Source organism: Typopeltis vanoorti, chromosome 22 (assembly GCF_054136105.1).
Source record: "Typopeltis vanoorti isolate ZY-2024b chromosome 22, IOZ_Tvanoo_1.0, whole genome shotgun sequence".
NCBI classification, from domain to species: domain Eukaryota; kingdom Metazoa; phylum Arthropoda; class Arachnida; order Uropygi; family Thelyphonidae; genus Typopeltis; species Typopeltis vanoorti.
In genome coordinates this window covers 11605132-11749310 of record NC_143570.1, presented here as the reverse complement: position 1 = coordinate 11749310, position 144179 = coordinate 11605132, and the positions used below count along the sequence as shown (strand labels likewise).

Below are 144179 nucleotides of genomic sequence, written 5' to 3'. Positions count from 1 at the left end.
TGGGAGGTCTTCATGTATCGGCAACAGGAAATTGCTGTTTATTTTTTTGTATTATTTTACTAAAGCATTTTGTCTGCGCAGGTCCGGTGGTGCAATATTGCTCAAAGTTGGAAGCCAGTAGAGGGGAGCGGATTTGACACAACCTGTTATTGTTCTCATCGCTGCATTTATTTGCGTGTCTATTTTCTTGATATGAGGACTGTTTAGCCATACTGGTGAACAATATTCTGCCACAGAGTAGACTAAGGCCAACGTGGAGTATCGCAGTGTAATAGCAGAAGAACCCCATGTAGAACCACACAGTTTTTGTATGATGTTATTACGGGTTCTGATCTTTAAAGAGAGACTTTTGAGAGATAGTGTTCTATCCAAATATTTAGGGAAATCTTGATGCTGGAGCATTGTGTTGTTAAAGCTGACCTCAAATTTCTTATTTGCCAACTTGGTGTTTAGGTGAAAAGAGCTAACCTCGGTCTTATTGAGGTTTGGTGCTAGTCTCCATTTATGAAAGTATTTCCCAGTGGTTCTAAGGTCATTTGCGAGAATATCTTCAGTTACTCCAATGCTCTTGTGTTGGATGGTGAGGGCTATATCATCAGCATAAGCAATTTTTTTTGACCTACTCGGTAGGTCAGATGTATGTAAGTTGAATAAGATTAAAATAGAATTGGTGCTAATGCTGAACCCTGTGGAAGCCCATTGTTCAACTTTCTCAGTTTGCTCATTTTGTTTCCCAGTACCACATGTAAGAACCTGTCAGGAAGCATGTTACCAATAAGTCGTATGATGGATTGGCATGGTATGACCTGTATCAGCTTATATATAATATCCCCTCTTTCCATACCGTGTCGTATGTATTAAGGTCAACAAACACAACAGAGGTTTTCAAACATCTCTGGAAGCCTGCTTCGATATGAGTAGTAAGGCTAAGTACTTGGTCTCTACAACTACGTTGAGTCTAAAGCCTGCTTGCTCAACAGAGATATCTTTCAGATATTTTGGGCCCAATTCTATTAAGGAATCTTCCGAGGAGCTTATAACAGCAACTGAGGAGCGCAACTGGACGATAGTTCTCTGCTTGATCTTGAGGCTTGTTGGGTGTTAATATGGCTGTTATTTTGGTTCTCGTAAAGGCTGTTAGAAGGTTTCCCATCCTTAAAATGTGAGAAAACAATCTTGTTAGCCATTGACGAGCATTTTTTCCACAGTTTACCAAGAATTCAGGGCGAACACCATTTCTTTGTCGGTTTTCACCTCCTTTAAGGCCTCAGTTATTTCGTCTTTGGTAAATTCTCTTGAAAATTGGGAACTGCCATCTGCACTTTGTCGTAAGTTTCTGAGTGTTCATTTAACCTCCCGTGTGTGTGTGTGTGTGTGTGTGTGTGTGTGTGTGTGTGTGTGTGTGTGTGTGTGTGTGTGTGTTGATGATGATGATCTTGAGGGGCTCTAGACAGCGAGGTTATTCAACAGGCAATTTGATCTGGAGTCACCAAAGGATCTTTACTAGTGATTGGATTACTTCCACCTAACTTCTTTAATAGGCTCCATGCTTTTCTACTTGATTTTTTAAAGTCTAAGTCCTCTGTAGTTTTTATCAGTTTTTCTCTGCACTCATTATCAAGCTTCTGGAGTAATTCGTCAGCTATGTCACAGTCGCCAGATTCTGAGTAGACTTGGTATAGCTCTTCACGGTCTTTATTCCAGCCAGGTATGTATTTCTTTCGGAAACCCCTTGGAATATAGTTCTTAGCTGTTGATATAACTGCTCCAATGAATCCGCTGCAGCCCTCACCCACAGGAGATATCCATCTTACTATTTTATCCAGTTCTTTTCTAAAATTCCATCTTGGTCGTGGAATGGACCGTATTATTGGTATTTGTATTCCTATTTCTACCAATACTGGACACGTGCCGACTGCCGAGGGAGGTTGCCGCTGAATGCGCTGTTGCCACTGCCTATGAATTCAGGGGCACGCCAAGGGTATTTGACGCCCGGGGTGCAAACTTTTATCGGCCGCCCCCTAATACTGCATTGTATAATCCAAATTAGATATTAGCTACATAAAATTCCGCCCTATCAATGTTGCCACCCGAGTGCGGTGCACCCCTTGTGAAGATTGAGAAATCTTCACAGGTTGAGAAACCTGTGAAGATTCTCAAGGTGCGGTGCACCTTGAGAATCTTCACAGGTTTCTCAACCACTTAAACAACCTCCATCAGGATATAAAATTGACCATGGAGATTGAAGAAAATAGTTCCATCTGTTTCCTAGATGTTAAACTCACCAAGACGCCTGAATCAATAAAAGTCTCTATATTTAGAAAGCCAACACACACGGACAGATATTTGCATGCATCCTCAGATCACCATCCAGCGCAAAAGTTGGGTATTATATCAACTCTTGCGAATCGTGCAAGATCTGTACTGTCAGATGAAGAAGAACTAAAAAAAGAACTACAATATCTTAAATGGACCTTTAAAAACAATGGCTACTCTTTAACATGTTCATTGCCAAACACGCGATATCGCGCGATGCGAGCTCTCACCAAACGGACGATCACGCGTTATCGCGTGGACGTCGCTAACTAAATAAAAAAATTAAAAAAATTTGGCCACCACACGAAATTCCAATTTTCAGCTTGGCAATGAAAGTGTTAAAAAGTATTAACACCCAATTATCCCACCGTCAACGTAGCAACGTAGAGACACAGGACGACTCCAAAGGTCATGTCGTCTTGCCATATATCAGCACACTATCAAAAAAGCTGAGTAGAATCCTAAAGAAGTTTAACATACATACGTGCTTCTCGACTCTGCCAAAAATAAGATCGCGTTTCAACAACTATAAACAATCTCACAACCTTCTACAATTCCCAGGTGTATACAAGGTCACATGCGAGTGCGGAAAGCCTTACTATGGGCAAACGGAGAAATCTATCCTACTACGACTCGAGGAGCATCAGAGAGACATTCCTTATAAGAGAACCAGAGCAACTGCTCTGTCGGGCCATGTCCTGTTTTCAATAAACACGAACAACGAAAGCCGCCAACATGAGATAAATTGGACTTCAACTTCAAACCTACACATTTGCCATGATGATGTGGAACGCCGCATTGTGGAGTCAAAAGAAATCACCTTGGACCCGCTTCATATGAACAATAATCTCAGCTATAATTTGCCTGACTCTTTCAGCTCTACTATCAGATACTGGAGATCGCGTGGTTCTACACACGCACAAGTGTACAACAATAGAACTTTAACACGGACTATAGCTCAAGTTCATAATAACTGTAATATACAGTCGAATATTATAACTTTATAATTGTATAGCTTTAGAGTGTCTCAATGTTATTTTCAGTGTCTTTTAATATCTTTCTATGTTCTTAACGCCTGATGAAGTCAATCTCGACGAAGCATGTTGCGTTTTCAAATAAATCTCATTTTGTTGTAATTCTCGGGTTTTAAGTCAGTTAATATTAAAAATGAATACACACACACACACACACACACTCGGGTCTCTTTTTATGCGGATTTGGAGTTATGCGGTGCACACCCACAGATACGAGACCTTTCGACACTTCAGAAGATAATCAACAGAAGGATAATCCATTCCGATAATAGGATAATTCAGCGTTTTCCAAACTTTTCCTACAAAGTAAACACTTCACAAATCCTGAAATTTTCATGGAGCACCTTGTTTGTTTTGTAATATATTCATTAATAATTAATTTTTAATTTAGCTGATTATTATTAATTAATAATTGGTCAATAATTATTAATTAACAATTAATTAAATTTGGCCCAATGGAGAAAAAAAGCACAATTAAAATTGCAATTTTAGATCGCTTAGCAAAAGAAGACGGATCTACGGTGATTGGTAAACATTTTAATTTAGGCGAATTTACTATAAGAGCAATTAAAAAGAATGAAGTCGCAATAAGAAAATCTGTCATTTCTGGCACAAAACTAAGTGCCAAATTATCATCGTAGTCAAGAAATGCTTTATTAGAAAACACGGAACGAGCGCCCGTAATTTGGATTGAAGAATTAACTCAAAGAAGAATTCCTATAAGTGGTTATTTAATTAAACAAAAAGTTCTTCGGTTTTTATGAACAAATGAAGCAATTGGAGCCGTCTACTTCTGCTTCTCAGACTGATAAAGAATTTTGGGCTAGCAAAGGATGGTAAACTGGGTTTTTAAAAAGGAATACTCTTCATAACGTGAAGATTACAGGCGAGGTTGCAGCAGCAGATGAAGAAGCAGCCAAAAATTTTCAAGAGAAGTTAGCCAAAATTATTAAAGATGATGGATATTATCCCGATCAAGTGTTTAACGCTGACGAAACAGGATTGTTTTGAAAGAAAATGCCTAGTCGAACTTACATCGCAAAGTCTGAGCAAAAAAGCAAGTGGGTTTAAAGCAAGCAAAGATCGAGTAACGTTGTTACTTTGTAGAAATGCATCAGGAGATCGAATGTTGAAACCCCTCCTAGTAAATCGATTTCTAAGACCACGTGCTCTAAAAGACAAAGATCTAAAACAGCTGCCTGTACATTGGATGGCTAATACAAAGGCCTGGGTAACAACTGCTGTATTTACTGAATGGTTCAATAATTGCTTTGTACCAGAAGTGGAAAGATAAGCAAAAAGCTCTAAATTTTAAAGTTTTATTAATTGTTGACAATGCACCAAGTCATCCACATTTAGAACATCCAAATGTGCAGGTAGTGTTTTTTCCACCCAATACAACAAGTATTATTCATCCATTAGATCAAGGCATAATTGCTACTTATAAAAATATTACGTTAAGCACACTTTTCAATTTATATTGGATAAACTAGAAAATGAATCATTAACATTAACTGACGTTTGGAAAAAATTTTCTATTTTGGACTGCTTAAATCATGTTGCATCTGATATTGCTGAAATAAGACCACAGACTTTAAATGCCTGCTGGAAAGCAGCTTGGCCTGGATGTGTTGCAAACAGTGCAACCATGCAAACATCTACATTATCAGCTGAAATCATTATTTTGGCAATGAAATTGGTGGAAAAGGTTTTGATACATTTAGCCAGAACGATGTAGAGGAATTGCTTGTGGATAATGCCTTAAGTGAAGATGATATTATTGGATATCGATTAACTTTAGATATCGTCGAAAATCCAGAAAACGATAGTGAAGCTGAAGAAAAACCTGTCCTCCTCACTGCAAATATAATTCGAGAAGGTCTTGAACTGTGCAATAAATTGGAAAATAATTTTCTTGTTAATGACACAAATTCTGAACGAGCCTTTAAATTCCAACGTGAGCTGAAGAACTGTATGTCTGGATATCGCGAGCTGTATAAAAAATTTAGTGAAATCATCATCGCAAAGTTTAATCACTAATTACATTGTCAGAAGAAAAAAAATCAGCACAGAACGAGAGTGAAGCTAATTCTGTTTGTGAAGAACCATTGCCTTTACCATACAGACCAGATGCGCTGACTATCTCTTCTGGTGATGAAAGTGATTTTGCACCGGTTCGCAAACGTTGCCGAATATTGTCTAATAGCGATGATAATTCTGATGGCAAAATGTTAAAAAAATGTTACTTTTCAATAAAATTAAATGAATAAAATTTAATAAAATAAAATAAAATGAATATTATTTCAGTGTTTTATATAACTGAATAATAAAAAAATGTGGTGTAATCACCGAAATATATCTCTTGAACCAATTAGCCACAGAAGTCTACGACTGCAATTAAATGAATAAAGCTTTAAAACAAACTTAGGCATTCTTATTTTCCTGAATTTTCATAAACTTTTTTATGCGATTTTAGGTTTATTTTAATTCATTGCTTCGGTTTTATGCGGTTTTAGAAAATTATGGAACGTATCCCTGATTTTTCAACGTAAGTTTAGGCCTTTTTTGTGCGGTTTTTTTATATGCGGTTTTCGGTGGAACGTATCTACCGCATAAAAAGAGACCCGACTGTATATATATATATATTTTAAATGAGAGGCGGAGCTGATTTTCGAAATCTCATTATCGACAGCTGAGCCTATAGCTCTCTCAAAGATTTTAGAGACATTGAAGCAGAGCACGGCAGGTAACTGCCGCCATCCCTTAATCCAGTATTTCCCAACGTTTTTTGGATCATGCCCCACCTCAACGCCTCAACGATTTTGATGTCCTCCTATCAGTGATCAGGTGACGAATGCAACATCATTTTCTAATTGCCCCCAAAATATTCAAATTTCCCCCCTGTCGGGCGGACGTCCCACGTTGAGAAACACTGCCCTAATCCTAAACATCAACGGCAGTATTGAAATATGAGTTTTATGGTCGTCATTTCTTCAGCGTGGAGTGTTTGGGACAGGAAGGTAATTTGTTTATCATGTCTGGGATGTAGAAGTTTCGCGTGGCCTTTCCGTAGTGATTATTGTATTTATATGTGATATAATTAGTAGTCTGAGGTCTTGTTATACGGTATGTATTTCTAACTGTCCTGTAGTTGGCATCGAAATAATGTTTTAGCAAGGCTGCATAGTGACATAAATGTTTTGCTGTCAGTATTTTGTGTTCTGCCATTGCAATGTTTATAAGGTCGTGATTTTCTCTTTGTTCCGAAAAGATCAGTTTTGTCATTTTGTACTGTAGCGACAATAATCTATTTAATTTGTAGGGTGCACAGAAAGCATACGTTGTTATAGCGTATCTTAGTATATTTTGGCATAGTGCTTTGTATATTAGTGTTTTTAGGCGTATGGGAACTATGTCTTTTAATATGTAGAGTTTGCCACTTATTGTTCAGAGTTTGTTGTGTAGATGTTTTATATGGCTATTCCAGTTCATATCAGCATCGAGGTAAATTCCAAGGTATCGTATTGTTTCAACCTGAGTGATTGTGGTGATTTTGCTGTTCTGTGTGTTTTTTGTGTTGGAAAGTGGATATTGGATAGTTATATATTTGTTTTCAACTGGTCGAGTCAGTGGATTTCTGAATATCATTAATTTTGTCTTTTCTGAGTTTAGGTGTATGGAGTTTTTCGTGAGCCAGTCTATGATCAGATTTATATCATGTTGCATATTTGTTTGGGCTATGCTTGCGTTATTATGGATGGATATTATTGCTGTATCGTCTGCGTACTGGAATATCTTACCTTTGAGTGGTAACTGATAAATATCGTGAGTGTAAATGTTGAATAGAGTTGGGGAGAGTACAGCTCCCTGCGGCACTCCAAAGGTTACTGGTAGCTCTCTGCTTCGGTTTGATCCGATATGTGTGATATGCTTTCTATTTTGGAGGTAGTTGTTAAACCACCTGTGAAGAGGCCCGTCTATTCCAACATGCCTCAGCTTTTCTAACAAGGTTTGATGTGTAAGTGTATCGAATGCTTTGGTTAGATCTATAAAGACTACCATGGCTATTTTGTTTTTGTCTCTAAGGCGGTATTAATTACATCTGTAAAGTCTTCCAAGAGAGATGTTGTTCCCTTATTTTTCTTAAAACCATATTGTGTTTTGGGGATAATATTAAAGATCTCAGTGTATGGTGTGAGTTTCTTCAGTATGATCCGCTCCATAATTTGATTGATAATTGGTAATGTTACTATGGGTCTGTAATTGCTGATTAAATTTCTTTTTCCTTGTTTGTATATGGGTGTAATTATGGCGGTCTTTAGCATACTTGGTATCTGTCCTGTTTTAAATATTTTATTTATTAGTTTTAGTAGGATTGGACTTAAACTAGTTGCATGTTGCTTTATATCTTTGGGTCTGATACCATCTATTCCTGGGCCTTTGTTTGGTTTGATTTGATGTATTGCTGAGAGAAGTTCTGCTTCTTTTATGGTTGGGAACCATAATGTCTGTTTTGATCACGGTCCAAGTGGAGGGTCTCGTTTTGTGATTGGGGGAATATTTCTGTGACGTTCTTGGATGGAGTCTGCAAAGTATTGGTTAAAGTCATTTGCTAGTTGTTGGGTAGGTTTTGCGTCTTTCATGAAGCTGTGTTTTATGGTTTCGGAGACAGTGGTGTTGGGAACAGAATCTAGCATCTCATTAATCAGATACCAGGTTTGTTTCATGTTGTTTTGTGCGGAGGTTAATTTGTCTCTGTAGTAGCTTCTTTTTGCATTTCTGATTTGTGTTGTAAGGCGATTCCTTGTTATCTTATATTCAGTTTTTAAGGTTGTGTTATTTGGATATCGCTTTAATTCTTTCCATAAAGCGTCCTTTCTGTGTATTTCTAGGATTAAGTTTTGTGTTATCCAAGGATTTTGTGTTGTTTTTGATCGAATTCGGACTTTCTTTGTAGCTTTCTTATATATTTCCTCCAGTGTGAGTTTAATGTTGTTGTATAAGATATCTGCTGAATCTGATGCCAGGTATTCCCAGTCTGTTTTTCTTATTTCGTGGTTGACTATTTCTTCGTCTATTGTTTTCTGTCGTTTTTCTTCTGTGGGACATTGCATGGGTATTGTCTTGGTGTGCAGGTTTAGAGCGGTGAAGTAATGGTCTGCTACTTTGCAATTTATGACTGATGCAGTGTAACTATTTGGTGATGCTCGGACGTTTATATGGTCTAGACAGGAGGCAGTGATAATATTTCCGAATATTTCTTCTCTAGTACATGATGTTATTGTTGGTATTAGATTGTACATGGATAGTGTGTCTAGGTATTGTACAGTGTTGTTCTGGTTTTTATTTGCAATATTTATGTTTATGTCGCCAATTATCACTAGGTGTTCGGTTGAGTATATTTCTTGGCTTGAAAGCCAGCAATTGAGTTCGTGTAAGAATTTTACCATGTTTAGGTTTGGTGGCCTGTAAATTGCATTTAGTATTATGGGATGCTGTGTATTCGTGGTATTAATGATTTCGAGACAGAGGGTTTCAGCATACCCAAACTGATAGGCCATTTCTTTTGCTATTAATTTTTGTTTCATAAATATTAGTATTCCATCCCCTCTTCTTGTTTGGCGGCATGATCTATGTTGTTGGAAGCCTGGAATTTGGAAAGCAGTCGCTTCGTCATTAGTTATGGATACTTCTGTAGGAATTAATATATCAATAATATCAGTGTAATTCCTCAGATAAGCCTGTAATAATAACCAATGTTTTCGGATGCTTCTGATGTTAATATGCAAGATTGAGAGACCTCTCGCTTGTACTGTGTTTTGTTTCCATGCATCAAGAGATTCGAAAGTACAATTACTGATGTATTCTGGTGTAATTACATCTATCTGATGGTTAACATTCATCTTTGTTGTGTTGAGATCTTCTTATTGAACTAAGTTAGAGTCTTTTGTTTTACTCTGGCAACCTGTCTATATCTTCCGAGCTTTTTATTTGTATAGACTTTGAAGTCTGTGACTTTTTCAAGAATATTTTGCCGTCTTTGATCCATAAAAATTGATACTTTTTTTCTGTTTTTTCCTTTCTTGCTTGGTGCAAAACATTCTGATTGAAAGGTGTTAAATATTCAGATAGAAAGATTGGCGTATTGTCTTGCGATGCATTTAAATCCTTGACTACTGGTTTTTTCAGTCTGCTGGCTTTTATGAGATTGTCTCTTGTAGCCTTGCTTGTCAGACGAACTATGACTGGTGCCGGTCGTGGCGAACCTTGTTTTCTGTTCTTCCTGGGAAACCGATTTATGGTCTGAATATCTTTATGCTGTAAGGGGATGTCAATTGTGGCCTACTTTAGAACTACGTCTCTGAGATTTTCTGTGGATTCGGTTTCTGGAAGACCGTTTATGACAAGGTCTTCTTTATGTTGCTGTTGGTTTAAAACTTCGTATTGTTGTTTGAGGGAATTAACTTCTTGACGGAGTTCCGATGTGTCTTTTATCAATTTGTGCTGCCTCTCAGTTAATGCGTTAATGCTGGTTTTAATGTCTTTTACCGTTTGTAAGACTTCTTGGACTTTTGAATTATTAAATTTAACAAACTCTTCATATTCGCTAATTTTTTTTGTTATTTCTTTATTCTGTTTATCAAATAGTTCTTGGACAAGATCTACCAAGCTGGCTTTTATATTTTCTAAACCTTTTTCTAGTAATAAATTAACGGAACTCAAATTATAAGACTCACCGGTGTTTTGTTGTCTGTTCAGTTCATCGTCCGATTCTACCTCCTGCGTAATCAGTTGCGTCGTGGGTGGTGGCGTTTCTTTGTTCTCTCTACAGTTTAGGCACTTCCATTCTTCTCGTTTGGCATTGGATTTGCGTTGCCAGGTTGTTTCAGAAAGTCCGGAACATGTAAAGTGAAGATTCTTATGGCATTTCTGCAGGTTATGTAACATCCTTCGGACGGCAATTCCTTCTGACACTTGTTGCACTTCATGACTCTCCTTTCTTACTCTGGACAGCTGCAAAGATGGCGACGTCCTTTGTTCTGTACTCGTTAACAACCGCGGTGTACGCTTCAATTTTTTTAGCACACTCAGATTTTGGATTCCACTTGGCCGATTTCGATGAATTATATGTCACTGTCTTCAGCGTGACAAGTAGAGTTTCTTTATGGCACTTTTAAATTAAAAACAGGAGTTAGAACCACATTAAAACTATAAAAATGGGACGAGCGATACGACCATGCAACCGTTCGTATGCTTACACAGCGCCCTCTCTAATAATAATAATAATACATTTGATTACATATGATACATACATTACATACATGGAATCAAACGTGCGTTTGATTCCATGTATCTTCTTCTGCAGCTTCTCCCACTTAAGTGGGGTCACTGTTGATGATGAGTCTCCTCCACATCCTCCTGTCTTGGGCTGTCACCACATCCAAGTTCTTCATCCTCAAGTCCTCTTCTACCAGCTCCTTCCATCTCTTCTTTGGCCGTCCACGCTTCCTCCTTCCTTGCATATCCATCTGCATGACCCTTCTTCCCACATATTCGTCCTCCCTCCTCATCACATGACCAAACCATCTCAACCTTGCCTCCTGTGTTTTCACTCCTAAGTTTGTAACTTTCACTGTTCCCCTGACATAGTCATTTCTCAGACGATCCTTTCTGGTCACACCGCACATCCACCGAAGCATTCTCATCTCTGTTACTTCCATCCTGCTGATGTTATTTTTCCTCAGGGCCACAGTTTCTATAGCATACGTCATAGCTGGCCTCACTACTGTCCTATAGATTTTGCCTTTCAGATTGATCGGCATCCTCTTATCGCATAACGCTCCAGCCATTTCCCTCCAGTTCCTCCAACCCGCTTGTATCCTGCATCCCACTTCCTTCTCAGCTCCTCCAAATACATACATTGATTACATTAAAAAAAAAAAAATTCAACCATTTTTTATTATTAAAATTATGATTGCATATTTACAACACATAATATTACATATTTACAACAGGCTTAATTCTGTTTTTATAGTGGCATAAGTGTTTTTCACCTTAAATATTTTGTGTTGTGTCCATGCTGCCTGCATAAGTGTGGGTTGTTCCCAGAATATCAGTTTTTACCATTTTATCTTGCAACCATTGTAACCTGTTAAGCATGTACTCTGCACAGAATGCATATGACGTGATTGCGTATCTTAAAATGTTTTCTCATAATGCTTTATAGATTAGTATTTTTATGTGTGTTGGGGCATTGTCTTTTAATCGGTACAGTTTGCTCGCTATTATCCTGAGTTTGTTGTGTAGGTAGTTTATATGACTATTCCAACTTTGATCAGCATCGAAGTGAAGTCCGAGATAGCATGTTGTTTTCACTTGTGTGATGGTTGTGGTTTTAAGTTCAGCGCTTTGTGTATAGGAGGATGAATGTCGGATAGTGAGATATTTTCTATGGGCAGGGTTTGGGGGTTTTTGAATATCATTAGCTTTGTTTTTCCAGGGTTTATATATATATCCCGTTTTCGGTTAATTGATTGCATATTTGTGTAAGCGATATTTGCGTTGTTTGAATGGATACTATGGCCGTGTCGTCTGCTTACTGGAAGATTTTACTTTTTAGGGGAAGATAGCTTATGTCGTGTGTGTATATATTAAATAGAATGGGAGATCAGCTTCATTGCGGTACTCCACAGGTTGCTGGTACTTCTTTACTGTACGCTGATCCTATACATGTGATGTACTTCATGTTTTTCATGTATGCTTTAAACCACTGGAGTAGACGACCACCGATTCCGATATGCGTTAGTTTCGTTAACAAGGTTTTCTGTGTTAGTGTGTCAAATGCTTTTGTTAGGTCTATGAATACGACTAGTGTTATTCTGTTTTTATCCAATGCAGCGTTTAATAATAATAATAATAATAATTTGTTATTATTATTATTATTATTATTATTATTATTATTATTATTATTATTATTATTATTATTATTATTATTCACATAAATGATAACAAAAACAAGGTATCATTTAAACAACAGTTTCACTGGTGATACAGAACATTATTATTATTGTTGTTGCTGTTGTACAAATTTCATTCTGTGCAAATTTCATTGTTACAAAAAAAAAAATATTAAACTTCTTCTGCAGCTTGTCCCACTTAAGTGGGGTTACTGTTCATAATGAGTCTCCTCCACACCTTCCTGTCTTGGGCTGTCACCACATCCAAGTTCTTCATTCTTGCACATCCATCTGCATGACCCTTTTTCCCACATATTCGTCCTCCCTCCTCATCACATGACCAAACCATCTCAACCTTGCCTCCTGTATTTTCATTCCTAAGTTTGTAACTTTCACTGTTCCCCTCACATAGTCATTTCTCAGACGATCCTTTCTGGTCACACCGCACATCCATCTAAGCATTCTCGTCTCTGCTACTTCCATCCTGCTGATGTTATTTTTCCTCAGGGCCACAGTTTCTATAGCATATGTCATAGCTGGCCTCACTACTGTCCTATAGATTTTGCCTTTCAGATTGACCGGCATCCTCTTATCGCATAACACTCCAGCCATTTCCCTCCAGTTCCTTCAACCCGCTTGTATCCTGCATCCCACTTCCTTCTCAGCTCCTCCATCTTCTTCCACTGTTGAACCTAAGTATCTAAAGTCTCTTACCTTCCTGATGACATTTCCTTACAGCTCCAGATCTGTCTCCTGTTTGCCGCCCACTGTGCAACACATATACTCTGTCTTACTTGTGCTCAGTCTCATACCTCTCTCTTCCAGTGCTTTTCTCCAGCTTTCCAGTTTAGTTCCCGCTTCTTCTCTTGAATCTGCACACAGCAAGATGTCATCTGCATACAACATTGTCCAAGGCGCATCTTCTCTCACCTCCTCTGTTACCACCTCCATCACAATATTAAACAGAAACGGACTTAATGCTGACCCTTGATGCAAGCCAACTGTTACTTGAAAACTTTCTGTCTGTCCCAGACAGGTCCGAACACTTGTGTTCACATTTCTGTACATTTCCTGCAACAACCTGACATATTTCTCCGGCACCTTCTTCTCCCTCAGACACCTCCAGATTTCTTGCCTTGGCACGCTATCGTATGCTTTCTCCAGATCAATAAATGCCATATGTAGTTCCCTTTGTTTCTCTCGATACCTTTCCATCATCTGCCGTAACCCAAAGATAGCATCTGTTGTTGATCTACCCGGCATGAAGCCAAATTGTTCCTTTGCAATCTCCACCTCCTTCCTCAATCTACCATCAAGAACCCTTTCTAGGATTTTCATTGTGTGGGACATCAACTTTATTCCTCTGTAATTTTTACAGTCTTGTGCATCCCCTTTACCCTTGTAGATGGGGACAAGAGTACTCTCCCTCCATTCCTCGGGTATATTTTCCTGTTGGCAAACTTTCATGAAAAGTCCCACAACAGGTGAATTCCCTCTTCCCCCAGTGCCTTCCATGCCTCCACTGGAATTCTGTCAGGGCCCACCGATTTTCCATTCTTCATCCTCTTCATTGCTTCCGTCACTTCCACTCTACTGATGTTCTGCACCATCCCCTCAGAAGGCTGCCCATCTCCTCTGTGAGTCCTTGCATTTTCCTCATTCAAAAGTCTCTCAAAGTATATTTTCCATCTGTTTCTTATGTCCACATCCCTCCATAATACTCTTCCTTCAGCGTCTTTGATCTGCCTCACATGTAAGATATCCTTTGCTGCTTTATTTCTACATTTCGCTAGTTGGTAAATTTTTCTCTGTCCTTCCTTTGTTTCTAATTGATCATACAGATCTTGATATGCCATGGCCTTCGCCTGTGCCACAACTCTCTTGGCTTCTTGCTTTCTCTCTCTGTACACCTCTCTATCCTCTTCCACTCTTGACTCATCCCACTTCTGCTTTGCCTTCCTCTTAGCTGTTACTGCCACTTGTACATTGTTATTCCACCACCAACCCTCCTTCTGCTCTCTAATCTTTCCAGATGTCTCACCAAGCACCTCGATTGCACAGCTCAGGATTACTTCTGAATTATGTTTCCACCAATCTTGTACACTTTCCAGACCATCCGAAATCCTCTCTAACACCCTCTCCCTAAAACGATTCCTCACACTCTCCTGTTTTAAGCGAAACCACTTAATTGTCTTCACCCCATGGCATCCATAGGTTCTTATCTTCGATCTCATTTTAAAGTCTGAGCACAGCAGTCGGTGTTGCTGTGCTACTTGATCTGTTGGGATTACTTTACAATTTGTCACAACCTTAAGATGTTTTCTTCTAGTCAAAATATAGTCAATTTGTGAACTGTTGTTACCACTCCTAAATGTTATCAAATGTTCTTCCCTCTTGTAGAAAAACGAGTTCACAATTGCCAGATCAAACGCTATGGCAAAGTCCACAACCTTCTCTCCTTCCTGGTTCATCATTCCCACTCCATGGCCACCATGCACCCTTTCACAGTCTCTATTCTGTCTTCCTATATGTCCGTTCAAGTCTCCACCGACAATCACCATCTCATTTTCTTCCAATTCCCTCATTTCTTCATCTAACATGTTCCAGAACTCATCTTTCTCCTCTGCTGTACAACCAACTTGCGGGGCATATACACATAATACGACCACCCGCTCTTCTCCAAGACCCAATTTCATTCTCATGATCCTGTCGTTCCTTCTACCCACGTCCACTACTTCACCCTTCATTCTGCCACACACCACAATTCCTACACCATTTCTTCCCTCGTTATTCGCTCCAGAGTAGAACAATTTATATCCCTCTCCCAGTTCCTTTGCCTTTTCCCCCTTCCACCTTGTCTCCTGCACGTGTTGTAAATATGTAATCATAATTTTAATAAAAAAATGTAATTAATGTCATATGTAATCAAATGCATGCAATGTAATGTATGAATCATATGTAATCAAATGTATCTGTGTGCGCAATGTATGTATCACATGTAATTTAAATATGTAATCATAAATTTTAATAAAAAAATTAATATTATTATTTAAGAAATATTATGAACGTGCAAGTATCTGTTATATACAATTGTGTTCATGTAATATATATTATATATATATATATATATATATTAGGATAACTAAGAAATTTTATAAACTTGGTTATTTTTACTCCTAATCCCAAGTATGCAAACAATTAAGTTTGCGCCTGAAACAAAGTTCAAGTCTAAAGATGGTACAACACCAGGGCAACTCATTGTAAAGGTGGGTAAAGCTTGAAAATATTACAAAAAACTTGAAATAATAAAGAAATATGAACAAGGCGAGTCCTGGGCAAAGATAGGACAAGAACACAAAAATCGGTGAATCAACTGCTGAATACAAAGAGAAAGGTAAGGCTGCTTGAAGTTCATCATGCATGCACTCGAAATCAAACATGGATCTAAGATGGTAACCAAACGGATCCTGCTAAACACTAGCCTTATTAAATCAAAAGCATTTTCTCTTTGTAACCTGGAAAGAAATTGCTATCAATGATGGAAAAGAAGAATTCCACGTTAGTGCTGGGTGATTTGAGCGTTTCAAAAAGAGAAATGGCCTACATAATGTTCTAATCACAGACGAAACTTCAATTGCAGATAACGAGATATCCAGAGATTTTGAAGAAAATTGTGTAAGAAGGGGACTGTTGTGATCAACAAATATTTAATGTCGATGAAACCGGCCTTTTTTTTTTTTTTTTTTTGGAAGCGAATGCCTTCCAAAACTTTTCTAGCCAAATTCAGAAAAATCTCAGCCTGGTTGTAAAGTCGCAAAATCGAATGAAATTAATGCTAGCAATATGCGAGCCGTTTGGAAGCACATTCTTCCACATTGTGCAAATGATTTTAGAGGCTTTTCAAATGAATCAAAGTTACTTAAATCTCATTCTGAGAAGATGAGTGATTCCGACCTGCTAAATTTAGATGCACAGCGAGAAGATCCTGAAGAATATGAAGAAAATTTAATCACTGACAAGCCCAAAGAGGTTTCACAGAAAAAAGTGAAAATAGTTTTCGTACAATCGAAGTTTGTAAGCAGCAATGCTTAGAGACCGTCACCCCGGTGAAGAGAGGACCAATAAACTTTGCAGAAGAGGCAGTAGGGCCATACCGCCAGTCGTATGAAAAAAAAGAAAACAGAATTTCCGCCAAACTACGTTAGTTCAATTCTCTGTTAAGAAGCAGAATAATAAATTTATATTCTGAATATGTTTTATTGTCTTTCAGCTTCATGGTTTTCCTTTAACTAGGCCCTGAGACATTTCTTTTATTAAAAAAAACTTAAGGGTCAAAAAAGAAATCTGAGGAACGAATTATACATTTTCCCATAGGTTACTATATTCGATTAGTGCGTTTTCGATTAAGACGCCTATTTTAAAGAGCGCATTAATCGAGGGATTGCTGTACTGCTATTTTATTTATATCACTGATTTCAAATGGCGAAGCAATTGTTATTGTTACTGTACTGTTTATCACTAATTAAGTGTACTTTATAAAATATGTCTAACGACTTAAATTATATTATTGATTAATATACAGTAAGTTATTGCTGAAAAAGATTTATCAAAAGTGTGGAATAAAGATTTATCCTCGTATGAATATCAACCACGTTATTTTGGAGTCATCATCTTGCTGATATACTTATCTCACACCAGATTTCAAGTAAAGATAAAGCTCACACGCACGCACTGCACACACGCACGCACGAGTAAAACTTGTTTGCAATGCGGAGATAACTCGTAACATTTTAATTTTCATGTTTTTTGCTTTAAAAAATCCAATTTATATTTCACGTGCTTTTAAATCAATAGATCCTTCGCATCCATCCTAGGCTGTACAGTAAAACTTGCTATTAATTAGGCAACGAAACAACAACAGATGTTTTATGCATGTTTTTTAAATACTTCTCAGAGGTGTCAACTAATATGCATAAAACATCTGTTGTTGTTTCAATAAATAAATAGTGTTTTTAAACGCTGTATTTAGTTATCACACCAAATTTTAGAAAAGAATGCCGGTGTATGTTGTTATTTTCCAAAAAATTTGAAGAAAAAAATGACATGTGAAATAAATTTCTAATTTATTTCATATTTTTAAATAAATACATACATTACGTGCAAGGGTAAATATTAAGAATAGTGATCAGAGCTTATTTTACTTTTACCATGAGTTGCACTACTTTGAGGGTCAGCTAGACTTGCAATACGTGCAGGCGCAAACTTGACTTGTTTGTCTGTTTTGCTTACTTGGGAAATGGAGTAAAACCAGGTTTAAAATAGCTTGGCATCTTTAACATTTATTATATCCAAGGTAAAATACTTTCCACACACACACACACACACACATATATATATATATATATGAAAAAAAGTTCCGGAACATATTCTGTCAACTCATCCCTATGGACACACTATAGGTTGACGTCAAATTTTAATTTGGCAATCAAATATCAAGCAGTAATAACTTTTATATTTAAAAACGTGACCGGGAACTCACTGACAATGATTCTATTTGTATATTACCATCAACTAGTCACAAGGAAATATTGACTATTCTTGTTTCTTTCATTGTAAAATTGCTCTTAACAGAACAATTTGTGTCGTGTCAGCATCTGTTTACCAGTAGAAAAATTAAAACAAATCGACTTGGTATTTTTATTTACACTTGTAACATTCATACGAGAAAAGCTTTAAGTCTTCTTATCCCTCCTCCCTTTATTGCTGCGGTGTATGATTGTTAGCCAAAGTTTGTTGACAATAGGCCACCTACCAATAAATTGTGAGAAGTTGGAATTTTAAAAAAAAAAAAAAAAATGGCCATATCTGCCCTTCCATCGTTTTTAATAGCCTTGACGTGGTGAGGGGATGACATCATTTTCTGAAATAAGCATATAAGCAATTATAAGAAGGAAAGTCTGAGGCGAGATCCGGTATCGCCATTCCTGAGCAGTCCTAGAAATAATTATTTTTTAAATTAATTTTTGAAGAGTTAAATTAAATTCATTAACTCTTTTTGCGGATTTATTTTGACTTTTTTTTTTTTTTTTTGTGAAGCACTAAAGTCGACCAATGTTCCAAAAGCCGAGAGATTTGTAATAAATCTTTCGGTTTTTGGAAACAATCTTTGTCGTAATTATTTCTAAATTATATTTTATGTACTCGTAAATCTCATATATATAATATTCATCCAAGCTTGATTTGCTTCCTCATCCTTCATTAAAAGACTGGTTATATTCCACTAATTCGAGCCTTACCCAAGGGGCCTATGAGTTGTGGAAATACCTTCTGAATATGAATGCTGTGCCGAACAAAGCGACCTTTTGCAGCTGCCCGGTTTTTAATCCATTTAACTCGAGTGCTTCTAGATGTTTTTCAATGTTTTAGGGATGGCGCCTAAAGCACCTATTATTATGGGAACATCTTTCGTATTCTTTTGTCAAATTCGTTCAACTTCGACTTGCAACTCGCGATACTTTGTAATTTTTTTCACTTTCTTTTTAAAGATACTTTAAACCTGTACTTTTTACATAAATGCCAGTGAATTATCTTAGCTACATTATCGTGCCTTTTACAGTATCAAATTTGTGCATTTTGCTGCACTCACTTATAATGTGGTGTACTGTTTCTTCCTTTTCTTTGCACAATCTGCATTTACTGTCTTGAATTTTTTGTATTTTTGCCTTCATGACGCTGGTTTTAATGGCCTATTCTTGTACTGCAAAAATTATCGACTCTGTTTCTTGCTTTAGTGCTTTATGTCTACGGGGTTAGCCTAGTGGCTATGCATTTCGCAACCATATGCCTGAGAAAGGTTGGCCTGGGTTCGATTCCCGTCGCCGACGTGAGGAGCTTTGGATCTTTCTCGGACATAGCCAAGTTAGCCAGTCTTGGGCGTTGACTGCAGGGTTTTTCATTCCGCAAGCATGCAAACCGGCCTTGAGAACTCAACGCTTCTACAGACACAGGATACACCAGGAGGCATAGGGCTAACCACCTTATCCTTGTATACGGTTGCGTTTAAATGAATAGAAAACCCTCGACACCGCAAGGTAAAAGAGGGAAGAAGAAGAAGAAGATATATATATATACACACACACACACACACATACTGTGATCAGCGTTTTCTCAGTAATCTCTATGGCCACTCTATCGCTGGTCTAGAGTGTATGCAGTTACAAGACTGCTAACTTTTCTTAAGTCTTTTGAATAAATGATCGATGAAGCTACAATACGGACTGATAGACGTTATTAATTCTAAGATGTACACAATGTTTTCCTTAAAAAAGTTCCCAGACCAATCTTCATGACAAGTAACACTGCTTCAAACAGATTTTTTTTTTTTAAAGAGTAGTATCCGCTGTCGATCAAATTAAATACCACACGAAACAATTTTGCTTCTTCCCCATCGGAAAGTATTAACCATTCATTACAGGGTGTAATCATTTACAAGAGTTTGTCGCATAATAAACTGTTTTGTTCACCAAATTACGCAGTATAACTTTAGAAATTAATTAATCCATTTTAAAAAAAATGAAAATTGGTTTATCATGAAATCTCGCTACTTCACTTCTGTCCAATAAATAAATATTGAAAGCCTGATTAACTTGTTGAACAGTGTTTCCAACCAGTAGGCTGTAGGTTTGAGTTTTAATGTGGCGTGGATATTTGTGAATGTCTTCAGGTGGTTGAATATTTTTCACCTTCCGATGTGACACCGTTACCCTGTTTACTGGAGACTGAAGTGGCTTAAAAGTATATAATGTTATAAGCCACTTCAGTCTCCAGTTGTACTGGAGACTTTTTTTGAAAAACCTATAAACCTATGTAAATCAATAGGTTTTTCAAACTTATTGATTTACAAAAATCAAATAGCCAAAATTACGTTAAAGTTATTTCTTTTAAATCAAGGATTTAAGCTTTACTATCGGTGTAAAATATTATAATATTTATTATTGTTATATCTTATTCTTCTTCTTCTTAAAATCAGAAGAAGAACGTTAAAAGACAGAAAACGTTTCATGGGAACAGTAAGAATAAAGAAATAGATTTCGAGAGAGAGAGAGAGAGAGAGAGAGAGAGAGAGAGAGAGAGAGAGAGAGAGAGAGAGAGAGAGAGAGAGAGTGGTATACCAGGTTTCAGGGTATTTCGTCCAATACAAATCTCGTCCAATCCCTAGATTTCGTCTATTACTTTTCTCGTCCAGTAGGACATTTCGTCCAATCGTATTTGTGCGATTCTTCATATTCTTCATGGTCCACGAAGTTATAAGTAACTTGTGATCATTAATAATAGTCAGTTGACACAAAAGAGAAGGACACAAGGCAATATGCATGGTCCACCCTCACACGTTAGGTTAGGTTAGTTAGTTAACACATTGGTCAGTCAGGTTAGTCAGTTGACACAGCTGGCAATAATAGTCAGTTGACACAAAAGAGAAGGGCGCAAGACAATATGCATGGTCCTCTCTCACACGTTAGGTTAGGTTAGTTGACACATTTGTTAGTGAGGTTAGTCATTTGGCATAGTAGTAAGTTAGTCAGTTGATACAATTGACAATAATAGTCAGTTGACATCGATGGGACAAATTGAGATTGGACGAAATGTCCGACCGGACGAATGTTGCCTTGGACAAAGTTATAAAAGGACAAAAAATCTTGGACCATCTGTTTTCAAATCGTATACTATGCCATTCATAAGACACATTTCAATTATTATTATTTTGCTGCTATCATGCAAATTTTTGTTTTGATTAAAGACCACGATATGCTCTTTAATAACAGGTATTCTTAAACGAATCACTTTGAGCATACCTATTGCTTTGACTGCTCTAGAACCAAGATGGCTTCTGTTAATCACTCTAATCGATTTTATGTTCCACGTAACACGATAACTTGGCAAATTGACCAATATTGAAGCGGATGAGTTGACTGAACATGCACTTTGTTTGGAAAGACCGAGGTTCAATTTAGAACTCAGAGAAGATTTATAAGGAAGTTTTCAACTAAAGATAAGGTAGTCAGTCTCATATAAAGGTATCAACAAACTGAGTTTTCAAGACAGAGCAACGAAAATCAGTTTTATCTCTCGAAAACTGATTTTTCCCTCTAAACAACAAACTGGCCTCTTACTTAATAATTGACATGATTACATGACTGATGACTTTAACATAAGCAAACACCAAATCTAATTTTTACAGTAAAAATAATAAAAAATATTATATATATATATATATATAAAACCACTTGTCGTTTTTGCTGTACTATGATGATGTGGCGTTGTGAAGTTACTTCCGATGTTCACCATGAAAATAGGTTATCTGAACCAAAGTAATTAAATTATTAATATATCGAGATTTGATGTTAAAATTCAGATAATGTTAATTTATATTAAAAAATTCGACTCCGTCTTTTAGCCTCCGTAGTTCCGTCGGTAACGACAATGTCCTTTAGTTCCACCCTTCTAGGGTGGAAGAATCGCTAATGGGCTTGATTGGGTGCTTGGAATTATGGCTGAAGCATCTAGAGGATGTGAAAGCCAATTGTATTATGTCTTGGATTACACACCCTATCGTAGAATTAAAATTCTATGAAACCAAGTGACTTTGCTGTGACAAGTCACTGAGACTATGACGTTAAAGATAAGATGAAATCAAACTACAGTTTATTCTTCAAATACTTGTATTTTGGAATTAAATATCGCTGTAACACTGAATCACTACGGATGTACATCAAAAGGTGAATTTACTGCATTGTTGGCCTTCAGACGGCCAGGATTGGTTGCTATTATTAAAACAATGACCTTGCGAAGCCTTATTTTAAGTGAAATTCCAATGGCCAGAAATGATAGCGTGCATTTACTATAGGGTTGAGTGGAAAACGAAAGTTTCAACCATATCATTAGTTATTCTGAAGACAACAATCATCTGAAACAACCGGTTCTCACTAGAAAGAATTAGCCCTGACTTCCTTAACTATAGAAGGGAACTAGTTTTTACCTCGAAGTCAACCTTCTATTTCTCTTGTTATCAGTGGCGGCTCGTGGCTTGAAATCGTGGAGGGGGGGGGGGCTGCAACTTTCGAAATATACATACACATTGTAAGTACAGTGTATATGTGTTTGGATAAAATATCAAAATAATGGTAAAAAACAATTACACATGAAAAAATATTGTTTATTATCGATAAACAATATTTTTATCGATAATAAACATAAAACAAAATATATTCTTGTTTTGTTTCATGAAAAAATATTGTTTATTATCGATAAAATTATACAGTTTGGTATAATTCAAAATTACTTAAAAATAAAATCCATCATCATAACCCCAATAATGTTCTAATATAAAAGCTATAACAAATGTTATGTCTTTAATTGTAATGTCCAAATATTTAAAGAGACGGAGTAAACACGATAAGCACTACGAACACTCTACTACTGCATATAAACTGCAAACTGCATATAAACAACAATGGAACTGCGCGACGGACAGTGCCGCATTACGCTAATAGCTCGCATCTCACTATGACGTGCATATGCTTGCACGCGTAGCAAATACACTGTGGTAAACACAGTGCTGTTAGCGTCCCCCTCCCCACCAAGCGCTACAAGATGGATTTTTATTATTTTTTATACAAAATAAGAGAATTGTATAGGATTGTTGATGATAAAATTAAATATTGCAAGCAAATATAAATAAATTAATAAATATATTTATATATCGAGAAAAATTGGGGCTGCTGCAGTTTCGCAGTGCCTATGCACGAGCCGCCCCTGCTTGTTATGTTTTGACTACGAAAAGGCGATGTAGGATGAGATATGCACACCGCAACGGCAAGGCTTGGCATGTCACTTACAGAAAACAATGGAGAAAATTGGAGTGCTTTAATTATTACAATTTAATTTAAAAATTTCCATTTATGGAAAAAAACTTAAAAAGTCACATAGTAACACACATTTACAAACCTTATACAAAAACACAAGAAATAAACTAACAACAAAAATCCGTAGGGCAAAAAGACGCTACTACTTCCAAAAATTCATGGAATATAACGACAACATTAAGCAAACATGGGCTACACTCAACGAATTAGTAACCCGAAAAAAGAAAACTTCAGCACAAGATTTTATTGCAAAAAGCTTCGGTCAGGACACAAATCAAGAGGAACTAGCAGACTCATTCAACCATGCTTTCACAAACAACATCGCACAACTAAAAAAAAACTGAAAGAAGCACTCCTAAAACTGAAACCAAAGACCACTCCAGGAATAGACAAAATAAGACTCACAGACCATATAACACACTTTGAACAAATAAACTCAATATTTTGAAACTCGTGAACATTATATTCGATACAGGCATTATTCCACAACAACTAAAAACTGCAGTAATTACGCCAATATACAAACATGGCAAAAGAAACGATACTCAGAACTACAGACCAATAGCTACACTACCAGTCATCTCAAAAATTCCAGAAAAAATAACACACACCAGACTACAGAACTATTTACAGAAGTACAACATCATCTCACAAAACCAATACGGCTTTCAGAAAACAAAAAGCACCATTACTTTATTAGAAGACATCGCCGACACAATAAACAAAGCTCTCGACAAACACAAGTACGCCGTCCTTATACTGCTGGACCTAACCAAAGCATTTGACACACTTGAACACGACATACTACTCACCAAACTATACTCAATAGGTATAAGAGGAACACTGCATACATGGTTCAAGAACTACCTCTCAAACAGAACACAAGTAGCAAAAATAGGTACATGTCACAGTCGGAGTATACAAGTAAAACACGGTGTACCTCAAGGTGCCATATTATCACCCACTCTATTCAACATATACATTAAAGATGTTCATAACATATCCATAAGAAGTCAAATATTTCAATACGCAGATGACACTGCACTACTAGCAATCCACACAGACATTAACACAGCTCTCTGCAAAGCACAACAAGACCGAAACGAAATCACAACATACTTCCACCAAAACGCAATTCTAATCAACGGCACCAAAACACAGACGATGATAATACACAACCCAAGAATCATACACCCTGCATCACTATCGATACATTGTCACACATACCGCTGCATTAACAGCAAAAATACCTGCCAATGTTCCGAAATCAAACCTGTAACACACGCAAAATACCTCGGTCTCTATATAGATTCCCACCTTAAATGGACAAAACATATAGAATACCTACACACCAAACTCCGGATCATCGCAGCAAAACTCTTCCAAGTTAAAGACATTATTCCACCCAACATAAAAAAAAACTACTATATCACGGTATCTGCGAATCCCTACTCAGATACGGAATAACAGTCTATGCAAATACATCAAACAGGCACGTAACAAAATTAGAAACACTACACAGGAAAATCGTGTCAACAGTGATCTGGACACCTTACACGCAACAACCAATATCCGACAAGCACATGGCGATACACAGAATTCTGAGCATTAAAAACCTGAAACACTACATGACATTAACAAGGAATTACTTCAACATCACCTATCGAAACAAGAGAGACACATATCGTATAACACGACCTACGACAACTCTCTACATCCCCACACCCTTCAACAACTCATACGGTTCTTTTGTGAGATCACATCAGACACCCACGCTACTCAACAACCTACCAAGAAATGGTAGGTTGTTGAATTGAATTGAATTAAAAAATGAACTCTGGAAAATATATCAACAAAATGAAGAAACCATTAACACTAATATACACATCACAAATCACTAGCATCCAATGCCTACATCCCATACATAAACAGTAGCAACAACACAAATAGTGAAGGCTAAATCCCACTCTCTTCATAAAAGCTAACTCAAGCTTCGAAGTAGGTGGGATTAACTTGCCTCACTCATCTACAAGTAATCCTTATAAGCAAATGCAGAAATTTGTATGTATAATCATTCTTTCTCTTTCTCAAACTTAAAAAAATAAAAAATAAATAAAAATAAAATAAAAAAATAAAATATTATACAAAAAATTCTGTATAATCTTCATTGTTAATATTAGAAGAACATGTGTTGTAAATACATAATATAAAGGCAAAAAAAATATTATTAAAAATTTTAATTGAAATCCAATGTAGGAATTGCAGCACTTAGTGCTGAACTCTGTAAAATTATAAGATGCAATTTCACACAAGATGTTTATTGTATGTATAAATATTATAGCAATCAATCAATTAGCAATAATATATGTAAAATTATGTAATATTGTAAGTTGCAATGTCACTCAAGATGTTTATTGTAGGTGTAAATATTTTAGCAATCAATAAATTACTATTATTATTAAAAAAAAAGCTGCTTTTTTTCTTTCTTCAAAGACATTATCTTTAATTTTGACTCAGGTAACTATTTGAATTTTATCAATGAAGCAAACAACAAACTTTCCCTTATCTTTCGCATATGTCACAATATTCATTCAATTGTACTAGAATGAATATTACAGTACCCATTCTGTTGTTAGTGGTGGAGCGCAAAGTGTTACTCTCATCTTTTTGCTGGAATATAGTAATTAAGTAAAAATGGAAAGGTGCATTTTTAAAACTTAGATAAGGTAATCATTTCCACGCACTTCTGGTTCCTGCATACTGTAAGTGAGTTCTACACGTCGGTTTTTTGGGTAGAAAAATGTCTAATAAATGTTTCATGGAACACTGGACTCTTCTTGATGCTTTTCAAGAGACTCTTCTCAATGGAAATTAAAGATTATTTAGTTAACTTTCATGCGTAGCTTCTTAAGTAGGTTTTGATCCGTTTTGTTGCTGAGAAGGTTCTTTCGACAGAGGTGCCAGTGGCAATAATTGTTAAAATTAAAACGTAGTTTGGTAAATTCAGGCAAGGTCACATATAATACAAACATGTTAAATCTTTGTAAAGTTCCAATATACGTCTTCTTAAATTCTGATGATGCATCGATTTTAAGTACGACAACATTGAAACAACGCCCACATGATTTTATCAGAGACCCGAATGAAAAAAGCAATCTGAATATGCTTGGAATGAATTAAAATCTAAAAGAACAAGAAATTCCAGCTTATTCATTTGGGAGACGAGGTTGGTTATATGTCCTATCATTGTATCGAATACTTCACAGTTGTCTGCAGTGTCATACTTTCTTATCATTTCCAATATTTGCAACTTCTTTTGGCTGGAACTTGATACGGCGTTGTAAGCCTCTTCTCCGGGGTTTAACACACCAATGAGCTCTTCGGCTTGAACTGCAGCACGTTGTTGTATCAGTAGTATTGAATACACGCGCGAGCACATACACCCACACACTTTCTCTCTCTCTTACTTCACGTGAGCTTCAGACAAACAGCTAACACGGAATTTAAACGTATGTTTTCATTTGCCGCATGGTGCTATTCATTGAATGTGCTCTTTTTTCGGAAAAGGTTTTTTGTATTTTATATTTTAGTTCGAATACAATACAGATTTTTTTAAAAAATCAGCTAACGCCTTTTGTTCCCTTATAGGGAGTAGGCGAAGCCTTTATACCTTATCTAGCTTTGTGAGACTGAGTGGGCAGCTCAATCTCCATCGGTAGCCAATCAGAGATAGCTGGCCCCATGTCTCTCACTAATTATAGCAGCCATCGATGAAGAGGCTGGCAAACAGTTCTTCCATCATCTCTTGGTACCTAACTGTAACAAGATATGTTACTGTCTAAAATAATGTGGGTACTACGGTCGATTTTCTTGAGTTTCCGGGCGGAAAAACCCACTTGCCCGTGCCAGAGATCGACTAACTCGGGAACCGGTCGAAGAAAGGCTTGGAAAAAGTTCCTCCAGGTGGTGACTAGACTTGAACTTAAGTCAAACTTCGAGCGACCAAGCGCAGAGGACGCAAGCGCCACTTCCACTGAGCTACACAGTACCGCTATTTAGAGCAATCTGCAGAGAGAACCAATAGACGAAATACCATCAGACTTTGTGGGTACCCTAATTAGATCATGGAAAAGCGATCTTCAGAATGAGAAAAATAGTTAAAAATTACCTATAGAGTAAATATGGCCCCTTGAGCAAGAAAAAGGGTGAATTTTGCATACCATGTGAGCCGTAATGCAGGACTTGCAGTTATTCGACTTGTGCAATGGTCCTCATCTCACTTTGCTTGAACGTGCCTTGCTTCTGAAGTGTTGCTACAGGAGATGGAAAATGCTGCAGTAACATTTCGCGGGTACAGACGTCTAAAGACTGCGAAAAGTCCAAATGACACCAATTAGAGTGTGATGCGTGGTTTGTCGATTTGAAAAGACAGGCAGTTTGGCAGTCCAACAAGGAAGCAGGCGTTAATCTGAAATTCCGCAAATGACTGGAGATAATGCGACTACAGTTGAACGGTCAAATGAGAATGATGTAGGTTAATGCAGTGCACGTTCCGTATCAAGACAATTAGGTTTGCCATACACAACTGTATAGAGAACTTTGGGTAAAGCTCTGCGATGCTACCCGTATAAACTCAGCCACAGCCAAGAGTTGCCAAAAGAAGATGACGGTGTCTGAGAAATGTTTGCGTTGAAATTTCTGGCACGCATGGAGGCGGACGAGGATTGACCTTGGAAATTTGGAGTGATGAAGCGCATCTTTATATTTGTGGAACATAAGCACTCGAAACTGTCATATCTGGGCTACAGAGAATCCCGATTATTTCAACAAGTTCCATTACATTCGCTAAAGATCACAGTATGAATAGGATTTACAACTTAGTTATCGGACCATTTTTCTTCGAAGAAATCCATTTAATCGGACCTATGACCTGAACGGACACAGGTCTGATTAGATGGATTTCTTCAGGAAGGAAAGAAAAAAAGGCACCTGAATAAAACAGTGCTGATGCAGTATGACCTACCCACATAGAATGTGAAGTTTAAGAACTATTGCGTCAACATTTCACAGAGGACAAAGTAATCAGTCGCTCATTTTCTTTGAAATGGCCACCTACCTTAACCCCTGTGACTTTTGGCTTTGGAGTTACTTCAAAAGTATGGTGTATAGGTGCAAAGTTCTTCATCTGGCAGATTTGAAAGATAAAATCGCACACCATGTGCGAAATCTTTCGGCACAGATCAATTTGCGTTCCGCTGTAGATAATGCAGTATGGCGGCATCAACTATTGGTCCTGCACAAAGACTAACACATTGAACGTCATCTCCATTGAACATTCGGATCTCTTGGACAACTCCTTGCAGCATGTCAGCTCTATGTGATGTGTTTTTTGTATCACATTTTTTTATTAAATGAACGAAATAAACATCATTAAATAATACTTTGTGGTTAAATAAAATAAAATAAAATAAATAAAACTGTGGTTGAATCTGGATCATTTCACAATCCCGTACCATCCGATTCGCATTAATGTACTTTTGTCCAGTTCAAAGCGTATTTCGTTTTAGGAAAATTATAATTAAATTTTAATAATGTTTTTTTTAATATAATGTTTCTTTTTATCCACGTTTGCTTGTCATATGTTTCTGAAACTTACCACCGCTTTTCAGTAACCCGAAACATCCTTTGTAGATTATGCACGTTTATTACCACCCACTTGTCTATATTTGTACAATAACCAATCCTTAGTTTAGTTATTCAATAGGTTTACAACATTCCTGAGCGGTAGTGTAGAGAAAAAATAAATAAAAACAAAGAAGAAACATGGAGCCTCATTATACGAAATATAAATTAAGAAAACGACCAACCATTCTGACCAACTTTCAGCCCTGTCTTGTTAAATGCAACTGGAGAAATAAGCCGATAATAAGTATACAATATGAGAAAGACATAATATAATTCACAAGAAACATTAACAAACTTTCAAAAACAATCCCCACATCATTATACTGTCATCTTATAACTTCACCCTTGGGACAACACACTGATAAAAAACATTCTTCAAGAATCTTTCATCTAGAAGTACTTCCATAAGACAGGATGAGTGTGAAACTTGCCACTTGTCTATAGGACCGATTTTCATTACTCCATTATCGAAGTTCTCTCTGTCAATTGACAATGTGTATTCGTAAATAGTAACAATTGGCACAAAGTACTCACTGTGTGTTATGAAAATATTAGTGGAATTTCTCGTGTATTTTTATACGATTTCTAAATACATTAATCATTCTCCTTGGAGCGCGTCGGCTTCTGCCAGTCAGTATGTTACTATTATTCTCCCTACGAGACACTGTTAACTCATTTGTTACATTCATCGATTAGTATATAAGATAAAAATGGCTGCTAAACCAAACGCTGATGTATTTTCTAAGGGCCTAAATTTTGCTTCTTGCATAGTTACGTTCTATTTTCCTGCAGTCGGTGGAGACGAGAATTGACATGACTTTTGGGGTGATAGTGAATATTGCTTAGCTACTCTTAATATGCAAAAGGCAAGAAGACCGTGCAAAAGGTGTTGGCTTACATTCACTGGGGAGTGGTTGATTAATATTCTGAGTAGCAAAAGTGCATAATACTGAGGATCATAGACAGCCTCCATAGCTCGGTCGGTATTCATACGGGAACAGGTTTTTTTTTCTTTTTTCGCCCGTGAACACACACGCATTACAGTCATGAATATTGCTTTAGGGGATGCAGCAAAGAGTGACGACTTTATTAGGGGACTATCCATCCTAAAGGATAGAGTCCCCTGTAAGGTCTCTATTCCTAATACAGCATTTTAATGTCTGAAATTGTGTGGGTTCTACAGTCAATTTTCTTGAGTTTAGGTGACACAAAACCCGAGTTTCCAGGAGAAATTCCCACTAGCCCCCTGCCAGAGATCGACGAACTCGGGAACCTGTCGAAATATTTCTTAGAAAAAGTTCCTCTAGTTGGCGATTAGAATCGAACTTACGACACTCTTTCTTCGGGCGATCTAGCGCTAAAGAGTGCAAACACCTCTTCCACTGAGTCACGTAGGAAAACCATATTTTTTGCATACATGCCAATGAATTATTTTAGCCACCTGTTCATAACGGTATTTATAATCAGTTTGGACTATCTTGCTTCAGGCACTGATTAGATGTTCTACAGTCTCATCTTCTAATCACACAATCTGGATTTGCCTGCTATTATTGATGTTCAAAATTTTTACTTTGTTAACATATAATGCATGTTTTTGAGCGGCTAGAATAAAAAATTGGCCATGCAAGAGTTTATTTTTTACAGCGCACATTCCTGTTTCATATTGCTTTTAGAAGGCCTTTTGAAATAGCTTGAATCATTTGTTAGTAGCCACTGTCGATGTAATTTTTTAAACTAATTTCTTTTTCCACAGTCTATCTCACTTACAGCAGACCATGTCCACTTATTCTTCTTGGTACGTACAGCTAGTCAACATCACTTCGTGGATGTAATATATGGTGCATAGTCAGTAATTTTCTAGTTTTCCGGTCCAATTTGTCCAGGTCTTCTTTTGTTCAATTTAGTATGTAGATTATCACGCAGATTATTATATCTGTTAGATATAATAACCTGCATAGCTTGGAGGGGAAAAGGAAAAACATATTAAATTCAGGTAAATTATGTTAAGCAGTCAGATACATTAAGCTGAGTCTGGTTATTATCATATACAAATGGATGGTGCTAAAAGTGAAGCTGAGTCCAGCTATTATATGCAAATTAGTGGCACTATCAACGGTATATGCAAATGAGCCCGGCATGAAAGCGGACGTTTTGGAGTAGTTTCCATTTCGTGTGTGAAGTGAGAACGAAACATTTTGTAATAGTAGAATTCTTCGATATAGCTGCAAGCAGTGCTGTGCTGTGGGTGGGAGGCGCCATTGTGCAAAACTTTCAGCGTCCCCCATAAAATAAATTTCCATGAAAAATTTTTGCAAAAAATTTTACTTTGTTAAAAGTACAAAATAGTTTATACGCATACATAAAAATAATTTTTTTTTAATAATAGTAGAACATTGTATAGTACGCCCACATTTGTAGGGCTTCGCTTGGCTTTCTGCCAAGAATAGTTGATTCATGCTGAAGGAGAGAAAGAAATGAAGGGTGTACGAATTGGTCAGCAACATGCGAAATCACGTGCTTTCTTGTCTGTTGTTGTACTGGTTTAAAACCTACAATGTCCGTAAAAGAAAAGCTAAATTTTCCCACCTGAAATAATAAATAAACTCATCCCAGAAGACGGATTGGTTACCCTATTATCGGAATGGATTCTCCTTTTTGTGACATGCGCAGAAGGGTCGAAGGTTCTCGAATCTGTGGGCGTACTATAATCACTAAAATTCATTAATAAGGAATTTTTAATAAGAAACATTTTCAAAAATGTTTATTTCGTTAATATATAAATACAACAGAATATATATACAAAAATTACTTTTATTTTAATATAAAAAGAAATATTATTACATAACAAAGATAATTTGGAGATATGCTTTTAACTATATAACAATTAGGATAAATGTAGATTTATTTACATATTTATCCGTCTTGCTTTAGCCGCCACAAAATTTTTAATAATATCTTTAATGTCTAATGAATCCATAATGGCCCTGAGGAAAAATAACATCAGCAGGATGGAAGTAGCAGAGATGAGAATGCTTAGGTGGATGTGCAGTGTGACCAGAAAGGATCTCTGAGAAATGACTATGTCACGGGAACAGTGAAAGTTACGAACTTAGGAGCGAAAATACAGGAGGCAAGATGGTTTGGTCATGTGATGAGGAGGGAGGACGAATATGTGGGAAGAAGGGTCATGCAGATGGATGTGCAAGGAAGGAGGAAGCGTGGGCGGCCAAAGAAGAGATGGAGGGAGCTGGTAGAAGAGGACTTGAAGATGAAGAACTTGGATGTGTTGACAGCCCAAGACAGGAGGATGTGGAGGAGACTCATCATCAACAGTGACCGCACTTAAGTGGGAGAAGCTGCAGAAGAAGATTATTTGTAATTGATAAATCCTTTAGACGCACTCCAGACATTGTTGACCTCAAATAATTTTTTTATTATTTGTAATGTTAAATAAATACGCATTACAATCGCAGTATTCGGAAACGTGTCGGTTAATTTATTTTCGTATATATATATATGTTTAAAACATCCTGAGGAGCCGACTCTTTTTTAATAAAACACTGCAAAGTTTTCAATTCCTCCATCGCGATTGTCGTTCAGTTTTAAGTGCAAATCTTTACAATGTTCCATTAAATCTTCATCGCTCCAATCTTTTAAATTGCTAATGTCTCTTGTAACGTTAAAGTCCTCGCTATGTTGTTTTAAGAGTACGAATCTTTCTGTGGCTGAAGTTATTGTCGTGTCTAAAATCGCGAAGAAAAAATTTATTTTAAAATTTTGTTTGTCATGCGATCCTAAACAAAATTAGAATAAATTTATATATATATTTTTTATTTCCCGTGGTGAAATGGCGCCCCTCATCTTCAAGCACCTTTGTGCGGGGTATAATCTGCACAACTGCACGGCGCGGCCCTGGCTGCAAGATATCATTTAACCAATAAATTCAGCTTGCAAGCCATCATAAGACTAGAGGCCAGCCAAAGTCAGTCATAGGTACCCGGATGGTTGCAAATTAGTCGTTCCTCAGTTTAAAGGCTGTGAAACGAATTCCAACAGTCACAAACAGCATCCCACAGATAGCACACTGATATCTCTGATTATCTGTTCTTCGGAACAAGAGTTCTACCACTAATCAGCTAAGATCTGATTTATTGTCAGTGAAAGGAACATTGGTATCTGCTTTCACTGTGTACAGAAGGATTCACGTAGGTGGTCTGTATGGTAGGCTACTCGTTATCTGCTTACCTCTATTCGCACGCCACAGGAGAAAAAGTTTGAATGAGCCAGGCTGTACGTCAACTACACCCAAGACCAATGGGATCGGTACTGCTTACAGATGCATCCCAATTTGCTCTACAAAAGAGATACCAGGCGTGTTCTGATCTGGAGAGAACCAGAAACACGACGTCATACCTCTAATATCCGAGATAGGGGCACATATAATCGAGGTAGTCTGATAGTTTGTGAAGGCATCTCGTTGGGTTGATGCACTGATATATATGTGCTCCCTAGTGGAGCCATGCATGCTGCAACACTTATAGAGATGAAAATAGGAGTGAGAATGCAGGTGCAACTGGAAATTCATTTATTCCACAAGACGATATTACTCGCCGTCTTTGAGCGAAGCTTGTGCCCTACAATCTTCAAGAGGAGATTATCGTACGTATGGAATGGCTATTCAGATCTCCTGATCTTAATCCTATCGAGCATATCCAGAATGTCCCTTCCCCTAAACTTTGTGGGGATGAAGAGAGCAATGCAGTAGCAATTTATTCTTGTTGTACAGGCACCTCTATGGAGTCAGACAATCTATCATACCTCTCCTTGGACCTATTAACAAAGCACTCAAAACTGACACTGGCAACCCTTTCTACTCGTTCAGAACTCTCTAAGCAAAAATCTAGTCCTCACACCTCTACTAACCACACCTTTTTTCAATTCAGGGATGACATCTTGTTCTAGTCTCTCTAGCCAAGTGCTGAAACATTTACCCTGAATCAGTTCTATAAAACTCTTTAGGTAACATAAATATTTCTATCATATCCCTCCATTTTCTCCTATCAGCTAACTTCTGTGATCTACACATCCTCAATCTATCCTGACAGGAACATTCCAAACACCACACACCATCTTGGTCACTCGCCTCTGAATTTTCTAAACTGTTGGGTCATCCTCAAAAAACCCAGAAGACCAGTCATGAGCATGGTAATCCAGGAAGTCAAGGCCTTATAAAGATGGAAACAACAACTTCCTTATCTCTACTTGTTAGTGTGTTCTTCAGTAGCCAAATAATCTTATGGATAACTTAGCAATTTATCCTCTAAACGTTTACTCTCTTCTAACGCCATCCCTAAATCTGTAGTTTCATCTATTTCCTGGAGTACAGTTCCATCAGTATGGTGCATTGCTTGTAATTTAGTTATCCCAAAATGCATAACTTTACATTTTGCCTCATTAAACTGACACCTATTATCTTTTGCTAATACTGGCAACTATTTAAATTGTCCTGCAAGCTCTCCACATCACCTTGATTACTCTACTAACTATTACTCCACCAAATTTAATATCTTCAGCAAAAAAAAATTCTTGAAAGGAAATACCCTGAATATTTCCTTTCAGGGTATTTCCTATATCATCATCATCATAATAATAATAATAAGCTAATACCTTTTATTCCCTTTTAGGGAGTAGGCAGACCTTTAAACCATATCTAGCGTTTGGAGACTGAGTTGGCAGTTCAGTCTCCACCGGTAGCCAATCAGAGATAGTTTCCCTTTGTCTATCACTAATTATAAGCTGCCACAGATGAAGAGACCTGTAAACAAGTATTGCCATCTCTTGGTACCTAACCCTAATAGGATATGTTACTGTCTGAATTAATGTGGATTCTACGGTCGATACTCTTGAGTTTACCGGAGTAAAAACCCATTTGCCCGTGCCAGAGATCGACTAACTCGGGAACATGTCGAAGAAAGGCTTAGAAAAAAAGTTGCTCTGATAGACGACTGGACGTGATCCATAAATCTATCTTTGGGCAGCCTAGCCCAGGGGATGCAAACATCACTTCCACTTAGTTACACAGGCCTTTCTATATCATTTATGTACAAATTAAACAGTAATGGTCACAACACTGAACCTTGCAGCACACCAATATTCACCTGTTTTTTTGCCTTACAAGGGTGGTCTGAATGGTCTGAAAAGTTCTCGGCCTAACAATGAAAAAACGAATTTATAAAATAATAATAATAATAATCAGCTAACACCTTTTTGTTGCCATACTGGGAGTAGGCAAGGCCTTTTTTAAACCCTATCTAACTTTTGGAGACTGAGTGAGCAGTTCAATCTCCACTGGTAGCCAATCAGAGATAGCTGGCCCAAGGCTATCACTAATTAATTGGCATGCACTGAAGAAGGCAGCTAGTAAGTGCCGCCATCTGGTGGACCCTAACCATAGCACAATATTTTTAATGTCTGAAAATAGTGTGCGTTCGATGGCCGATTTTTGTTTAGTTTACGGGACGAAAAACCCGAGTTTCCGGAAGCAAAAACCCATTCGCCCATGCCAGAGATCGACTAACTCTGGAACCGGTCGAGAAAAGGCTTAGAAAAAGTTCCTCTAGTCGGCGACTAGTTTCGAATGCCTTTCATCGTGCGGTCAAGCGTTATAGAGTGCAAACGCCACTTCTACTGAGCTACACAAAACGAATTTATAATTTCAAAATTATTTTTATTTTTCAACATAATCTCCCTTAAGACTAATACATTTATTCCAGCGATGCACCAGTACCATTATGCCGTCGCTGTAGTGGTTCTCAGTAAGATCTGCAAAATACCCCTCTACAGCTGCAATCACCTCTTAATTCGAAAATAAACGCTGACCAGCGAGGAAGAGTTTTAGTTTCGGGAAGAGGTAGAAGTCAGAGGAAGCCAAATGTGGGGGAAGAGAGTGGTAGTGCCAACAATTCATAGTGCAGATCCCTTAATTTTCCCATTGCCAAAACATCTTTGTGGTCAGGTGCATTGTCCTGCTGAAAGATGATTTTTTTCTTCTGCAAACCGGGTCTTTTCTCACGAATTTTTTCGTCTAGTCTGGTTAAAAGATCGGAATAATATTCCCAGTTATTGTTTTATCCTTTTCAAGATAATTGATGAACAAAATGCCTTTAGCATCCCAAAACACCGATGCCATGACATTGTCTTCTTTGGCGCTGAACAACCGGCTTCTGTCCACTGTTTTGACTGCTGTTTGGATTCTGGTGTAATGTTGAATCCAGGTCTCATCCATAGTAATAAATCGACGCACAAAATCAGTTTTATTCTTGTTAAAATGCTCCAAGCACTGTTCAGAGATTTTCATGCGAGTACATTTTTGATCTGCTGTGAGCAAGCACTGCGCCCATTTTGCCAAAGCTTTTTCAGTTGTAAATCTTCATGCAAAATATATCCTTCACGTTCTTTTGAAATGCATATAGTCTCAGTAATTTCATGCAGTTTGACTCGCCGGTCATCCAATACCATGTCGTGCGCTTGATCAATGATTTCTGGTTGTTACACTTTTTGGACGTCCTTTACGTGGATCATCTTCAAGGCTGGTACGGCCACGTTTAAACCCGGCAGCCCATTTCTTGATTGTCGAAAACGAAGGAGAAGAGTGCCCATAAACTTTTATGAACTTCAAATGAATTTCTTTTGGCCATAAACCTTCTTTTACAAAGAATTTTATAACTGTACGTACTCAAATTTTATCTATTTCTAGGGATACAGACAACACTTTTCATTCAGACAGCTGTATCAAACACACTAGTTGATAGAATGAATTGCAGTTTCGCGTGGATGCTTATGACAGATGTACCAACTTAGTAAAAAAATCTTGCCGATAGTGTTGCCATCTATGTTCGAGGCCGAGAACTTTTCAGACCACCCTCGTATTCTGCCCCTCCATATACCACGTTTTGATGTCTGTCAAGCAGCCAGCCTTTTATCCACATGACCAGTGTCATATTTATCCCATTTATTCTAATTTGCATAACAGAATTCCATCTAGTATTCTGTCAAATGACTTTGCAAAATCCAGCAGAATCTCCGTGTAGCCATTTACTTTATCCAACTCAGCTGTTATTCTATTATAAAATTAGTTATTACTGAGGTATGGTCGACCCTTCACAAAGCCATGTTGCCTTTCACACAATAACATTACGGTATCCGTGCATTCTTGAATTCTCTTTTGGATCAATTTTTACAATATCACCACGATTGAGATACAGATTGGTCTTAGAACCTTCCTTATGCAAAGCAATTATTTTACTCTCTTTCCAATCCCTTGGAACTCTACCAGAACTCGGACTTGAAGAGCGTTATAAGAGGCATTGCCAGTTCCCTTTACATTCTCGCAAAATGTGAGCTAATGTCCCATCTAATCCCACAGATGTATTTACATTGAGATTCTCTGACATTCTAAGAACCTCCAATTCATCCACCCTCTTCCCACATAAGTCTCTGTCACATATCTCATAGCATTAACCTCACTTGTATGACAAACCCTTGCAGAGTTACTGAGTAATTTAACTATTTTATCTGCTTCTTTTACGTCGTGACCACCATCACTTATTAAGGTTAATCTCCCACAGTCATTCTTCCTCTTACTTGCCACGTTAAGGAACAACTCTTTGGGATTTCCTTTGGCCTGCTCGGCGAGATCCTTCTCGTAATCTTTCCATGTTGTTCACCTTTCGTACTTAAGCCTTGTACCAGGGCCGTAGTTATACATAGGCGCATGCATCGCTAGCTGGAGATCCCGAGAAAATATGGCCAATTTTAGGGCCCAAAACAATGAAATTTATAACTGAAGAATTAAAAGTATTAATAATTAAAATTGAACATAAATTATAATTGCTTTCTGTTTAATTTCCTATATCACTGTAATATATATGTAGCTCAAAAAAGACGCTCGTTGCTCAAGTCAATATCTAAATAGATCATATGTCTAATGAACAAGAATGCAAATACTATTTATTTTCATATATTTTTTGTATCCATGATCTTTTTTGGTCATTAATATTGGAACCTTATTTTCACTTAAGTATTTGTCGATTTGTCATTTAAGATACCATATCAAGACGCTGATATATTCATTTATCTAAAGCTTAATTTAACTTGATTTTTCATTTAAGTATTTAAGATAAATCTAGATCGTTTGAAATTCATTTATGCTAACTTTTATATTGCTCAGAAACAGTGAAATATCTTTCTTTAAATGTTTAAGGAATTTGTGCATTGCCTGCTTATGGTTTCAATTGAATGAAAATGAGGGAGTGAGTGACGCTTGTTTGGGTGTGAATGGAGTTATGAATGGTATGATCCATGGTGATTCAATGATTAAGGGTATGGAGTGCAGTATGCTCGAGGATTGCTTGTCTGGCAGAACAATAGAGAGAGTGAACTTTAGCAATAAAGAGAGGGCAAAATGCAGAAAAGATGATAGTTATGGTGGGCACAAATGAACTGAGTGGTAGTATTAATCGGGTAGCAAAAGATTTAAGAACACTGTTAGATATCGTGAAGAAGAAAAGTGTCAAAGGGAGGATAGTGTGTGTGCTGCCTCGTTTTGACAATTATGAGCTAAGTAGACGAGCGATGATAATGAATGATATGATTGCAAGAATGTGTAAAAAAAAAAGAGGTCTGGAATTTGTTGATGTCTGGAGTGTGTTTGAAGGCAAAAGACAGCTGTATGCAAGTGAGGGGTTACATCCAGTGATGAGCTATAAGGGGCTCGCGCGAGCCCTTTGTTAAATTTCTCTAAAATTTGCGATCCCCTTGTTCTTCTTGTTTACTTTTTTATTTTTGGAAAAATAATAATAATAATAATACTTTTTTGAAATATATTAAGCGACAAACTCGTACGATAACCTAGCAAAAATTAGTCTATTTGGCAGTGTATAGATTATTTGGAGTTATTGTTTCAACCCTCTACAACAAATACGCCCAAGTTTGAAAATACAACAGGCGCATGTCCTATCTTTATCCTTCTTCCTTCTGGTAGCCAATCGTATAGTAAAACCGTTGATTATCACTTGAAGTATAAAAATAAAAGAGAAATATAACGTATTTCAATATTATTGTGTTTAGATAATATTTATTTATTCTTTATAGATTGTTTGTCATAAAAACCTCTATCACAAACAAAACAAATTTATTTTGTTTATAAAAATGCGGACTATTGCATGTGTGCGATTATAAAAGATTTTATTCTCATTATATTTTGATAGTTAAAAAACGTTTTTCTTATGTAAGATAAATTAACACAGATGATTGTGTGCAAATATTTCATGTTTCGATCATGAAATATTTGTTTAAAAATGATAATCTTTACAGGTTGATTGTCCCCTCATACTTTTTGATTGGCATTTGTACACAAGGTGTACTAATAAAATTTTGTGTGAAATACGGCTTTTTTTTTTGCTTGACGATGTGAGCCCTTTGTTAAAATTTCCATAGCTAACCACTGGTTACATCTGAACTTGGAGGGTCATAAGCGTTTGAGGAAGTTGCTGTTTTCTGAGCAAATAGAAGTAATTGGACAGGGAAACTAAATTTGAAGAGGTTGAGTGCAATTTCACCAAAAATTGTAGGCATTAGTGAAACGTAGCTGTCAGCAGAAGATGTGGTTACTGGAATTGAATCTGATGGGTGTCAGTATTTTCAGGGAGGATAGAGAAGATAGAACTGGGGGAGGAGCATTGTTGATGATAGCTGATGAGTCGCAGCCAAAAAAAGTAATATATATCAAGATGATAGATGTGCGAATGATAGTTGATTTGAGGCGGTCTGGTGCGAAATACTGACCAACGCAACCAGATATACAGCTGGTTGTTGGTATAGGCCAGGGGGTGCAAGGGGTGATGTTGAATTCATGCATCAGCAAATTAGTGTAATGAGTGCAGGGAAATTAGTGATTATTATGGGGGATTTTAATTATGGTGATATCGATTGGAAGGAGGAATTATCACGTGGCAAAAGAGAACTGGAATTCATACACCTTTCAAGAGATAATTACTTGAATCAGCACATAAATGAAGGGGTTCGTGGTGTAAGGGTGTTGGATCTGGTCATAGGTTCAGAGAGCATATGCATAAGAAAGGTGTCTTCGTTACCTTCAATTGGTGAAAGTGATCATGTAGTATTGACTTGGGAGGTTGCAAAATTTGTGGATTTCTCTCTTAAGAAAGGGTATATTGGGAACTACAGGTTAGGTAACTACAGGGTGTTCGGGATAAATTTGACAGTTTCGTAAGGAAAAAGAAAATCTTCTTTGTATCTATTAAATTTAATGAATTGACAAAAAAACATTACAGGCAGAGTTAATTACAATACTATCAACAAGATTTACTCAAAATAACCACCATTAGCATCGATCACAGCTTCAATTCTGCTTCGGAACCTCGAACAAGCTGATGCTACAGTCTCCCTGGGAAGGGCCGCAAAAACTGTTTTAATTTTATCCATTAACTGGGCTTTTGTATTACTGGAAGTGCGATTGGTGTCTTTTTCAACTGCGCCCCATACAAAATAATCCATGGGGTTAAGGTCTGGGGAGTTTGGAGGCCAAACATTTGGACTGGTGAAGTCGTAGAAATTTTCAGACAACCATTTTTGACTTTTCCCAGAGGTGTGGCAAGGGGCCGAATCCTGCTGCCATACATACGGCCTACCATTGGCTACCCTTGTTATCCAGGGCTTGACTACAGTTAGCAACTCCACGAACAAAGCCCGAATTCCAATGCCAGGGCTCTTCAACACCTGTTCCTGCAGATTTGCGAGGAATTCTGCTGTACGAACGCAATCAGATCGTCTTCTAGGGATCTTTCTTCTTGCTACATCCTCGTAGTCACCATTGCAAGTCTCTAGTTCATGCCTGATTGTTTTTACTGTATTCAGGGAGCATTGGGCAGCAGTCGTAATATCCTTATTTTGATGGCGGGCACGAATCATCATGATACAAGTTATTCTCTTCCATGATTCAGGTGGGTTCTAGCTATCCATCCTTTCTGACATCTTGTATATGAATGAAGAAGGGTCCAAACTTTTAAATGAAGAGAAGTGTGTGTTAATACATGTAACTTACGGAAAAATATAATTAATTATAAATATGTCAAATTTATCCCAAACACCCTGTATAACAAGATTCGGAGTGAGGTGAGCTTACAGCCGTCCCATGGCAGAAAATATTGCACGGGAAAGAAGTTAGCAGTGCATCGGATATATTTAGCGGGTATCTGAGGGAGGCAATATCAGAATGTATTTCCATTGTTAGGAAGATTAACAAGGTAGGCGTTAGATGGATGAGTAGTAGTATCAGGCTTGATCTACAAGAAAAGAAAATGTTATGGAGAATTTACAAGGAGAAAGGTGATCAGTACAAAGCTTAGGCTAGAAAGGTTACCAGCATAGTAAGAAAAGCAAAATCCGATTATGAGAAGACCTTCGCTAAAGGGATCAGGGGTAATTCAAAAGAGTTCTTTCGCTACGTGGCAAGTAAAAGGAAGAATGACTTTGGAAGGATAACCTTAGTGGGTTCCGATGGTATCGAGGTGACCAAATCAGATGTAATAGTAGAGTTACTGAGTGAGCACTTTTAAAAAGTCTATCACTGAGGATATCTCTGTGCCTGTAGCAATAACTTATGTGAGAATTCAAGTTAATGAAACAAAGGTACTTAGAATATTGCAGAATTTAGACGGAAACACTGCTCTTGGGTTAGATGGAATATCAGCTTGGGTGTTATGCGGATATGTAAGGGAATTGTCAACTCCTCTTACTTGGTTTTTTAACTTGAGTTTGAATTACGGACCAATTACCATCTCGGGAGTGGTGGTAAAAGTACTGGAAAAGTTGGTTAAAGTCAGAATTAAGGATTGGGTGCATCAGAATATGATACTCTATAAGGGCCAACATGGTTTTGTTAAAGGTCGGTCCTGCATTAGCAATTTATTAACTTTTTATAATAGTGACATCTGAGTTGGACAAGGGGAATGGCTACACAGTGATACTTCTGGATTTTGCTAAGACTTTTGACAGGATACCCCATGGAATACTTTTGCACAAATTAGAACAAATGGGAATGGATACTAAACTGGTGTTATGGATAAGGATTGGTTTATGGAGAGACACCAAAAAGTAGTGTATGGAGGAGCAGAGTCCAGGATGAAGCAGGTGATCAGTGGTGTGCCTCAGGGCTCTGTGCTTGGGCCGTTATTGTTTAATTTGTACATAAATGATATAGGAAATGATATGAATGGAGATGTTTGCTAACGATGCAAAGTTGGGAAGCACAGTAAGAAATTAAGCCGATGTTGAGAGTTTGCAGGGTGATTTAAATAAGCTGGCAAAATGGGCAAAGGATATTGGATGTCAGTTCAATTTGAAAAAGTGTAAAGTTATGAATTTGGGGTTAAAAGATTTCCAGCTGTGTACCACATTTATGGAACGGTGCTTCAAGAGAATGATGAGGCTAGGGACTTGGGGGTATTAGTGGATAGGGAATTGAAGTTCAGAGGAGACATTGCTAAGGTGTTCAAGATTGAACATAGGATTACTTGGTTATTGAAGAACACACTAACATCCAGAGATAAAGAGGTTATTATTCCACTTTATAAGTCGTTGATACTTCCACATTTGGATTACTGTGCTCAAGTCTGGTCACCTGGATTCCTTGGAGATGATGAACTAGTGGAGAGGGCTCAGAGGACAGTGACTAAGTTGGTAAGTGTGTAAAAAATGCTCCCTACGTTGATAGATTGAGAGCTTGTGGATTCTAATTTGTCCAGTCTGCCAGTCTATCCAAATCATCCGGCAAATTTTGACATCTTCTGTATTAACTATTGCTCTACTCAACTTTGCATCATCAGCAAACAACCGAACAGTTCTCCCTCAGATTCTTTCCTATATAATTAATGCACAAATTAAACTAGCGGTCCAAGAACAGAACCCTACGGCACACCACTAATCACAGGCCTTCTATTGCACTCTACTCCTGAGTAAACTACTCTCTGATATCTCTCCATCATCACCAAGAAACCCTGGCGTCCAGATCTGCGCACAGTAGTTAAGATGGGGTCTTAAGAACGCTCGATAAAGAGGAACAATAACCTGCTTGTCTCTACTGGTCAAAGTATTCTTCAGTGACCAAGTGATCTGATGAGGTGCTTTAGCCACTTTTGCTATCTTCCTAAACTTTAGCGCCATATCGACTAATATTCCCAAGTCTCTGACTTCATCAATTTCCTGGAGTATAATTCCACCAATGAGGTATACTGGTGGTAATATTTTCACCCCAAAATGTATAACCTTACACTTTGCCACATTATTATTATTATTATTATTATTATTATTATTATTATTATTATTATTATTATTATTATTATTACGTGACACCTTTAAGGAGTCCAAAGACTCGTCGAGGGAGGGCACCTACTCTACAATCTTCTCTCCGTCACTCAATCCACTAACGAACTGCAACTAAACAAACGCCATCTCTCCTTCACCAAAGCCACTAGTATTTTCACAGACAATCACAAATTTCCAAGCCCACAGCAGGATTCGAACCAGTGTAGCCTTTTGGCTGGAGAGCGGATACGCTAACCACTCGGCCAACCAGGCCGGCACTTATAAAGGTTCTACGTCCTAAACTCGGGAAATTCTAACTCAACCGAAAGACACCTGAATGCCAAATAGGACCCTATATGAAAAAAAAATCCAGGCTGATTTCAGTGGGCACTTGAATTAAACTAATATCCATTCTCGTTTGTCCAGTCTGCCAATCTATCCAAATCATCCGGAAAATTTTGACATCTTCTGTATTAACTATTGCTCTACTCAACTTTGCATCATCAGCAAACAACCGAACAGTTCTCCCTCAGATCCTTTCCTATATAAATAATGAACAAATTTAACAGTAGGGTCCAAGAACAGAACCCTGCAGCATACCACTAATCACAGGCCTTCTATTGCACTCTACTCCTGAATAAACTACTCTCTGATATCTCTCCATCAACCACTCTCCTATTCTCACCAACCCTATATCCATCCCCATGTGCTGCAGTTTATTGATTAGAATTCCATGTGGTATCCTGTCAAATGCCTTTGCAAAGTATATCACTGTATACCCATTTCCTTTATCCAAATCAGCTGTCATGTAGTATTATAAAATGTGAGCAAGTTACTGAGACATGACTTACCCTTCACAAAACGATGCTTTTCCCATACAATATCCCATTTCCACCTCTCTATTCCTGTATTTTGCTCTTTACCCAACTTCTCCAATAATTTGACAACTCCTGAAATTACAATTTTTGTGGGTGTTTCTTTCACATTTCATATAATACTGCTTTTCACCGAATTGCATAAATATTTATCATACAGTTTTGTATAGTACGTCCACCCTTTGGAGAGCTGACGTTGGCAGACTTCCAAGAAGAGTCAATTCATGTTGAAGGGGAGAAAGAAATAAGGCGATGTACGAATTGGTCACCAACACGCGAAATCACGCGCTTTATACGTAAAATTTTCCAACTGTTATACAAGCAAAATAGTTACCACTTTAAAACCTATAATGATAATAAAAGAGAAGTTAATTTTCCGACGTGTAATAATAAACAACTCATCCCATAATACGGATTGATGACCTATTATCGGAATGGATTATCCATGCGCAGAAGTGTCGAAGGGTCTCGTATCTGTGGGCGTATATAGTCGTAATTTGTTAGCTGTTAACTTCTATGGCGAGATGGACGTCTCTTGGATTTTTACCCCTTCATCGCTAGATTATGATTATTAATAGAGAAATTTTTGAGCGCCTGGCTCGCCCAAATTTGGGCTGTGTAGAATCGTTGGAACCGATGATCAGAGCTGCCTTCGGGCGTTTGTGTCTCCATCTGTCATTTTCATCATAATTTGATGAATCACGAATGGTCGGTTGGGATGGAGTGATATCTGACCGAAGGACTTAGCAGCAGTCTAGTTGAGATACGAAGGTATGTCTGGCATGTTTCCGTCTTGGTGGAGGAGAGCATTCTTAACAAACCACGGTGCATCGAAGATCATTCAGAGGCATTTATTTTGTAGTACCTGTAGTCTTTTGATGTTGCTGGGGAGGTGTGGCTTCACGCCGGGGATCCGTACGTTAGTATAGGTCTGATGATCGCTTTGTATATTGTTAGTTTGTTTTCTTTACTGACTTTGCTTCTTCGATTGAGTAGAGGGTAGAGTTGAGCTATTGCTGAGTTGGCTTTGTTGCAGGTATGTGAGATGTGTGATTGAAGCTGAGTCGGTTATCTAGTTTGATTCCCAGGTATTTTACTTCTTTTTGCCATGGGATATCAGTGTTGAACATCGTAACTTCTCCGTGGTGGGTTGCTTTCCTTCTTGTAAAGAGTATTGCCGTGCTCTTATCGGTGTTGACATCTATTCTCCATTTCTGAAACCATTTTTCAAGATTTTCTGCTGCGTTTTGTTATCGTTGTGTGGCTAAGTATGGCCTGAGTGATCTGGTCAGTATCGCCATGTCATCTGCATGGAAAGCCATGGTAATTGATGCTGTACTTGGGACATCAAAGATGAAAATGTTGATGAGGAGCAGCGATAGGAGGGAGCCTTGCGGAACTGAGGGCCACGTAGCTTAACTTGAAATTTTCGGTCTTTTAGAGGATTCTATGATGTTGGCGAGGTTTAGTGGGTATTTTTCAGCTATTAGTTTGTGGATGAGGCCTTTGTGCCATACTTTGTCAAAGGCTTTTGCCACATCCAGGAAGATTGCAACTGTGTGTTGTTTCCAGCTGTATCCGGTAGTTATGAATTCTCTAAGTCTGTGGACCTGTTGAGTTGTGCAGTGGCCTTTGCGAAATCTGAATTGTTCTTTCGGGATTAGGTAGATCTTGTCCGTTTCGTTTTGTAGGCGGTTCAGAATTATATTTTCCGCGATTTTTCCCAGATTTGATAGGAGGCTGATAGGTCTGTAATTCTGGGAGAATTGAGGTGCTTTCCCTGGTTTGTGGATGAGGATTACATCTGCCTGCTTCCAGCGAGTTGGGAAGTAGTTGAGTCTTAGCATCGTGTTGATGATAGCCACTAGATGCATAACTGTTTTATGGAGGATTGCTTTTATGGTTTGGTTTAAAATCTCATCAGGACCTGGGGCCTTTCTGTTGTTGAGGTTCTTGATGATTTGGTGTACTTCCTTTGGTAACATAGCCTGTGTTTTCTTGGCTGCAGGTTTGATGGAGTGCACAGCGGACATGGCTGTGTATTTTTTCAATGAAAGGCAAGTCCGCATGCGCATAGTTTGGACTGAATTGCAGTTCCAGGGCTTCTGCTTTCTCGTCGTCTCGGTAGGCTATGCCCCTTTCTCCGTGGATTGGTTGTATGTTGGGGCGGTTGCTGCGAAGGGCTTTAGCCATTTTCCATAATGAGTTGTCTTCGTTGTTTAAGGAGCTTAGCTTCCTCTCCCACAGTTGGTTGTTGTGATCTTTTATCGCATATCGGACTAGGTTTGTTGCGCTGTTTAGCTCTTGTCTATCCTCGGGGGATAGTGTTGTATGGTAACGGCGTCTGATCCTGTTTTTGCTGCGGATGAGTTTTGGAATCTCTTCTGGCAGTCGGTTCGCTTGAACTGGAGCGGTAACGGTGGAGGCTGCTGCTAGGCCAGCCTGGTATTCCTAAGTAGTGATCGATTTGTCTATTTCTTTATGTGAGGAGATTGTTGGGACGGGGCCTGTGAGGTTGTGGAGAGTAGCGTTGGGCTTTTTGAAATTTGTGCAGGACGGCCTGGGGATGATTTCTGTTTCCCCGCCTAGGCTTAGTAGTATCGGGTTGTGGTCGGAGCTAATATCATTAACTACCTGTAACTGGAATTGGTGCGAGGTGTTCCTGAAAATGGCTATATCCAGCACATCAGGTCTGCCCAGCGGTCCGTAGTGTGTTGGTTCGGTAGAACCTGCTATGATAATGTTTCTTGTCATAGCGAACTTGTGTAGGCTCTTCCCGTTGTTTTTGGAGTTCCTACTGTTCCATGTGGGATGTTTTGCATTTAGGTCTCCCGCCACAATTGTTGCTTCGTTTGTGTCGAGCAGCTGGGAGAGATCCGAGGCTAGTATTGTTTTGCCTGGAGGATTGTAGACTGAATATAGCTTTAGGTTACCTGCATTGTTGGTGTGTATCTCAATTCCAGTTTCTTCCAGGTTTGTAGTCGTTGTCTTCTTAATCTCGTTTTATCTTATGTTTTTTTTTTTTTTTTGACAAAGATAGCCATGCCACCTCCTCCGGCATTGAGTCTGTCATTCCTAATTAGTGCATGGCTCCTTAGTTTGGGGTTGTCGCGGCGCCGAAGGTGCGTCTCGTTTATCAAGGTAAATTCTTGTAATTCCAAGAGTTTGTTGGTTAGACCATTGGCATTCCAAAATGCAATCTGTATGAAGTTGTTCGAACCAGGCGTATTACTCATTGCTTATCATTGTGAATATGACTTGAGTGTTTTTTAGGAACTTGTTTGTATCATCACTCTGATTGGGGTTGGTTTTGCTGAAAGCCGTTAGGATAGCAGCTGTGTTTTCATTGTTGGACTTAGGTTCTGCTTTGGCCTCTGAGGTGACTGCTGCAGCATATGAGCTGTGTGATGTTGTTCGCTGATGGATTCCTTCTTCAAGGGGTGTTGCACGTTTCTGAGCTGGTGGAGCGCCTGCTTTTCTATTTCTTGCCAGGTTATCTGGGCGGAGAGTGCAGCCTCTATAGTTCGCTGGGTGTGGGCCGCCGAAGTTTACTCATGTGGCTGAAGTTGTGCATGGTTTGGAGCATGTGTGAGTAGGGTCACTGTCCCTGCACTTCACGCATTTGTACTCCGCTCTGCACAGTTTCTGTGCGTTCCCATATCTCTGGCAGCGATGGCATTGTCCTGCTGTTGCTTTCTTTCTGAGTGGTTCTGTTTTAATCATAAGGGTTCAAATTGTTTTGAGATCGTAAATCTCTCTTTGCTCCTTACTAATTTCCACGAGAACCAACAGCATAGGACGTTTGTCTTCCGCTGGTTCTTGTGGAAATACATTCCTGATGGTTCTATTTCTTCGGGCGATGGCTATTTCTTCGGACGTGATTGCTTCTACAAGTCCTCTGATTACAACTTTTAGGTTTTTTTCGCTTTTCAGTTCGAAAGTGTGGTATGGGATCTTTAGCTCGTCCATTAACGTTGTTAGCCGACGGTAGTCTGATGTCCCTTCTGGCTGGATACGGACTCCTTCGTCGGAATTTTTGGCTGTTTTGAACTTAATCTTGGAGTTTCTCATGGCCTCCGAGATTGTCGACCATTGTTCTTTTTCTCTTAGGATTACCGGCGGGACTCGTTCTTTGGTTTTTGCCACTGTGTCCATTGGATGATGTTCTGGTTCTTTGGTTGGTGTCTCTTTTCGTTGCTTTTGTTTTCTGCTCACTGTTTGGTAGTCGTCTGGTTCTTCCGGGATCTGGGCAACTGTGGCTGGGGTGTTCTCTCTTGTGTCATCTTGAGAAGTGCTGGGTATAGGTTCTTCAGATTCAACTTCCGCGATCTGATGGATCTCTACTTTTCCCGACCATTTGGTATGTAGCAGGTTTCCTACCTATCTGAAAATTGCAAGCAGTTGCTTAAAATCTAGATCATCATACGGACTGTTCATCATTAGGCATAGGCTGTACTTTGCTGTACAATCTTCGGAATCACTTCACTATCAATATTTGCTATCACTATACTCTGTGTTCACACCTGTCTCAATCCTTACCTTAACTTACCTTCCTCCTTATTGATCTAATCTCATAATTATCGTAATTTTTCTCTTTGTTCCTTTATTTATGGAAACCCGTGTACAATGTGAACCGTTCTGCAGAGACACTTGCACATTTATGCTACATTATATTTATCAGTACTACTGTATGTAGTATATGTTTGAATCTGTATATTACTTTATGTCGTAGATTTATATTTCTATTTTAATTACTGAATCGATCAAATTTTGTGATTAACAGTACGGTATGCTGTATTTTACTAAAGTTTTCCAATATATTTTTTCACTTTAGAGGACAGAGCGAGGGCGCTCATCTTCAAAACATTATGTCCGTTGTCAAGGCGATTGATGATTGTTCTATGATGAACAAAAAGAGATATAATAATATACGTATATTTTAATAAATGTGTTAATTTATTTATTCAAGTAGTTATGGTTTCGTTGCCTGTTGTTTGAAGACGTGTTTGTTATTTTTGCTGTGCAAGTATTGTATCCTTTTGCGTTATATGAGATGCACCATAAATTTCATCATAAGATATATAAAATTTAGACGAATACGTTATGTGAGTACTAACAGTCATTGAGATTTTTGTTTTGCTTTATGTTGTATAATACTTGCCTGGCCATCAAGTGTTATTCGGTTCCTTAACGCTATTTCTGTATTTAGTTACCTGATTTCAAAATCTGAAAAATATCACTTTACCGACTTCTTAAAAAAATGCTAATAAATTATTTCTCTTTGTTACAGTCATTTAAAGATGACAGCAATATAGAAATTATACTGGACAAGAAATTATATTCTTGTTAATTTAATCCATTACCCAAAGGTAAGCAAATACACACCACTTATTGGACTGCCACTATCATACAATACACAGTATGCTTCCTTTTGGAGTGTTTATTGCTATGCATTATGGAAAGAATCACTATCCAGAATGGTTTGCACCTTTATTGCCCCATTATTGGGGAAAACCAGACCCAGGAAGATGCTGAGATTAAATCCCTGCAGAAGTGATTACTTAGTAACCAAATGGAAAAACCTTCCACAATTATCTCTTGAGTATGTTAATAATATAATGATACACCATTTTATTACTTGTATATGGATAATATATGAATTTTGTATTGATTTAACCTTATTATCATCCTGAGTCTGGCTTCTGCTGTTCAGATGTCATTAAATGACATCTCAATTGGTCTAGGCAATGATCCTTCTATAATGCATAGCAATATACAGGTCTGAAAGGAACTGTATGCATTATGGGATACTAAGGCAATTATGTGAAGTTGACAGCCTCTCTATATATAAGTAGTTTAGTCATGAAGATACTTCATGAGAACTTTGTTTGCTTATACTTCAGTAAAGGATTAAAATGAGAATATAACTTCTTGTCAAGTATAATTTACTTAGTAATCAAGTGGAAATTTTTGAGCAATATAGAAAATAGCAGTACTAATGTATAAATTAGCCCAACTCTGAATGAAATGGAGTTATCATGACATGCTGTAGAAGTTTGCTGTTACACTAAAATCAACTGCCACATGTCAATATAGTCTCATCCAGCATCTGAAAAACATACACACTTAGAAAAATTCAATAGAAAGCTTGAAATTAGATTATGGCCTTAAATTAGATTTTGTGTTTTTATTTACTTTTTATAATGGGATACTGATAGGCACACTATTTATCCTTACAGTTACTATAAAAATGCAAACAGAGAGCACGAACACTAAATAAACCCATCATTAGTTAATTGCAGTTAGAAAACACTATAGGTATTTTCTATATTTTTGAACATATTCCAATGAATGAAACTACCAGTAACAAGTTGTCATAAGGTTTTGCTTGAAGTTGATAAAAGTGGACTTTGTCCTTTAAATATGTTATTTTTCAAATTAATAATATTCAAATATAGTGATGACAGCACAGTGGTAACACTGACCAGGCATGCAGTCAGGAATACATATCCATACTTGAAGTAGAAAAAGCCATCAAAGGCTTGAAATGTGGAAAGGCAGCAGGAGTAGATGATATTCGACCAGAAATGCTGAAGTATGGTGGTATAAGAGTCTTACAGTGGCTGCACTGCATAGTTCAGAAAGCCTGGCCAGAGGGACGAATTCCCGATGATTGGAGTAGAGCTCTCATAGTACCCATATATAAAAAGGGAAATAAAACTGCATGTGAGAATTACAGAGGTATTTCCCTACTGAGTATTCCTGGCAAGATCTATGCAAGCATACTTGAGAAACGGTTGAGAAGAATTGTGGAAGAAAAGCTTGGTGAAGAACAAGCTGGATTCAGGCCAAATAGAGGCTGTCAGGATCAGATCTTCACTTTACGAAAAATAGTCGAGAAAGCATGGAATATAACAAAGATATGTATTTAAATTTTGTCAATCTGGAAAAGGCATATGACAAGGTGCCAAGAGAGAAGCTATTCAATACGCTGCAGTTATATGGTGTCAATGGGACATTATATCAAGCAATACTTAGTCTTTATTTGAGTTGTAAGTCAGCAGTTAGAATTGAAGGAAGTACAGGAAGATGGTTTAATGTTAAATCTGGTGTGAGACAAGGATGTACATTATCCCCTCTGTTATTCATTATCTATATGGATTACATTATGAAGGAAATCAGCTCTTTGCTTTATGCGGATGATGTTATACTTCTAAATAAATCTGCTACAAGTCTGCAAGATTCTCTGACTAAATTGAATAGCTGTTGTAATAGATATGGTATGAGGGTCAGCAATAAAAAGACAAAGACAATGAAAATAGGCAGAATCACTGAAAATGTCAACTGTGTTGTGAATGGATAACCTGTGGAACAAGTAAAACATTTCAGCTATTTAGGCACGTTTACTGAAGATGGTAAATTAAATATGGAATAAGAGAGAAATTAGTCGGAACACTAAATTAGCTGTATACAAGACAGTGTTCAAACCAGTTTTAACTTATGGATCTGAGAGCTGGGTCAGAAGTAAAACACTTGACCAAAGACTAGAGACCACAGATATGAGAGTCCTGAGAAAGATTATAGGCGTGAACAGATGTCATCAATGGCAGTATCATATTAAAAATGAGGATATTAGGAAAGAACTTGACATTGTCAGCATCTAGGAATGCATTAGCAGAGCTAATCTCAGGTGGTATGGTCACTTAAACAGAATGGGCGAGGAAAGATTAGCAAAACAAGTGTTCTCTGCCAGGTTGGCAGAAAAACGACCCAGAGGAAGACCAAGATATAGGTGAATTGATACGGTACAAAGTGCTTTAGACGATAGAAATATAAGATCTGATAATGTTGGAGTCTTGACAAGTAACAGACTGATTTGGAGGAAAATTGTAGATAGGAAATTAATAATGATGTAATTTTTTTCATGTAGTACTATCATATCCTGTACACCCTTGAGGGTACATGGCAGGAATTTGATGATGATGAAATATTATTATTATTTTTAATCATTGTTTATAGTTCAGATGTTAAAACATTTGTATGGTTATACAGATGCTTTAACTTATTGGGATATTCTGGCAACTGCCAGAGACAATACCTCCAAGAAACCACATTTACAAATATGTTGTAGACGTGTGTGTGTGGGGGTGGAGACATAAAAGAATTTTATGCACCCCCCATCCAAGAGTTTTTAGATTATGAAACTAGATAAAATTTTGAGATGTGCTTAGTACACTAGTGCAATTTCTTATAAAAAATAGCCTAACAAACAGACATTTGTCATAGTGCACGAGATAATCAGGAAGAATGACAATGAACAATTTCTGAATGCTTGTAATGGCAGAAACGTTTTCTCCAAATTAGGAAGAGCAGTATCAGGAAACTCTGATGTGATGTTGTTGCAGGAGGACTTGAATAGGTTGGTGCTTTGGGCTGAAGAATGGAGGTGTCACTTCAGTGTTGCTAAGTGTAAAGTTATACACTTTGGCTGGAGAAAATTGAATGAAGTTAACATATTGAGAGGTGCGATTGCAAAGTTGTAAGGGTTACCCAGAAAATTTCTGCTATAATGCAGAACCCTGACAAGGAGGTGATAGTTCTACTGCATAAGCTAATCAGACCTCATTTGGATTTCTGCACAAAGATCTGGTTACTTGGCTATATTGGCAATAAGGAAATATTGGAGAGTGCAGAAATGAATAAATGTCTCAGAACTTTGGAATGTTGAATATGAGGATAGATTAAGGGAATATGGTCTGCAAAGTTTGGCAGATAGAATGAGGAGCAATCATATGATTAAGACTTAAATTGATGAGAGGGAGTCTATCAGATAGGTATAGGGAATTATTGCATATGATAATGGGAAAATGAACAGCAATCCAAAAATCCTGAGTAAGGAAGTGAAAAGGAAATTTTTAGTATGTGCTGAATTAGTGGAATTGATTACCAGAGTGGGTGGTAAATGCTCAGTGTCTTCAAGGCAAAGTATGATAGTTATTATGAAAATTCAACCTTATGTGATGAATCCTCTGACTCCACGAAGGCTTGGAGGTATTACTAATACTGTTACTAAAAAGGGGGGGGGACACCAAAGGAATAGTGTCTCTGCTCCCTAGGTAGTAGGGCATGGATATTTACAAATGTCATTAAGTGGAAGAATATGAATTTCATCACTTGGTGAAAATACAGTGAGACAAGCTACCTCAAGTTTCCACTCCACTTACTGGAGACTTGAAGTAGCTTGAAAAAGTTCCAGTGGTACTAATGTATTATAGGTTTACAATCTTTCATGGGTGGGATCACATAAAAATATAATATACTTAAGCCATTTAGATAAAGCCATTAACATATTAAATTCTCTGATATTGTTTATTTACCTGAAATTGCCTTAAAAATTTCTTCTCTTCTCCCCTCCCCCATTAATGTTTATTATATTATATTAGTGCCTCCGTAGCACAATTGGAAGAACGATGGTACAATTGTGCCCTTCGATTGGAATAGTCCTAAGTTCGATTCTCGTCACGATGGGAGGAATCTTTATCTGGATTTCAATCGAAGGTGAGTTAGCCAATCTCATATGGAGGCAGCAGGGTTTTTTCTTCCGGAAACTCTGGTTTTTCATCCCAAATACAGACAAATCAGCCCTTCAGAACACACACAATTTACAGACAAAAAATACTAGTTGTGGTGGTGAAGGTGGGCGGTAGATGGCGTTGATGGAGATGATTCACAGTAGAGGTTCAGTGTAGTGGTTGAGACAGTTGTAGGTGTCCTCCCGCGAAGTCTTTGGACTCCTTGGAGGTATCAGGAATAATAATAATATCTTTCTGAATACGTGTTCTAACACATGTGATTATTTAATTCTGCATAATATTTAACTACATAATCCTACACAAAAGGAAGTAATTTCGCCTCTTTACAAGACCTCACTTGGACTATTTTGCACAGGTCTGGTCTTCTGGTTTCTGTGGTGATTCTGATAGAATGGACAGAGAGAGTGTATGTACAAAGAGAGTATTAAAAATGATATCAGGATTGTGGAATGCTGATTATGAAGACAGATTGAGAATTTGTAGACTGTAGACACAAACAGGTGTTTGTGTCTACAGTCTACAAATTGAGATCTACATTGAGATTTACAAACTTCTCAAAGGATCATACAAGATTTCAGTATATGGAATTTTTCATTTTATGGAGGTTGGGAAGGGCTAAATTTTTCTCTCATAGGATGGTGTGTGATTGGAATGGATTGCCATTGGATGTGGTGTGTGGACTGTATGAATTAATTCAAGAAGAGGTATGACAGCTGGTGCAGATAGTATGGTCTCCCTTGATGAGTCTGTCTCTGACTCCCTGGAGCTCTCTCTCTCTCTGGCACAGGAAAGCAGGTTTTTTCCTCCCGGAGACTCTGGTTTTTCGTCCCATAAACGTAAGAAAATCAGCCATCGAACCCACACTATTTTCAGACATTAAAAATATTGAGTTAGGATTAGGGACCACAAGATGGTGGCACTTGCAAGCTGCCTTCACTGCATACCAATTAATTAGTGTTAGACTTGGGAGAGCTATCACTGATTGGCTACTAGTGGTGATTAAACTGCCCACTCAATCTCCAAAAGTTAGATAGGGCTAAAACGGCCTTGCCTACTCCATACACAGGAATAAAAAGGTGTTAGGTTTTTTTTTTTTTTTTTTGATGTTTTCATTCAGGTTTTTCACATGTCACAAAAATAAAACTTAAATTTATATTAAATTTTATTATTATTATTTTACTATAATAATGAAGTTTAATGAAATTTAGGTCATTTACTAAGTATGAAAAGAGAATTATGAGGATAAAAATTCATATCCAGATATAACCTTCAGTTAATAAAATGGGAAGCCATGCAAAATTTGGTAACATCTCCAGTGGTGCAAATTTGTGTAGCAGAAAAAAAAGAAACAAATGTTAACTTTTATAATAATTAGAGTAGTTTATTGCTATGTGTGAATGTTTTCCTTTAATGCTTGAAACAAGATTCTGTTATTTAAATGCCGAAAAGAAAAGAAGCAACTTCTGAGGAAGTAATAGGTGAGTTAATATAAAACATTAAACATTTATCTGAATTAAATATTAAAAATTAAACAATGAAAAATATGTAGATTTTTTATTGTTATGAATAATTCACTAATAAATGTTGCCTATTTAGAAAAATATTTTTTTTATTTCAATCATAGCAATGATTGAACCAGTTCATATGACTTTATGGCCTAATAAAGAAAAAAAAAATTATTTATTTAAAGAATTGGCCTTAACTAAGACATCACCTTGGACATATGGAATAAAGACATCTTTTATACAGGATGATTTTATATTAATTGTCATAAACTTTAAAGGAATATTCTCTGCCTTTGAACCTCGAAACCTCACATTTCTAAGATACAACCCTTTGTAGTTTCTGCACAAGCAGCAGCATGCAAATCAAATAGATGCAACATGCAACTTGATGATCATGTGATTGTAAATAGCCAGCATCACATGCAAGATGCACCTGGAATTTCATTCACTCTAACAGGTTTTTCCTGAGCAAGAAGCATTTACTATTTTTTTCAGAGTTTCTATGTCGTAGGTTTTTTTTTTTTAATTTCAGCTGTGGATAAGTTCACATTTACTAAATTGGCTGATATGCACTTTTATTATGGATGTGCCATCTGATATGCATGCAAAACACACCGGCTTTATTAAGAGGTTTTTCCAGGTTGTAAAATTTCATGTTCTCAAATATTTATTCATCTTCCTCATCACTTTTGTGAGTATCACATAGTTTCTGAACAATGAAATGAAGGATGAAGATGAACTGTGAGAGTACTAGAAACTGAGAAAAATAATTTGCATCTAGTGGTGTGGAATCCATGCACAATAGCAAATGGAGGATTGCATTGGAAAGAACATCTTCCAAGCAGTTGCATGGTGAAGGTCCCTTCGTGAAAATCAGATTTGCCTATACCATTTCCAGTATGTTCAAGCACTTTTTACTAGATGATCATATTATCACATCCATAGGACTAATTTCTTTTTTGTGTACTTTTCACAGACACAGTGCTGTTTACTCAACATGGTATTTTTAATTATCACATGTAGGGCAATCAAAATCCACATACAGTTATTCATTTAAGACATCAGTAGTAATTTCCCATCAGCATATATTCATATGTCTATGTGTTTTGCCAGAAGGTTTAACAGGATCTTAACATGGTTTATGCATGATGGGGCTCCATCACACTTCAACTGTGAGCCCCCCAAAGATATATTAATGAAAGGCTTCCTTAGAAATGGATTGATTAAGGTGGACCAATTATGTGGTCTTCTTGCCCAATTTACTAAATCCTGTGTACTTTTATATATGTGGCTACCTGCATGACTGGCATTAGAGGTTATTTTGAACATATGCTGTGAGAAATTTCATCCTACAGCATTTCTTTTGCCAGTTACCAAGAGATTCACCCTTATTTCTTGACATCTTGTCCTTTTTCTGCATTGCTGGTTGTCTGGCTTCATGCCACTACTTATATATGGCTTTATCTTGGAAATATAAAGGATCCATGTCTGTCAGGACTTTTTTGTTAGTTTTAAGGTATAGATGTTGTCTTTAAGGTTTGTAATGGAGTGTGGGGGTTGTATATCTAATGATGTTTTTGCTGTACTTCTTCATTATTCCTTGTTTTTCAACTTCATTTTCTTATTAAATATTTTTTGCTCCTCTACATCTGAGGGAATTTTATAAGAATAAAAAGATTAAAAGGCAATCCATTGCTTCTTGTTAAGAAATTTTCTGAAGTGACTTCAAATATTTATAGAATAATTCTAATTTTTCAGAAAATTTTTGCCCAAGTAGAATCTGTGAAATGTTAAAACATTTGATAGAATCTCTCCAAGGCTGTATGTTTTTGTAAAATCTATAATTTGCAATAACGAAATATTGGAGTGCAGAAGCATAACTAAGACTGTCGCAGGATTCTGAAATATTCAGTATGAGGATAGATTGAGAAAATGTGATCTTCATAGCTTGGCAGATAAGAGGAAGAGGAGCGAGTGATATTATTGAGACATATAAGTTGGTGAGAGGAGCATGTCAAATAAATACAGAGGAATTATGTCTAGGGTGATGTGAGAATAAGAAGTCATTCCTGGAAACTGTACAGAGGTCATGTGAGTATGGAAGTGAAAAAGGAGATTTTTTGCTTTGTGGGTGGTGAATGAGTGGAATGCATTGCTAGAGTTGGTGATGATTGCTCAAACATTGAATATATTCAAGGCTAGGTATGATAGTTATTGTAGTCTATGAGTGTTCGGCCTCCTGTAGTTAGTCTTCAGACTCCATGGAGGCTTGGAAGTAACACTAATACTTTTAGATATTGTTTCCTTGTTCACCAACAAACTTTTAGAGGAAATTATGGATTTATTCAAACAAGATTTTTGTTCTGACATTATTTACTTGTTTAATTTTGTCATTCATTCTGGTTATGTTATTTGCCAGGGTTTAAGTTTTTCCCACAAATAGAAAGCACAACTGTGGAATAAAGTTCACTTTGGAAATGTGCACCATCTGTTAGATCTGATTCTTCATCAATAAAATGGGGATTTCAGTTTTCTGTCTTTCAAAAAAAAAAAAAAGGTGTTATACCTATGCACAGTCTTATTATAATCTGTATCAGAAATCTGGCACTATTACAACTTTGGTTTATCATGCTCATTCCCAATGTTTCACTGAGGCCTTGTTACCTTAAGAAGTACAACATATTAAAGCCACTTTCTTGTATAATGATTTCACTGAGCCATTTGTCAACAAATCATCAGTAGATACAACTCTATCTTCTTCTGAGAAAGAAATTAATTACATTTTTGTCCATTTTATCAGAGATTTATTATCTGAACATATCTTTAAAATACTTAGATCTCTTCAAGTAGTTAATTCACCTCCCCTCAGGATTTCCTTGTTTTTTTGACATTAAAAGGCAAGCTCTTTGACTTTTTCAAATTTTTACTAGATTTTATATTTTTGTGGTTTGTCATACCTTGCCCATTCAGGAAGATTTTTTGTTGCAAAGAGCATACAAATTAGATCAAGTACCATAAACCAGATCTGCATTTGCAGATCATTTTCTTCTTTGGATGAAAAACTGAAACTTGCACAAAAAAGCAAATTCTTTATAGAAAGATTCTCCTTATATAGTGTTTGCTTACAGAAAAACTATATAAATAGTTACTAAAATAAAGAACCAAAAGGCTTCAGTTTGGCAATGCAAAATTATATAAACAAAGTGGATATTAGATCCAGCATTATATTTCAAAGCCAAATGTAGAAACTCTGAAAGTTTCGAAAGGTAAGTTGACCAGAATACACTTCCTGGCATTCACAAGTTGCCTTAGTGTGGACTACTTAAAACACATAGGTGCCGTCCAAGCATCTATATATTTGCCTTTTATTACTCCATTTTAATAAGGTTTCACTGGCCTGACAGCTGTTTCAAATATAATAAATTTAGTTTAATCCTTTATCAAGTGTGAGCAAACAAAGTTTGTGCCTGAAAGTATATTCAGGACTGGGGTAAGGTAGTGCAACACCAGGACGACTCCGTGCAAAGGTGGAGCATAACATTAGACATATCTGCAAGGAGATGTGTTTTGCATTATGGGAGATACTGAGATAGGAGTGTTAGTAGCTTGCTCCACCTTTGCAAGGAGTCGTCCTGGTGTTGCACTACCTCACCCCAGTCCTGAAGATACTTTCAGGCGCAAACTTTGTTTGCTCACACTTGATAAAGGATTAAACTAAATTTATTATATTCTAACCAAGTGAAAAATAAACTTTCAGCTGTTTCAAAGTGGCTTGTTCTCTTCAGAGACCAGGCAGAAACCTTAAGAGAACAAAAACTCTCATTCAGTACTAAGGAACTTGAAATGTCAGAGAAATGTATTTTTCATAAACAAACTCTTGGTCTTTGCGTAAAAGTAATTACTAAAATAAAGAGCCAAAAGGCTTCAGTTTGGTGACGCAAAATTATATAAGCAAAGTGGATATTAAATCCAGCATTATTTCAAAGCCAAATGTAGAAACTGTGAAAGTTTTGTAAGGTAAGTTGACCAGAGAGCTTATGGGAATAACTCCCTGGCATTCATGAGTTGCCTTAGTACAGACTATCGAAAGGACTAATAAAAGATGAATATATAGACGCTTGGCAGTGCCTGTGTATTTCCTAAGCTCTCTGGTCAACTTACCTTCTGAAACTTTCATAGTTTCTACATTTGCTTTGAAATAATGCTGCATGTAATATCCACTTTGTCTATATAAATAGAATTGTGAGGCACTGTTACATTGTCCCAGTCTTAACAGATGGGTCTGATGGGTCTATATTTTTTCCCTTTATGGAAAATAGCAGTTTTTTACTCTGCTGATAATTATTATTATTTTACTCTACTCCATTATATGATTTTTTTTTTTTTTTATACATATTACACTTTACAGGGTTTTAGCATTAACTGACTGTTATTATTATTCTCATTTGATATTGCACCATTGAATTTTTCTGTTGTGTATGTTCTGTGTATTTTCATTCATGTTCTAGTCATTTTATAGTGAGGATGCCTGTGAAATATGGATGGAAATTTTGTTATTAAATACAGCAATCCCTCGATTAATGCACCTAATGCATTCTTTAAAATAGGCGCATTAATTGAAAAACGCACTAATTGAATATAATAACCTACGGGAAAAAGTATAATTCGTTCCTCAAATTTCTTTTTTGACCCTTGATTTTTTAATAAAATAATTAGGGTATATCTCAGGGGCTAGTTAAAGGAATACCATGAAGCTGAAAGACAATAAAACATATTCAGAATATAAATTTATTATTCTACTTCTTAACAAAAAATTAAGCTAACATAATTTAGCATGCATTCTGTTCTTTTTTTCATACAACTGACGGTATGGCCCTATTACCTCTTCTACTACTTCTGCAAATTTTACTGTTTCTTTCTTCATCGGGATCAGCCTCTAAGCATTACTGCTTAAAAACTTTGATTGTGCGAAAAATATTTTCAAATTGTTTCTGTGAAATCTCTTTGGACTTGTCAGTGATTAAATTTTCTTCATATTCTTCAGGATCTTCCCACTGTGCAGCTAAATTTAGCAGGTCAGAATCACTTAATTTCTCAGAATGAGATTTAATTAACTTAGATTCATTTGAAAACTCTCTAAAATCATTTGCACAATGTAGAAGAATGTGCTTCCAAATGGCTTGTATATTGCTAGCAGTAATTTCATTCGACTTTGCGACTTTATAAACAGGCTGAGATTTCTCTGATTTGGCCAAAAAAGTCTTGGAAGCATTCACTTCCAAAAAAAAAAAAAAAAGGCCGGTTTCATTGACATTAAATATTTGTTGGTCACAATAGCCCCTTCTTCCACAATTTTCTTCAAAATCTCTGGATAACTTGCGGCCGCCTCCTTATCTGCACTTTCATCTTTTCTTGTAATTAGAACATTATGTAGGCTATTTCTCTTTTTTGCAATGCTCAAACTACCTAGCACTAGCATGGAATTCTTCTTCTTCTTTTCCATCGATAGCCCTTTCTTTCAAGGTTGCAAAGAGACTTAATGCTTTTGATTTAATAAGGTTGGTGCTTAGTGGGGATCTGATTTTGGTAACAATCTTTGATCCATGTAGAAAGAAGTCTCTCTAATTCAGTCATTATAATACTTTGATTTCGAGTGCATGCATGATGAACTTGCAGCAGCCTTACCTTTCTCTTTGTATTCAGCAGCTTTGCTTAAAATTGCTCTTATAATCGATTCACTCATTTTTGTGTTCTTGTCCTATCTTTGCTCTGGACTTGCCTTGTTAATTTTTCTTTATTATTTCAAGTTTTTCTTCCAATGAGATTACTTTTGAATCATTTTCACACTTCCACTTTTTTCCTCACTAATTCTTTTACTCATGATGAAAAGTTAGGAAAATACAGGTAACCCTTGTATAATGCAGTTTCAATATAACGCGGTCTACAAATTGTAGTAACCCTTCTTCAATGCAGTACTTATACAACACCGTCTACAAATTGTAGTAACCCTTTATTTTTTTATATATTTTTCACCGTGTGACTTAAAAATCAAATTTTATCTTTATTAAATTTGCATCTGCCCATATCGTGCATCTAGTTATAAGAAGCAAATTTATATTAGAGAAAATACCCTTTAGCACGCATGTTCGTTAATTGTTTACCGTATAAACTATTTATTGTTGAAAATTGTCTTCGTTTTCTGCCAGGAAAGCCCATTAAAAATCATAAGTGTGTTAATCTCAAGCACACTTTATTTTCTGGCTAGTTACATACAATATGTAATGCATTTTTTATGTAAAAAATTATTTTTATAGTAATGACCACTTAGAGGGCTTTTGTGATATGGTTGAAAACGAAATTAGTGAATTAATTGATAGGGAAACATATTTAAATGAGGGGAACGAAACAGATGTTCGACGTCATCTATTTAAATTAATAGATGACGGCGAACCAATTGGCAGGGAAAGTTCTACCAAAGATTCTGATTGTGATGAATTAAAGAATCCGTTAAAGAATTCAGTTTAAAGAAATTAGCAGGATTGTATTTGGCAAGAAAGTTAGGAAGTTATTTTACGCATAATAATCCCTCAGTGGAGTGTTCTGTAAAATTCACGAGACAATTGGATATTTGTTTAGCTCCATATTATGAACTTAATAAAAAAATTGCAGCATAGTGGTAAGCAAGGTCTTATTACTGACTTCTTGATAACTAAACCAGCCGAAGTATGTAATGAGAATTATACTAATGCTGTCCAAGAGATTAAGTGGTGATGACATCTGGCCACTCATGAATAAAGAAATCTACGAAATGTTAGTTTTGAAGACAGTGATGACGATTAAAATATGCACTTTATTTTATTTTGCCTAAAACATTTATGCATTATGGGCAATGAAGTTTACATACAATTTGTAATTTTATAAGTTTATACTATGTATATAGTTTATATGTTTTCTTAACTTACATGAATTACCTGAATTAAGTAAAAATATTTTTTTGTTTAGATATGTCATTGTTGTTTATATAATAATAATAATGATTTCGGAACATAACCCTACTTTTCGCTGTGATCTAAGTCTTGCATAATGCAATTTATATAACGTGCCATTTCTATGGAACCTAACATCTGCGTTATACGAGGGTTACCTGTACTTTAAATAAAATAAAAAAAAAAGTAATGGAAACAATTGCAAAAGAGGCATGAGATGTGACATCAAAATGCTATGTAATTAGCAGATGACATAAATTTTGCCGGTATATTTGGAAAACAGTGTGCATGGAAATAGTGTAGTATGGCATTAAAAAATAACTTTGTAAAATGTTTTAAATCGGTAACTAAATTATTTCATCCTGGTTAATGATTTTTTAAAATAGTTAGCCAATCTCACACCCTGCTTGAGAGCAAAACACTACCATCTCTTGTCTCTATAAAAGTTCCTAACAGGGTGTAAAAAGCTATGAACAAAACTAAATCTTTATTAATTGATAGTTTATTGAGGTAGCTCATAGTAACTTCAAGGGTATGCCATTTACCAGTAAAATCATCAGCAATGATTTGCATTGGAATAACTCTCTTAATAAAAGGAAGTGTAAAGGAAGACTATATATTCTCCTTTGTTTCTGTTGATATATGTGAACTTTTTTTTGTGTGCCTATATCAGTGGTTTGTGTACCTATATCATGATACATTGGACACTTTCATTGCTGGTCACAGTCTTTGTTGAAACATTCATCAGATCAGCAGACAATTCAAACTATACAGAGTTTTGTTCTGATAATACCAGTTCATGCAGAACACTTTTCCAGACTGTTCTTAGTATAAAAAAGGAAAAAAGTATAAAGAAAGGAAAAGCATAGTTATGAATACAACATACACTTCTATTACAAAAATTGATAACAAATTAAAAACATGTTTACAATAAAAACTAAGTTTAAAAGTTAATATTTGTTGAGCATTGTTAGAGCAAAACAGTTTATCTTTTAGTCACTGTTTTGCTCTGACACTGTTATTGTTACATTACAGAAATATTAGGTTTTTTTAAAATAAGTTTTTAAGTTATTAATAAATTTAAATAAAAAAAAATTTAAATGTGTTTTTAATCCATTATAAATTATTATTATTATTATTAACATCTGACTCCATGGAGGTCAGATGTTAATAATTGCACACAAAGCTCATCCAACTGTGCCTTAAACTGATTTAATGTGTCTATTCACAATATACTCAAGTAATGCATTCCATTCACCAACGACTCTCCATGTAAAGAATCTTCTGCTCGCTCCCTCTTTATACAGTTTCCAGGAATGGTCTTTTATCCTACTCCCCTCTCCTATTCTATAAAAAAATCTCTTCCATGTCTACCTGATAACAACCCCTGACTAACTTATATATCTCAATTATATCCCCTTCCTCCTCTACCTCCGATTCACAAGGCTTTGCAATTTACATTCTCTTAATTTGTCCTCATACTCCACATTCCAAAGACCACTGATTCTTTGTGAATCTTCTCTGGACCTTTTCTAATATATCTTCATCACCATGAAAACCTGGTGACAAAAGTCTGTGCACAATAATCCATATGAGGCCTGGTCAATGCTTTATACAGTAGCATCATAACCTCTTTATTTCTTCATTTCAGAGTCCTCTGCATCATTGCCATTATCTGATATGGCATCTTCACTACTTGTCCAATGTGGTTCCTGAATTTCAAGTCCTTGTCCACCACCATTCCTAGATCTCTCAGGTTCTCTACTTCCTTTAAAGTTTCCCCACCAAGTGTATACTTTGCATCCCATTATTGCTTACCAAATTTCAAAACTTTATGCTTTGCAACATTGAATTAACAATTCCACATGCCTGTCCATTCGTGCAATCTATTTAAGTCCTCCTGTAAGACCATAACATCTGCTTGACTCTGCATTATTCTCTCCAATTTTGCATCATCTGCTAACATCTGCATATCACTATTAAAATCCATCCCAATATCATTAATATGCAAATTGAAGAACAACAATGGTCCCAAAACTGACCCTTGCAGCACCTTACTCTTTCAGGATACTGTATCCCCTATACAACTTTCTGATACCTGACAGCCAGTCACTGATCTAAGTCAGAAGTCTGTTGTCCAGTCCCACCTGTTTCTATTTAACAACTTGTCATGTGGCAGTCTATCAAAAGCTTTGTCTATCTGGTCTGAACTCAGTTTGATCTTCTCCAAGCCTCTTTCCACAATTTTTCTTAGCCTCTTCTCAAAAATACTTGCATAAATCTTATCGGGAACACTCATTAGAAATTTCTCTATAATTTGTTATTCTCACATTCAGTTTTATTTCCCTTTTAATAGATGAGCACTATGAGAGCTCTATTTTCCCTCTGATCAGGCCTTCAGAATTATGCAGTGAAGCCACCATAAAACTTTCATATCTTTATATTTGAACGTTTCTGGTCAAATATTATCTACTCCAGCTTCCTTTTCACATTTCAGCTTTTTATAGTTTTTATAGCTTTTTTCCCCCCTACCTTCATTATTAATGTATACTCCTGATTACATTTCTCTTGACTGTTTCTATCACTGTGCTCTCTGCTTGCTTCATTTTGCAATCTTTGGAACTAATTACTCCGGACTTTAAGAAGCCCAGAGTAATTAGCTCCAAAGAAGTTCCAACTTTAAGAAGTTGCAATCTTTGTTCCAAAGAAGTTCCAATCTTTGGAACTAATTACTCCGGACTTTAAGAAGTCCGGAGTAATTAGTTCCAAAGATTGCAAAATGAAGCAAGCAGAGAGCATAGTGATAGAAACAGTCAAGAGAAATGTAATCAGGAGCACACATTAACAATGGAGGTGGGGGGGCTATAAAAGCTATAGAAAGCTGAAATGTGAAAAGGAAGCTGGAGTAGATAATATTTGACCAGAAACATTCAAATATAAAGATATGAAAGTTTTATGGTGACTTCACTGCATAATTCTGAAGGCCTGATCAGATTAAGTTTTCATGTCATCTTTATCATATGTATTTCCTTTTACAGAACTCTTTCTTCCATTTCTAAACTTTTTTCAATAGTCTCCAGAATATATTATTACTTCTTGATATTTATTTTGTATGTTGCTATCAAAGTCTTCCAATGACTTTAGTTAGTTTTGTACAGTTCTTTGCTTTCTTATGTTTTTTATTATTATTATGATTGTTATTACATGACACATTCAAGAAGTCCAAGGACCTCATTGCAGGAGAGCACTCTACTCCACTCTGCTACACACTTCTTACCGTCTCCCCTACTACCTAATTCTCCTCCTCCTCCTCCTCCTATCAACACCATCTATCACTCATCACTACCACCAACAGTATTTTTTGTCTGTAAAGTGCTTGTGTTCTAACGGTCGATTTGCCTGTACACAGGATGAAAAACCTGAGTTTCCAGGTGAAAAACTCTGCTCACTCCACAAGAGATTGACCACCTCACCTTCAAATGAAAAAGCTTATATAAAGATTCCTCTCATAGCAATGAGAATCAAACTTAGGCCTTTTCCAATTAAAGGGAAAAGGAATATACCATCGTTCTTCCAATTGCACCATGGAGTCTTCATTGTATCTCCATTATTGTATTTTTATCCATATTCTTTCGTGGCAAAAGCTCTCTTACTTGCCAGGGACTTTCAATATGCTTTCTTCTTTTCCTCTTCTTTTTGAGTCCACTGTGGAGTTATAATTTTTCTGTCCTTGCAGACCTCACCATATGCCTCTCTGGCTGAATCAGTCAGTCTTTTCTTCAGGATCTGCCACTGAATCTGTATGGTTTAGTTTTTGTTTTCAAAATTGTTCTCATTTTTTTTCTTTTGATAATATTTGTGTATTTGAGTGGACAGTTGACCTCTGAAAGCTGCTTACCTTTGATTCTTTTTAAAACTTTCTTACACACTTTTCTTTTCAATATGATTGTCAATTTTATCCTGCTCAGAACGAAATGATTGTCATTTTCTATTTCAATTCACATTCTTTGTATATTTGTGTTTCCTGAACCAGCATGAAGATATCACTATCAACTATAACATAGTCAATGAGACTTTGTTTATTTCTTGTATCTTCTCTTCATGTGAATTTGTGCACATTTTTATGCTGGAACATGGTGTTAGTAGAACAGAAACCCAACAGGCATTTACCATTATAATTAGCTTTATACTTTTCTCCAAATTTTCCCAAAACATTTCTGTACATCTGGTAATCATTTCCTACTCTGCTGTTTAGATTTCCAACAAATACCAATGTCTTCTGTTTCTTTGTGGCATCTTCTTTAATTCCTTGGCTTCTTTCTTAGTAGAAACTTCTGTGATACCATAAGCACAAATAAGTCTCATTGTCCAGTTCCCCATTCTAATATTTGTATGCATCACCTACTTGATATTTCCTACCATTCAAGAAGATTATTCTCATATTTAATGTTGAATATTGTAGTTATTCTTTCTTTTTTCTGATTATTGCCTGAACATAACATGTTGTATTTGTTGCTTAGAAAGATCTCACTTGTTTTTGTCTTCTATGTTTCGATAACACCTATTATGTCGATCTGCTACTTCTGGTATCCATTATTCTGCTAGTTCCATTTCTTTTCCATTTATGCTTCCTATGTTGATGGTGCTAAACTTGTTAAATTGGGAATTGTTCTAGTAGCTGACATTTAGCTGTTTGTCCTGATTGAAAACAACGGGAACCAAGTTTAACTTAGCAGTGCCCCAGCTGGCATGAAATTCTATCATGTTGTACTATATATATATATATATATTTTTTTTGGGGGGGGGGAGTTTAAGCCAATAAGAATGCAGTTTCGTTGGCTAAATCCGAAATTGCGAGCCCATCATCATTTGTTCAATATTCACCTAGATACCCACTAACAGGATTCACCATGAGAAGGTGAGGTTGGACATTCACATGGAAATGTGAAGAACTGACCCTGGTCAGTTCTTCACATTTCTTCAAAGGTTATGTGGCAGTCTCCTCTCAGTTATTCAGCTTTGACTCTTAAGTGATCTCTGTGTTAAAGTCAGTGGTTTGAATTGAATGAAGTACAGGATAATATGCTAACTACTGCCCGCCTGGCTGCTCGAGTGGTTAGCATATCCGCTCTCCAGCCAAAAGACTGCGGGTTCGAATCCTGCCATGGGCATGGATGTTTGTGATTGTCTGTGGAAATACTAATGGTGGTGGTGGTGGTTGGCAGTAGATGGCATTGGTAGAGTCAGCTGGTGGATCGAGTGGTGGAGACAGAGTTGTAGAGCAGGCGCCCTCCTCGATGAGTCTTTGGACTCCCTGGAGGTGTCAAATAATAATAATAATAATGGTTTGAAGTAAAATCAGGTGTGAGACAAAGGTGCACTTTATTTCCACTCTTAGTCATCATCTGTATGGACCACATTTTGAAGGAAAATAGCAGTATGACTGATATCAAAATTGGAGATGCTAACCTCCAGCTCTTTACTTTATGCCTTTTAAATAAATTCAGTATAAACTTGCAGGATTCCTCACTAAATTGAAAAATTGCTATAACAAATTTAGTATAAAAATCAACAGTAACATGACTAAGACTATGGAAATAGGCAGGGATATTGAAAACAGGAGCTGCATCCTGAATAAAGTAAAAAACATTTCAGCATTTAGGAAATGAAATTTACAGCTGCTAATAGAAAATTACCTGAGCTAGCCTGTGGAAGGGACACTAGATTTGAGAGTGCTGGATATGATCATAGCATTGGAGAACTTAACAGTAACCCATCTAATCACTCTGCCATCGCTTGGGGAAAGCTGTCATGTGGTCTCGAACTGCAAGATTGCCAGATATGAAGCATTTTCTGTTAAGAAGGGCTCTATGTGGAATTTCAAAGCAGCGATTATGACAAGCTGAGGAATCAGCTTTCACCACTGCCATGGCATAAGAATTTGGAAGGGCGAGATGTTAGTGAATGTGATTCAAGGAGTGTTTGAAGAGACCAGTATTGATTCTATATACCCAGAGGCAGAAGGTTAAATCAGGTAGGGGTTAGATGGATGAATACCATCATTAAGCAGGAGTTGCAGACAAAGTAAAAGTTGTGGAAGGAATATAAAGAAAAAGGTGATCAACATGTCCATGATTGCTGAGACATTTGTTTGCTCAACTTGGCAACTCAACTCAACATAAGTTATATAGGCATTAATGAGCTCTATGGTTAGCGAGGATCATATAGTCATAAGAATAGAATGTAAAGGATGTAATATTTCCAGAGATGACAGAAAGAATGACATTGGAAGAGGGGGGGGGAGTTTTGGACATCCCTCCCCTGGGGTACTTAATAGACAGCATTCCAGGATCCAGTTCACTATAGAATAGCCTGCCTTTTCTAGATACTCTAATCACACATCTTCCCAATGGCACTCTCTTTCTTAGTTTACAGAAAACCCACTCTCAGGTAGATACATACATAAACTTTTCCATCCCTCTCCCATCTCAACAATATATCAAAACTTGTTAATAGAGCTTCCAAAAGATTAGTTCTACCCAGGCTGAACTTACAGCTGAATTCTCCTTTGTTCACCAGACCTTCTTGTTGAATGATTACAACCAAAAAGATCAACAAATTAATAGTTCCTCTCATCTTCTCACATTCCTCTCAACATGCTGACTGTTGCAGTGCTGTCATTGTTCCTTATATCCTGGGTACCTCAATAAAAATAGCCAAAACTCTAAAAAAAAAAAAAAGCTCAATCTCTATGCTGCATTCAAACCTCATCTAAAGCTAGCTGCCCTTATATGCTCTCCAAGGATCCTCTACCTATTTTCTCTGTTTTCCAGGTGTTTACAAAGTTCCTTGTTCTTGCAACTTATCATATTATGATCAGATTGGGAGATCTGCAAACGTCTTCCTAAAAGAACATAAGGAAAATACATCTGCTGCCATAAGTATGATCAATCAAGTCTAGCTAACCATACCTTAGATATCTTTCACAGAATTAAATGGAGGAAAATTGTTGTGCTTCATCACAACAATTATAAATTTGAAAGACTTTTTAGAATTTACAGCAGATTTAAAAAACCAACTTAATCTTAATAAATATGGTTGTATTAAACTTTCCAAGATTTGTGAAACTTTAAATTTTAGGCCTCCCAACCAACAGCACCCATAGAGAGTACCCCTCGTAGAACTTTAGGCTATCAGTCTAATCTTTTCTTATTGTTTTGTGCAATTTTGTGTGTGTTTTTGTAGTTTTAATATTGTTTCCCCTGACAATGTCTCAAGTGGCTGAGATGAAATATAAGATTGATTAAATGTGTGTTTAATTATTTATATGTACTGTACGTATTCCATTAAAACTTATAATTAGTCAAACCAGCACATAAGTCTAAATAGTTGATTGTTAATACACTGCATACTTTTACAGTACATGGCAGGAGGTGAGAGAATGAGAGATCACATGTGGAAATTAGTAAGAGTGTGGTTAGCTAAGGGTTAGGACTAGATTTTTTGCTTAGAGGGTGGAGAATGAATGGAGTGGGTTCCCAGAAATGGTTGTTTGTCAGTGAATGAGTTTAAGGAGTGGTATGACAGGTAGTGGAAATAATGGCTAGTATGTGCTAGTAATTAATTTGTCTCCCACAATGAGTCTTTTGACTCCATAGAGTTATAGTACTCCCATGCTTTGTAGAGCTTCATTTGGATTTCTGCCAAGAATAGTCGATTCATGCTGAAGGGGAGAAAGAAATGAAGGATGTACAAATTGGTTGCCAACATGCAAAATCACGTGCTTTCTTGCCTGTCGCTGTATTAGTTTAAAAACTACACTGTTCGTAAAAGAAAAGCTAAATTTTCCGACCTGTAATAATAAACAAACTCATCCCAGATGATGGATTGATTACCCTATTATCGGAATGGATTTTCCTTTTTGTGCAGAAGTGTTGAAGGGTCTCGAATCTGTGGGTGTACTATACCTGTATAATAACATTAAGCAAGTGTTTAATTCCAGAAAACTGACCCAAAGTTAAACCAAGATCTAGGTTGATACAGTGCCTTGAAGACCAAAAATGTAAACTTTTCATGTAGTATGTTACAATAATAATAGCCTTTACACCTTTTGAGGGTATATATAAGTAATTTGATGACAATGATGTAATTATATATAGTGATATATTATTATATTGATCTATGTAACTTGTTCTTCATCTATCATAAAAAAGAAAAAGTGTGCTATTCTTAGTGTTATATTCTTTATTTTTTTATTTATTTTTCTTTTATTATTATTATTATTATTATTTTGTTATACATTATTTTTATAAAATATTACCCATGTCTGAAGAGCTTTACTCTATGTTAAAAATAGGTTAAAATGGAGAAATATGCTTCATAAATAGCTACTCCCTCCCCATTTTACTGATTCACTTTATTTTTTTCTCTATTAAACATATTTGTTTTTTGCTTCTCCTCAACAGATATTTCCATTGACACTATTCATTGAAATTAGCTTCTTTAAAATTATTACTTGCTTCTAAACTTAAAACACGTTTGATGACTAGCCAGTTTTCAGTTGCACCTGAACTTTGCATACACTGAATTGATTTGTTTACTTTTAGTCCTTCAAAGTTGACAGAAAGAATAAATTGGAATTACCAGAAAGGAAAAAAAAAAAAGTATGTCACAATTCCAAGCAGTGTCCTTAAGTTTATGTGCTATAGAGATAATGTTGTTTCAGTAACCACAAGTGGCTTGCTATTTTTAAGTGTTTTGTAAAGCATAAATTGTGATGTGCTGTTAGTTTTTAATTAATGCATTGTAACTGAATTGACAAGTGTTATTACAGATGTTATTGGCACTCCATTTCCCAAGAAGCACAAAAAACATAAGCATAAAAAGCACAAGAAAAAAAGAGGAGGTGATCAAGAAGCTGATGAAGGATCTGGATATGGAAGTCCTGAAGTTTCTTCAGAGGGATCTAAGCCATCATTAAAGCTAAAAATTAAAATTGGAGGTCAGACTTTTGGAGAAAAAAGGTAAGATTGAATATTTAAAAGTAAAGTTTTGGTTAATGAGGCATTAAAATCGAAAGTCTTTGTCTAAAAGTGATTCAAAATTATATGTGTTAAAGTGAAAATTTAGTTCTAGCAATATATATGTATATATATAGATAGATAAAAGAAGAAAAAAAAATTCTTGTTTAAAATTAGGTAAGATTTTACACCATAAATGAAGTGGCCCCCTTGCCTCCAGTTAGTGAGAGTAACTGTGGAGATCAACTTGGGAGGTGATCGAACATATAGAAGCTTCAGTCAGGAAAAAAAAGGTATTTGTGGAAATCTGAGATAGAGAAATTGTCATAATGTGTAGGCTTGGCATGAGAAATTACAGGCCAACAGAGTCTGACAAATGGTTAAAAGGAATAACATGATATATAGGAATTTAAGACATAATAATTAATAAATAACATACAATGGATTTACCTTACATATATATTTTTTAATTAGTATAAAATTTTTGTCCTCTTCAGCATCACTTTCAAATTAAACAAGAATGGAAACTGGTATATTACACAGTGACATGTACCAACTACATTTACATGATATAGATCATCATGGTCTGATTACATTAAGGTTCTAGTAAAGATAACTATAACAAGATTAAAAAAATAAAATAAGCACACACACATACACATAAATATATTATTATTATTAAGAGAGACCTCCTGGGAGTCAGGGACTCATTGAGGGAGGGCACATATTACACATACCAACTATCATACTTGTTCTTGAATTCATTTACCGTTTGCACTCACAACATCCAGTGGCAATCCATTCCAATCATGTACCACCCTATGAGAGAAAAATATCTAGCCCTCACATCCCTTCTTAGTGGCATTCATTCTCAGTTTCCAAGGATGCCCTCTTGTCCTTTCCCCACCCTCAATAAATTGAAAAATTCCATCAATTGAAATCCTGAATGACCATTTTGGAAGTTTGTAAGTCTCAATAATATCACCCCTATTTCTCTTGTTTGCTAGTGTCTGCAGTGTACAGATTCTTAATCTACTTGATAATCTGTATTCCATAATCCAGATATCATTTTTAACACTCTCCTTTCACTCTCTCTCCAATATATCAGAATCACAATGGAGACCAGACCTGTGCACAGTATAGTCCAAATGAGGTCTTATCAAGCCCTTGTAAAGAGGCACAATGACATCCTTATTTTTATATGTGAACGTTCATTTCAGCATTGCAATTATCGTTTGAGTTGTATTTGCAATCTTTGCTACATGGCCCCTGAACTTCCTATCTGGTAACACTCCAAGATCCCTAGCCTCATTTTTGAAATATGGTCAAAAAAACTATATCCCTATAGTTTTTCAACCATTATCCCACCAATATAATATGATATTGGATATCCAATCACACCAAAGTGAATGACTTTACGTTTACTGACATTGAATGACATCTATTTTCCCATGCCCACATTTCCAGCCTATTCAAATCATTTGGCAAGTACTGCATATCAGCATCATTCCTGATTACCCAACCTATCTTTGCATCATCAGCAAATAGTTGCATGTCACTTGTCGAATCCTCCCCAATATCATTGATGTTTAGATTGAATAACAGTGGACCAAGCACTGATCCCTGTGATAAATCTTGCCGACTCACATCCCCCCCCCCATATATCACTTTTTGTTATCTGTCATTCAGTTATCCTCTTATCCATGCTAATAGTCTATAATCCAAACCCATATTCTTGAATTTATGCAACAGTCTATCATGCTGTATTCTGTCAAAAGCCTTAGAAAAATCCAAAAATACAATGGTGTATCGATTACTCCTCGTCTAGTTCAATGGTAACATTATTATAGAATGTGAGCAAGTTACTAAAACATGACCTTCCCATGTTGCTCATTGCAAAGTACAGATTCACTGTCAACCTATTTCTGAATGTGAGCCCTAACCAATTTTTCCAAAATCTTCACTACCACTCATGAGATACTAATTGGTCGATAGTATACATCTGTCTTTGCACCACCCTTATGCAATGGAATTATCATGCATTCTTCCCATTCCTGCAAAATCTTCCCTGTTCTGAGACTCATATTAAATAGCCTGGTCAAAGGAATAGCCAGTTCAGCTGAACACTCTTTTAGCACACATGCTGATATGCCATCAGTCCCGATTGCTGAATTCTTATTTAGTTTGTGCAACAGCTCTAATACGTTGTTCTGATATACCTGAATTTCATTATCCAATGTAGAGGTAGCAGTGAGATCAATGTCGCATGCACCATGTTGATAGCTTTTAACAAAATCGGCACTCATTAATTGAACAACCTCTTCTGCACATGTAACCTTTTCTGCATTTAGAAGATTTATTCTTTCATATTCATTATTATTATTATTACATAACCTCCAGGGAGTTCAAAGACTCATCAAGGGAAGGTACCTACTCTATAACTCTTGGTCTCTACCACTTCCACCAACCACAACTACCTTCATCATCTACACCAACGCCATCTACCACCAACCACCACTACTAGTATTTTCACAGACATCCATGCCCACGTTGGGATTCGATCCTGCAGCATTTACGCTGGAGAGCAGATATACTAACCACTCGGTCAACCAGGCCAGCATTCTTTCTTTTACTTGCAGCATATCGATAGAATTCTTGTTGGTTCGCTTCAGCACACAGAGTCAGTTTCTTTTCATACTTTGTTTTTCCATACAACAGTTGTGACTCTTCTAGCCTGCTGCTTATAATTTTCATAATGCACATGGTATTCCTTCCATATCATCCTTTTCTTATGAATCTCTTGATTCGCAAGAAAACACATCATAAGAAAACAAATGATTCATAAGATTACACTTCCTTTTTACTCCTACCCTATTTATTCTTCGAACTCTCAGGACACACTCTGATATTGCATCATATAAGTATTTTTTAAATGCTTCACATGCACTGTCAATATTCTTCCTGCCCATCAACTGATCCCATTCCATTGAACTCAGTATAATCCTCAGTTGGTCATAACCTGCTTTGTAGTTCAGCATGTAACCTTTTCTGAATGGAACATTCATAAACTTAGTCACTTCGCAAGTGGGTACTGCATGAGTACTATCACCAACTGGAGGCAGAATAATTACATCTTTAACTGAAATGCCCTCTGACACTATAATCAAATCTAACACTCTTTGACCTTGAGTTCCTTCTGTCACATGTTGTTTGAGGAAGTCATCCCACAACAGCTCGATAAATGCATTTTCATTCTTCTCATGAGATTCTACTGCTACCCAATCAATATTTGGATAATTAAAGTCTCCCATTATGATTACGCTTTTCACACTAATCTTGTCTATTTGGTGATGCATTTCTTCATCACTAGCAACTGATCCACCAAGTCTGTAACAACACCCCACTATGTAATTGAACTTGTTAGATTCCACCTCATACCAGATGTCTTCAAACTGACCGCCACATGAAATACTGCTAGTAGTAGTAGTAGTAGTAGTATAATTATAGGTCTCAACTCTAACTGCATTCAAGTCATCTGATATCATTAGCAGTATGCCTCCTCCTCTCTATCCTTCCTAAAAATAGTGTAAAATTAGTAAAAAAAATCCTTCATAAAAATTAGTTTGTCTGATTCTGATAGCCAGGTCTCACTAATGCCTACAATCTGAAGTCCCAATATATTGATCAAGGCAACAAACTCTACCCCTTTGTTTCTGATACTCCTAGCATTCGTGTACAGACATAATAATCTACTTGCATGGTCTTTTGTGTACTCCTGTATACATGACACAGTTGGACAACTTGCAGATCTCTATTCTTCTCTAGTGCCTTATACATGTAGACATCGTTGCACACATTTGATGGGTTTCCCTGACACTCTGTGTTAGGTCTCATACCAGTTATTAGTTTTTCTAGACTCCTGATACCAAACACATTCAGATGCAAGCCATCCCTCTTATACAAATCCAGTCTTCCCTCAAACTCACTCCATAAACTCACATCCATTCCTTCTACACTAGGCATTGAATCGTTTGCCATCATAACCTTTCTTCTTAATTCATTTTTATTATATTGAGGTAAAATACTGACAATTATCACTTTCTCACTCTTCACTCTCGCCTCTTCCAATGACCCTTTCGTGTCCTCTCTCATACTAAACTTATTGCTAGCTAAGTCATTAGATTATAAAATTACGATCTCATTTACTTTTCTTTTCTGTTTTTGAATTGCTTCCTTTATATTCTTAATTTTTGCTCTGAAAAAATTTAAAGTTATAACTTGCTCATCAATAGTATGTTTTATTATAGTCACCATACCAAGTAACTTCTTTCTTTTTACTAACAACATCATTTATCTGATTTCTGTTACTTCCTGAGTTACCTGTTTCTATGCTTTGTTGTTTCTTATTTTGCTGCTTAATTTTAATTTTCTTCCTATGCTTGTTTAAATGCCTCTTGACTTTTTGTAATTCCCACATCATTTCTCTCAATGATCTGCTTCAATTTTGCTATTTTGGGGGTTAATTCATTTTCATTAACCTCCTCCACAACTCCAATAACCTCGTTAGCAGGGCTAGTCTTCTTGTTCTCACCTGTGATGCTCTTTTTGCATTACTTTTCTTGTGCGTTTTTGGTGCCATTTTAAACTTATACTTATTGTTGAAATATCTTAATAAAAATATGTTATAAAATACTAAATACACTAAAAAACACTAAAATCTACACCGATATACTATAAAACTAATTTTCTAAGGAAAAAAACACAATAAAACAGACAGAAATCACCAATTTTACAGGAGCACTAAATATCACAATGTATCCATCTATATAGATAGATAGATAATTAAATTTAAGTTAATTCTGGAATTTGAAGAACTATTTCCTGTAAGAGGGATAATTTAAGTTCATCATTTCTATTTAGATTCAGTTGATATAGCAGGGTCTCGCAATTCTTTTTGTATAAACATTCCAAGAGATTATTACTTTTATGGAGAACCTTCATTTTCTTCCAAACAACTTGGTGTTTGGTGGTGATAGCACGTTCTGCAAACCCCAGTTGCTCTGGCTCATTAAACTTAACACATTCATCATGTTGCATGGCTGAAGATCTACTTGTTTGGCCAAAATATATAATAATAATCCATACTGACAAAGAATTTGACATACTTCAAGGTGGTCACAAATGAGATATTTATCTTTATCTAAGCCTAGAAAAGTATGTAATTAGGAATTATAGACACGTTAACACAAGAATATTTTAATATTTGCCAAATATTTCAGTCTGAAACTAACCGACTATCTTCAGTGGCTACATAGAAACCGTTTTTTAACAGGTGGAATACCAACAATTGATCATTCAAAAGTAGAATGAACCACGTGATGTTGCATTGCTAAGCATTAAAGAGAGGAAAAATTTCACAGAGTGATGAGTACATTATAGGTATTAATTCACAATTTCAATCTTAATTTATAAATAACATTAGTCTAATGTAGGAATTAAAAGTCTCAATTAAAAAAAATTAATGTGTTATCCTGATTTAACTTTCCCATATTTTTGATAATGATATACAATCATTTCGATTCAAGTTAGGGCATTTGAAAGTTGGAAAATATGGGAAAGTTTAATCAGGATAACACATTAATTAATTATTTTTGAATTGAGATTTAATTCCTACATTAGTCTAATGTTATTTATAAATTAAGATTGAAATTGTGAATTAATACCTATAATGTACTCATCACTCTGATGAAATTTTTCTTCTCTTTAATGCTTAACAATGCAACATCATGCGGCTCGTTCTACTTTTGAATGATCAATTGTTGGTATTCCACCTTGTTAAAAAACTGTTCCTATATAGCCACTGAAGATAGTCGGTTAGTTTCAGACTGAAATATTTGGCAAATATTAAAATATTCTTGTGTTAACTTGTCTATAATTCCTAATTATAATGTCACAAGTGTCTCTCAAGAGTAGACAAGTAGGTATCTTTTGATAGGACATAAGGACATTTGTAGTCCAATGGATCTAAGTAGTTTGGCTGTCTCTTCTGAGACACCTTTAACATAGGGAACATAGTTATAGAGTTTCCTGGTCATCAGCCTCACATTGAAATAGTGATACGTGGTGGGCCATTGTATCACCATTCTGTATGTTAGAGGCATCTCAGAAAGACATAGATTGGGAGGAAGAATTGTCATAAGGAGGGAAAGAAATGTAATTTATACAGCTGCTGAGATATTTTACATGAGGTAGCATGTAATGGAGAGGACACAAGGTTCGAGAGTGCTGAATATGGTCATGGTATCAACAGTAACCAATCTAGCTAAGTTGCCTCTGCTTGTGGAAAGTGATCATGTAGTTTTGACCTGGGAAATTTGCCAGACATGCAGAATTTTCTGTTAAGAAGAGCTATATGTGGAATTATAAAGCAGGTGATTATGACATGCTAAGGAATCAGCTTTCAGCAGTGCCATGGCATAAGAATTTAGAGGGGGGAGAGAGAGAGAGAGAGAGATGTTGGTGTATGAAGGTTATTTGAAGAAAGCAGTATCAGAATGTCTACCGAAAGTCCGAATGATAAATCAGGTATGAGTTAGATGAATGAATGAATAGTGAATAACATCATTAGGTAGGAGTTGCAGACAAAGAAAAAGTTGTGGAGGGAATATAAAGAATACATGCACATGAGCAGTACAAGGCACAAGCAAGAAGGATGACCTGCATGGTAAGGAAGGTGTAAACTACTTATGAGGGAAAGCTAATTGATGAGGCCAAAAAAAAATCCTGAAGAGTTCTTTTGTTATATGGCAAGTAAAAGGAGATATGGCTATGGAGGGATGATTTTAAAAAGTGCTGATGGTGAGGAGATAACAGATGCATGAGATAGTTAAATTACTGAGTGAGCATTTTGCATCGAACTGGCATACCTTAGAGTTCTTGAGCTGCTGCTAAGCTTCTATATTAATATGAGTGATGATTATAATATTCTGTTGTATTGTATAGTATCACTGTGATCCATTCAGAAGAATGATGGGATACATGTTCATCTATTGACTGATGGGAGAATAGAGGTAGAAGAAATGGAAGTACTTAAAATATTGCAGAACATCGATGTGAACATAGTCATGGGATTAAATGGCATATTAGTCCTTGTATTATGAGAATTTGCAAGGGAATTATTGGCTCCTCTTACTAAGCTGTTTAATTTAAGCCTTACTACTGGGAAGGTGCCAGTGAAGTGGAAGGTGGGCAAAACAGTCCCTCTTCATAAAGGAGGCTCCAAGACAGAATAGCAAATAATAATAATAATGATAATGATAATAATTCCGTCGCAATAAATAGAACTTATTTTCTAAAAGTGCTTCCAAACTTTACACTAAAAAATACAAATGAAAATATCTCACATAACTACTTCTAGTGTCTTCTGTATAAATCACAGGATTTGATACGAATAAGAAAAAAAAAACTACAAGTGTCTTCTTTAAACTTAGCAAAGCATTGATTTCTTTATCCTTCAATGGTAATTCATTCCAGCTTAATTATCTTATGCCTATTTTCTTTCCAATAAAAATTCATGCACGTCACCAAGATCCTCTCTGGTTCCTGATGTTTTGAACATGTTGAATGTGGCAATATTATCTTTTAACATCTCTTAGAAATATATATAGTTTCTTTTGTTCATGTCTTAGAAAACACAACATTAAGATAATTCTAAAGTTCCTTTTACTTTCTAGAACTCCTTCATCGTCCATAAACATGAAATTCGTCTTTTTCCTTATTCCCTCTTAACCAGAACAAGAACACTGCTCATCTAATTGAAAGAAGAATGTCTGTTACTTCAGGAAAATCATATAATCTCTTCATAATGGTTTTTATCCACATTTTTGGCTTCTTGTCTTTTATTATGATCATTGCTTTGTTGTAAACAAGAATATAGTACTTCATTTGCTATAAAACTTAGTTGAAAATTTTAATATTATTTATTATTCTCTTATCAAGTTTTGAAGTTTCATCATCATTATCAAATTCCTGCCATGGTGTACAGGATATGATAGTACTACATGAAAAATTTACATCATTACTAACTTAACTTTCTATCTACAATTTTCCTCCAAATCAGTCTGTTATCTGTCAAGACTCCAATGTTATCAGATCTTACTGTATCAATCCACCTATATCTTGATCTTCCTCTGGGTCTTTTTCCTGCCAACCTGGGAGAACACTTGTTTTGCTAATCTTTCCTCTCCCATTCTGTTTAAGTGACCATACCACCTGAGATTATCAGGTGGTATGGTCATGGACGATGAAGGAGTTCTAGAAAGTAAAAGGAACGTTAGAATTATCTTAATGCTGTTTCCTAAGACACGAATTAAAGGAACTATATATATTTCTAAGATGATGTTAAAAGATCACCCAGGAATGCATTAGCTCTGCTAACGCATTCCTTGATGCTGACAATGTCAAGTTATTTCCTAATATCCTCATTTTTAATATGATATTGCCATTGATGCCATCTGTTCATGCCCCTAATTTTTCTCAGGATGCTCATCTCTGCAGTCTCTAGTCTTTGGTCAAGTGTTTTACTTCTAATCTAGCTCTCAGATCCATAAGTTAAAATTGGTTTGAACACTGTCTTGTATACAGCTAATTTAGTGTTTTGACTAATTTCTCTCTTATTCCATATAAATTTATTCAGTTGACCTCCTACCATAGCAGCTTTGTTGATTCTGTTGTCTATTTCCATATTTAATTTACCATCTTCACTAAAAATCATGCCTAAGTACCTAAAATGTTTTACTTGTTCTGAAGTTTCAGAAGTAACAAATTTGAAGTGTGTCCTTTTTTCATTTTAATATCAATAAATGTTATAATCAGGTAGTTTTGACAGAGCTTAGTTATTTATACTTTTTTTTTCATTATACAATCACGTTTTTTTTTTCTTTTTTCTCCTTATGCATTATTTACTAAAGAAATACCAGTTAAAAATATAAAATAAAATATTCCATTTTTAATAATTGTTTAAATATAAAACAAGACTAAAATTTTTCCTTTTTTGTAAAAAAAAATGGATGCAGCTAATTTTAAAAAAATGTAGTATTGCTAAATATCAGATTTTTTTAATATCTGATATGATTTTACAATATCAGATTATCACATTATCATATCTGATATTTCAATATCAGATATGATATTTCAGAATATTTCAATATCAGATATGATTTTACGAAGCAATATCAGATTCATCCCTTGAGTGAGGAGGATAAATCACATGGGATTTAAATAGTTCAGTAAAATCATGATAAATTGTATACAAAGGAAATGTTGCAGAGAAGATATTGAGAAAAAAATGATGTGTAGGTTCATAAACAGTTTAGGCCATGAGAACAATAGTCATGGTAAAAAGGGGAAAAGTCTGAATATGAGTTAACTGATTGGACTGAAGGAAATACTAGAAAGCTCTTTCACTGTAGGCAAAGTAAAAGAAAGAATAATCATGGAATATCCTTAGCTGATATTGGTCAAAGAAAAAGCAACAGATGCAGTACAAATAACAGAATTATGAATAATCATTTTGCTAGGATATACATCCAGTGCAGAGATAATATTTTTTTCATAAATGTGGAGGAACAGAAGATATTTCAGGAGCCTGATGTAAATTCAGTGATGGTATTAGATGAGATTAGTGCATGAGGAATATGCAAGAGATTGATAGGGTCCTAAAGGAGTGTAAGAAAGTTTTCTTGCAAGAAGATGCAATGACAGAAGTAGCTGATTGCATACCAATTCATATCTCTGGATACAAATTGGTGTGCATTTCATCTGGATTTCATTAAGATATATTGGAAAAGGCAGTTAAGGTCATGTAGAAATTGTTGAAAAGAGATGCAATCATCTGTAGAGGCCTGGTTATGAGTAAACTTTTGTTTCACGAGTTTGTTTACAGTTAATGATAATCGAATTGCGCACCATACTATTACTGAACTTTGCAGAGACATTTGACCGAATACTACCCGGAAGATTGATATATAAGCTGGATTGGTTAGGGTTGAGAAATAGCTTATGACACAGAAGAGTGAGTGGCTGACCAACAGGTATCAAAAAAAAAGCAGCATATATATAGAGAAACAGGAAAAATATGAAGGTGACCAGTGGCGTACCTTAGGGTTCATCTTGGAGCTGCTACCAAGCTTCTGTATTAATGATACTGGTGATGATTGTATAATATTATATTGTATTGTATTGTATCTCTGTATATTTTTCTCAGTTCAATCATATCTCTATTTTGTTATTATCTTCATATATGCATATAATAGCTTTTAGAATGCTATTTGGTAGCATTTGTTCTGTTATTAATTTTCAACAGAAACCTGGATCTGTATGTGAATGTCTTTTTCTAAAAACCATTGTGTTCTTCCAGAATAGACTTGAGAATATTTTGTCAGTATTTTTTTATTTAATATTCCACTGCATATTTTGTAAGAATATGCAGTACTTTACTTTACTAAATAGTACTTTACTGTTGTGCTTTTTCATTCTTTTTGATGGATTTCCTGTTGAATAAACTTAATTAACTTCAATTAATGAAAAAATAAATTTTATGAATTTTAGTAGCATTTATATTATCCATTTACTAGATTTTTTGTTTTTTGTGAGTATTATCAGTTCATAATTGAAGAGCTTATTTCCAAAGCGTCTTATCTCTGTCAAATGAAAAATTTCAGAAAACAACAAACATGACAATGAAATGCTTCACATTGGAAATAAAGTCAACTTTTTTATTCTGTTTTCAAAGGGATTTACACCATTTTGGAAATTAAAAAAATGGTGGCAATATAACTTAACAACCTAATCTTCTTTGATCCATTATCCAAGTTTTTAATTCATTATCAATATCTGGCATTTTGCCGGTTTTCTGTAGATATTATTTTTTTTTTTTTAGAATTTGCTTCTATTAATTGCTGCTCTTGTTTGCTCCAAGTTCATACCATTTTTTTCTGTAGGCTGAGGTCCAAAATGCTGCTCTGCTGCCATATTGCCATTTTTTGCGTGCTGAATCACACTACACTTAAACGCAAGTGCATAGCTATGTCTGTGCTTCACAGAATCCATGGTTTATAAAAAAAAATTTAATATAATAATAATATGTTGATTGCTAGTTTAAATGCTTGATCATTAATGACTATGCAACTATTCAAACTGATCACACAGTACCGGCAAGTGATGATGCACCATAAGATGCACCGGTTTATAAGACACATTTGGATTATAGGACACATCCTAATTTTCAGATAAATTTTATATACAAAAAAGCGCATCTTATAAGGCAAAAGATATGGTAATTATGGGGAATGAGTATCATGTATTGATATAAATAAGTAAAACAACATATATTATTATTAAGTATCTATTTATGCAGATGTAAAACATTTCTTTCTGATAAAAGCACAATAATTGAGTCTTTGTTCTAAGAAGTTTAAAATTTTGTTCAGTAAGAGAAATGGAAGTTTATATTTTGTCATAATACTGGTTTTCAGTATAGTGAATAAATCTTAAAATTAATGCTTTCTTTGTATTATTTTGACTTAAGTTTTTAATGAAATTTTATATTCCTCAATGGATTGTTTTAATAGCGTTGCAAAGAATGAAATTCCTGATCCATCTAGTGAAGATTCCCAAGGTGTAGGTAAGATTATTATTGTTACTCTCACTACTACTACTACTACTTGTTTTGCATGCAAGCAGTGACCATCTAGTTTTCTGTACTTTTTTATGTTTACTTCTATATGCCTTCAGTGAAACTTGTAGTTTTTATTTCACTTTTGGCTTTTTTTTATTTTATTTATGTGAATCCCACACACGAGGCTGTAAACCTATCATACATTAGTATGAGGACTAAGGATTTAATAATTCAGAAAACATTACTTTACAGCAGTGATTCTCAATCTATGGGGCATGCTCCCTTTGGGGAAGCACAAAATACCTAAAGGGGGGGGGGTGCGAAGAAAATGGAAATCAAAGGAAAAACTGAAAAACTACTTTATTGAAACAAAAGCATTTAATGAAACTATTTATTGACACAAAAACATAAAATACACTCTGAAAATAAAATAATAAAATGTATAGAATCCACTGTATTGAATAAATTAGTTACGCTTATGGGAACATATCAATATTGCAAAATATATCGAGCAGATAATTAAAACTAAACCATAACAATGAACCTAAAAAGTGATACATTGGAAATTGACATGCTTAGTTCTCTTTCTATATTTAATTGAGATCTATATTTTGTTTTTAAGGCAACTACTGCAGAAAATCCATTTTCACAAAGATAAGATGTTGGAAATGGCAAAAGTGCACAAAAAGCTCTTGACTCGAGTGCAGAAAATTCATCATCAACACCAACCCAAAATTGAAACAGTGATTTAGATGCAAATTGTTTTTTGATTTCACTGCTTGATGTGAAGTCTATAAATTGTTCCTCTTCTTCAATTGAGAAACCTTTAGGGGTAATTTGAAATGGGTTTCTAACCCACTCATACATTGCCATTATGTTGTCATCAGTTATAAAATAATTTCTAAAATTCTTTGACAACATTGTTAAATGATTTTCAATAGTTGTATATAAAACTTTGATGTGTTGCTCTTCTGCCTTGTAGGTTTTGATAAATTCAGCCACATTTGCAAACATTTCTAATTTTTGTTGCTTTACCTTTTTGTTCTGTAACTCTAGTTTTTTACAAAAAGCATTAACTCTATCACTCATATCTAAGATATGTGTATTTTTTCCCTTGGAGTTGCAAGTTTAATATATGTAGTTTCTTGAATATGTCCACCAAGTAGCTCAATTTCATCACAAATAAGTGGTCTGTAAACTTCTTTGCTCTTCATGATTTTCCTCTTCCAAGAAGATTGCTATTTCGTCTCTTAATTCGTAAACACATTGTAAACATTTTCCATGTGATAACCATCTTGTCTCACAGTAAAATAGCAACGCTGAATGGTCTGCTCCAGCCATGTCTTTGCAATGTTCAGAAAACAGTCTTGATTTTAAAGGTCTCATTTTAATATAATTTCACCACGGTTATAACTGTTGTTAATACAATGTTTAGACCAGGATTCATTTCCTTTGCAGCAGCTTGCTGCTGCAAAGAAAATGAATACTGCTCTAAACATTGTATTAACAACAATATATTAACAATATATATTGTGAGGATTTTTCGTTCATGAGGGCTTGTAAACTTTTAAATCTTCCAGCCATGACTTGAGCACCATCAGCGCAAATTCCAACACAATTTTTCCACTGTATGTTTGCCTTTCATGTAAATTCGTCCAATATTTTGAACAATTCAGGTGCTATGGCTTTTCTTTCTATTGGTTTACAAAACAGTAACTCTTCAACTGCTGATAATCCATCGCAAAATCGAACATAAGAAATTAAATGATAATCCTTGTTACCTCGTCAAGCTGAATTGAGAATATTGGTCAAAAAGCTTCAACAACAGTTGTTGTTGTTGCATATCTTTACATATATCACCAATTCACCAAGTAACAGTATCATTTGATAGAGGTATGCACTGTAATTGTTTAGGAAAACTTTCTCCAAGCATAGTTTCCACAATGTCAATCGCAGCTGGCAGAATTAGGTCCTCTCTGATCCTGGCATATTTTATATGCAACTTTGTAAGAAGCTCGTAAAGCTTTTTTGTTTACACACAAAACTTTTTTAATGCTAGATTTTTTGCTTTTCAAAACATTTCAGTTTGATAGCAAAGACCTCTCAAGGTTTGTTAACATACTCCTTATGAAGTGTTTCCAAATGTCTTTTAGGTTTATTTGGTTTCATACTATCAGCCACCAAAATTTTCGAACAAATAACACACAGTGGTCTTTCTTCATCATTTGCTTTGGTCTTTGTAAAACCAAAATTTAAATATTCTGCTGCATGCTCTCTCGAGGTTTGTTAACATACTCCTTATGAAGTGTTTCCAAATGTCTTTTAGGTTTATTTGGTTTCATGCTATCAGCCACCAAAATTTTCGAACAAATAACACATAGTGGTCTTTCTTCATCATTTGCTTTGGTCTTTGTAAAACCAAAATTTAAATATTCTGCTGCATACTTTCTTGATTTTACTTTTGGAGTGATATTCTGTGAACCTAAAGTTGTTGACGTCGATGCTCCACAGTCATCAGATGCCTGCTTACGTCCAGTTAAAAATTTATCCTTTTTTCTACACTAGAAAAGATCTCCTTCTGGACATGTATAATACTATGCATTATGGGAAGGGTCACTACCCAGACTGATTTCAACCTTTATTGAGGTCTCATCAGTGGGTGCCAGATCCAGAGGTGATACTAAGGTTGAAGTAATGCAGAAGTCATATTTTGATATACGAGTAGCCAAAAGGTGTCATCACACCTTATTCTTAAAATACTCTGGATTAGAGATGGTTGATGTAAATTTTCCATCGACAACCATCTCCACTCCAGAGTATTTTAATAATAAAATGTGACACCTTTTGGCTACTCGTATATGAAAATATGTCTTCTGCATTACATCAAACTTAGTATCACCTCTGGGTCTGGCACCCAATGATGAGACCTCAATAAAGGTCGACACCGGTCTGGATAGTGACCCTTCCCATAATACATAGCATTATACACCATAAGAAGATGTGCTTTGAATTATGGGATACTAAGGCAAGTGATGTGAAGTCATTAGCTTCTTTATATGAGTTGCCTCAGTTCTGAAATTACTTCAGGTGCAAACTTGCTTGCTTACACTTGGATAAAGGATTAAATCAAGAATATAATTTCTTGGTATCTTTAATTTATATGTGAGTAGATCTCCTGCTTATTGGGCAGCAAGATAAATATTGTCGATAACTAATTATCTACAATAAGTGTGCTAGATACTGATATCCATACTATTCTTCAGTGGGGTAATAAAAACCTGGTCACCATCTTTCTTGCTTCCAAAATACAGTTTTGTCTTTTTCTCATAAAAAGGTCTTTTTTTTTCTCCTGTTACCTTTAATAATGCTCACCTTAACGGTCATGACCAGATTTTTCTCCTCAAACTGACTTTTACTCGTAGCCTTTCCTGGCATCATCATCATCATACCACCTGTATAGTATCTTTAGCTTCCAGAAAAACTTGTTTTTTTTTTTTAAGATATTACATTTCATCTGTTTGGTTACTTACACTGTATGAATCCCAACCTTTGAATCTTTCACATTTGGGATGGTGTCTAAACCTGCTCTAAAAATTCTTGATGCTGTTCAGAAGAGAGTAGTTCAGTTGATTGATGACCTCTCTCACACATGCATATGTGTGCGCACGCACACACAAACACACACACACACACTGTTCAGTTATTGTTGCATATATCTCAGTTTCTGCATTATGTCTCTTCTGTATATATTTCCATGGGTGCTCTTCAAGCAGAAATAGTATCCACCATGCTCCCTCCATTTCTGTTAAAGCTACTACTATAATAACACAAGCAACAGTAGCTTAACATCATTTTATAGTTGAATTGCTGACTGAATCTGCTACTCATATTAATCTTTCATTCTGTCTACTTCAGTTCTGTGGAACAGCTTTTCCAATAAAGTATTCCCCACAGACTACAACCCCTAGTTCTTCAAATAGAATATCAACAGATTACTTTGCTCTTGACCCCAGTCTGCATGGCATTTATTTGCTCTAGGCTCTGCATTTTCACATGGATAGGAGTGATATATATGTATATATAAATGAATAAACAAACAAAAAAACAAGATGACAGATTGCAACTTGAATGTTGAGTGTTTTAAGTGGTGATACACCAAATGTACCTTAAATTCCAGGAATGTTTAAATGCCTGACTACTTCTTGAGCAGTAGTCAAGATAGAAAGGTATATTTTATATGTTCTATTTCTTGTTGTAGTTAAACATCTATGGAGCAAAGAGAGTGAACGCAATGGACGAGAATCATAATTATGCCAGATTTTTTATGTTGAGGCTAGTAAGATAGCTTATGTGTCTGTCCTGAAAGCTGTGCATTGAAGGTTTCCATTTGTCAGTGAATAAGAGAGTCCAGAATGAGGAGATAGAGTTTTCAAATGTGACCAACATGTGTGCTCTTCCTTTTTGAAGTGCTTCTTGAGTACACAATTTATCTGAAGTTTCTTGAATGTGCAATTTGATGCTTTTTCATCAAATTGCATATTGAAGGTCATTATCTAGATGTTAAAGCTGTTTCCTTATAGCTTTTTCTTCTCACAATATAACTTTTTTCATAAGAGATATTAGTTCTACATTCATATTCATATATCGCATTATTTAAGTTGGAAATTGAGAAGACTTTACAGAATAAGAATGTGTTACATTTCAGTCAGCTGATAGGAATATTTCTGGACAGCATCAAAAAAGAAATCTCATTGTTCAAAGTTGGCAACTTGGAATTGGCATCTCACTAATAAAGGATGAAAGCAGACTATGCAATTATTATAAACTATTTTAAGTTAAAATTATGATTGAATAATCTAAATACTGCATCTCACAGTACTTTTCTGTTAGCACATTTTTTAACAGATAAAGAACACATCATTTTTAACAGATAAAGAACACAAGAAGCCTGAATAGCAAAGAAATGGAGCTAGCTGAGGAATTCGATAAGTACCAGATCAACATAATAGGGGTTACTGAAACAAAAAAGACCAAAACTGGTGAGATCTTTCTGAGCAATAAATACAAAATGTTATATTCAGGCAATGACAATCTAGGAAAAGAAGGAGTAGCCATAGTATTCAACACAAAATACAAGGCTAATCTTCTTGAATGGCAGTCAGTCTCAAGTAGAGTAATGTGGGCAAATATGAGAATGGGGAACTGGACAATGAGACTTATTTGTGCCTATGGTCCCACAGAAGGTTCTACTAAGGTAGAAGTGGAGGAATTTTTTGAAGCTTTAGAAAAAGCAACTGACACAATGACAAAGGAAAAGTTGGTCCTTGTTGGGGATCTAAATAGCAGCGTAGGAAATGATTGTGAGACATACAAAAATATTTTGGGAAAGCTAATAATAATGGCAAATATTTGTTAGATTTCTGCTCAGGACATGGACTGGTTATTACTAACACCATGTTCCAACATAAAAATGTGCACAAATTCACATGGAGAGAAGAGGCAAGGAATAAGAAAAGTCTTTGACTATGTTATTGTTGATAGTGATGTTTTCTCCCTGGTGCAGGACACCAGAGTGTACAGAGGATTTGAAATTGGAAGTGATCACTATCTAGTCTTGAGAAAGATAAAATTGAATTTTAGTATTGAAAAGAATAACATGTAAGAAAGAAAGTTTTAAAGCGAATAAAAGTTGAGCAGCTCTCAGATGTGAACTGTAGGCTAAAATACACAAAGATTATTGAAGAAAAAATGAAAGAGTTTGAGAACAGGAATCAAACCTTGGAGATTCAGTGGCAAACTCTGAAAAAAACATTGATTGATTCTACCAGAGAGGCATGTGGTGAGGTTGTCTGTAAGGATAAAAAAATCAGAACTCCCTGGTGGACACAGGAAGTTAAAGAGGCAGTGAAAGAAAAGAAAAAAACATATCAAAAGTTCCTGTCAAATAAGTCAGCTTCTGCTCTTAGAGAATATAGAGACAAATGTGAGAATGCTAAACACTGTGTAAAACTAGCTAAACAAAAGTCATGGGTGGACTTTGGCAAGAATATAGAAAATAAATATCAAGAAGGTGGCAAAATATTCTCGAGGTTGTTGAAGAAGCTTAGGAATGGAGGAAAGAGTGCTGTAAAAGGAGTTAGAGATGATAAAGGTGATATGAAAACGGGGAGAAAAAAGATATGGAGTAATTACTTTGAAAAACTTCTAAATGAAACAAGCAGTGATGACAGCATAGTGGTAAAAAACACTGACCAGGCATGCAGTCAGGAATACATATCCATACTTGAAGTAGAAAAAACCATCAAAGGCTTGAAATGTGGAAAGGCAGCAGGAGTAGATGATATTCGACCAGAAATCTGAAGTATGGTGGTGTGAGAGTCTTACAGTGGCTGCACTGCATAGTTCAGAAGGCCTGGACAGAGGGACGAATTCCCGATGATTGGAGTAGAGCTCTCATAGTACCCATATATAAAAAGGGAAATAAAACTGAATGTGAGAATTACAGAGGTATTTCCCTACTGAGTGTTCCTGGCAAGATCTATGCAAGTATACTTGAGAAACGGTTGAGAAGAATTGTAGATGTAAAGCTTGGTGAAGAACAAGCTGGATTCAGGCCAAACAGAGGCTGTCAGGATCAGATCTTCACTTTACGACAAATAGTCGAGAAAGCATGGGAATATAACAAAGATCTGTATTTAAGTTTTGTCGATTTGGAAAAAGCATATGACAAGGTGCCAAGAGAGAAGCTATTCAATACGCTGCAGTTATATGGTGTCAATGGGGCATTATATCAAGCAATACTTAGTCTTTATTTGAGTTGTAAGTCAGCAGTTAGAATTGAAGGAAGTACAGGAAGATGGTTTAATGTTAAATCTGGTGTGAGACAAGGATGTACATTATCCCCTCTGTTATTCATTATCTATATGGATCACATTATGAAGGAAAGTGGTATTAAACATGATATCAAAATTGGAGATGTTAATGTCAGCTCTTTGCTTTATGCGGATGATGTTATACTTCTAAATAAATCCGCTACAAGTCTGCAAGATTCTCTGACTAAAATGAATAGCTGTTGTAATAGATATGGTATGAAGGTCAGCAATAAAAAGACAAAGACAATGAAAATCGGCAGAATCATTGAAAATGTCAACTGTGTTGTGAATGGAGAACCTGTGGAACAAGTAAAACATTTCAGCTACTTAGGCACAATTTTTACTGAAGATGGTAAATTAAATATAGAAATAGACAATAGAATCAGCAAAGCTGGTATGGTGGGAAGTCAGTTGAATGAATTCCTATGGAATAAGAGAGAAATTAGTCGGAACACTAAATTAGCTGTATACAAGACAGTGTTCAAACCAGTTTTAACTTATGGATCTGAGAGCTGGGTCCGAAGTAAAACACTTGACCAAAGACTAGAGACCACAGATATGAGAGTCCTGGGAAAGATTATAGGCACGAACACATGGCATCAATGGCAATATCATATTAAAAACAAGGATATTAGGAAAGAACTTGACATTGTCAGCATCCAGGAATGCGTTAGCAGAGCTAATCTCAGGTGGTATGGTCACGTAAACAGAATGGGAGAGGAAAGATTAGCAAAACAAGTGTTCTCTGCGAGGTTGGCAGGAAAACGACACAGAGGAAGACCAAGACATAGGTGGATTGATACGGTACAAAGTGCCTTAGACGATAGAAATATAAGATCTGATAATGTTGGAGTCTTGACAAGTAACAGACTGATTTGGAGGAAAATTGTAGATAGGAAATTAATAATGATGTAATTTTTTTCATGTAGTACTATATCCTGTACACTCCTTGAGGGTACATAGCAGGAATTTGATGATGATGAAGAACACATCTTAGTAGTCAGTAGGATCTTGTATTATATGGTGCTGGTTCCTTTGTATTTATTAATTAAACATACTTTTTGTCACTTTTAAACTTATTTATCACAGTCTGTTTTTATGAAAACAAACTATAAAAATTGTTTAATCTCATGGCATCTTTATGGGAATGGGATGTAAGAATTTATAAACTGCTTTTAGTTCTATTATTAGATGCTTCTACTATTTTTCTAATTAAGTTTCAATGTAATAAAATTAGGTGGTCAACCACAGGCAGAAAGTGATGTTGATGAAGAGGAAGCATGGCTTGAAGCTGTAGAATCAGGTCGATTGGAAGAAGTAGATGAAGAACTAAAGCGAATGAAAGATCCAACACTGATGACAGCAAGACAGGTAATTTTAAATAAATCAGTAGTCATAAACTATTTATTTATTTATTTTATAGATAATGTCTATTAGTTACATAAAGTTGGACAGCATACAAATTTTTAATGGTTATATAGTGGTAGGCAGTTATAAATATGTAGGGTTTTTAAATTATGAATATATAAAATCATCAAAATGACAAACATCAAAATACCTTATTATAGTTAATGTGTAACAGAAGATTTTAAAATTTATAATGAACGTTGATGTGTGCAAAAGAAATTGATGCTATTAAGATCAGTGCATATTAAATCAGTGTTTATAGAAAGTTCATTCTCTAGATTCTGATAATCCTAAGATTTTGCTGCTTAGTCACATCCATAGAATCGTATTACAAATTGTATCACCAGTGGTATCGATACTAGTGGAAAATATTAATTTGTATAAAAGCTCAGTGCAATCAGTATGGTAATTAATAATTTTACAGTGAAATGACCTCTTTAGCAAATACTAGAGGGTAAGATATTTGCATCAAATGCAGTTCATCTGAGAAACTTATGCAGGAACCTTTTCAGTTTTATCTGAATAAGAAGTATAGTGTAACAACCAAATTAGGAAAATCCAGCTGAGAATGAGCTGATGAGCAATTCAGAATTTTATTTTAATATATTGACATTTTTGAAACATTTAGTATTTTTATAAATAAATCCCATATATAAGGGAAAATTGCAAAAATTGTCAAAAATAATCTCATGACCTTAATAGGTAAGATGCTATCATCAAAGAAGGTTAATTAAAAAACCATAATAACATTTATGGTTTAGTCTGAGACTACTTTATTAGTAATAATGGTAACTGACTAGATTATTAATATTATTCTGCAGTGTGTGTGTATATATATATATGGTATAATTTAGCTTAATGGGGTAAAAAAGTTTGTAAGGTTATGAGCAAAAAAAGCAGGAATTAAATATTTTAAAGAAAAAAAGAGATGTCATTAATAAAGAGGGGAAACAATCAAGAGGTTTTGGGATTCTTCTTGGTGAGAGCTTTGAAGAACTCCAGATTGAATATTGATATTATACAATGAAATGAGTTGTTAATTTTGATAAGGAGTTGTCTTTCAATCAAGTATCATCTCAAAAATGTAGAGTTTTCATCCTACAAAATGAGCAAACTGGATGGAGAGCACACACACACACACACATGGATGGTTAATAGACATAATACACTAGTCTCATAGCATTCAGTTGTCTTGGTCATATCTTTTTTTTAAAAAAAAAAAAAAAGACAATTCACTCACTTTTTCAGCCACTTTGGGAAATTTTTAGCAAAACCATTGTAACAGAGTTTGTATATAAAGACTTTAGCAAAATCCACCTGATAATTGCTCTCAGAGTTAGAGAGAACATAATTAAAAAAAAAAAATTATTAGTAGTAGAAATTGATTTCTTGTTGATTTCCCATGGATGATCATGAAATAACCATATTATTATTAAGAGAGACCTCCAGGGAGTGAGGAACTCATCGAGGAATGCCTTGTTATTTGCACCAGCTGTCATACTTGTTCTTGCATTCATTCACACTACTTGTACACACAACATCCAACAGCAATCCATTCCAATTATGCACCACTCTATGAGAGAAAAACCTAGCCCTCACATCCTGTCCCAACCATAAAATGAAAAATTCCATTTACTGAAATTCTGTATAACCCTTTCAGAAGTTTAACTCTCCATCATATCACTCCTCTTTCTCCTGTTTGCTAGTGTCTGCAGCCTATAAATTGTCAGTCTGTCTTCATAATCAGTATTCCACAATCCTGATATCATTTTTGACATTCTCCTTTACACACTCTCTCTCTCTCTCTCTCACCACTGTATCAGAATCACTACAGAAACCAGGAGACCAGACCTACATGCAGTCTAAGTGAGGTCTTGTCAAGGCCTTGTAAAGAGGCAAAACGACTTCCTTAGCTTTACATGTCAAGGTTTGTTTCAGCATTTATTCTCTCAGTTGCATTTACAATTTTTGCTATATGATCCTTCAGCCTGTCTACTAAAACTCTAAGATCATTAACTGATCAGTTTCTTTGAGCATAATCTCACATATAATATGACAATGGATATCTAATCACACTAAAGCGTGCAATTTGCAAAGTCGACATTATATTTATTAACATTGAACTGACAGTGCCATTTTCATATGCCCACAATTCTAGCCTGCTCAAATCATTCTTCAAGTACTGCATATCAGCAACACTCCTGATTACCCTACCTATCTTTGCATCATGAGCAAATAGTATGTTGCATGGCAAATCCTTCCCAATGTTATTAATGTACAGATTAAATAACAAGGACTGATCTTTGAGGCACATACTGGTTACCTTGAATCTTGCAGATTCACTCCTCCCCCATATACCACTTTTTGATATTTGTTGGTCAGCCATCCTCCTATCTGTGCAGTCTTCCATGCTGTATTCTGTCAAAAGCCTTGGCAAAATTCAAAAGTATCATGGTATATCCATTCCCCCTTGTCTAACTCAATGGTAATATTATTATAGAATGTGAGCAAGTTGCAAAAACATGACCTTCCCTTAGTTAACCCATGCTTCATTTCAAAGTAGAGATTCTCTGTCAACCCATTTCTGAATGTGAGCCTTGACCAACTTTTCCAAAATCTTCATCACCACTCCTGAGATATTGGTTGATTGATAATTGTATACATTGGGATTATCATAAATTCTTTCCACTCATGTGGAATCTTCCCTCTTCTGAGACTCAAATTACATAGCCTGGTCAAAGGCAGTTCACCTGAACACTCTTTTAGCATCTGTGCTGATATCCCATCAATTCCTATTGCAGAATTCTTATTCAGTTTGTGCAACAGCTCTATTACTTCCTCCTCATACACATGAGTTTCCTTATCCATTGAAGAGGAAGTGGTGAGTTCAATGTTGCATATACCAGGTTGATAGCTTTAGCAAAATGGGCAACTCATTAGTTGAACAATCACTTCTGCATTAGTCACCCCCATACCATCTACATTCAGTAGAGTTATTCTTTCAAATTCATTCTTTCTTTTACTTTGATTTAACTTTCCACTTGTGACTCTTCTCATTTAACACTTGTGACTCTTCTGGCATGCTGCTTATAATTATCATAAATGCTGCCATCCTTATACACATGGTATTTCTTCCAAATCATCTTTTTTTTACAAATCTCTTGCTTAATTAGATTACACATCAATTTCACTCCTACTCTTTATTCTTCGAACTCTAAGAACACATTCTGATATCACATCATTTAAGTAATTTTTAGACACTTCCCACACTTGCTGAGTCCCAATCAGACAAACACAGAATTGTTCTCTCTTCATAATCATTTCTATCATATTATAACATAGTAATGAAATTAAGTCATGAATGAAACTTTCAAACATGTCAGAAATGATAGCTTTTTATATATAATATTATATATAGCTTTTAATCAAGATTTTATTTGCTTACACTTGGATAAAGGATTAAACCAAGAATATAATATCTTGGCATCTTTAATTTATAAGAGTGTATATATTATTTTTTTTTTTAATTTCGGATATCCTAGTTGTGATGTTTTTTTTTTTTTTTTTTTTTTTGGATAGTCAAATTTCTTGCATATTTATTTATTATTTATTTTTCATGTAGTATAATCACAGAACTAAACTACAGGAAAGGTGTAAATCAAATGCTGTATACAACTTACTAGAGTCAACATCAAGTACTATTCATGACAATCGACATAAGATATAAAAAGCAAGTTGCTAATATAACCCATTGACTTTCCAGTGACAAATAACTATATTAAGTTTTTCAAAACAGGCAAGTCTACTAAGAATAACATGAGACCTTTGAAGGTTATTTAAATAATCCCACTAATTTAAGTAAAACCAAACTATCCCCTGTGATTGAGGCTACCTATTAAGGATTATAAGAATGCTCCAGTGAAGATATGACTTCATTAGAGCATTCGTATGATAAAAAAAAATGAAAAAAAATTTGAAGACAAAAAAAAAAGCTTGACTCAACTTCATTATGAAATGCATTAATAACAATCCAAATATTCTATTATATCAAAAAGCAGCATAGCAAATGAATTCAACCCACTACCAAATTGTATGAGGACTACTTACCAAACTATTGCCCATAGAAGCTTCACTCACTATGGATTATGGACTATAATTATGAACCACACTTAATAACATCAGGTTAGCCATGCCAAACAGAGATGGAAACTTAGCTTATCATGGATTTTTTTCTCCAGTGAAGTAGCGAAGTTAACTTTTAAGTATATAATATTAATGGATGTGAAAGCAGTTACTTTATCATCAACTTCTCTAAAGTGGTAGTGTGCTATTTTAAAAAAATCTTTTACAAACTAGAGAACTGAATTACCAATTTTGTAATTTACTTCCATTCTCAACATAAAAACTTGCTACAGCTATCTCTTGTCCAGAGTATTTTAATAATATAATGATACATGGTTTTTCTATTTATACAGGAAATATGACTTTTGTCAATGATTTAGCTCTCAGTATCCCACAGGTCTGACTCTCACTGATGAGACTTCAGTAAAGGTTAAAGGCAGTAGTGACCATTTCTATAATACATGGCAGCATACACATCTTAAAGGAGGTGTGCATATATTGTGGGTTACTGTGACATTATGATGTGAAGCATCTGCAGATAGCCTAGTTGTGATGTTACTTCAGTACAGACTTTTGTTTACTCATGCTTGGGTAAAGGATAAAGAATATAATTTCTTGTCAAGTATAATTTATTTTCTGTCCATGTGCAAAAACTTGCTACAGCTGTTTCTTGTTGTCCTGGCTCCTAAATTTTATCAAAACTCACATAAAGGTATTGTGAACTAATGCATAATGATGACTTAAGACTTTTATTGCTTAGCATCAGTGTGCCAAAAGTGTTATAGTAATAATGTAAAGTTAAATGGGATAAGTTTGTGATATATGATTTGGATTGCACTATCCTTAGCTAAACCTTAGAAGCCTGAAATGTTGATGAAATTGATGTTCTTATTACTGTGACATGACATATGCCAAACTTTGGTGAGGTTCGGTTGGTTTGCAGCAACCATATCCTCTACCTACACCTTCATTTTGGTGGAATCCCACAGCCAACAGGCATTTAACCTTCAGGATGGAGGAAACCTCCTTGAAGTGAACTAACATAGGTGGGCAGTCCAAGTTGGCATCCATACTCCTCAGAGAAAAGGTCAAACCTCTTACTAGGCACCATTTGGTAGTAGATGAGTTTCATCTCCCAGTGTAATACCACCACTTTTTTCTTCTTCTTTTCTTCAAGGATTAGGCATTTGCCTGTTCCGGCTTCACTGGTCTTCCCCTCTCTTTCCCTTTGGTCTATATCTATCCACTTCTTTTGGTAGCCAATGTCTTTCCATCCTATGTAGGTGGGTGGTTCAAGTATAGCATCCATACTCCTCAGAGAAAAGGTCAAACCTCTAACTAGGCACCATTAGGTACCTAGTTATACCACCACTTTGTTTATTAGAAGTGGCCCAAAACTATGTTTGACTGGATATTTTCTTCCTGCATACAGCCTGAGTGATAACTATGTTAGATATCATAAAGATATCCAACTTTTCTTTATTTTTGAATTAATATTATTATTGTTATTCGTGACACCTCCAAGGAGTCCGAAGACTCATCGCGGGAGGACACCTACAACTGTCTCAACCACTACACACTGAACCTCTACTACAAATCATCTCCATCAATGCCATCTATCGCCCACCTCCACTACTACCACAACTAGTATTTTTTGTCTGTAAATTGCATGTGTTCTGAAGGGCCGATTTGTCTGTATGCGGGATGAAAAACCCGAGTTTCTGGGAGAAAAACCCCTGCTACCTCCATATGAGATCGGCTAACTCACCTTCGATTAAAATCGTCCAGATAAAGATTCCTCCCGTCGCAAGAATCAAACTTAGGCCTATTCCAATTGAAGGGCGCAATGTACTGTTGTTCTTCCAATTGCGCTACGGAGGCGCTTGAAGGTAGTAATACAGTTTATAAACAGTAATTCTGTAGACTGACCTTTAGATAGCATACTGAACTGAACCTAATGGTGACGCTTTAGGAAAATTTCGTCAGCTAGTGAATAATCGTTTTGTCATTGTGTCTGGAAGGAATCCTGATAGTGGTATGAAGAGACACTACTGAGCCTGTGATATGCAGATGCATAGGGTGAGGTCCTCCATGTATATTATTATTATTATCATTGGACTTCCATGGAGTCAAAAGTCTCATAGCAGGTCTACAATTTCACACAAAAAGATCATTGAACTGTGCCTTAAGTAAAGAATATGGTTTAGTAAAAAATCTGTATATTTTATATTCCCCTCCCCCAGTTTCAACTCAACAACTCTTCTTCTGCATGTGTTCTGTTTCTTTTTATTGAAAAAGTCGAGCAAAGAAAAATAGAATACATGCAGATGAAGGCAAAAACTTCCTTAGCCTTCCAGATTCGCTTCACAAATATATATGGTTCAATCTCAGCATTCATCTCCTTTAAGCACCATATATCTCAGTTTCTCAATTGTATATTCTTTTGACTTTTTTTTTTGTCTCGAAAATTTTATTTGTACATATGTTCACTATTCTGATGTGGTACATAAGAGAGAGTTTCAATTTAGAGTCTTCTCTTTTTGACCTTGTTTAACAAAAATCACTTTGTTTCATTCTGTGAAATTCATTTACTGCCTCTAACACTCTGTGGGATATCTGTAGAAAATGGAGATGTCCGACAAGCTTAAAATATATTAAATGAATTATTAAAGTTTAAAAATTAGTAATGAGATATTTGTAAAGTTGTTAGTTAAACATGTCTCATTTTTTTTATGTTGCAAGCAAAATGTTTTGAAATATTATATTTAATTTTTAGCTACTGAAGTCATGCTTAGATATAAAATAAATTTACTTAGATATAAAGGCATAATTATGGTTTTGTATGAGCTATCAAAATTTTGTGATGTTGGTGCCATTTTTATGTAAACAAATGCTGTTTATGAAATGTTTAGTGATGAGAGAAGTGAATGTCACTGCTATATTATCAGAAGTGATCAAATGAGTTTACCTTGGTGCATAAAAGATTGTGAAATGAAGAATTGTTATGATTTCTGCTTGTTTCATTTCGAAATTGTAATTGAACTTTTCTTGCACTGTGAAGAAAGAACTTCATCATTTCACTTCCAACATCGGAAAGCAGTAATGGTGGCACATAATGGTGAACTCGAGTGGAAGTTTCTCACTTGCATTTCCAAGTATGCACAGAAGCAAAAAGAACATTAACAGGGATTGTTAAGGTTTCAACTGTTCAGGGAGTAGAAGAGGAACTCAGCAGGAGAAAACTATGGAATTTCCATCTTCAGTACATGAAAACTGGACAGAAATTAGAAGAAAAGTTAGAAAATGGAAGACTGAGAGAGGATATATATATCTTTGTATAAAGAGATAAGTGTGAAGGTTATTATTAAACCATATAAAATTTATTTCAGTTAAAGCTGATGGAACTTTATTGATTTCCAGTTCATATATAAATGGACCTTTGTTTTATTTAGGATTCTCACTCTGATAAGTAATTTCTGACAGCGGATGTGACTGTGGTTATTTCTTCTTCAGAAGAAATAACCACAGTCACATCCACTGTCAGAAATGACAAAACTGTTGATAATGTTCGAAGAAGAATATTTTATGTTGAGCCCATCCATACACAAGAGGTTGGTTAATCAACCTATAGTACCATGTATGGGTAGAATGTTGAGACACTTGAATTAACTTTCATGTAGAAAGTTAATTCATTCCAAAGTGGATTATATGGGTATAGGTATTATTTCTGGGAAAATTACCATGTTACTCCTCTTGAAACTATTACTTTTACGGCTATTTATAGCTTGTTTTTTTTGTTTAGGAGTGTCCCTTATTTTAAATACATTGGCTTTTATACTCGAGAAAATTTTTAGGGCATTATAAGTGTATTTTAAAGGAAAATATAGCAGAATAATTGAGGAAGAAAATTTTGTACATACCTTGTTTTGATGCTAGGATAACTTCATTCTCTATATTTCTGCTGTTAGGCTGTTAAAAGGGGGGGGGGGGGTGATTAATGCAAGGTGGGAAGAATGATTTTGAAAACCCAGTTTTTTCCTAAAATAATATATATATATATATTATTATTCTTAAGGGTGCTTATTTGGGGAAGGGGAAGGATTTTATGGGAAAACAGGGGCAGGGGAGAGTGTTACAAGGTTTAAAGCTTAACTTTTACAGGCTATAAATAGCCATAAAATTAAAAGTGGATTATATGGTTGATATGGTTTTTAGTAGTTTAGTCAATGGAGCTCAACGGAGCTTGCTGATACTTTCATATAGAAGGTGAAGTTACAGAAGTGCCTTGGATGAAGACAAAATATGATTTCTTCAGTGTTCTGTGATTTAAGATGCAAGAAGAGTTTGCTTGTCTTATGTTGATGCCATATAGAGAGTACTTTTGTTTTGTGTTAGTCTTCCTCCTATGCGAACTCAAGAAAGAAAGAATAAAAGTCCAGTAGGAGGCAAGAGACTAAGGTTCCAGAAGTTTTGTCCATATAGGATATATCTGTTGGTTTATGTGATTGAAAGGAGGCTGTATAGAAATATTTCGTGTTGTTTGAAGTTGTAATCTGAAGAATACATTGGTACTTGCATAGATAAGTTATATGGATTTGATTGTATTTATTTGTGTTTTTTGTAAATTAAAGATTTTATTTGGTTACAAAGTGTTTGAAGACTGAAACTCTTAATGGGTTATTAAGGTTATTTAAGAGGTTAAGTTATATATGATATATCCTGGGATATGAATCTGTGTGCAAACTAGATTTAAGAGTTTAGTTTCATTGTTTTCTTTTTATTTTGAATTTAAGACTTTAACCACTCAGATTGTGTGTGAGGGAAGTAAGTAAAAATATACACCCACCCACACCACATATGCATGCAATATAAATTCTGAATTTGCTGACAGGATTATTAAGAGAATTTTAAGTAATTAAGAAATTGAGTTTTAAGAATAATTTTGTGTAGTATTAGTATACTTAAGTGATTCAGAAAATGAACAATTTGGCAGTTCTAATAGGTGAAAGTTCTGTATCTTCATTTAACTTGAAATATGTTATACCAAACTTTTAAATAGTGATTGTAAAAAATCTTGAAGCTTCAGAAGCAGTTAAGAAAATTGATAATTGATTTGAGAACAGATGCTTTTAATTTTAAATTCTGGTGTCTGAATCATTCTTTGGTGGGATGCTGATAATCTGTTTAATTTTTATGCTAGTAAAACTCAGTTCTGTTTTTTTTTTTTTTTTTTTTCACAGAAAGAACCCTTTTCTTTTTGTCTTATCTTTGACATTTGAATCTTTAGACAAGATGAGATTTCTATTCTTGGACTTTTTACAGTCTAACTTCCAATCTTTTCTTGTTATAAATATGTTAAATACATTTTAAAAATATTAATGTTAAAAGTAGAAACATGTAAACATGTTACAAATTGTTAAAATATTTAAAAAATATTAATATTAAAAATTAGGATTTCTCTTTCACTTAAAAGTGTTACTTTACCTCTGAAGAGATATTAACTCTAGACAAATGAGAAATTTGTCCAATCATTGTCTATTGTTCTCACATTTGGGATGGTTTCCATAAAAGCTAACTAAAAATTCTTGACTCAGTGCAATTCACTGTGCTGTGTTCATGCGGATGTTTAGTTTCTTGTGTTGTGTTGTCTACAAATATGTTTTCATGGTCACTTCAACAGATATGGTATCATTCCTCCATCCCTCTTCTAAATCTGTTCAAGAACATTCAACATTTCTTCCACAGCTCAATGCCAGACTTACAGAAGAATTTTTCTTTCTCTTCATATGTAGAAGAGTACAATCTACAGATATTGAAATTTGCTGTTAACAGTGTTCTTCTTTTTTCTTAACTTTCTCCCATCCATGGTACTAATGTATAATATGTTGAACAACCTTAAATACAGGTATCCCTCGATTAACGCGGTTAATTAAACCCTCAACGTTACTGCATATATCAAAATCGCATTAATCAAATCTAATAATCAATGGTAAAAAGTACAATTTGTCCCTGATTGATTACTATACTAATAATTCGTTTTATATGGTACTCTTTTAGGAAAGATAAAAAATGAATGCAAAATAAATGTTTAATAAATACTTGTACCTACATTAGTTACTGCAATTTTTTTTAATCAAAAGAAGTTATAAAGAGTCGTTTGAATAGTTTTAGTTTTTTTCTTATCGGCATAAATTCTACGATAACAAGCAAAACAACTTTCCAGACCTTGGCAAACAAGCATTCTTCGATTAACATCTGGATCCATATCCATTACTTGCTGCTTAAGCGATTCTAAACTGCAAAATATTCCATCCAGTTCTTTGACTGTTATTTCCTTTGGAACCTCATCTTCACATTCCATTTGTTCATTGTCTTCATATGTGCATTGTTCAATTTCAAGAAGATCGTTGTCACTGAAATCTTTTGAATTTGAATCCAATAATTCTTTAACATCTTCTGCATCAACACCATCAAAACCGAGGTCTTCACCAATTGCAACTGATTTCTTTGACCACGTTGTTCACAGGATTTTGAAAACAACCTAAGTCATTAGTGCATTCTGGCAGAAGGTTTTCCAAACAGCTTTCATGCAACTAGAAGACACTTGCTCCCACGAGTTACGAATGTTCTCAATTGCGTGCTTAATGTTAAATTTTTTCCAAAATTCGAGGAGCGTAATCGCATTTTCTCCCGTTGTTGTTTCTACTGCCTTTGAGAATGTCTTTTTAAGAAAATAGGCTCTGAAAGTTACAATGATGCCCATGTCCATGGTTGTAGCAATGATGTCATATTTGGTGGGAAAAATAACTTTCACATTCTCACACAGATCATTAAGAGAATTTGAATGACCACAAGGCTAGCAGCCTCATGGTGTAGGCATGATTTTGAGTGGTAAATTTAAAGGCGCGTTAATCAAAACTCTTGCTGCATATATCAAGGGATTGCCGCAATTAATTTCGCCATGATAATCAAATCCACGTTAAGTAAAACCGCATTAAGAAAGGGATACCTGTAATGACTACTTTTTTTTTCTTATAAAGATAGTTATAAAGTACTTCTGTCATATTTATATGTAAATTCATGCCATCACATTAGTAAATGCTCTATTTTAATTGTATTATGCCAATTCCCTCTGATTTGAAAGCATATAATGTATAAAAGAGTATATATATGTGTGTGTGGCAGTTTTGACTATAACTATTTAGTAATTACAATAATTTTTTTTTTCAGAGAGCTTTATTAGAAAGCAAATCTCAGAAAGAGAAGGAAGAACCAGCTCCTGCAGGTTAGGTGACTGTTAATTAACATATATAAGATTTATAAGTATTTATCACTTAATTTCAATTTCATAAAAAAAGAGTATATGCTAAGAAAAAGTAATTCTTTTGTTCTTCATGTTATTTGCTTTGATGAAGTCAAAAAAGTAAAAATATTTTGATTTTTTTGATTTTATAATAATAATATTATAATATAATTATTATTATTATTATATGGGCACCTCCATGGAGTCTGAAGACTCACTTTGGGAGGCCCAATCTATCCACACAATCTTACATACCTCTCCATGAACCCATTAACAGACAAAGCGCTCACAACTGACTCTGGCAACCCATTCTATGCATTCACAATTCTCCGAGCAAAAAATCTAGTCCTGACATCCCTACTAATGACACTTTTATTCCACTTCCAGGGATGACCCCTTGTTCTGATCCCTCTAGCCGACTGCTGAAACATTTTCCCTGCATCTATCCTATAAAATCCTTTAAGCAACTTAAATGATTCTATCATATTCCCTCTTTTTCTCCTATCAACCAACTTCTGCAGTCCACAAACCTTCAATCTATCCTCATATGGAACATTCCACAGGCCATTCACTCACTCACCATCTTGGTCACTTGCCTCTGAATCCTCTAAACTGCTTCCTCATCCCCAAGAAACACAGAGGACCAGACTTGAGCACAGTAATCCAGATGTGGGTGTAACAAGCCCTTATAAAGAGGAATAACAACTTCCCTACTTGTTAATGTGTTCTTCAGTAGCCAAGTAATCTTATTGGCTACCTTAGCAATGTGTCCTCTAAACTATAACTGTCTACCACCACCACCACCCCTAAATCTCTAGCTTCATATATTTTCTGGAGTACAGTGCCATCAATGTGACACGACTTGTAATCTATTTTTCCCAAAATGCATAACTTTACATTTCTCGATATTAAACTGACACCCATTAACTTTTGCCATGCTGACAGCCTATTTAAATCATATTGCAAGCTCTCCACTTTGCCTTCATTGACTGTTATTCTACGTAAGTTTGCATCATCAGCAAACAACTGAATATTTCCTTTCAGGTTATTTCCTATATCATTTATGTATAAATTAAACAGCAAAGGTCCCAGCACTGAACCTTGCAGCACACAACTAGTCACCTGTTTTCACCATGATTCTGCCCCTCTGTATACACTTTTTGATATTTGTCCAGCAGCCATCCTCTTATCAACTTGACTGCATGATTTGCTGTTAACCAAGTCTCACTAATGCCAAACCAATGCCAAAAACTCCTCCCTCTTATTTCTGATACTTCTTTCGTCTCCATCCACCTTTACTTTCTGAATTGACTACCCTATTTAATATTTTTGCTTGAGAGACTAGATTCCTCACTTGGTCATTCTCACACTCACTCACTCACTTGCATCCTAATTGTAATAAAGATTCAGGTAATTTATATTAATATCTGTTATATGAACTTAGCTCTCACAGTGATAAATAAAGCCAAGGTAGTAATAGCCCAGAAAAGGTTTTCTATAGCAATTTGTATTATAGGACTCTGTCTGACTTTTCAGTAGTTCGATATGATGTGAGAGAGAAAGAGTTTGCTATAGTGAGAGGTGAATGTAGTAGATAATTATCAGATGATCATTAGAAAGTAGAGAATTATGTTAATGTAAAAGAAGTCTGGTATTGTAAATTCTGATATTATTATTATTATGTGATACCTCCAGGAAGTCCAAGGACTCATTGAGGGACAGCATTCTACAACTCTCCATGTCCACCATTTAATCCACCAACTACACAGAACCGCTACTACCATTATCATCTACATACAGCACCCATCTACTGCCCACCACCACTAATATTTTTTGTCTGTAAATTGTGTGTTATAAAACTAGACTATTGAATGACAAATGTACAATGGCTATATGAACAAAGAATTAACCAATATCTAGATAAAATAAAACAAAATGAAGGAATAGAAATAGAATGGCTTAATATAAAAACGATACTAAATGCAGCAGCAAATGAAAGCTTAGGAAAGACCAAAAAATTCGATAAAAGGAAAAAACTGAAGATCTGGGATGATACAATCAAAGAAATAATCAAAAAGAAAAGGGAAGCCTATCACAAATGGTTAAGCAGTAAAAGATTAGAAGATGAAATAGAATATAAAAGAATAAGAGCCATAGCTAAAAGAGAAGTCAGAAAAAGACTAGAGAATCATGGAACAAATTTGTTTCTAATTTAGAACATGATTTATATAAAATAAGATCCAATGTATATAAGATTTTGAAACATTTAAATGCAGATACCAAAGAAAACATAAAATTAAACACCGAATTGAAATTAGAAGAATTTCTAAATTACTACACATAATTGTGGGCAGACAAATATTTTAAAAAAGACAACTGGCAAACAAGTAACAAAAATGAAAAGGAAATAACTAAAGAAGAATTAGAAATCAGCCTGAAAGAAACAAGAAATGGAAAATCACCTGGAGAAGATAAGCTAGGCTCAGAACTATATAAACACTCAGGAATAAGATTCAAAGAAAGACTCTTATTGTTTTTAAATAAAATTTATTCAACTGGTATCCCCCCCCCCCAATAGAATGGAAAAAAGCAATCGTGATTCCTATCTTTAAAAAAGGTAATAGAGATAACCCTAAAAATTATAGCGGTATCAGTATACTAAATTCCTGTTACAAAATATATAGCAGAATCTTAAATAGCAAACTAATGTAATATTCCGAAAACTTTATTTTAGAAGTACAGAATGGATTTAGAAAAGGACGATCATGTATAGATCCTGGCCTTTTGCCTAAAATTAATAATAGAGAAAAGAAGAGAATACAATTTAGAAACACATATTGCATTTATTGACTTTGAAAAAGCATTTGACAAAGTTAAAAGAAACATATTATTTAACATATTAAAAGAAAGACAAATAGCAAATAATATCCTAAAAGCTATCACAAGTATATTTGAAAATAATCAAATACAAATAAGATTAAATCACAAGCTATCATATACGAGAGAGATAAACCAAGGGATCTGACAGGGATGTCCCCTCTCAGCAACTCTTTTTAATATCTACTAAAATGGAATAAAAATTTACATCAAGGAATTAAACTTTCTCCTACAGTAAACTTAAACATTCTCCTCTTTGCAGACCACCAAATAATAATTACAAATTCTGAAGATAACTTACAGAAAGCTATTTTAGATCTAAATGAGATATCCAAAGATTATGGTATGATAATATCAACAGAAAAATCAAAAACTATGGCCTTTAAAGGACAAGATCCAGCAAGAACGAAAATAGTAATAGATAACAAGATCTTAGAACAGGTGAATTCATTTAACTACCTAGGATGTACGATCACATATGAAAATGAAAAAGTTATAAACGTAAAAATTGCAAAATATTTAAAAATAACAGGTGTAATTAACTCTATATTTAAACCAAACTTAGTTCAAAAACAAACCAGACTTAAAAGTATACAATACATTAGCCCTACCAGTCTTAATGTATGGAAGCGAAATCTGGACAATAAAACAAAAAGACAAACAAAGATTAACAATAGCAGAAATGAAGTTTATGAAAAAAACTGCAAAGTATACCCTATTTGATCACAAAAGAAATGAAGAAATTATGAAAGAATTAAACCAAGAACCAGTAGTAGAAAAAATTAAAAAATATAAACATAAATGGATGGAACACGTTCAAAGAATGAAAATAGAAAGATTACCAAAACAAGCCTTAAAGTACAAGCCATTAGGAAAAAGAAAACCAGGACGTCCTCTTAAATGATTCAACGATGACTTCTAAGGCCAGAACAGGCCTAAATCCTTGATAAGCATGATGATGATGATGAAATTGTGTGTTTTTATGGCCAATTTGCCTGTATTCAGGATGAAAAACCCAAGTTTCTGGGAAATAAAAAAAACTTTCTACCTCAAAAGTTGAATATTGGAACATGGAATGCAAGATCACTACTAGAATCAGGTAAAATAGAAAATGTGAAAAAAGAAATGGAAAGACTTAAAATAGACATTCTGGGCATTGATGAGATGGGATGAACAGGGTGATTTCTGGAGCGGAGAATTTCAAATAATATATTCAGGACAAAAGAAGAGAGTCAGGCATTGCAATAATGCTTCAGAAAAAAGTTGGAAATTTAATCACTACAGTAATTAACCACAGTGACAGAATTATGACTATAAGTATTCAAAATGAACCAGTAAATCTCAATATTATAATGGTCTACATACCAACATCACAACATAGCGATGAAGAAATTAGAAGAAATTTATTTATGAAATTTATGAACAAATAGAAGAAATCTGAAACAGCTTTAAAGACACAGATAATAATGAGAGATTGGAACACTATAGTGGGAGGAGGGCAATGATAATGCTTCAGGAAGATTTGGTCTTGGACGTAGGAATGAAAGAGGAAAGCGATTAATAGAGTTTTGTGCACAAAAACAGTTAGTTAGCTAATAGTATTTCAAGTCCCAAAAAAAAAAAAAAGAAGAAGATACACCTGGAAAGCACCTGGGGATTCAAATAGATATCAAATAGATTATATATTGGTCAAGAAAAGATACAGAAACCAAATAAAATATTGTAAAAGCTGTCCAGGTGCCGACATCAGTAGTGGCCATAATTTTGTCTTAATGAAAACAGAACTGAAATATAGGAAACAAATCCAAAGAGACAAACCAATAAGATTGAATCTTGAAAAATTAAAGCATAAAGAAGTAAAGAGAAGATATCAAGAGACAAATGATCACAACATTCCAGAAAACATAGATAGTCAGAATAACATTGAAAACCAATGGAATATGATTAAAGAGTCTGTTACAAATCCATTACATCAATTATTGAAAAATACAGAAAAAGAAAAAAAACATTGCGTAACAGATTAATAACTTGGCCTTATGGATGAAAGAAGAAAATATAAAAATGCTGAAAAAGAGAGCCAAAAGGCTTCACATCAGCGATGCAAAATTATTCAAATTAAGTGGATATTGAATCCAACATTATTTCAGAGCCAAATAGAGAAACTACAAGAGTTTCATGCTGATTATATAGAGACTATAAAAATTTCGGCGGATACAACCATAAGCAAACTTTTCATGACAGGGTAACTCATAGTAAAGATGGAGTAAGCTCGATCACTGTCCTTAGTATTTTCCCATAATGTAAAACACATCTCCTAGTGGACATGTATGATGTTATACATTATGAGGGGAGGTCACTACCCAGATTGGTTTCCCTGTTTAAGTGTGGGGATACCTCTCCAAAAACTCGTAAAATCCCCCGGATCACCCAATAATGAGCGACTCGCAGGATCAGAAAGGCAGAAACTCAGCATTGTTCCCCTCAGCAACAGGCTCACCCTGCCACTGAGAACTCTGAGCACCGATTGGCTCTATACTGTGGCAGGCTCCCCCACCACCACCGAGCAGAGCCGCTCATTTGTTCATCTGAGGGGCAACAGCCATGCCTCAGTTAACTTCACAGTTAACTTCACAGTATTGCTAGTCATTACCCCCCCCCCCCCCCCACCCTGGAGCTGGGTGACAGCAACAGGCAAGCCTCAGAACTTCATGGGCTACAGCATTGCCATTCATCACCCAAGCTTTCAACTGGTTTCAACCTTTTTTGAGGTCTTGTCAGTGGGAGCCAGACCAAGAATACTCAGGATGAAGTGATGCAGAACTTATACTTTACCATACGAGTTGCTACGAAAGGTGTCACATCACAAAAGGCACCAAGAATTACTGAAAAAGAGAGCCAAAAGGCTTCACTTCGGTGATGCAAAATTATTCAAATTAAGTGGATATTTTCAAAGCCAATAGAGAAACTACGAGTTTCATGGCGAATATATAGGGACTATAAAAATTTCAGCAGATACAAGCGTGAGCAAACCTTTCATTACAGGGCAACTCATAGTAAAGTGGAGTAAGCTCCGATCACTGTCCTTAGTATTTCCCCATAATGTAAAAAACATCTCCTAGCGGACATGTATGATGTTATACATTATGGGGGGAGTCACTACCCAGACCAGTTTCGACCTTTTTCGAGGTCTCGTCAGATGGAGACAGACCAAGAATACTCAGGATGAAGTGATGCAGAACTTATACTTTACCATATGAGTTGCTAAAAAAAGGTGTCACATCACAAAAGGCACCAAGAATTACTGAAAAAGAAAGCCAAAAGACTTCACTTCAGCGATGCAAAATTATTCAAATTAAGTGGATATTGAATCCAACATTATTTCAAAGCTGAATAGAAAAACTACAAGAGTTTCAGAGAAACTACAAGAGTGTCATATTTGAATAATTTTGCATCACCGAAGTGAAGCCTTTTGGCTCTCTTTTTCAGTAATTCTTGGTGCCTTTTGTGATGCAACACCTTTTTTAGCAACTCGTATGGTAAAGTATAAGTTCTGCATCACTTCATCATGAGTATTCTTGGTCTGGCTCTCACTGACGAGACCTCAAAAAAGGTCAAAACCGGTCTGGGTAGTGACCTCCCCCCCATAATGTATAACATCATACATGTCCTCCTAGAGGACATGTATGATGTTATACATTATGGGGGGGGGGGGTTTACATTATGGGAAAATACTAAGGACAGTGATCGCAGCTTACTCCACCTTTACTGTGAGCTTCCCTGTCATGAAAAGTTTGCTTACGCTTGTATCTGCCAAAACTTTTATAGTTTCTATATATTCGGCATGAAATGCTTGTAGTTTCTCTATTCAGCTTTGAAATAATGTTGGATTCAATATCCACTTAATTTGAATATAAAAATGCTATTAAAGAAGAAAATGTGGTCAAATACAAATATCTTAAAAATCAAATTACAAGAAAATGTAGACAAGCCAAAAAAGAATATCTGGAAGAACAATGTAATAACATAGATGAATTATTTAAAAAAGAAAACATAGAGAGAGCCTATAAAGAAATTAATAAATTGACTTTCAAATTTAATGAGAATAGCAAAAACAATGCCATCAGAGGCGAAAATGGAAAATTGCTCATAGAATCTAAGGATATATTAATGGAATGGAAGAATTATCTTGAAAATCTCTATAATGGTGATGAACTTGATGTCAATATTAGCATAGAAAATCAAAATGAAGATAATCTAAGATCCCCAATAATCTCAGAAGAATTTGATAAAGCACTATCTGAAATGAGTAAGGGAAAAAGTACAGTTGTATACTTTCGTATAGAACTACTACAAAATCTAGGTGATAAGACAAAACCTTACTCTATCAATTAATAGCCCAAATCTGTGATAAAAGAGAAAAACCAAAGGAGTTTATGAAATCAACTATAATACTAATAAATGCAGCCAATTTAGAACAATAGCTTTAATTCCACATGTTAGCAAAATTCTGCTAAAAATTATTCATAATAGAATTTATTCAAAAATAGATTGTCTTCTGGATGAAGACCGATTTGGACTCAGAAAGAATAAAGGAACAAGAGAGGTAATACTCTGTTTAAGAACAATAATAGAGAGAAGAATAGACCTTAGTAAAAATACTTACATTTCCTTCTTTGATTTAGAGAAAGCGTTTGATAAAGTAAACCAGCAAATACTCCTAAATTGTCTAACTAATATCGGCATAGACTTGAGGAATAGGAAAATAATTTATCAAATTTATAAAAATCAAAATGGACATTAAAATCAATGATAAGGAGAAAATAATAAATATGAGGAGTGGAGTAAGACAAGGATGTATGCTTTCACCACTTTAATTTATATATTGAAAATGCCATTTAGGAAACTAAAGATAAAATAAATAGCAGCATAAATATAAATGGTGAGCAACTCGTGTATTTTGCTGATGACATAGCCCTTGTAGCGGAAAACAGAAGAATGTTAAAAACAATACTAGAATTACTAAATAATAATAACCTCAAAAATATAAAATGAAAATCAACACAGATAAGACTAAAATCATTGTTACAGGCAAAATCCCTATCCAGCAGTAAACAAATAAAACAAAAGGTTTAAATACTTAGGAAGCCTAATAACAGAAGATCAAGAATAAGCAATACAAAAGCCCAATTCTCTAAGATGAAAAGCATTTTAACAGGAAACCTCAACCTACAATTGAAAAAAAAAATTAATAAAGACATTGATATGGAGCATCACATTGTATGGATATGAAACCTGGATTATGTCTAGGCAGAAAAGACATAAGAAGATTGGAGGCTTTTGAAATGTAGTGCTGGAGCTGCATGAACAAAATAAAATGGACAGAAAAAAAAATCAAACAAACAAGTTCTGAGAGAGATGAGCAAAATAAGAAGTCTGATTAGATTGATCAAAATTAGAAGGGATAGTGGTATGGACATATACTTCGGCATGATGGACTTGTGTAAAGAATAACTGAAGACAGAGGGGAAAAGAAGAAGAGCTAGACTAAGAAAAAGCTTTGTTGACCAAGTCAAAGAAAGCAGGGGTTTGAGGAGTTACCAGGAGATTAAGAAGAAAGCGAATGACAGAGTGGAATGGGGGAAATTGCTGCTGAACTATCAGTCCCAAGACTGATGCAACTGATGATGCTGATGACCTTAAAATGGGTACATTACTAATTTAATTGTATGAAAAGCTACCTTCATTGATTTGACCCTTCAATGACAGTGATGCTAGTTTTTGGTTGCTTTTGCAAAATATGTATGAACCTATATGATCTGTATGATACTTATTCTGGGACTTGAGCTGAATGGATTTTACTTAAATTTGGTATTTATCTCTTATTTATCCTATTTCCATTTTCCTTTTTTTCCCCCTTACATGTCAATATAGGTTCAATGACCTGTCAATGCATAGTGACTTGGCTTCTTTGATAATGCTTTGATGAAGTGGTTAATCTTAACTCCATAGTGTATTACTGGCATCCTGTATTATGGGCTGGTGTCATCTATTTTTATGTCTGATATATTTATAATGTGTTTAAATATTTTTAAATATTTCCTTTCCCCCATTAAAGCAAATATATTACTATTTCCAGTTAATGTTGATGAGTGCTTATACACTGCACTGATGATGGCCTGTTGATTCTTTTCAGGTTTCAGGTCAAAATATATGCAATAATAAAATTCTTATTATTCATTCTTATGAATACATGTTTCTAATAATCATTAATGTCATTGTTTGATATTTAAATTATTTTTATATATTTAATTTTGAAATAGTAGTGAAGCTATAATCTCATCTCATCTCATCTTCCTTTTACCTTGTGGTGTTGAGAGTTTATTAGTCAATGGACCTCAAACCATTCACAGGATAAGATGGTCAGCCCTATGCCCCTTTGTATCCTATGTTGAGTTCTCAAGGCCGGTTTGCCTGCTTTGTGCGATGAAAAACTCTAGGATAAACTGGAGAAAAAACCCTACTGTTCATGCCCAAGACCGGCTAACTTGGCTATGGCTGAGGAAGATCCCTCAGCTCCTCACATCACTGATGGGAATCGATCCTAGGACACTCCTTCCCCAGACATATGGTTGCAAAGCACACGGCCACCAGGCTAACCATGCATTTACTATAATTTATCACAAAATTAAGTTTTAATAAATTCTTTTTAGCAGTTATTTCTGTAGTTTTATATTATTAGAAACTAAATGAACTGACTTAATGATGCCAGTCAGTGTAATAACCAGTTCAGTTAAACCATTGCAAATTGATTGAATGATATTAATTTGTATTATGAATACTTTTTTTCCCCTCTCTAATAGCATGTCCAGAGAAAGAAATGACTGAAGAAATGATAATGCAAAGAATGATTCGAGCAAAGAAAAGGAAACAGCAGGCAGAAGAAAAAAGAGAAAAAGATAAAGTAAGTTCTTTATAATTTAATTAGATATTCTGAATTGCTATGACTACTTTATTAAAATTAATGCATGTAGAGTGAATACTATTATCATTAATAAAATGCCAAGGAATAATACCAGCATGGCATTCCGACTTGAGCGTGTATTTTCTTGATTACAGAACTAATGTTAATAACTATTTGGGAACAACATTGATCAAGTGTAAACGGATAAGTATTTTAATACCTACTAGTTTCACCAAACTTAAGCTGTTGACATTGTCAGGGTATAAGCACTGAGGTTAACATATATCACAAAATAGATCTTAACTGTAAATTCTAAAAATTATAGTTACAAACGAAAATAGCATTGAACGTGAATAATGCATGTATCGCATGTACATGATTGACTAGTTGTTGCTAAGGAATGTCCTATAGTTGGCATTAAAGTTCATTTCTTGTGTGTTCAGAGATCTAATTAGGGTTTTCCATATCTCTGGAAGTATTAAACCTTGGTTCCTGTTAAGGTTATCTGTGGCTGCTTCTTTACACATTTGAGAGCGGTAGTCTTCCTCTGTGTAAAGGGGTACAACTTTTGTCCCATTCAATGATATGGTTTGTTGTGGAGAAATGTGATAACAGGCCTGATATGTCTTGTCTGTTATTTTTAACATAACCAATGTATTCCTTCTGCCTAATCTCGAGGCTTCTCGAAGTCCGGCCGATGTAACTTGAACCACAAAGAGAACGAGAAGACACTCAATATGTTACAACAATCGCCATTCCGTATGTGAGCAGTATCTCTAACAAGCTCACTAATCTCCTCAAACCACACAAAATAAGAGTGACATTCAAACCTATAGAAACAATTTGTAAACTACTACGATCTCCAAAAGATACCCATCCTTTCTATAAGTATGCTGGAGTCTATAATATCCCATGCTTGTGTGTTTCAAGTTACATCAGCCAGACTTCGAGACTTATACTACATGAAAAATTACATCATTACTAACTTCCTATCTACAATTTTCTTCCAAATCAGTCTGTTACCTGTCAAGACTTCAACATTATCAGATCTTATATTTCTATCTTCTAAGGCACTTTTTACTGTATCAATCCACCTGTATCTTGGTCTTCCTCTGGGTCTTTTTCTTACCAACCTGGAAGAGAACACTTGTTTCACTAATCTTTCCTCTTCTATTCTGTTTAAGTGATCATACCACCTGAGATTAGCTCTGCTAATGCCTTCCTTGATGCCGAAGTTAGGATCTGTATTTTGTTATTTTGATTTAAATAGGGATTCAGATAATTTTATATATATATATATATATATATATAAAGTGGTGACATCTTATATAAGATGGTGAGCACTGCACATATGCCATGATGAGGTAGAACACCACATAATCAAGTCTAAAGAGATTGTCATGGACCCTCTTCATTTAAACAGTAACCTCAGCTATAATTTGCCTGACTCTTTTAGCTCTGCTGTCAGATATTGGTGCACTTGTGAAATCACATGCACACAGGTTTCTAGCAATAGAACTTTAACATGGACTGTAGCTCCAGTTCAAAATAACTGTAGTCGATTTTATAATTTATGGTTTTATAGTGACTCGATGTTTCTTTACAGTGTTTTTTATTGGCTTTGTATTCTATCACGCCTGAAGAAATTGGCCACCCCAATGAAACATGTTGCATATTTTAATAAATTTCATTATTTATTCTAATTCTCGGATCTCAGTCAGTATATAAAAAGCATGATATATATATATATATATATATATAGTTGAATTGTTATATCTACTATCACTGAACTCATTTAACTGAGTATGATAAAATACATTATATCCAGTTTAAACTGAGTTTTGTTATACAATTGTGATATCTATGTTGTTGCTTTTATTTAAATAGGGATTCAGTTAAATATATATATATATATTTGAGAATGTGCCCAACAATACTATGACATCCAGAACACCTTCATATTATGTTTACAAGTTAATTTATAGCTGTTGTTTTTCTTTTAATGATATTTTTGTATTTCTCTTTCCATGTTATGCACCCAGTGAAGTTTTCTAAGAAGACCATACTAGATGTCTGCACAAATATTAAATAGTATTTTTTCTGTTTTGGTATCTCTCTGCTTTTTGTGTTGGATCATATACACAAGATCCAACACAAAAAAAAAACGCAACTAACCTTATAGCTTGGGAATGGAGAGTGGTAGAGGAGAGACAAAGAGATGGTTATAGAGCATGTTCTAACCTGTCACCATGAGACAAGACTCAACTCCATTGCTTTACTCAGTATGAGTGGACATATGCTCAAATATAGATGTTTTCGTACCCTCAGTCAGAAAATGTTGGAGTGCAAGAGTGAACAGCGATTTAACATCACGTCTGTTGTGAAACTGAAGAAATCCACTACGGAAACTTTTCATTTATTGAGTGAGGCTTACGGTGAAGGGTATATGTCTTGTGCACACGTTTTTGAATGGCACAAACAATTTTCAGAAGGCAGAGAAAGCATGAAAGATGATGATCGCCCAGGCTGCCCACGCACAGCAGTTACTGATGACAACATTAAAAAAGTGCGAGATGTGATTCGAAAAGAAAGAAGGTTTGGTTTTTGAGCTATAGCTGAGAAAGTTCATTCGGACAGGGAAAGTATTTGAAGCATTTTAATGGAAAAATTGAACATGAAAAAGGTTTTGTGCAAAAATGGTTCCAAAAATATTGTCAGATAAAGAAAAAGAACTTTGCAAGGAACTGTGTTTGGACCTTTTGCAACACATTAAGATTGAACCAGATTTGTTGAATTCGGTAATTATAATTGCTTGTGATGAAACTTGGATATTTGCATGTGATCCAGAAAGCAAGTGCAGTCAATGCAGTGGATGTCAGCAACATCTCCAAAACCAAAAAAAAAAGCACGCATGAGTCGTTTGAAGTTCAAGGCCATGTTGATTGTTTTCTTCAATATCCAGAGTATTGTAACTGTAGAGCGGGTTTCCAGTGGCCAGACGGTAAATCATCAGTATTACCTTGAAGTCTTGATTACATTGCATGAATGCGTGAGAAAGAAATGACCAGAATTGTGCAGAAATGATTGAATTTTGCGCCAAGAAACGTGCCAGCCCACAACACTTTGGCTGAAGTGTTGTGGACTGGCATTTCAACTAATCACAACATCACTGTGCTTGAGCACCCACCCTATTAGCCAAACCTGACTGATGAAGTGGATTTCCCCGCTTCGTCAGTTGTGTATTGGATGTCCACAAGTGCGGAATACGTTTGCCACCGTTCCTGGTTATGTTAGTAAATTGTTGTTCGGTATGCTTCGTTGTTTTTTTATTAAAGATTACAAAATGGGTGATAAACGAAAAAAGGTTGTAGTGACTGTGAAGGAAAAACTACGTGCTATAAAGCGACTAGACTCTGGGGTAACAGCAAAAACTATTGCTTCGGAGGTAGGAGTCGGGAAAAGTACAGTTGGAGACTGGAAGAAAAATCTAGCAGAAATTGAAAAGTGATGTTCTGCCCAAGCTAGTGGAAGTGGAATGAAAGTAAGAAAAACAATGCTGAAAGGTAAGCATAAAGAAGTTGAGGAAGCTTTATTTTTGTGGCATGAACACTTAAGAGGGAAAAGGCTTGCCTGTTACTGGGCCGATATTGCAGGAAAAAGCATTGCAATTTAAGCGACAAATACATGTAGAAGGAGAAGATTCAGAATTTAATGCCAGTGATGGATGGTTAGATTGGTGGAAAAAACGATTCAGTATTCGCCAGATTACTATAAGTGGGGAGGCTTTATCTGCTGATAAAGAGACTTTGTTCAAAGACTGTCTTTTTAAGCTTATTGAAAAGGAGGGAATTTCTGGAGAACAGTTGTACAACTGCGATGAGACCGGTTTAAATCATAAGATACTCCCTACAAAAACGCTTGCATCAAAAAAAGAAGCTGCTGCACCAGGATACAAGAAAAGCTAGGAACGAGTCACCATCTTGGCTTGCAGTAATGCAACCGTCAACCACAAGCTTAGGCTTACGTTAATAGGAAAATCAAAGAAACCTAGAGCTTTTAAAAAACTGAAAAATCAGGAATCACTACCCCTATATTACACACATCAAAAGAAAGCATGGATGAATTCAGAAATCTTTAAAACCTGGTTCCAAAATGAATTCGTACCGACTGTAGAAAAACATTTGAAAGACAATTTGCTGAGAAAAGCTGTGCTACTTCTTGACAACGCACCTTCGCATTCTGCCAATGACGAACTCACAGGTGGAGACATCAAAGCTTTATTTTTACCACCCAATGTGACTGCTGTTTGTCAGCCGATGGACCAAGGCGTCCTTGAAATGCTAAAGAAAACGTATCGTCGGCGTCTTCTCAGTTCGTTGATATCAGCAATTCATAATGAAGACTGCGTAACCACTCTGAAAAAGATTGACTTGCTAGATGTCATAAGGTGGTTGGCCGAAGCATGGGAAGAGATTCGAAACATATCACCTGTAAAGTCCTGGAAAATTCTTTTGGACCATGAAGGTGGACATTTCAACCTCAAACCTGTGTGTGAAACCGAAGTGGAAGACGAAAACGATAAACTTGTTTCGTTGCTCAAAAATGTACCGAGCTGTGATGATGTCACAGCTCGGTACATTTTTGAGCAACGAAACAAGTTGAACAATCATCTTGAACCCTTCTAAATGCGGGATGTCAAACGACGAAGGCGATAAAATAACTGACAACGATATTGTGGAAATGGTGACACAGGGAGAAGAAGAAGAGGAGGAGGAGGAGGCGGCATCCTTAGATGACAGGAAAAATCTCATCCCGCATTCAGAAGGGTTCAAGATGATTGAGGCAGCGCTGCAGTACATTAGTGAGCAGGAGGAAGCGCCACCAGCTGATATCATCTGCTTGCGTATGTGGAGGGACATTGTGTCGTGGAAGAGGGCTAAAAGGGTAAAGCAGTCATCTATTAAGGACTTTTTCAAAAACTAAAAACTGTAAATTTTGACTCTTTCATCTTAGGCCTACCTTTTCACATTTGTGTGAAAAGGTAGGCCTAGAACTCCGGCCTATCCAGCTTTTGTGTTATCCGGCCTGCCCTTCCGCCACATTAGGGCCGGATAGTCGGGTCTACTGTAGTTAGAATTGAAGGAAATACAGGAAGATGGTTTGATGTAAAATCAGGAGTAAGAAAAGGATGCACATTATCCTCACTCTTATTCATCTATATGGATCACTTTATGAAAGAAAGTGGCATTAAACCTAATATTAGAATTGGAGATATCAAACTTAGCTCTTTTCTTTATGCAGATAGTGTTGTACCCTTAAATACATACAGTGCAAATCTCAAGGATTCTCTAACTAAATTGCATAACAGCTGTAACAAATTTGGAAATAAGCAGTAACATAGAAACTTCAGCTGTATTCTGAATGGAGAGCCTTGTAGAACAAGTAAAATATTCCAGCTATTTAGGCACAGTTTTCAGTGAAGTTGGCAAATTAAATTTGGAAATAGACAACAGAATAAGCAAAGCTGGTATTGTGGAGAGCTAGTTGAATAAATTTTCATGGAATAAGAGAGAAATTAGCCAACTTACTAAACTAGCAATATACCAGATGGAATTAACCACTTGATCAAAGACTAGAGATATGATATGAGATTTCTGAGAAAGATTAGGTGTAATATTTATTCTTTTCTCTTTTTATGTCATTGTTAATGACCTTAATCCTGACTTATTCCCTCATATAATTTTCTTAACCTAATATCAATAAAAGTTCTTTGCTCGATGCATCAAGTTAATATACATTAATTCCTATGCAGTCTCAATATTTAATCTGGGCCATTAAACCTTCTTAAGAGTAGTGCATGTAGATTGAAGACAAAGGGATTGCCGTTGGATAGCAGCAATTCCTTTGTTTCAGAGCTGGTGCCAGTTCCTATTGAGATTCAGAGAAAATTTCTATTTATACTGCACCACCCTAAATCCTAGACTTTTGAACAATGCAAAATCAAGGAACTAGAACTCAGTTTAGTACACTGTCTAATATCTCTTAAGCACTTTCATAAAATTCTAAATTCATCAAATAACTAAAATTCATTTCACAGTCATAGCCTCCCTTGTATTTTACCTCCTGCTTTGGTTCCAACTTAATGAGCGGTGCAATAGAAAGGAAATCAGGTAAGTCATCAATTAATACTAAAGAAAAACATCATCATCATCAAATTCCTGCCATGTACCCTCAAGGGGTGTACAGGATATGATAGTACTACATGAAAAAAATTACATCATTACTAACTTCCTATAAAGAAAAACATTTAATTGCAAAATCAGACAATTTACACTTTATGAACAAATTCTGATATAGAATTGCACTAACTTTAGGGAATGAGTATACTCAACTAAAATTTCTAATTCTCCCATAATAAGTTAAACATTATTTCAAGTAGGAAATTCTATCAAAGGTCAATTATCCATTTTACACATAACAATGCCAAAGGTTATTCATTTATCAATAACAAAATTATCTCAACGAGCTTCCACACAATTCCTCCATCCAAAACTTAAAGTTCCACTACTTCCTTTGGCATAATCTCTAAAGTCCTTTCATTGATCGAAACATTATAAATCTAAAGTCCTTTTTACAATTACAGGTTGTTCCCCTTAACACAATTAGATAACAGATCAAAATTCTACATTACCAAAGGCTGGGGAATTAATTGACCTTCACATACACCTTGACCAAACTTCGTTTCCTTGATCCTTCTCTTAATTGATTTCATTTGCACTATTCGACAGATGGACTCGGACTAGACACATCTCCGCCAAAATGTAAGCCTGGCTCGCCACTCTCGAGTTGACTGGATCGGCATGGCGTATCAATCTCTGTGGTGATTGGGAACTCCGCTCCACTGGGCTACTCGTTGACTGGCGAACTTGCCATAGGCACTTCAGCATACTCCAATTCAAGGGGAAGAGAAAAAAAAAGCCACGAACTAGCACCATTATGCTTTTTAAATCACGCACTCGATGTTTCCTCTCTACGTCATCCTGCTCTCTCCCTTTTCCCACGACACTTTACTTTTTCCAGCACTTAGCGCCACACTCTCCCCTAGCATGCTTTATGAAGGGAACTCGCGTGCGCGTCCTACTTGGTGCACGTTTTTAGTTTCAGGCCATCACTATCTAATCCGATTATCTTTCTCCCAGCAATACACAAGTATTTGCACAAAATCCACATAGTTTAAACATTAGAAAATTTACAATAATTATTTACAACATGATGCATAGACAAGTTTTACTTAAATTACTAATGTTGCTTATAAATTACAATTAGCTTTATTTCCTCTGATATACTAATATTGGCCCCAGGAATGTTATTGCATGTTAAATCTGAATGAAACATAAATGGATTTAATTTCAACTTCATTCAGAATTTAACACAGGGAAGTGAACAAATGGCATCAATGACAGAATCATATTAAAAATGAAGCTATCAGAAAGGAATTTGATATTATTAGCATACAAGAATGGGTGAGCAGAGCTAATCTTGGTAGTACTGCCACTTAAATAGAATGGGTGAGGAAAGGTTAGCAGAACAGATATTTGATGTCAAGGTGGCAGGCAATAATAAAGAGACCCAGAGGAAGATCAAGGTTTAGGTGGATTGATTCAGTTAGAAGGGCCTTAGAAGCATGAAATGTTAGCTATGACAATATTGTAGTGCCAAGGAGTAATAATCTAATTTGGAGGAAAATTGTTGATACGAGATTAATAATAATGTAAATTTAATTATGTAGTGATGTCATAGTAGTCTAAACACTCCTTGAGGGTACATATCAGGAAATTGATAATTATGATGATAATGATGATATATACACATACTGTTGAATATCTTATATAACAAATATTTCTTGCAGTCGATTAAAAGTTGGAAAATTGTCCCAGCCCCAAACAGCAGATACAGAAATTAACTTTTTATATATTTTTTTTATAAAAGATTTTTATGTTAATCAAATTTGCAGTTAATTCACAAAAGAAAGGTTTCAACTTTTTACACAAGTTTAAGAACTGTAGAAATTTATATTGAGAACATTGAAAAATATGTGACATCTGAATAGCATGCAGGAAAGTAAAAGTAAAAATCACTATATATATTATTCTATTCCATCCAAGTGCTTTAATATTTTGACACTTTTCACTAATTTTTAGTAATACGTTTACTCAGAGATAATTGTGTATTATTCATTCTATATAAATTATATGTGTGAGAATTATTTAAGAGATTAATTACAGATATTGCAATTCACATATTGTGAATCATCATCATCACTGTAATACAGTTGAAAATCAAAAAAAAAAAATAATAGAGAATAGAAGATCACGTAGGGCTTTCAAATTCTGAAACATAACATATGAAATACTTAAGTGGAAGTTGATTTTGAATAATTTTGAAATCTTCAAAATTATATTTCAAAATTAAATCTTCAAAAACACATGTAATAAAAACTTTTATTACATGTGTTCATGTAATAAAAGTTTGTAAAAGTAAACAGTATAGTTCTTAATGATAAATTTCCAGATTTTTGGCATGGAGAGTCCATTGTGAAGGTGAATACTTTTTGAGCAATGCCAATGTACTTTGGAATTTTCTTTATAGAGATGCTTATATTTATGGGAACATCTATGTAGTAATCTGGCATAATTTCAAAGGTTCCTGTGGCTAATAGTAATCTCATGTTCTGCTAGACCTGATTTATTCTATTTCCTTGGAGGAAATGTAGGATTAGTGTTCATTCTGTTTCTAAGTATAGAAACAGAATGGCCTATTTGTACACTAGAATAATTTGTAGTTGAGATGGAATTTTATCATTTACAGATGGTATCAATGAACTAATTGAATTTATAGGCTCGAAAGCTGTGAAAATATTAAACCTCTTTAAGGTGAGAAAGTTTAAAATCTCCAGGAACTCATCAAATTTATTGCAAAACGAGTCATTATCTCATATGAAATCAATTATAGCACTTCAGAAGAGAACTTTCTCATATTATCTATGAAATTTCCACTTTGGAATCAGACCTACTAATATACTCAATGAAGAGTTATGGAATCTGAGTCTCAGTATCTCTGAACAGTCTGTAAATTCCATTCTACATAAAAAAAAAAAAAAAAAAAAAAAAAAAAAAAAAAAAAAACATCTCAGTGATAAATTCAACTTTTCTTAATTCCAACAAACTTCCCCACTTTAGGTGGGCAGTTAATCTTTCTAATTGTTCACTAACAGAAATTAACTAAATGTTTTTGCTAGAGGCCACAAATTTTCTGTTACCAAAACATTTTCCTTATATAGTAATATCTCTTACGTTTTGCAGATGATATTGATCTTCCTGCAGAAAGTGAAGAATTACAAGAGATAACCAGCCGCGTTTTCAGAACATTCAAAAAATATGAATTATGCATAAACCTGCAAAAAACAATGATGACCTCAAAATCAGACATTGAACTTTTAAAGATACAAATTGACAATAAACAAATTGAGAATGTAAACAAGTTCACTCATCTAGGAAGCACATTGAGTCAAGATGGTCGCTTAAAAACCAACATTAAATACCGAATTGCTAAGGCAACCATGGCCCTACAGAAGTTAAAACTATTGTGGAGAGATAACAGAATAGCAATCACAACCAAACTAAGACTAATTGATACTTGGGTGAATTCTATCCTCCTGTATGGTTGTGAGGCCTGGACTTTATTGAAGGAAGATGAGAGGAGACTCCTGTCTTTTGAAATGAAAACTTACAGAAGACTTTTGAGAATTTCCTATACTGCTCACGAAACCAATGAAAATGTCCGAAAACTGATTGATTCAATAGACAGGGGAAAAAAAGGGAAAATATTCTGACAGTCATCAGAAGAAGACAGATGAAATGGTTTGGACATGTGGAGAGGGCTAATGGCATTCCAAAGCAAGCACTAGAAGGAATCATTCCGGGATCAAGGGTTAGGGGCCGACCTCGATTAAAATGGACTGATAACATCAAAAAATAGACAAATTTCTCCCTTTCTCAACTGACATCAAGAGCAATAGACCAAGATGACTGGAGGAGGTTAACAAAGAATATCACCAACCAGCCATGAGTGGCCTGATGGTCCATTTAGGACTACGGGAGAAAAGAAGAAGAGAATATCTCTCATCTGACATATGATGATAGAAATCAATTACATTTGAAGATTTCAAAATGATTCAAAATCAACTTCCGCTTAAGTATTGCATATGTTATGTTTCAGAATTTGAAAGCCCTACGTGATCTTCAAAAAAATAAAATGTTATTATAACCAAGGCAAACAATGTTACTGTTATTTCTGAATTTTTTCATATATTGCTATGAGGTCATAAAACCTACTTGTTAATAAGCAGAGATCCCACCTAGAGTCAACTAAATAAACTTAACTTTATTAGATAATGTATTTTTGCTTGATCTAGATACAGTTCAAAAACTAAAAACATGCTATGCAAAACTACCTGGAATTTATGGCTTGCCCAAGTTGCACAAACCAGAATTGCATAGATAGCCCTACATACAAAATTTCAGTTTCTTTCAAATCCTCTCTCTCTCACTTAAATGGACACTTCTTTTCTTATATTAAAAATACAAGCAACTTTATATTTTAAAAAATTAAAGATTTCAGACTTCATAGATTTACTAGTAAGCTTTGATATATCTTCTCTTTTTGCAAATTTTCTATTGAATATTCTAAACCTCTTCAAGTTCATCATGAATTCTGGATATTTTAGCTGGTATGAAAAGCTTTATCAAGAAAACATCTTAATGAACAATCCAAAACCTTTTGATATGGCTTCACTGTACAGATGAGATTATGTCTTTGCTGTTTGGAATAATTCATGTGAACAACTAGATGTCTTCTTACAATAAAATCAATAACCTTCATCACAAAATCAGTTTCATTACGGAACTTGAATCAAATGGAACTATATCTTTCTTAAACATTCTTATAAAAAGAGAATATGTAGTTCCTTATCAAGATCTCTTTTTTGCAAACCTTCCTTTTCAGGTCGATATATCCACCAGACTTTGGCTCACCATCCTTCACAAAAATATGGCATTATTAAATGCCTTCTTTCCAGAGGTCATATTATCTGTTCTTCATCTGATCTACTTCAAAAAGAAATTTCTACAATTAAAGAAACTGCCATTCTCAATGATTACAACCCAAAACAGCAGAGAAGATTACTAACCATTTTTCTCTGCCCTCTATTAGAAGAGAATACTTGCACAAAATTGCCATCCAATATATTAAAAACATTTCAAAGCACATTTCTTGCATCTTAAAGAAATTTAATATTTCCACAACTTTCAAGTTTATTAATTCAATTAGCTCATTGATACCATCTTCCTGAAGATTTTAAAGCTTCTTTAATGCTGGCAAAAGTGGCAATAATATTAGCATTGCAGCATTTTTTTAAGAGAAAACTTGCACAGAATCGCCATCCTGTACATTAAAGTCTCCACAGAATGCATTTCTTGCACTTTTCATCATATGTCAAATGAGATATATTATGCTCAATATAATGCATAAAATCTAAATAAAGAAAACGTTTTGGTACAATGGAAAATTTGTGGATCCTCTAGCAAAAAACATTTAATTTGTTTCTGTTAGTGGACAATTTGAAAGATAAACTACCCACTTATTATTATTATTATTATTATTATGTTATCCCTCCAGGGAGTCCAAAGACTCATCGAGGGAGGGCACCTACTCTATAACTTTCTGTCTCCACCACTCAGTCCATCAACTACAATGAGCCGCAACTACCATCATCATCTACGCCAACACCATCTACTGCTCACCACCACCACTAGTATTTTCACAGACAATCACAAACATCCATGCCCGCAATGGAATGGAATTCGAACCCGCAGCCTTTTGGCTGGAGAGCAGATATGCTAACTGCTCTGCCAGCCAGGCTGGCATTCCAACAAACTTTTCCACTTACTGTGGGAAAGTTTGTTGGAATTAAGCAAATGTTACTGTAGATTTATCATGGAGATGTTGAGTTTTTTTATTTAGAATAGAATTTCTAGACTGTTTAGAGATTCTGTAAAACTCTTCATTGAGGATATTAGTAGGTCTGATTCCAAAGTAGAAATTTCATAGATAATATGAAAGAGTTTTCTTCCAGAGTGCTGTAATGGATTTTGTATGAGAGAATAACTTGCTTTGAGATAAATTTGATGAGTTTCTGGATATTTTAAAGTTAAGAAAAGACTGACACATAATTGCCATCATGTACATTAAAGGCATTTCAGAGTACATTTCTTGCACCTTAAAGAGGTTTAATATTTCCACAACTTTCAAGCCTATAAATTCAATTAGCTTATTAATACCATCTCCAAAAGATAAAATTCCATCTCTACTGCTACCTGGAATCTATTTAAGTCCCATGCAACCAAGTTATTCTATTTTGGACAAACAGAATCTATGTAGATGTAGTAATTTGATGCCAAATTACTATATAGATTCCCTTAAATATGAGCATCTTTTTAAAGAAAATTCTAAAGTGACTTTGGGATTGCTCAAATCTCCACCTTAATGATGGACTTTTCATGCCAAAAATATGGGAAATTATTATTAATAACTATACTGTTTAATTATATAAGTTTTTATTACATGAATACATATACTTTCCAGTAGCATGCATGCATGCACACAATTGATCCTAATAGTGTCATTAGTTTTTTTACCTGGCTGTCTCATGACTGCACATAAAAGAGTGATTCTATTCTCCCTGTACCTTCATTATTGTTTAATTTTTTTTGATTTTCAACTGTATTACACTGACAATGATTCACAATATATGAATTGAAATATCTGTAATTTATCTATCTTAATTAAATAATTCTAAACTGTAACTAAAACTTAATTAAATAATTCTAAACTATATGTAACTTATATAGAATCGTGTATACTAAGCAATAAGGAAACCAAAACTAAATGTTCAGAAATGATAAATCTTTGCTATAAATTTATTGTTAACACTAGATAAGTAGATTTATAATCAATGTTTGATGGCCATTCTCTAAGAAAATCGTCATACATCTTTAATCTGGTAGTTCAGGATGAATAAATTCATGAATAAAATCAAATAAGTAGTTAAGAATAAACATGCTGTGATTTTATTAAAAATCACAGCATGTTTATTCTTAATTAATAGAATTAGAATTAATAGAATTAATAATAGTAGAATTAATAATAAGTCATTATTATTATTATGACTGTTTATGACTATTAATAAGAATTAATATGACTGATTGCAAGTGAAATAATGGAGTAGTTCTAGTGCAATAAAATGCATTATTTCATATACTTGAACTGTCAGTAAGGGATCTATATTTCAATTTATAATAAACAGTATGCTAAACTGTAAATGTTACTGTAGATTTATCATGGAGATGTTGAGTTTTTTTATTTAGAATAGAATTTCTAGACTGTTTAGAGATTCTGTAAAACTCTTCATTGAGGATATTAGTAGGTCTGATTCCAAAGTAGAAATTTCATAGATAATATGAAAGAGTTTTCTTCCAGAGTGCTGTAATGGATTTTGTATGAGAGAATAACTTGCTTTGAGATAAATTTGATGAGTTTCTGGATATTTTAAAGTTAAGAAAAGACTGACACATAATTGCCATCATGTACATTAAAGGCATTTCAGAGTACATTTCTTGCACCTTAAAGAGGTTTAATATTTCCACAACTTTCAAGCCTATAAATTCAATTAGCTTATTAATACCATCTCCAAAAGATAAAATTCCATCTCTACTGCTACCTGGAATCTATTTAAGTCCCATGCAACCAAGTTATTCTATTTTGGACAAACAGAATCTATGTAGATGTAGTAATTTGATGCCAAATTACTATATAGATTCCCTTAAATATGAGCATCTTTTTAAAGAAAATTCTAAAGTGACTTTGGGATTGCTCAAATCTCCACCTTAATGATGGACTTTTCATGCCAAAAATATGGGAAATTATTATTAATAACTATACTGTTTAATTATATAAGTTTTTATTACATGAATACATATACTTTCCAGTAGCATGCATGCATGCACACAATTGATCCTAATAGTGTCATTAGTTTTTTTACCTGGCTGTCTCATGACTGCACATAAAAGAGTGATTCTATTCTCCCTGTACCTTCATTATTGTTTAATTTTTTTTGATTTTCAACTGTATTACACTGACAATGATTCACAATATATGAATTGAAATATCTGTAATTTATCTATCTTAATTAAATAATTCTAAACTGTAACTAAAACTTAATTAAATAATTCTAAACTATATGTAACTTATATAGAATCGTGTATACTAAGCAATAAGGAAACCAAAACTAAATGTTCAGAAATGATAAATCTTTGCTATAAATTTATTGTTAACACTAGATAAGTAGATTTATAATCAATGTTTGATGGCCATTCTCTAAGAAAATCATCATACATCTTTAATCTGGTAGTTCAGGATGAATAAATTCATGAATAAAATCAAATAAGTAGTTAAGAATAAACATGCTGTGATTTTATTAAAAATCACAGCATGTTTATTCTTAATTAATAGAATTAGAATTAATAGAATTAATAATAGTAGAATTAATAATAAGTCATTATTATTATTATGACTGTTTATGACTATTAATAAGAATTAATATGACTGATTGCAAGTGAAATAATGGAGTAGTTCTAGTGCAATAAAATGCATTATTTCATATACTTGAACTGTCAGTAAGGGATCTATATTTCAATTTATAATAAACAGTATGCTAGACTGACAGAGGAGTATTATTTATGTAGCGGTGAAAAACCACCCAGTGTTTATTTATAATGAAATAGGCTTTAGGAAGTATTAATCCTCAGTCCAATGACCAAGATACCCAATTTAGTCAGCTAGGAAGCATCATTTAGCACTTTAGGCCCAACTTTGGTTGCCCTTCTTCAGTCCCATTTGCTCAGTGTTAGTGCCTGCATGCACATATCATTGTTTTTGTGTGATTCCTGATGATGGCAATGTAACATTGCCGAAATATAGAAAAGCGTTAATTAAAAGTTTTTATAATTAATATTTTAGTATATGTTGTTATTTCCTGAAAAATAATAGTTATGAGTAACCAGCAAGCCCATCTACCACAATGGTATGCAGAAGAGATTGTTCAACTGAGTGCCTATTTTCCTAAAAGCTATCAACATAGTGTATATAACATTGAGCTCACTGCTGCTACTACCTCTTCACTGAATGAAGAAATTTAGGTGAGGATATTAGAGGGAAATACTAGAGCTGTTGCACAAGCTGAATAAGCATTCGGCAAAAGGGACTTATAGGATATCAGCATGGATGCTAAAAGAGTGTTCAGCTGAATTAACTGTTCCTTTGACCAGGCTATATAATTCGAGTCTCAGAACAGATTCCACAGGCATAGAAAGAATACATGATAATCCTATTGCACAATGGCAGTGCAAAGACTTATCTAACTATTGATCTATCAGTATCGCTAGCGTAGTGGTGAAGATTTTGGAAAGAGCTCACATACAGAAATGGGATGACCATGAGAATCTATACTTTGCATTGAACAGCACGTGTTTACTATGGGAAGGTCATGTTTGAGCAACTTGCTCACATTTTATAATAATATTACATTCAGTTAGACAAGAGGAATGGTTACACCATTACACTTTTAGAATTTGCTAAGGCTTTTTGAAAGCATATACCATAGAAGACTGTTGCATAAAATGGAGAATATGGCATAGGATTGTAAAATTATATAAGTGGATATTAGATCCAACATTATTTCAAAGCTGAATGTAGAAACTATGAAAGTTTCATAAAAATAAGTTGACCAAGAGAGCTTACAGGAACACACTCACCGGCATTCACGAGTTGCCTTAGCACGGACCACTTAGAAGACATAGGTGCTTGCCCAAGCACCTATATATTCACCTTCTATTGGTCCATTTTGATAAGGTGTTCGAAACAGCTGGCCTGACAGCTGTTTCGAACACCTTAAGAGAAGAAATCTTAAGAGAGCAAAAACTCTCGTTCAGTACTGAGGAACTTGAAATGTCGGAGAAGTGGATTGCAAAATAGCATGAATAAGAGTATGGCTGATTGACAGATATCAGAAAGTATATTAGGGATGTGAATCTGCATGATTTAAGGTGATCAGTGGTGTACCCCCCCCCCCCACACACACACACAAGGATCAGTCCTTGGTTAATTGTTATTTGGTCTTTACACTAATGGCATTGGGAAGTTTGACACATGGCATAGCTGTTTGCTGATAATGCAAAGATAGGTAGCGTAATCAGGAATGCTGCTGATAAGTAATACTTGCCGAAGTATGATTTCAATTTTTATTTTTTTATGTGGCAAAAGATTTATTTGTAAACCACATGCATACTGTGGATGGACTAAGTTTTTTTTTCCATTTTTTATGTATGATATATATATATATATATAGAAAGTTTTTTACTTTGGGTATAATATATGTTAAAGATACCAAGTTATTTTAAACCTGGTTTTTACTCCATTTCCCAAGTAAGCAAACAGACAAATAAGTCAAGTTTGCGCCTGCATGTAATGCAAGTCTAACTGATCCGTAAAGCAGTACAAGTTCAGGCAACTCGTGGTAAAGTTAGAATAAGCTCTGATCACTATTCTTAATATTTACCCTTAATGCAAAGCCCATCTCCTTGAGATATATGATACTATGCATTAAAGTCAAGAGGCCACTACCCAGACCGGTTTCGACCTTTATTGAGGTCTCATCAGTGGGAGCCAGGCTAAGAAATACCAAGGTTAAGTAATACAGAGCTTATAAGTATTTTACCAAAACAAGTTACCAAAAGGTGCTTTGACCTTATTAAATAAAATTCTCAGGATGAGAGATAGATGTAGAAAGTTTTTTTTTTTACCTTGGGTATAATATATGTTAAAGATACCAAGTTATTTTAAACTGGTTTTTACTCCATTTCCCAAGTAAGCAAAGAGACAAATAAGTCAAGTTTGCCCCTGTGTAATGCAAGTCTAACTGACCCGTAAAGTAGTACAAGTCCAGGCAACTCGTGGTAAAGTTAGAATAAGCTCTGATCACTATTCTTAATATTTACCCTTAATGCAAAGCCCATCTCCTTGAGGAGCTGTATGATGCTATTATGATGTATTACTTAACCTTGGTATTTCTTAGCCTGGCTCCCACTGATGAGACCTCAATAAAGGTCGAAACTGGTCTGGGTAGTGGCCCCTTGCCTTTAATGCATAGCATCATACATCTCCTCAAGGAGATAGGCTTTGCATTAAGGGTGAATATTAAGAATAGTGATCAGAGCTTATTCTAACTTTACCACGAGTTGCCTGGACTTGTACTATTTTACGGGTCAGTTAGACTTGCATTACATGCAGGTGCAAACTTGACTTATTTGTCTGTTTGCTTACTTGGGAAATGGAGAAAAAACCAGGTTTAAAATAACTTGGTATCTTTAACAGATATATATATATATATATATTTTTTTTTTTGTATTTTCTCATTTATTTTTTTAGAGTCCAGAAATCCTGCTATAGAGATCAAACATGGAACTTGGAACTTTTTTTCAAGCCACTTCAAGCCTCCAGTAAGCAGAGCAGCAGGCTCATACCAGGCAATTACATTCATCTCCCATCTAAAGACAATCACAAAAAACATCCATGCCCACAGTGGGATTCAAATCTGCAGCCTATTGGTTGGAGAGATATGCTAACCACTCAGGTTGGAATTGTGGGCATGTGAAAATGGATGTTAGTGAATGCAAGGTTATGCATTTTGGTGTGATGAGACATATGTCATATTATATTGGTAGGATTATACTAGAAGAAACTGACCAAGCTGGGAATCTTGGAGTTTTACTAGATAAGAAGTTCAAGGGCCATATAGCAAAGAATGCAAATAAAACTCAGAGGATAATTACAAAGCTAAAACAAACCTTGCCATGTAAAGATAAGGAAGTTACCTCTTTACAAGGCCTTGATAAGATCTCACTTGGACTACTGTTGCAGGTCTGGTCTGGTCTGGTTTCCATGATGATGCTGATACAGTGGAGAGTGCAAAGGAGAGTTTTAAAGATGATATTCACATGTTGAGAATTTGTGGACTGGAGATGCTAGCATATAAGAAAAAGAAGGATAACATAATTGAGATTCACAAACTTCTGAAAAGGGTTATAGAAAATATATGACCATGTATTTTATAGAGGATGGGCAGAGAATGAGAGGGAATCCATGGAAGTCAAGAACAAATGTAATCAAGAAGAGGTGAGAGCTAAATTTTTCTCTCATAGTGTAATTGGAATGGATTGACTTTGCAGGTGGTGAGTGCAGGTAGTGTGAATGAATTCAATAAAAGGTATGACAGTTGGTGTGGATGATATGTGGTCTTCCTTGATGAGTCTTTGACTCCCTGGATGTTTCCCTTAATAATAATAATCAATATTTCATTTCATCTGGATGATTTTATATTCAAAACAAGTTTCTTTACAGAGATTGTTGTGTCTTTAATATAAATAGATTCAAACATCAGTGTTTTGTTATTTAAACTTAACCTGAGAGATTTCAGAGGAAGTAGGATGTAAGGATCTGAATAAGTGAACCAAGGAGGCATTTACTAATATTTCATAAAGAAGGACCAAATTCCTTCTCATATGGAGATGACATTTTTCTCATTAATAACTCAGACAATAATAAAAAAGACATTAATGTTCAGACAAGTTTGTTTTTGGAAACAAAAACAAACTTGTCTGAACACACATGCGACTAACAAACATAGCAGGTCATGCAGAGAGGATTACCAACCTTTTAAGAGCATTAATTGATGTGCATGAAACCAATTTAATTAGTCATAGCAGGTCTTGGAGCCTAACATGTTCAAATGGTGGTGAAGGGTAAAATATCCCTATTTCTTAACCAGGTAAGACACTAAGAAATTAAAGATGCTAACTTTTGTCATGCAAACTATATCATATTCCAAAATCATTATATTCAGGAATGTGAAAGGAAACACATTCCAAAATTTTTGGCCTATTTTAATTTCACTCATTTCGCAACACTCAGAATTATTTGGTTACTCTCCAAGGCCAGGTAGAAACTTTAAACAAAAAGTTTTCAGGGTTTTTTTTAAAAAAAGAAACTGGTATAAAAGTTTTATGCTTTATGTTGTATTATCTCACACTTGAATTCTCAATGTGTTGTCTCATTTTTACACACTTTAAAACCAGTATATAGAACCTTCAATTATCCCTGAATGAAAGTTCTATATAGTAGTTTTAAAGTATGTGGAGCTTTACATATCCTTACCTTTTCCACCATACTGAAAATCACAAATAGCTGTAGAGCTCATAACATAACTTTGCTAACTCCCATTTTTGTTGATTATAATGAAAAGTGATTAAAAAAAAAACAACTAACAAAACACTTCTGTTGATTTGATTCAGAATGCATTTTCTTCAATTCCAAAATCTGTTTAAAAAATTGTATGATAATTTTCACAGGCCATGAATGATTGATCAAACTAGTGGAGAATGAATTCAAATTATTATTGAATGGAGATTTTTTTATTAATGATAAAAACTATTTTTATTTTATTTTACTTTTTTAAAATTTTTTTCTAGAAACAAACAATTGAAAGGCTTTTGAAAAAGACTGATGCCAAGATCAAAGGAATTAAGGTAAATTTCATTTGCTTTTTTTCTACCACTCATTTTATCACATATGCAGTCCATTATTATTATTATTGTTATGAATTTTACTTATTTCTTGTAAAGAGAAATATTCAGCAATAGAGCTTAACAAGTCTATCCAAAATATTCCAAAATGATTTTCTTAGCATAATATTAAAGCAAATGAGTATTAACTTCATTTCTGATTATCCATTATTCATTTATGTCAGTCATATAACTTTATTTAACATTGTATATAATATTGCATATTCTAGTATGTTCTTAAATTCTAACTACTAACTTGCAAACTTGAGCATAAGTATTTTACACTTTATGATCTTTATGATTCTCTTCACACCTATTTTAGCCTTTTTATCAACTTGTATTTCTCTTATTATATGCCTTTGCAGATGAGGGAAGGGATATTATTGATAGTAGAATTGTGGCCAAAATGAGTAGAAGTTCAATTGGGGTTCAGTGAAATGGAAAACAGCAGATGCTAAAATAAGAAATGGAGGACATTTAAAGATTAAGGTGATCAACAATCACATGAGCAGTATAAAGTACAGTTCAGAAGGATGACCAGTATAGGAGGGCAAAATAAGAGTACAAGCAAAAATTAGCTGAGTCTAAAGGCAATCCAAAAAAAGTTATTACAGTATGCAGCAAGAAGGGAAGAATGACAATAGTAGAATAATTTTGATGAATACTGATGAAGGTGACTAAAGCAGATGAAAAAGTTGAATTATGGAGGGATCGCTTTGCAAATTTTATGAGATATAGATTTTATACAGCTTCCATACACTAAATTGAGTAGAAGTTCATGTTTTCTCTTCATCCTAAATAGATGCCTTTATTTTGCTAAATATACTTTCAGTCACATTTCTTATCATAATGATATAGCAACTGTAACCAAAACAAGTAGGGTGCCTTATTGAATAAAAAGCTTGCTTAGATATTCTTATGTATTAACTTGAAGAGTAGTATGAACCTACAGTTCAAGATGTCATTAAATAACTTTCTTACTTTATATATGCTAAGGGTAAATGCTCAAGTTCAGGACTCAACAAATGATGCAAAATTCTACTAGTCATGCAAAAAAATATACTCATCCAAGAGACCCCCACCCCCTTTTTTTTTCATGATATATCTCAAGTAATGAAATAGTAGATCCATAAACTGACCAGTGCTGTTGCATCTATGTTTTCTAAAGTTAAAAAGAGTTAGTGTAGAAAGTTATTTTTTATTAAATAAAAAAAATATTCCATTTTGTTTGGTCTGCAGCTACTTGCCAGCTGACAAAATCCCACCACAGACAAGTTGGTGAGTGTATTTGTCAAGCCATGCTCAAGTTCTTTCCAGGATCTTTCTATAAAATATACTCTTTTCTTGGACTGCTTCTTTAAACTTTAGTCTACCAAGGGATTTTTCCCCCCCTTTACAGGCAATTTTGTTATAAATTCTTTGGTGTGTGTGTTCCTTGGTAAAATGTCAATTAAAATCTCTCTCTCTCTCTTATTACACAAAGCTGTAAGTAATTTAGTTGACTCCCAGTATAGCAAACACCATTATAACAAATTACCAAAAAAAGTCCCAGCCTATGGGCATAATGCTATTCTGTATGAAATTCATTATAACATACTATTCCAGATTTGCTGTATATTGTAACCAAATTTTCTATATTTTTTATTATATAGAAAAATTGGGAGCCTCCATAGCTCAGTGGATCTAGATGAAACCAGAAACTGGTTTTTCATCCCTCAAGCAGGTTAACCAGTCCTGTGAATATCTACACAGGACTGGTTCTGTGTATCTAACGCATATTAGATATGCGTTAGATACACATACAGAGAAAAATACTTATCTTTAGAGGAATGGCAAGCTGGCTCCATTAATTTGCCTAAAAACTCCTAATCAGGAACCTCAACCCATCTCAAGCATATGAGAATTGCATGAATAGAAAAATCTGGCGCAAAAGCATGCTAAAACAAGAATTAAGTGTAAGTCAAATTGACTTGGCCAAAATAACACTACCCAACTATAATACCTTCTAAAATATTAAGCATACCAATTAAATGAATACAAGAGGCCAGCATTGGAATTATCAGAAATTGAAACTGAAAATTTTTATATTTTTGTTATTAAAGATTGTCATATTATTATTTGAATGTAGAGATGTGTCTAATAGATGATTAAATTCTTATTCAGAAACCTATAAAGAAGACAGAGGTTCCTAAAGTGACTTACATCAATAATCAGATATCAGTATCTATATCCTTTCCTTCAGGAATGATATTTCCAATGGCACCTCAAACTGCAAAATTGTAAGTTACTTTTCAGAACTTAAACTGATTTTTACTAGTATTACTTTTCTTAATAGTAAAAGATTCCCATCCAGCCAAACTGCATTGTATTTAAATATTTATATTACTTTTCTTAAGTATATGCAATTAAGTACTGATACATGCAGAAGCAAACAAATTAATCAAACGCTCATATTTTAATTTCACAAAAAAAAGTACAAAAATTAAACTCCAAATTTACCTAATAATTTATGTGTTCCTCTGTTCCTAATAAGTTCATTAATTTGCTGAGGCATGGATTTTACCAATGTAGAATACATTTTACTTATTTCTGCATCTTGAAACCATACTTTTATAATGGATTGTATTAAGTTATCCTCTGTATTACAATTTATTTTCCAAGTCTCTTTTTCACTATGGTCCACCAATTTTTTATTGGGTTAATGTCAGGACGTATGGTCACTTAAACAGAATGGGAAAGAAAAGATTAGCAAAACAAGTGTTCTCTGCCAGGTTGGTGCTATGCCAGGAAAAAGACCCAGAGGAAGAGCGAGATATAGGATTGATACAGTAAAAAGTTTTTTAGACAACAGAAATGTAAGATCTTATGTTGGAGTCTTGACAGATAACAGATTGATTTCAAGGAAAATTGTTGATGGGAAGTTAGTAATGATATAAGTTCTTCATGTAGTATACTATCATAATATCCTGTACATTGCCTGAGAGTACATGCCAGGAATATGATAATGATGTTACGAGAATTACCTGGCTACTGAAGCAATTGGATGTTGTGATTTTTTTTTTTTTTTTTTTTTGAGGAATGTTTCCACTTTTTTTGTGGCATGGAGCGAGATCCTGTTGTTTTTGCCACCATTGTTCATTGTGTTGGTGCCATGTCAACAAATCACAATAAAAATGTTATAATGATATTAAATATGCTAAAAACACAAAAAATCTGCAGTAATACACTACTAATTTTCTAAGAAAAAAAAAGTGTTTGTGTAAAATCACTAATTTTACATTTTCCAAATCGAAAAAACTTTTTTCGACAAAACTTAAATACAGATCTTTGTTATATTCCCATGCTTTCTCGACTATTTGTCGTAAAGTGAAGATCTGATCCTGACAGCTTCTATTTGGCCTGAATACAGCTTGTTCTTCACCCAGCTTTTCTTCCACAATTCTTCTCAACCGTTTCTCAAGTATACTTGCATAGATCTTGCCAGGAACACTCAGTAGGGAAATACTTCTGTAATTCTCACATTCCTTTTTATATATGGATACTATGAGAGCTCTACTCCAATTATTGGGAATTCGTCCCTCTGTCCAGGCTTTCTGAACTATGCAATGCAGCCACTGTAAGACTTTTATATCACCATACTTCAGCATTTCTGGTCGAATATCATCTACTCCTGCTGCCTTTCCACATTTCAAGCCTCTGATGGCTTTTTCTATGGATATGTATTCCTGACTGCTTGCCTGGTTAGTGTGTTTTACCACTGTGCTGTCATCACTGCTTGTTTCATTTAGCAGTTTTTCAAAGTAATTACTCCATACTTCAAGGATATCTTTTTCTCCCGTTTTCATGTCACCTTTATCATCTCTAACTCCTTTTACAGCACTCTTTCCTCCATTCCTAAGCTTCTTCAACAACCTCCAGAATATTTTGCCACCTTCTTGATATTTATTTTCTATATTCTTGCCAAAGCCCTCCCATGACTTTTGTTTAGCTAGTTTTACACAGTGTTTAGCATTCTTGCATTTGTCTCTGTATTCTCTAAGCCAGAAACTTATTTGCCAGAAACTTTTGATATGCTTTTTCTTCTTTTCCTTCACTACCTCTTTAACTTCTTGTGTCCACCATGGAGTTCTAATTTTTCTGTCCTTGCAGATAACTTCACCACATGCCTCTCTAGCTGAATCAGTCAGGGCTTTCTTCAAGGCTTGCCACTGAATCTCCAAGGTTTGATTCCTGTTCTCAAAATCTCTCATTTTTTTTCAATAAACTTTGTGTATTTTAGTCTACAGTTAACATCTGAGAGCTGCTCAACTTTTATTCACTTTAAAACTTTCTCACATGTTATTCTTTTCGATATGAAATTCAATTTTATCCTGCTCAAGACTAAATAGTGATCACTTCCAATTTCAAATCCTCTGTACACTCTGGTGTCCTGCACCAGAGAGAAAACATCACTATCAACAATAACATAGTGAATGATACTTTTCTTATTCCTTGCCTCTTCTCTCCATGTGAATTTGTGCACATTTTTATGTTGGAACATGGTGTTAGTAATAACCAGTCCATGTCTTGAGCAGAAATCTAACAAATATTTGCCATTATTATTAGCTTTGCTCTTTTCTCCAAATTTTCCCAAAATATTTTTGTATGTCTCACAATCATTTCCTACGCTGCTATTTAGATCCCCCAACAAGGACCAACTTTTCCTTTGTCATTGTGTCAGTTGCTCTTTCTAAAGCATCAAAAAATTCCTCCACTTGTACCTTAGTAGAACCTTCTGTAGGACCATAGGCACAAATAAGTCTCATTGTCCAGTTCCCCATTCTCATATTTGCCCACATTACTCTACTTGAGACTGACTACCATTCAAGAAGATTAGCCTCACATTTAGTGTTGAATACTATGGCTACTCCTTCTTTTCCTTGATTGTCATTGCCTGAATATAACATTTTGTATTTATTGCTCAGAAAGATCTCACCAGTTTTGGTCTTTTTTGTTTCAGTCACCCCTATTATGTCGATCTAGTACTTATCTAATTCCTCAGCTAGCTCCATTTCTTTGCCATTCAGGCTTCTTATGTTGATAGTACCGATCTTCAACTCTGGTGATGTTGAGTTGGGGTGTGTTTTCAGATTTGTTCCGGTAGCTGACTTTTCGCTGTTTGCCCTGTTTCCCTGGCGAAAACAACGGGGGCCTTGTTTAACCGGGCGACTCCCCAGCCGGCATGAAGTTTTGTCATGTTTTACCATCATTTTTTATTTTGGTTTGACCAATAAGAATACAATTTGGTCAGCTAAATCCCAAATTGGGAACCCATCCTCGTTCGTTCAGTATCCAAGTTGATACCCAACAGGGTGCACCACGAGAAGGTGAGGACATTAGGTCAGAAGCCCTGGTCTGTTCTCCGCATTCCTTTAAAGGCTATGTGAAGGTCTCCTCTCAGTTATACAGCTTTGACCCTTAAGCATCCGAACAATTATTTTGGATCCTATAAATACAATTTAATCTTTAACTGGGAAAGGGAGTTAGGGATGCAGAAAATATTAGTCATCAACAAGTACATATATTTTATTCTCACAGAAATATTTTCCTTTGTCTTCATGCTCCCTATGGTGTATTCTCTAATGTTTTCTATAAGTTTATATGATCAAATATTTTTCACTGAATTTCCATACTCCATTACTTTTTTTTTTGGTCCAGTATTAAGTTAAGATGCTATTTACACAACCATGATTTATTTCTTAGTTTTAGGAAATTTTCTCAGAATTGCCAAATACACATCTGATAGTTAATAGAAAGAACTTTGATAGTTAAAACAATTGGAGTACAATCAGTATCTTGGAAATTAAGTTGGGTATGCAAATAGTATCTCAATAAAAGGTATGCAGAAAGTTATTTCAAGAATAACTGAAGTTTAATATTATTTGTTTTGATCTCTTGAACTGACATTTTTATTTGAAAATTAACCAAATTTAAATTATAAGCATAAATAAACAAAGCATTTCATTGAAAAAAGTAGATATAGTCTTTTTTAAATGTGAAAATGCCACTGCCTGGTGGGCTATGTGGTTAGCCTATCTGCAGAAATGTTAAGGACAAAACCAACAGACTGTAGGTTTTGTCCTTGGCATGAAAAAGTTCCATGGTTGGGTCTCTGGATTACCTATTAGGAACCCCCCCCCATAGTACCAATACTAATATATAAACTCTCGAGGAGATTTGCATTAAAAAAAAAAGTAGTTCTCTCTCAATCTAGTGAACCTGTAGGGACTTGAATAGCTTGCAATAATGAGTTTCCTTTAGAATTTTATTGTGCTGTTTGGAGGTGCTATAATAATCAGAAGTGACCACATAAACAACAAAGATTTTTTTTTTTCTCTTTCTGTAAGCAAACAGTTATTTTTTTTTTTTGAAAAAAAAACTACCTAGATCTGAATCCTCAATATAGGTATTCTTTCCAAAATGGAGGACAAATAGCATATCATGTTGAATTTGAAATTGCACTATAGCATTTCTAAGTTATAGAATATGATTTCGTAACTACTAGCAGTTACGTGGCCACTGCCCACGTAACTGCTAGTAGTTTTTATATCAGGAGTAGTTTATTGCTCCTGATATAAAATAAAGAACCCCAGAAGGGAAAATACAATATAGAACCATGAATGACAAATTGAGAAGGGAAGCAGAAAGAAGTAGAGAAGATGGCTTAAAAAAACAATGTGAAGAAATGGAAAAGTATGATCTTTTATATGAAAAAGCAAGAAGCATGAATCACAAGAGAAATGGCATTCGAGCTAGAGGCATAGAAAATAAGAATGGGGAAATCATAACTGAAGAAGATAAAATCCTAATGAGATGGAAGGAATACATTGAAGATCTATATGACAAGGAAAATAGACTAAATGAGTTGCCATTAGAAGATATAAAGAAGGTAAATGAAGATGATCTAGGCCACAGGTTGCCAAACTTTTTTGGGCCACTGCCCACTTTGCAAGACATAAATTTTGTAACGCCCCCCCCCCCCCCATTATAACAGTTTGAATAAAACCATATTTCAAATACTCAATACTGTACCGTCGACATTTCTTCTTATATTCAGACATAATGAAGTAATAAAATTTGCAAAAATATTCACAAAATAAAAGATTTAATTTACACTTTGTATGACTCCACTTATCTATCACACTTTTGACTGATGATTGTTGGCAAAGCACACAAAAAATAATGAAACTTATTCCTAAACCACTGGTATTTATAGATTTGAAATCTAGTCCGAATCGGCATTGACTTGTTTGCGATACCATTGTACTTGTGCTTTGAACAAGTCGCTGCAAGCACCCATATTCCTGTCAAAACATGCTGAATTGAGTGAATTACCTACGTAATAGTTGACCGACATACTACTAGTTAAGATTCGTCTGCTGCGTGGATAGACTAAAGCCTGTATGGCACGATCAATTTTTACAATAGCAAAAAATGAATAAATTTTTTAAGTATATAAAAAATAGAAGTTAAAATATCGTGTATGACACGTTCAATTTTCTCAGTGACATAGAAAATTGACATCTATTTCTATCTGACATGGTAAATTTTCAAATAATTAAATAATTGAAATAGAAAATTGATAAAAAAAATTGATCATGTAAGACAGGCATAAGATGAATTAAAATTCAATATTTAAATTTTAAATGATTATCTAAGCGCAAAATCACAAAAATAATTAATTTTTAAATATATATTACTAATTTCTTCTATAAAGAGCCACCGACATGCTTCTGATCCCACTATAGCCCCCCCCCCCCTAGAAGACTTCAGCACCCACTGGGGGGGGGCGGTACCGCCCACTTTGAGAACCTGTGATCTAGGCCCAGAGATTTTGAAGACAGAGGTAGAAATGGCCATTAAAGAACTAAAATGTGGGAAGGCAGAAGGAATAGATGAAATACCTGCAGAATTCCTGAAACAACTTCAGAAGAAAGGAACTGAAGAAATAACCAAAATAATAAATTTAATTTATAACAAAGGAGAACTACCAAAAGATTTTATGACCTTAATATTTATACTTATACCAAAGAAAAGTAATGCAGTGAACTGTAAGGATTTTAGAACAATAAGCCTCATTTCCCATACATCAAAAATACTTATGAGAATCTTAACACGAAGAATTGCATCTAAAGCGGAAGAATTTCTTGGAGATCATTTTGGTTTCAGGAAGGGTAGGGGAACAAGAGATGCGATTGGACTGTTAAGAATAGTAAGTAAAAGAAGTCTGGAAATGAATAAAGAAGTTAATTTCTGTTATATAGATTTTGAAAAAGCTTTTGACTGTAAAATGGGATAAGATAGTAGAAGGATTGGAAAGACAGAAGGCTAATTATTTCACTATATATGGTACAACAGAACCAGGTATCATTGGACGAGGGGTAAGACAAGGCTGTTCTCTGTCACCAATTTTGTTTAACATGTATTCCGAAGCAATGTTAAAAGAAGCACTTGTATATATGCAGAATTCTCCAAATTCTGCATATATACTTGTGCAAACTTGTGGAACTTAGAGAATTCGAAAGAAGTAATAAAGATTGGAGGTAGACCGATATTTGCAATAAGATATGCAGATGACAAGGCATTGCTATCAAATACTGAAACAGGACTACAACATCTGTTGAACAGATTACTGGAATCCTGTATCAATTATGGAATGAAGTGTTAGGAAGTGTTATTAACGGTGATGGAAGATGTAAAAGTGACATAAAAGCAAGAATAGTGATAGGAAGAGATGCCTTTAATAGAAAATGGAATTTATTCAGAAGTAAAATGGATAGAAACCTAAAGAAAAGGCTAATAAAATGTTATGTGTGGGGTGTTGCCCTCTATGCAGTTGAAACTTGGACATTGAAGAAAGAAGAAATTAAGATTTTGGAAAGCTTTGAGATGTGGATTTGAAGAAGGATGGAAAAAATCAAATGGACAGATAAAATAACTAATGAAGAGGTCTTAAAGAGAGTAGAAGAAGAAATAAGTCTGTTAAGGATGATAAAAAGAAGCAAGGGAAACTGGATCGGACATATTCGGAGAGGGAATGGAATCATCAGAGATGCCATTGAAGGAAAAATAGGTGGAAAAAGACTTTCAAGAGGAAGAGTAAGGAAAACAATGCTAGATGACATGCTGAATGGAGACAGGTACACAACCTTGAAAGAGAAGGCTCAGAACAGAAGAGAGTGGAAGGAAAGTTTCTGCTACTAAAAGAAGAGCCTGCTCAATTGCAGAATACTCAAGAAGAGAAGATAATAATAATAAGATCAAGATGGTCAGATCAATCTCATCTTTATTAATTGCAAATACTAATTTGTCTGCTAAGCTTTAAAAGTTTTAAAACTTTAAAAGCTTTAAAATTTTCAGCTTGCCTGCACTTCAGGTTATCTATTTATTTACTGTTATTCTAAACATGAACTACATATAAGATGTATATAAACCTTGCACGTCATTTAGGTTATTAAATATTTTGGGAAAACTGAAACTGCATATATACAAAAAAATCCCTTGCATTGTCAAAGATAATTTTATTTATGATAGCTTAAATTACTGTTTTAAGTCTTTTCTATAATTATGATTTTTAGAGTTAAGGGGAGTAAAAAGTATCCTTGCCATGAAATTATATTTGTGTAAGCATAACAGTACATGTTCAAGCTTTTTTTTTTTTTTTTTTAAATGACTTCCAGGCCTCCTCCATCAGTGTTTTGTGGAGTAAATGGATGTAAGAACCTTAAAAAATACAGCTGTTCCAAATCAGGAGTTCCGCTCTGCAGCTTAGAATGTTATAAGAAAAATATTTCGCTCTGGAATACAAACAGACCACCTGAGATTGTCAGTTAATATAATGCAGCATTATATCCTTATAAATGTGTACAGTTTATTTTTAAACAAAACTTTCATCTGTAAATAAAATGTGAATTATAGTAAAATTATTACAAATACTAAACTAAAATTATATAAAACTTGTAAATTTATCTCTAAAACTGACAGCAATTAAGGATTGTGAGCTACAATTTTTTTTGTTGTATTTTTTAGTATTAACTAAAAACAGCAGCCACAGGTCTTTCTTAACCAGAAACTGAATTATTTGTTAATCATGGAATAAGACAATGAACAATTAAAGAGCAAATTCAGGTTCATAACTGCTCGTTAACACGATCTTATAAATTAATCTGTTGAAGTAGGCACATACAATTCAGCAGTTATTCGTGACAACTTAAATGATTGTTTAACTGGTATCAGATTTTCAGTTTTTTTGTGATATTAGCTGAATGCCCTAGTTTTAAATGTGTAGTTTCCTTTCAGTGGTCAGAATTTTGCATCTTGTAATGGAAGTTCATAGCAATAAAGTAATCAAAAAAGGAAAAATAGCTGATCACACCAAACATTAGGTCGTATCATCCACCTAAGCCAGGTTGACCTTTCACATTCTAACACATGGCAAGATCTTTTTTTGATCTGAGGGAATGAACAGTTTTGGGCATGGGGATTCTGATGTCATCTGTTAGTAAATGCAGTTTGCTATTAGAATTTTTGAACCATTCATTGTTATTAATATTGAGCTAAAAATAGCTTTGCTGTTATGGGACTTCATTTTTGAGACTTCGGTAGTTTATACAGTTGCCTGTGGCAATAGCAAATTCATAGGGATTACAGAAATAGTTTATTATAGTGGATGGCTTGCTATAGTAAATTTTCCTGGGGCTTTGGTCAGGACTTTTTGATTGTTATAGTAATGGATTTTTTATAATGTTGTTTGTTATAGTGAGACAACTGTAACAGTTTGCAGATTCGTTGTAATAATGATGTACACTGTATTGTAAGAAGTATTTGCAATTTTAACAGTTTGTTCATGACTGCATCAGTTGTCTGGATCTAATTAAGCATCTCATATCATGCTATGTCATTTCAGTCTGATATTCTTATGAAGATTATCTGGATTATGTTTTCCTTTAGGGGAATTTTCAAAGCATGCCTTAATCATGTGATTTATATTGTTTAAATTAAACATATTTGGTCGTTTATATAATTAAAATACAAACTTATTTATTATTGACTATTACAAAAAACAAACTACATTAGAGCCTACCAGTTTTTCCAGCAAACTGCCTGGCTTTTTCAAGGCATTTACGGAGACATAAAAACTAGTAAATGCAAATTGAAAGGAACATAAAAAAACGTTGTAAACCAACTAGTAGCTAAGGTTACACGTTCGTGTGACAGAGAGGACTTGTTGTTCTTATTCATTATCATGCATGCGTGTTTGTTGTAAACGTGTAATGTGATTACTGGCTAGCTGTAGTTCTTGATTTAGATTGAGGATCAATCCTAAACAGTTCGTGGAAAAACCTGATTCTCTCTCTAAATCAATCTGAACTACAGCTAGCCAGTAATCACATTACACGTTTACAACAAACGCGCATGCGTGATAATGAATAAGAACAACAAGTCCTCTCTGTCACGCGAACGTGTAACCTTAGCTTCTAGTTGGTTTACAACGTTTTTTATGTTCCTTTCAATTTGCATTTACTAGTTTTTATTCTCCGTAAACACCTTAAAAAAGCCAGACAGTTTGCTGGCGAAACTGGTAGGCTCTAACGTAGTTTGTTTTTTGTAATGGTCAGTAATAAATAAGTTTGTATTTTAATCATGTGATTTTTACTCTAACTTTCCTACACACATGCCTATATCTTATTTTATAAAGAAATTAGGAGGAAAGAAATATTACCAAAACTCTTCATCTGTATCAACTTTGTGTGATTTTGCTCTTTACATAAATAAACTTGTGCAACTGATTTCAACAGAAAATTTTACTACTTGCAAGGAATGACATGTAACGTCAGGACATTTGTAACT

General features: G+C 35.1%; 1 protein-coding gene across 1 annotated transcript; it reads left to right on the top strand.

The window, feature by feature from the left end:
* The first annotated feature begins 49068 nt into the window (after positions 1-49068).
* LOC150094158 (INO80 complex subunit B) lies at positions 49069-143748 on the top strand. The gene is made up of 10 exons (XM_090411968.1): positions 49069-49205; positions 55192-55245; positions 71092-71281; positions 82909-82961; positions 91065-91198; positions 102587-102641; positions 112397-112497; positions 132198-132254; positions 134454-134569; positions 142010-143748. The coding sequence occupies exons 2-10, from the start codon at positions 55206-55208 to the stop codon at positions 142161-142163; spliced, it is 900 nt and encodes a 299-aa protein (XP_090268094.1). The 5' UTR covers positions 49069-49205; positions 55192-55205; the 3' UTR covers positions 142164-143748.
* Positions 143749-144179: the final 431 nt, after the last annotated feature.

What these genes read in the sequence shown, in the direction of transcription:
- LOC150094158 (XM_090411968.1), top strand. Translation starts at nt 55,206, where the DNA reads ATGCCGAAAAGAAAAGAAGCAACTTCTGAGGAAGTAATAG. An exon ending in AACTTCTGAGGAAGTAATAG is followed by an intron (nt 55,246 to 71,091) that starts GTGAGTTAATAT and finishes GTGTTATTACAG; the next exon opens with ATGTTATTGGCACTCCATTT. An exon ending in CCAAGATCAAAGGAATTAAG is followed by an intron (nt 132,255 to 134,453) that starts GTAAATTTCATT and finishes ATTCTTATTCAG; the next exon opens with AAACCTATAAAGAAGACAGA.